Source organism: Tachypleus tridentatus, chromosome 6, assembly GCF_004210375.1.
Source record: "Tachypleus tridentatus isolate NWPU-2018 chromosome 6, ASM421037v1, whole genome shotgun sequence".
Lineage (NCBI taxonomy): Eukaryota > Metazoa > Arthropoda > Merostomata > Xiphosura > Limulidae > Tachypleus > Tachypleus tridentatus.
Genome location: NC_134830.1, coordinates 114882585 through 115007443, shown reverse-complemented (window position 1 = coordinate 115007443; position 124859 = coordinate 114882585). Strand labels below are relative to the sequence as shown.

Sequence of the window (124859 nt, the reverse complement as noted above, 5' to 3'; positions counted from 1 at the left end):
ATTATCTCTAAGTAGCAAGCTCTTAATTATCTTTATGTAAGTATAAAGGAAAATGTTGTGCGAGTTTTTCATGTATGTTTGTAAACTACTTTAACATTGTGAATTTTTTGAAATTACTTTTTGTTACTGTTGTGCAATTTGCACTTGGTCTTTTTCAAACTTACTACAGTTCTTCTTTCATTCAGTCTTCAATTCTTACTCCTTTGTGGCTACAATTTCTGTAATTTGTATAGGTTTCTTCCCTTTTTTTACTGCTTATGTTTAAGAAAGAGAATGTAGATGGTGTAAAATTAAGTCATAATTCATGTTTGTCTGCTATTGGACTTTCTAGCATGTATTATAAGTAACGTTTCTGGCTAAGTGTTTGTTTTGACACAGATGGTGAAAGGTTATCAAGGATTGTTTTTTACTTCCTACTTGAATAATTTTAATTATGGTACCACTTCACTTGCTAATTATCATGGCAGGTTTTCCAAAAAATACTGTATTTAATGCATACTTAATTAAATGTGTTCAGTCTGTCTAGAATATTCTTTTAGGAGTTTTAGATTTCTGTCATCTGTTCTCTTATGGTTTGTATCTGTTTAGTCTGCTCATGTTGATGTTTAAATTGTTTTGTCTTTTCATGTAGGAGTTCACGTCTTTTAGTCTATTTTTCTTAGGAATTTTCAGATGTTTACATTATTTAGATGGTTCTTATTAGGTCTTTACATTTATTTAATAAGTTTTATTATTTGTTCACATCATTTATTTTTTTCTCTTAGACGTATATTGTTATTTGCCTTTTTATGTTCATTTATATGTTTTTCTTACTATGCTTAAATAATTACTTTAGACTGTAAGTATAACCATTGACAAAACTCGGATAGCCAAGAGCTTTATGCAGTCTCTCACTCTCTTGTACACATTTTCCTTTTACATATCATTCTTCAAGTGCCTTCCAGTTCTTGTGATGTTTTACTGAAGGTAGAAAACTTGTATCATTCTGTAACAGCAGTGATTTTTTGGACCACATTCTGGGCAGTCTGGAGTGTGGTCATTATTACAAAAAATAAACATAATAGTTCAAAAACCATTATGATGAAGGTATTCTTACCTTTTGTTATTGGTAACAAGCAAGAAGTTGAAGTTCATAAGTTACAAGTTTATAAACTTGCAGCTACTTATTGAAACCACTTGATATTTTAATTGGAAAAGTGAGAGAAGAACCTGGAATTATGTCAGCCCCATTCAAGACCACATAACCCATCAAGATCTCTTACTTGATGCAGCTCCAATGGACTTGTGTCTGTGCTTTGATTAAATTATATCTTGGAAAACAATTTCCATGTGGAAAGACTTTAGGAAAGTTTTCAGGATGTGTGATTTAAAACTTATCTGCCCTTTCTTCTGTGACCATGAAGATTGAGCCCATCATGGCCAAGTGGTTAGGGCGTTTAACTCGTATTCTGAGGGTCGCGGGTTCGAATCCCCTTCACGCCAAACATGCTCACCCTTTTAGCTGTGGTAGTGTTACAATGTGACAGTCAATTCCACTATTCATTGGTAAAAGAGTAGTCCAAGAGTTGGTGGTGGTTGGTGATGACTAGCTGCCTTCCCTCTAGTCTTACACTGCAAAATTAGATACGGCTAGCGCAGATAGCCCTCGCATAGCTTTGCGCTAAATTTAAAAACAAAACAAAACATGAAAACTGTGATGTCGAAATTAATAGTTATAATAGTATCTGGAAATAAACTGGAAAATACGAGTGAGCAAATAAGAAAACCTTTGTTCACGATTAAGAGTACGTATGCTGTGGTGTTTATCGATACTGTGTTCATTATGATGAACTATTACTACTGTTGGAGCATATCTGCACCAGAAGAAGATGAGAAACAGAATAATGGTAACACAACACTGTTAGGTAAGATCAAAACCCTAATGCAGTATCCTACAATTCCTTATATAGCTTCTATCAGTGATTGTTCCCATTATACACATCAAAGGAAGGTAAAATCAAGTAATTACGACTGCACTTCAGGAGGACACGGCGCAGAAACAGGATCAAGCAAGTATGACCGCTATTAAACAATTGTTTGTGATTAGCACAACTCTCCGATCATTTTATACATTTGGTTTATAACTGTGTCACTCACTACATTTGAAAACCTGCACAAAAATTTACTTCAGTATATTCATATAAAAATACATTATTTACTAGTTCTTATGAGACAAGTTATGAATACCTTCTTCATTCTTCACTTGGCCATCATAATAAGCATGATCAACCACAGAGAAAGCGCTCGTTTTTATAAAGTGCCATTATGTCTTAGTATTTATAAGTATGGAATGAGGAATCTTTACTAGAGCTATGTATTTATGTAGAGAGTTTAAACTCGGTTCAAGAGCTAGCAATTTGTGTAAAATGTTTATAAAAACTATTGTGATTCGAGGAGATATTATAAAATAGTGACAGTTTGGAATAATTCAATAACCACTCACTTCGCTTTAATTCAATCTTAACTTGGAATACCGCTTGCCCCTTTTTTCTTTTTTGTTCGCTTTTCTGAAAAGATAGTCAAGCAGAAATGTGTTCATAGAGGTGACATGAGTGTAATATCCTCCCCACTAAAGATGACTTTAACATCGCCCTCAACTGAGATATCAGAATTTAATCTTTGAATATTATAAAGGTTTCCACACATTGTGACTTCCATTGATATGAAGGTATTACTATTAGCATTTTGGATTGAAGGATTAACCAAACTGTGTAAAAGAAATACTCAAATCAGATGAGACCTGCAGAGTAGGCTGAATGATAGTTTGAAAGAAAATATTACTGATGCAAAGCTGTGCAAGGAAGTAGTTCTTAATAATAAAAAAGAATAGACATTTCTTAAAGGCAAAGAAGAAACATTTCTTTTTCAACTGATAGCACGTGACTTGGACCGGATGGTTAAGGTACTCGACTTGTATTCCGAGGGTCGCGAGTTCGAATCCCTCGTCACACCAAACACGCTCGCCGTGGGGACGTTATAATGTTACGGTCAGTCCCACTATTCGTGGGTAAAAGGGTAGCCCAAAAGTTGGCGGTGGGTGGTGATGACTAGCTGCCTTTTCTCTAGTCCTACACTGCTAAATTAGGGACGACTAGCGCAGATAGCCCTCGTGTAGCTTTGCGCGAAATTCAAAACAAACCAAACACGTGTCTCATCCCTTCTGCTTCATAACGCTTTAACTTTCCCAAATAAAAATGAAAAACTTAAAACCTCGATATCTTTTTCTTTTTTTTTTCAATAAGGTAACAAGCAAGACTGATTTTGACCACGCCTGGCGAGCGTATAGTCACAAATCTACTATTGAAGATAATTTATGCATAACAGTAATATTGTCTAAGATTTAAGTCAGGAAATTAAATATCTAAATCTGTAAAGTGCAAGCAAATTGCTTTGTGCAAATTAATTTTAATAAATTATCCAATATAAAGATGTAATAAAAATACCTATGAGTGTATTTTTATTGTACAAGATAAAAAAATAGGACTAGAGTTTCATATGTTCAGAAAGAGGAGAAACATAGTCGCTCGTGAAGTGCCAAAACGCAAATGATTGTTAAATACGCCAATAACTAAACTCTTAAACCTTAAATTTGATTACTACGAAAAGTTAATGATACACACATCAGAAGTGGAAGGAGGCTATTCAGCTTCTCTGCTAGGTCCAAAAGTGCTCGAGCCCGCCCTCTCTTTGGAGTAGTTAATTTAGTAACTTCGATATTAACAATTGCCACTAATCATTGGCACCATCTGGAGAAACAGATCACTATAAATCTAGATCACGTAATGAGCTGGTACTTAGGAGGCTAAGCTCGCTATTTGTCATGTAACAAGCAATCTCATTTTATGCTGTTAAGGAGTATTTCAAGAACTGATAGGGCCCGGCATGGCCAAGCGTGTTAAGGCATGCGACTCGTAATATGAGGGTCACGGGTTCGCATCCCCGTCGCGCCAAACATGCTCGCCCTTTCAGCCGTAGGGGCGTTATAATGTGTCGGTCAATCCCACTATTTGTTGGTAAAAGAGTAGCCCAAGAATTGGAGGTGGGTGGTGATGACTAGCTGCCTTCCCTCTAGTCTTACACTGCTAAATTAGGGACGGCTAGCACGGAGAGCCCTCGAGTAGATTTGTGCGAGATTCAAAAAACAAACAAAACAAACCAAGAGCTGACAGTTGATGGTGTTAAAAAAGCTGCCTTCCATCTAGTCTCTTACTTCACAATTTGTGATCTCTAGTGATAATAGCTCTGTAATTCTAAAACAATGCAATTGTCCATTAAATCCTGCAGCATGATTCGCATTTTACACAGTTGTGATGATATACAGTCTTGAACCTTCAATGAAGACTTGGATTCAATAAATTAAATGCCTGTTGCACCGTTTGGTTTTACAGCACGTTTCAAAGCTTGGAAGGACTGTTGGTTAATATTTTACACTTTGATATCTGGAGATTTTCCAGTTCTTCAGCAAATTATTCAGAGTAATTTGAGTTTTAAATAAGAGAAAACGAAATAGGACTTACTGAAACAATCAGATTTGTTTTAATATAAACTAACTCAGTTGCTAAATGTAGTATAAAAATGTTAAATGAGAAATTTCTAAAAGAATACCTGTATTAAAGAAGACCCTCACCGAAACGTCTTAACCGAATATGATAAACAAGATTCTAAAAGTTATTTATAGAATTTTGTTAACATTTGGCCATTTAAAAATTTAAGGTATATTTGAAATGGTATGCTTCTGTTATGTGAAACTTACGAAGCCCTTCCCCTTTTTGTTTTACCATAGGGTCTAATTACATCTTTCCAGTTCGGGCCAATAACTAAAATTCGGGATTTGTCAACAAATAAAGTGGTCACTCTTAAAAAAATAAAAAAAATAAAAGAAGAATATTCTATGGAGAATTTAAATTTATTCTCCTCGTGTAACTACAGTTTCAACAAGTTCTCATACACAGAAACCATCGAAAAGTCAATTAAGTGATAAAACAATAAGTTCAGGGACACAGTACTCGTGTGCCATCTTAACTGATGGTGCAATAAGTTCAAGGACACAGTACCTGTGTGCCATCTTAACTGATGGTGCAATAAGTTCAAGGACACAGTACCTGTGTGCCATCTTAACTGATGGTGCAATAAGTTCAGAGACACAGTATCTGTGTGTTATCGTAAATGATGGTACATCAATTCAAGTATGCGGTATCTGAGAGTCGTCTTAAATGATAGTGCAACCAGTTGTGTCGTCATAAGGGGAGTACTGTTATGTGAAGGCGCAGTCGCCTAAGTATCTGAGTCACTGGAAGTAGTCACTTGTAACCTGGACAACTTTTACCTTTCAAAGTTGTGAACTAATAGTATTATAGACACGTGTTTCTTCCAGGAAGTGTGGAGTGACGTTCCATATGTGTACAAGGTAAACTAAACAATGTCATACTGAACTGCTTGTGGCCTTTATCTTTTCAGATTTAATAAGTGCTATTGTGGGGGCGTATCAGATCAACAATTCTATATCTCACGTCCTACTACCCGGGTTGATCTCAAGGATCGTAGCAGAGAAAAAAATCGTTGTAATCCCAAAACGTGAACTTGTCGATTTTTTCATCAAGTGGTAAAGACGCCTGAAAAAATGAACTGAAGCAGATAGAAGTGATGTGGAAGTGATATAAGATCTGAAAGTGTATACGTCAATATTTAGTTTGCCAAATGTTTGTTTTAAATGTTTACATTTTAAAATTACAACTATTTGCAGGCATCTTGTAAGAAAATGGACAATGATAAAAAAAGTGTTTTCCTCTCTTCCCTTATGTGCACTGTATCTCACAGGTGATTGGAATATCTGAACTTTCTTCAGCTAACCAGAAGTTAGATGACACTAATTTTGAAGCAGTATCCACAAAAACGTCGCAGTTAAACAAGAATTATAGGTGTGAAGGAACTTTTGTGCATCTATTTGAGAGAGTCACACTTAATTCCCTTTAGTTTTTTCACTGACATTTCTAAACAAATAACTGTCGTTCTCAGATTTAGTTTTAGGTACACACAGAAGTATGTGAAGTTTCATAATTATTTGTAATTTGCTTATTAATTGTCAAATCAGCGTAATTCTTTGGATAGTTGCTTGAATTAATTTGCAGATAACGTTAGCAGCCTATAAGAAATATTAACTAAAATAATTATTCATACAATTATCTTGCAAATAAATATAAAACATATTTTTCAAACTTAATTATGAAATTATTGGTTATCAATTCATCAGAACATCTACTCGATATTACAATTTTCAAGGCTTGAAAAGAGGCTAACTGGTGTAGCCCAAATCTGTGCCTATGTTCATAAGGGGGTCATGCATGTTTCCATGCAAGTGCTATACTATTTTTCTTATAGCAAAGCAACATTGAGCTATCTGCCGCGTCCACCAAGAGGAGTCGAAACCATGATTTTAGCGTTGTAAATCCGTAAACGTGCCACTGTTTCAGGGAATAACAAAACTATACAATGGGCTATCCGTGCTCAGCCCACCATGGGTATCAAACTCGATGTCTTGCGTTGCAAGTCCATAGACATGTCACTTTGCCACTGGGAGGCATCAATTACTATAGAAAAACACATATAGATGTGTCAGTTTTATTTCTCTAAAAATTCTTGATGGTCACTGATCATGTAATAAAGGTGAAAAATCGAAAAATGGGACTGGATAAGGCAATTGTAGTGTGGTTGACATGCTTTAACATATTCTCTTTTCCTTCACTCGTGAATTCTTAGAATAAATAAAAAATGGTGATTCTGAAGTATCTCAAAATGTACAGTTCACCGACAATGATTTACAAGCAGCATTGGAGGATGCAAAAGCAAGCAGTTCCATTATTTCTGTGGGATATGGTACACACAATAATTAAGTTCGAACTTTTTGCCTCCTCACCACACACGTGCGTACATTTCAGTCTTGAATCTCCGTCATGACAAATTAGCTTTCCTTTGAATGAAAATAGAAAGAAACTGAAATGAATGTGTAAATATTTTGCCTAAAGTTATAACTTTCTTGTGCTAATAAAGTATTCCTTATAGGTACTTCCCTCCTTTCACCAGATTAGTTGTTTTTGTCCGGTGCTGTCCTCTATCTACGAACCTTTCTTTACGCGTGCCACAAGCCTTCAGCTCTCCTTTATTGGAATCATTTGATTCCAATATATCTCTCGTGCAAATTTTTAGGCATCACTTCACCAATCACAAGGAGTGTAAAATATGCGACGGCCCAGCATGACCAGGTGGTTGGCGCTTGACTCTCAATCCAAGACGCATAGGATCAAACATGATCGCCTTTTCAGCCATTAGGGTTTTATAATGTGGCTGTCAATCCCACTATTCGTTGATAATGGGTAGTGATGAGTAGTTGCCTTCCCTCTAGTCTTTCATTGCTAAATTAGAGATAGATATTGCAAATAGTCCCCATATAGCTTTGCGCGAAATTCAAAACACATGCGACTCTCTCTGTATGTCTCTACCAAACTACCACTACAACATTTGGCAAATGACGTAAGCACCAGACGAATAGTGGGAAGTATGAGAGGAGGGAAGTACCTACTGGAAATACATTTTCAGTATACGAAAATTATAACTTCTGATATGGCACTTCTCTTTACTCACAAGATTAACTAGAATCCACGATGATCAGGTGAAGAAACTGGTGCAAGAGAATGACAGTATTACCCCCAAAAAACAGTCCAATGGTGTACTCTTCGCCCATCCGTGAAGTGTGTAGTAGATAAGGGCATAAAAAGAAAGTTTCAAGTGTTCACGTTGGAGAGAACTAAGGCAGGATAGTGATCCTACCCCTGAAATATATATAACGTAATTTCACAATGTATAGAAGTTTGTAAAGGAATGATAGATCAATAGGTGTAGAGAGGCTAGGGTATGATGGTCCATACTCAGTAAGTCAACTGCTTCTGAAACCCACTCTGCTGTGTACTGATATCTTCGTGGAGGTAGTATGAGGATCATACCATCTTCACCTCAAGTTCAAGAGATTGGAGAGAATCTAGAACCATTCTGACTCCAGAGCATGACATGTATTAGCTCGGATATATCAACCTAAGAACCCGACATTTGGTATCAAAATGATGTCTGTAAAATAAATTTCCCAGAGTCATCCATAAAGCAATAGCATCCTTGGAATAAGATAGAGGATAGTAAGGTGGACAGAACTGTAACAATATCTCCAACCTCTGCTGTGACCAACAATACAGAAGGAGTATAATCGAGTGAGGAATATAAACAACCTTAAGCATGTATAAGGACTCATGCTGATTGGTTTTACTCCAAATTCAACCTTGGCTAGTGGGTACTTAAAAACAAGTGGGGTAGGATGAGGGATCCAAGTGGAAGGGGGTGAATTGCAACTTGACATCTCACTCCTTACTGATTTTATAATGAACAGTGTAGGATATCATGTATCTACACCTGCAGAACTCCACCACCCTACTTTATAATGGCATTAATCTTTGTGTAAAACTTATTCAGGAGGGTACTTCCATGATCAACCATTCCAGTGACTTGAAAATGGAAAATGGTAAGCATATCCAAACTCCACTCGAAGAAACGGGAAGAGAATGCATTGATGTCTGAAAGAACATCATCACCCAATACAGCACAACTGTGTTGAAAAGCAGACTATATTGGTTTTTTTCATTATAAGGCATGACAGAAATGGACAGCTATCCCCTTCTGATTTATCTATGCATTCCCTAGGTATTTATAGTCTGAAATGGGTAAGTTTATAAAGTAATTACATCGCATTGTTATTCACCTACAAGTGATTTTGTGTTACACCCCATTTGAACAGCGAGAGTAACCAAGCCACAGAAATTAAAGTAGGAGTCAACATGACTGTACGGTGGAGATTTCTAATTGGTTATAGATCACTTGCCATAGATCAAGATCCATATAAAGAATAAATGAATGAAGCAAGGGCCCCTGAAATTAGAATTATGTATGAATATAGACTTACATAGTTAAAGTCTTACTAAGCCTTGAAAAATGGCCACAGGTAAAAAACTAAAACCAAACAAAAAAATAAACCACGATATGGTGTGAATGATGAGAGATGAATGTAATAGATGTAATTCACATACCCAACTGTAAGATTTCCTTCAATGGTCAATGAAGACGAGATGTGAGGTGTCGAATCTAATGAAAAGATACCCTGAAGAAATTCTAGTGGAAGAAGACAAGAAGGAATAAGTCAGTTGAATAAAACATCGAACACAGATGGGTAGGGTAGAAGTTGATACATTACAAAGAGAGGAAGACTAACAGTGAATAAAGAGTCGGGAACAGGCACCACAGAAGGAAGCTGTGCAGGCAATATAACAACAATGAATACAGACCAAACATAGAAGTCTGTCTGGATTGGGAAGAGGGTAGAGATAAGAACTAGATGTTGTTGTTGTTTGGCGTCTTATGGCGCTAAGAAACTAGGCTATTTACATCAAGCAACCACTAAAAATAACAGTAAAAGGACATTAATTTAAACAAAAATAGTGGCTCAGCATTAGATAAAAAGTTAAATGGAATTAAAAGGCCAATGGCCTTTGAAAACTTAAAAATATCTGTAAGGTGGACAGTGTCATCATCGTCAATGTCACTGTCCAACGTCAGGGGTAAACCTATGGTTACACTGTGCCTAAAATGACGGAACAAAAGTAAAATGTGGGCTATTGTGACTTGAATGTCACATAGACCACACATTAGTGCATCAGTCTCAGATAAAAGAAAATAAGTTACAAACTGTGGCTAATGGGTAGCCTAGTTAGGACAACTTCCTCCTTCTAATTCTTATGGAAACAAGACAGCCAAAGACTAATAGAAGGTTTTATCATGTTGCTTACTCCAAGTCAACTGCCAACTGGCATGGAGCCGCGCCTTGAATACAGGGCGTAGTACATGTTTGCAATAAACATGGCAGTGATGGCATCAAAGCGGACAGACTTAGCTGTGACGTTAGCGAGCTCGTTCTGGCGAATGCAAACGTGGCCTGGTATCCAGAAAAAACTGGATAGAAGTAGATGATAAAGAGAAATTGGCCACTCGGTTTTGAATATCGACGAAAACTAACGTGAAGCGATTCCAGAACCAGTAAAGAACTAAGTGAGTTGGTATAAATAGTACAGTTTGTACACTGTATAGCTTATAAATGATCCCACGCAAGATAAATGACGTACAATTCAGTAGTGGACACAAAAACTGTAGACGGGATCCTGTGTGCAACCACCGATCCAACAAATCATGGCAGAGTCTACAGAGTTACCTGATTTTGAACCATTTGTATACATGGGAATGGAAGGGTGGTTCAAAAGATGTTTGGCAAATAGAAGACGATTCTTCCAGTTGGAAGTATCTGCCTTCTTTAGATGACTCAGAGAATGGTCACATTTGGGAATGGTAATAAGCCATGGTGGGATAGGCTGGCCTATGGAAACAGCAACGTCATCCAAGGATAGACCCAATTCATCCAACTGCACCTGGATACAAAAGCCAAAAGTAACAATGGCAGATCGTCTATCCTGAAAAGTATGGCCTACTGAGGAAGGAAAACACCATCCTAGATGGGATGCTGTGGTAAAGATCGAAGTTTGAAGTATACAAGAAAAACAGTTGCAAATGGCAGAGGTGTAGAGGAGGTTCATGAGAGTCAGTGTACAAACTCTGAACTGGAGAAGTGTAGAAAACCCCCGTGCAGAGCTGAAGCCTTAAATGGTGAACAGGATCCAACATCTTCAAGGTTAAGATTCTGGCAGAACCATAGTGCAGAGACCTATAGTCTAGTTTCAATCAATTAAGAGCACAATAGATCTTTGGCATAAAACATTGATCCACTCCTCAAGAGGTGCAAGAAAAAACATGGAAGAGGTTTAGTGCCCTTGTACATTTGTCATGTAGCTGCTTAATTTGTGGAATGAAGTCAGCTTACTCTCAAATATAAGCCCAATAACTTTGCCTCAGGGACCACCGGAAGCACAACTTCACCACGATGAACCTCGGGATTAAGACAAATACCCTGTTGGTGGCTAAAGTCCATGCAGCTGATTTTAGAGAGAACAGGTGAAAAGACAGCTATGGTTTCGCTAGATAGTAGGTAGAAACAGTGGAAATCTCGTTAATTTAAGATGTATTGAGTGACAAAGACAGGGCAGGCACACGCTGATCGACCAGTAGTGCCATCCTTCCATCACACAACCTGTTCATTTCTGTACAAAGAAAACTTTCAAAAGGTGATTGCATCAGCAAGTTTCAGAAACGTTTCCTGTAAGGAGAAGCACACAGAATGATAATATTCAATCAAATCCTTTATGTAATCTATATTCGGATGAAAACCCTGACAGTTCCACTGTATCCAAGTGGCTATTTTTATTTATGTGGAATAAAATGGGGCAGAGAGCCTTTCTTGTTTGGACCACGTTTTTTCTTTACTCTATGGAGGTATATCGACCATGGATTCTGCCCTGGGTCGAAAAGGGTGGTCTTTGTCTCTGGACTGAGGGCGTGAATGAATAATCCTTTTATATCTTGGGACCAGAGAAGAAGATGGACCCAAGGAAATATGCAAATTCCGAGCCAAAGAAAGTGGATCCAAGCAGCCACTAGAAGGAGTGGCGGGGATAGAGATAAGAATAGACGTATACTCATCAACACTTTTAACCATGGAGAGCAAAAGACTCTTCAGATATTTTGCAAATGCCTTTGTTGGAGGCATGGAGAGATCTGTCTGCACTTTTACTGTATCAATGGGACAGAGTGCATCAAAATATGTCCAAGATGGAGTGAATGACAATAACGTCTGAGCTTCTAGGTAGGAGATATTGTTCAGTCTTCAAATGTTGCACCCCTTTCTCTTCCTTCTCCTACTGAAGGCAATAACATGGTGTAAGAGGATTGTGGACATCTATGATTAACACAGTGTAGTTCCAGATTGCACACGTAGGCATCGTGGTCTTTGCCACCACAACGAGCATATGTTAAAAACCACGACATAATGTATTTGAATAACCAAACCACTGACACTGAAAACATCTGAGAGGGTTGGAAATGTATGGCCATACCTTACAGTTCAAATAGCCTGCCTTGAATGTGACAGGTGGACGTGATGATGTAAATGTCAAAGTAAGAATAATAGTAGGCGAGTGGAGATTCGGCGCACCACAGAAACGCTTTGGCTGAAAAAAACCAGCGAGGATCTCAGACTCTAGAATGTTCTTCAAGCCCCTTCCTCTCAACAATAATTCCTTTTGAGGAATTTAGGGTAGCATGGAGCAACCTCATTTGATATATCCTCAATGCTTTTTGAATTCAGGAGGCGTTTAGTTTAGGGTGTTGTGGTGAGGATATTTCCACCAAAATGTCTCCAGACCATAACTTTCTAACTGAGGTGAGGAAGCGAGCAAGCCCCTCTGAATCCTTTTGAATAAAAAATGAGGATTCCTCAGATAATGATCGCAAGATGAGAAAATAGGTACAAAAACCAACTATGATGGCGATTGTTGAACGGTCATCCATTCTTGGCCGTTTATCAATTATCGTTTTTACTCAATTTTTTAAATTTTCTTCTTCATTAATGGGGTATCCATAATAAAGTAAGAACATTTCAGTTCCCAACCACCCGCCACAGATTGAGGGTTGTGTTAGGGTTAGACCCCTTAACCACCAGGGTCCTCTCCCCCTCCTTCACGGGTCACCACGCATGGCAAACACGTGGGTGAATGTTCAGGTTCCAGAGTATATAAACTGAAAGCACAGAACCTTCTCTGGGAGGTCCCTTCACCACGTACAGGAATCCAACATGAGGGAATGATAAACAGAAGTGGGGGAAATAGGTGAAAAGGAGTTGTTGGCCTCTGTTGTCACCAAGGTGTTTGGGAGGAACGAATGATCTAAGTAAAAAAAAAGGAGAGGTGTGGTAAAAAAGCATACGTGAAACGTCAATGGCAAATAATTCAAACCTTCAACTTCACAGGATAATAGGAGAATGAAATATGTTTTAAGAGAACAGTGAAACATGGATCACAAGGAAATAGGTGCAAACAGAAGTGAGGGAATGGAGAACCACATTAATACCTCAGCTCAGAAGAGTAGGTCATCTGGAAAGGAATGACGAATTGAAAAAGAACACATGAACATGATAAGAACATGGGAAGCAAAAACTTAACAGTATCAAGAAAAATGAAATGTATGAGATAAGGCACCTTAATAATCTGAAATTAAAGAGACTGAAAACCTCTGGTCAAAATACTATACAAGAAATTCAACCACACGAGTTACAGTAGGTCAGTGTACAGGGAATCCCAAGTAGTGGACCAACTGTGGAACACCTTCCATTTGCACTGATACACCCTCTATTGAAGAAGAACGTATGGAGTGAGCCAAAAGGAAATTATTCCATGGGAGAAACCTTGTCTCCATACCAAAGACCAGATAAAAGCCAGGCGTGAAGATGAAGGGCATGAATGCTGGGATGTAGAATGAATGACTTAGGTTGATTAAGAAGGAAAGGAGATGAGAGAAGGGGTACTGGAGGGAATGATGGAGTTTTTGTAATCGTGGAAACCATGGTTGAGTTGGTCAATAGGGAGTGATCAGAACTCGACACAGGGTGGTATGGAGAAGAGAAACCACCTGATAAAATAATCAAATAGGAGGATAAACATAAAGGAATTTGTGAGACCAATCCTGGCTGAAGGCATCGAACACCAGAGCCCAAGGATGATGTATAGGGGGTCAAAAGAGAGGTAATTTGTGATTGAGGGTTGTGGCAAATGAATCCACATGTGGAAAAACCCACAGATTGCATAGCCACCATAATACAAGGTGATCTAAAGACTACTCTGTTGGACAAATTTTGTCAGGTGGAAAATTTGATTTGCTCTGAGATTAAAAGCACCTAGAACATGATATGCAATGAAATGAGTATGGTGCATGTGAGCCCATTATAGGAGGTAATGTACAAAAACAGAGCTCTTGACCAGATTCCTCTTTTATGATCGATATGTATTACTATCGTAAAATTGTTGTAATGAATTATCACCAGACAATGTCTAGCAAGATGAAAGAAGTGATCCAAATCTTGATAAACCACAATAAGCTTGAGGATGTTAACATGCAAAGATTGTTTGTTGAGAGACTGACAACCTAAAGTCTTTTGGTGACTGACCCATGTACCCCATCCCTGAAGGGATGCATCAATGAATAGATGTAATTCCAGATGAGGAATAGGAATCAAAATGCCCGCCAATGTATGAGCCTTGTACAACCAGTAGAGTAGATCATCTAACACGGTATTAGGAAGGATAATGGGAGTTGCAAGGAATACCGAGCAAGGTTCCACTGATTGTGAAGAACCCAGTGAAAACATTACTTATGTGTATGACTGACAGGAACAAGCGATGTCATTAAAGACCCCATTCTCTAAAGAAATAGAACCTCGTAAGCAAAAAAGGGAATAGCAAACTAATAATTTCATGGAATGAGGTTGGGTCATATTGAGATAATTATCGTAAAAGACAACTAAATGGACAAGATATTAGGTATGACAGAGAAAATAGTTCTCCAAATTAATTAATCAGTTCACCTGAGAAGTCACATGAAGGAACTGATGGCTTGCTGACTCCAGTTCAGAATGAGCCAGAAGCCAGCCGCCCATATAATAGTGGAATTGCATCATCAGAGTATGAAGATGGTGAGCAAAAGATATGACCATCCACTAAAAAACATAAGAGACAGAATTAAGCCCAACGATTGTGATTCAAAGTTGGTAAACTATCCCATGACGGACGAACCAAAGATACAGATGAGACTTTGTTCAGATAGAGAGGTGTAGATAAACATTTGTAATGTCCATCTTGGTCATCCACCTTAGGGTGAAAAATAACTCCATGGTAAAACAGGGCAGTTGAATGAATCGAATGAGGTAGGTCAAATCGGTGACAGGCCTCCAGTTCCTAATTTTGTTTGGGGGGGGACAACAAAGAGATTGGACTAAAAACCTGATGAGATATTTAGAAAAGTTTCAGTAGCTTTGCTACAATAGTAGGTTCTAAACTGCTTCCAATAGATGCTAGCTGGTCATTGGAAGGAAACAGGCACAGGAGACATGGAAGATGGGGATAAAAATGTAATCACGAATCCTTCCAATAAAACTTGAAGAACCCAATGATTCTTGATGATAGAATGTCATTGATGAAGAAAATCGGCAAGTTGAGCTCCCACTGGGTAGTTAACGATAGAACAAGTGTTGGTAATGGTTAAGAAGGAGTAGGATAAAAAACTGTAACAGGTGCTTTACTAGGCTTTGACTGAGACAAACAGGTAACGAAATTGGTATCGGTAGAGTTGTTGTACTAATGCAACTAGTGACTTAAAAGTAAGGCCACGTATAAGTCTTAAATAAGACACTGGTAAATGGAAGTGTGCTAATGTTGCATCACGACATAAAAGGTTACAACAACAAGAGAAACCAGGTATGCAAAGCCAGAGTCAAAGATGATAAACGAGACAATGTGGAGAAACGAAGGGGAGAATGTTACCAGAAAACCTCTCAGGATTTTGGTAGAGAGCCTCAGGGAAGAAATAAATGGTAAAGAGATATCATAAAAAAGTTGTGATGGTAAGAAAAACGCAGAATAATTGGGTACTAGTTATACTTACAGGAAATTTGGAGACCCAAATAAGTAAAACAAAACATCTCAGTTGTTGATATAGAAAATGACAGTCTGCATGATGATATGCAAAACTCGTGAAGAGGCGATGCATGCTGATCCCGTCACTTTATTGTGAGACACATTGGCTAATATCTACCTGAATAGCTAGGGAGGGAATCAAATAGTGATGTGAAGATTGGTCGTGTAATAAGAAAGAACACAGTTCATGGGAAATAGGGGCAAGATATAAAACATATGTCTGAGAAATAAAATCCAAAAAAACCATAGTAGGCATAACTAAATCTTCAGAAAAGGCATGGGAGGGCAATTCAAAATCAGGGAGTGGAAATAGGTGGTCTAAGTCCTCTTCAGCCTGAACAAGCTCAGCATGTTGAGGAGGGAGTGGGATGTAGTCCGGAGATAGAAAATGATCCATGAAACTTTCAACCTCCTTGCTAATAAATGCTGATAAATCTCCTGCCGGGTCGCCTGCACCTAAGTCCTGTGACATAGCACTAGTCACGGGTGTGACTCCAAAGTGGTAACATGAACTTCGGGATTAATAATATAGAAGTCGGAATTACAAATAATAATGCAATTATAATAAACTGGGATTAAATTAGAGTAAAGAAACAATTTGAATAAACTTTGGAGTAATCTACATGAGGGCCACAATTTTTGAATATAGTAAAGCTGAGAGTAAAACAAAAAGCAAATACGTCAGAACGCAAGCACTTCTAGACTAGAAACGATAGGTTCGTGGATAGTGTGTGGAGGGAGTCACATATGTCACGCTCCTATTCGTGGACAAGCAATATATAAAGATTTGCATGAGAAACGTGTCAGAATCATTTGATTCCAATAGGAGGGGAGCAGAAGGCATGTGATATGCGTAATGAAATAAATTGCATATAGAGGGCAGCATTGCACGAGAATAGGTAATATTGTGATAGAAGGGAAGTATCGTATCGGAAACAACTTTTTTGAACAGGAGTCATATTAATTCAAATCAGAAATATTTATAACTGAATCTGTTATTTCACAAAATCAACCATATGAAAAAAGGGAATTAGTTTTCGTTTAATACTTCTGTAACATAACAGTCATATGATTTCACAGAATCTCTAATCACAGTAGTATTCGCAATCATTGCATTAATACTTATTTACTGTAGTTGTGTAGCCCTCTGTAGGGCCCAGCATGGTCAAGAGTGTTAAGGCATTCGACTCGTAATCCGAGGGTCGCGTGTTCTAATTCCGGTCGCACTAAACATGCTCGCCCTTTCAGCCGTGGGGGCGTTATAATGTGACAGTCAATACCCCTATTCGTTGGTAAAAGAGTAGCTCAAGAGTTGGCGGTGGGTGGTGATGACTAGCTGCCCTCCCTCTAGTTTTACACTTCTAAAGTAAGTAGGGACGGCTAGCGCAGATAGCCCTCATGTAGCTTTACGCGAAATTCCAAAACAAACAAATAAGCACTCTGTCTGACAAGTAATTCCTATACTCTGATCCGAAAATGATATCCAATTATGTTCAATCACGTACAGGTGTTTTTTTTTTACAAAACGTCGTAATTACTTTTACATAAGTCAATTATTTTCGTTGAAACCTGGTCACGTTTTATTATGATTAAAATGTTGACAACCACGAGCTATAAATTTATCTATACCAATCGAAAAGTGAGAGTATTATTGATCGTTACAGAACCCACAAGAAACACATATATAAACAGTTAACATAATATAAACGGTTAAAAGACCTCATGACCTGTTATTTCTGGATAGCACTGTTTTGTGAGTGCACTTTGACATTATATTTTTCTTTTCAATATTATCCCCCCTCCAAATGGCACAACACTATGTCTGCGGACTCACACCGCTAGAAACGCGAAAACCCCGTGGTGGGAAGAGTACAGATAGCCCATTGCGTAATTTTGTGCTTAATTCAAAACAATATTATTTATTCGTTGCTATGGCAACAAGATATTGTGTAAATGACCCAAACATATTCTGTAATATGTGTTATAAATTTATTGGGATGAAACAAAAGCAAAGCATTAAAAATTAATCAAAAACCGTTTTACCAATATTTTTGGAAAAAACTTAAGGACCAAGACAAATCATAGGGTCATCACAAACTTTGCACTATTTATGTTAAAGAGTTGAGACAATGGAGTAAAGGTAAGAAAAAGTCTTTACCTTTAGGAATTCCAATGGTCTGGTAAAAGTCTAAAAACCATGTAACTTGCAAATTAAAAGGAATTTTCTTATTCAAACCTTTAATCTGCTATAAGACCTGTTTATTGGTCAAGGATCTGACGTACCTGTACCTAATTCAATAGAAGCTCTTGATACAGTATCATCTGATTCTAAATATGTTGTCAATAGAAAGGATGATAGGGGTTGTTTTCAACCTGAAACGTCTGGTGAACCACAACTTTCACACAAGGTGAATTTAATGATTTGGTGGAAGATTTGGGCCTTACAACGAATTATTCAGATATTTTGGAGTCCAGACTTTCGGCTAAGACTTTATTTTCACAGGGGACATAATTTTAATGGTACAGAAATTGTGAGTTTGATTATTTATTGCAACAATATTGTTGAATTAATACCAGTGTTAGGAGCTGCAGTCTATGAACCAAGCCAACGGTGATTGTTCACTGATTCATTAAAAAGAAATCTAAAAGGTGTTCTCCTTCATAAAGGTAACATAAATGCATCTATTCCTATTGCTCCTTCCGTTCACTTAAAGGAAACATACTAAAATCTTGAACTTCTTAGCAAGGTGAAATACAAAGAACACGGTTGGCTATTTGTGGAAGTTTTAAAAAATATTTTTATGTTGTTCAGTCTAAAATCCGGTTGTTAAAAGTTTCCACGATTTCTTTGTGAATGGGACAACAGAACACGAAATCAACACTGGGTAAAGAAACAATTGCCATGCAGAGTCAGCTTGATACCAGGATCAAAAAACATTGAATGTGATTGTTTGTGTAACACAATGAAAGTCCTATTACACCCACCTGACATAAAAGTGGACTTGATGAAGAGTTTGTAAAGGCCTTAGACAAAATGGTGACTGTTTCAAGTATCTATGTGGGTAATTTACACCTCTTTCAGAAGCGAAACTTAAAGAAGGAATTTTTGTTGGACCTCAGACTGGGAAATTTACTTGGGATGAACAGTTTGAAAGGTCTATGAGGAATGATGAAACAGAGGCATGGATTGCCTTTAAATATATTATTGACAAATTCTTAGGAAACAGCAATAATCACAATTACTAACATATTTTCAATAACATACTCGATAAAATCAGAATTGAGTTGTAATATGAGCTTAAAAGTTCATTTCTTATACTCACATATTGATTATTTCCCTGAAAATCTCTGTAACATCAGCGAAAAACAAGGGAAAAGGTTTTATCAAGTCATCAGAGAAATGAAGAGAAAGTATTGGAGAAGGTGGAATATCAGCGTGATGACTAATTATTGCTGGTCGTTGAAACTATATGTTCCAGAGGCAATACAAGAAAGGAAGACTACAAGACGTAGTTTTGAGACTAGACGACGTAGGTTTTACAAAAACGTCAGAATAAATGAGGACGAATATTCGTTTCGCATCAGTGTTCTCGCATATTTTTCAGTTTGGTTTATTTTTGTTAACAAAAATAATACAAAATATTCATTGTGGTAAACGAAATTATAGTTTGATCTAAGTAAGTTTCCCTTCCAGATTTGTAAAAAGTCCTTAAGAGGTACGAGAAAAAATGAACATTATTTTTGAAATCTGCGTAGCTGATTTATAGAAAATCCGTTATTAAAACAAGAACAGCTTTTATAAAGTTTATATTCGCAGGTCTGTGTAATCTAAGCCTAAAATTTTACCATTCTAAGTTTTTAAACTCAACACTGACCCACAGGTTTTTACAGAATCTGCTTAAACTATGTAAAATAATGTTTCACACTTGTCTAAAGCCTCTTTCTTAAAAGTATATTTTACAGCTGCGAACTTTGTGCTCTTCTTTGACGTTTAATTGTTTGATATGGAGCACTTGTCCTTTCATAACTACCAAGTATTTTACTGTATCTCAGAACGACTGGTATGTATATTAACACTTTTATTGATAAGGAGAGAACAACGTTTCGACCTTCCTAGGTCATCTTCAGGTTAAGAAGGTCGAAACATTGTTCTCTCCTTATCAATAAAGGTGTTAATACCCATACCAGCCGTTCTGAGATATATTTTTATTTCAAGGGGGTTTCTCGTCATCCAGACAAGTATTTTCTTGTCAATCAATCTTCCCCTCACCAAAAAAATACAGCTCCTTTACTGCAACCCTGGTGTATTCGGATCATTAGTACACTAAATATATACATACCTTATTATTATTATTATTCTTTACAGTGGCTTAGCTATTCTGTGCCAGATTCAAATGTTGTCTCGCTAATAATTTAGATCAGGGGTCACCAAACTACGGCCCTCGAGGTCAGTTTGTCCAGCCCACCAGCAGCTAACCGCCTGGAAATAAAAAGTGACATTTCATCAAACGTCCGACTGTCATAACAAAATAAATCACACCGATGGTCGCTTTAAGCTGGCAAACACAAGACGTTATGATAAAAAGAAACAAGTCTGTCGTTCGCATTTTTAACCAACAGGAAAATTCTTCTTTCGTCCTTGCTGCCCGTTTATTCATATCGAGGCACGTATCTATAAAAGCATTAGGATTTCGAAAACAAGAACAGACTTAACCTTCGTCCTATCGACTCGGCTTGTAAATTCAGCGGCCAAGGGTAACCGCTTCAGCAAGCTTATTTCTCTTAGTAGTCGGGTTATGCGCTTTTCGTAACTCGTTCTCAGGTAAGTGTCGTGGCAAACGTACGTTTCAATATAGTTTGTTTATGCGTTCTTGGACCAGTACAATACTTTTCTCACAGCGTTCTGTGTTTTTCATTTTCAGATCCTGTTTTGTTTTGTTATTTTCACCCATCGTTATGGCTGTTTTTAAAAGAAGAAAAGTGACCTCTGAATGTCGTGCTTTCAATGAAGAATGAGGAGAAAAGTACTTCTTTGTGGAAACAAAAAACCAGAAAGCTACTTGTGTGATATGCACCGAAAGTGTTGCCGTTTTGAAAGAGTACAATCGTCGGCGTCACTATGAAACAAAACATCTATCAACATATTTGAAATTTTCAGGAAAGTTCCGTTCTGAGAAATTTGAATCAATGAAACGTGTTTTTGAATCTCAAAAGAATCTCTTCATGAGAAAGTTTGCTGAAAATGAATCTGTCATTCTTACAAATTACAAAATAATGCACAGGATGGCAGAGCGAGGAAAACCTTTGACTGACTTTATCAAGCCAATTTCTTTCAAAGTATCAACCTTTCAGCAACTTCAGTTGTACGGAGAGCAGAAGAACTTGGAGAGAACATCGCATTACAGATACGCCAAAATACTTCCTATGGTATTCTAACTGGATGAGTCTACAGATCTCTCGAGTACGTCACAACTTCTCGTGTTCATTCGTGAAGTTAATTTGGACTTTCAGATCACGGAAGAGTTGACATCAGTTTGCAGCATGCACGGAAGAACAACTGGAGAAGACATTTTCATGGAAGTGCATAAAACTTTGCAAGACTATACCCTTCAGTGGAATCAGCTTAGAAATGTAACAGTTGATGGAGGAAAAAACATGGCTGGAGTAAAGAAGGGTCTGGTGGGGCTGATTAGGAAACAGTTGGAAGATCTTTAACTCCCAAGCGCTTTGTTCATACACTGCATCATACATCAGCAAGCACACTGTGGAAAAGACTTAGATATTTCTTGCATACTGAAACCAGTCATTTCTGCAGTGAACTTCATTCGGGGTCATGCACTTAATCATCGCCAGTTTGTTTGTTTGTTTGTTTTTGGAATTTCGCACAAAGCTACTCGAGGGCTATCTGTGCTAGCCGTCCCTAATTTAGCAGTGTAAGACTAGAAGGAAGGCAGCCACCCACCGCCAACTCTTGGGCTACTCTTTTACTAACGAATAGTGGGATTGACCGTCACACTATACACCCCCACGGCTGGGAGGGCGAGCATGTTTAGCGCGACGCGGGCGCGAACCCACGACCCTCGGATTAAGAGTCGCACGCCTTACGCGCTTGGCCATGCCAGGCCTCATCGCCAGTTCAAGGCGTTTCTTGAAGAAATTGATTCTGATTTCTGTGACTTGCCTTTTCACACGGCGGTGAGGTGGCTCAGCTGCGGTAAAGTCTTGTCTTGTTTTTATAAGATGAGAAGAGAAATAGATATATTTCTTATCGAGAAGTATAGAGCCGATCCACTTCTGTCGGATCCAACCTGGTAGTCAAAGTTGTCATTTTTGGTTGACATCACATCCCACATGTATGAAGTGAACTTGAAACTTCAGGGGAAGAATAACCTTGTCTGTGATCTCTACAGAATCATTAAAGGATTTCGGAGAAAGCTGTCATTATTTGAAGCACATTTGGAAGAAGGAAACCTCTCTCATTTTCAGTGTTTCAATAAGTTTCATGCTGGAATCACAGATGTCAACCTGGAGTTTCAGAAAAAGATTATTGGTGATTTAAATAAGAATTTTTAGAGAGATTTTCCGATCTCGACAGAATCGAAAGTGACATACTCCTTTTTCAGAATCCTTTTGATTGTGTCATTGATGACGTGTCAGTGGAACTTCAACTGGAGGTCATCGATTTGCAAGGAAATAACTTGTTGAAAGCAAAACACAGAGAGGGGCAACTTATTGAATTATACAGCTGCATACCTGAAGATGATTTTCCAAAGCTGAAGCAGTTCGCATCTGGTATGACATCAGTGTTCGAAACAACTTACGTCTGTGAACAAGCATTTTCAAAAATGAAGTATGTGAAGTCGGTACATCGATCAAGGTTGACTGATGAACATTTGAAAGTAATTCTAATGATTGGATGCAGCAATTCAAAACCGAACATTGAATATATTTTGAAAGCCAAACGCAAAGTTTCATAAATTTCATTAACTTTTTTGCGGCTTAGTGAAATTCAGATATGTGCTCACTATGGCAATGTGACAATTGTTTTTGCTAATGTCACCTTCTTTGATAACCTTTCGGTAAATAAAAATGTTGGTTGTATTTCTGTTTGTTTTTCATTATATGTGTGTGTATTGCATGCTACTCCCACATGGCTAATGTGGCATCCTAAACTTAGTGCTAAGTCTTTTACAGAGAGCTTTCGTTCTAACTTATGAGTATTGAACATAATGATCATGCGGCCCGCGCTTCTCATTCCTCAAGTATTCTGGCAGCCTGTGAAAAAAGTTTGGTGACCCCTGATTTAGATGATGATATGTATGGTCGAATTCTAAAAATATATTATCCACTAGATGGCAGCACCAGCACATATTTATGTATAAACGCATAAATGTATGTACATACACGATTGTTTGTTTGTTTTGAATTTCGCGCAAAGCTACACGAGGGCTATCTGCACTAGCCGTTCCTAATATAGCATAATAACAATAGAAGGAAGGCAGCTAGTCATTACTATCCACCACCAATTCTTGGGCTACTCTTTTACCAACGAATAGTGGGATTGATCGTGACATTATAATGCCCCCACGGCTGAAAGGGCGAACATGTTTGGTATGACGGGGATTCGAAACCGCGACCCTCGGATTACGAGTCGAGCGTCTTAACCATCTGGCCATGCCGGGACTATAAATACACCTAAAAGTATAACAATAATTAACAGTTGTCTTGATCATAAGTAATATTTATATTTAAGTATTAGGTGCCTTCGAATTCTGTACCTGTTGAATTATTTTGCTAAGTACATGAAAAAAAATCTTTGTATTAACTATTCACAAGTGTGCACAGTAAAAAAAAAAAAAAAACGATCTTCCAATCTTTTTTTTCTTAAGTAATTAAAGAAAAAGTGATTTTATAAGCCACTGAACGTGATGGTCGTTACACACACTGTCCATACTACATCATACGTCGGTTGATATTTCAATAGAAAAAAAACGTGATTACCAATCATTTCATATTTGCAGTAAATATTTCCTTACCAGTGTAATATTGTTGCCAGATATAAAACTCAAGTAACATGCATTCAGTGAAACATTATGGTATATGGTTTCAATGAACACCTAGTGCAATCTGTGAAAATAAGTGCATTATAGGTTAAATATTTAGTACCGTTTATGTTCATGTTAATTTATTCTGCTAGGCTTCTTACAGACCAACTACATGTTTAACTTACCACAATGACAAATATTACATATACAAAATGACATCATACACAGCTACAACTACATGTATATACATACAAGATATTTAAAAAGTACTATCAATCTGGCACCCAATAGTGTAATCGACAACTGAAATATGAAACATCTTGAATTTATTAATATTGTACACTTTCAGTGCCATAGGTACGCCATGTGGGCACAATCATCACATGCCCGTTCCGAAGTTCAGAAAACTCTTACCCACTTTTTAGAAGATATTGGAAGTCCCTACTCTTTATCACTGACCTCTTCCATGGAGGCAAGCATCATGTGAGTGAAAAAAAACAAAACATCTTACATATGTTTCCGGCATCATCTACACAAATATTCCATAAACGAGAGCATTTTTGTACCCAAACTTTTGTACAGGATTTACCTAATTCTTAAACGATAGCTACTTTCATAAACTGGTCGCAATCTTATAAATCAGAAATCATCACGACAACGTAATTACGAAAACGTTCTAATTTCACCAAATCTGAATTATTTAGAGCTTTATGACAGGTTTAAAATGGTCAGCTAAAGATATTTTAACATATTGTTCACACATAAAACTTGAGTTTATTTATAATAAAGCTGAGAAAGTAAAAGACTGAACTTAAATCATGCCTGAACAATACGTCTTATATTCATAATGTACTTATTTACAGAAATAATTTTTACTTTCTTTATTGGATTTTACACGAGTGTTACATTGGATAATGAAGTAAGATTCCTTCAGTGTCACTTTGGGTAATAGGATAAGTTATACCCTGAGTGTCACATTGGGTAGTGGGATGAGATTTAACTTGAGTGTCACACTGGGTTATAGAATATATTCTTCCTCAGATAACAGGATAATATTTACCTTGAGTGTCACACTGGATTATAGGATAAATTGTACCTTGAGTGTTAAATTCAATTATGAGGTAAGCTTTGTCATGGTTGTTAATCTGGGTAATTGGATAAAACTTGCATTGGGTGATTGGATAAGTTTTACTTTGATTCTTAAATAGAAGGAATGGATGTCTTTCATCACCACGTGAGAAGACTTACTTTGATAATTTCATTAAATAATCTGATTTGATTTTGTTTTGTTTTTGTGCAAAGCCATGCAAGGGCTATATGCACTAGCTGTCCCTAATTTAGCAGTGTAAGACTAGAAGGAAGACAGCCAATCATCACCATCCACTGCCAACTCTTGGGCTACTCTTTTACCAATGAATAGTGGGATTCACCATCACATTATAATGCCTCCATGGCTGAAAGGGCAAGCATGTTTGGTGTGACAGGGATTCAAACCCAAAACCCTCAGATCACAAGTCAAGTGCCTCAATCACCTGGTCATGACCTGATTTGAGATGAGATAAATTTAAGCATAGTTTGATAAGAATTTCTTTGAGTTACATTGGAGGACTGAATAAGACAAAGATGGGACATATTTCTCAGAGCACTTTGATCATTTTTACCTTGAAAGCAGCATTGGAGGAATGAATTAATTTCAATTTGAATAAACTTCACTACTGTTTAACTTTCTAAACATCCAGATCATCTTAAAGTTGAATAGACTGCTATATTACACCAGGATTTCACAAAAAGGAACTGAAGTAATTTTGACTGATATATAGATATGTATACGAATAAACAGAAAAAAATTTTCTAAAGTAACAGATATCTGTGTGGAGGAATGAGTTCTTGAAATATAAAGACATAGTTCCCTACTTTCAAAGATCCCCACTAAAGTTTACATGTATTTAATAATGTGGTGAAGTCAAAATACTTAATCAACCCTGCAACAGCAATTTAATTGGATTAGCCCCTTGATAAGTCAGAGGCATCAATAGATCATGAATGTGGAATCTTAGCAAGACAAATTAATTCAAAATTAGTCAGCCCACAAAATAATGTACAGTGCATTAAGTATCACGGAAAGTGGATTATCCTACAGTACGATAAGCCCCTTGGAAAGTGGATCATCCTGTAGTAGGATGAGCCCCTTGGAAAGAGGGACTACCCAATACTAGGATTAACCACTTGGAAAGATAGGTTATCCTACAGTAAGCCTACATGTAGGTTATCCTACAAAGGATCTAACAAACCCCACAACTAACAATGGCAGTGTTTCATTAGCTGTTGGAAGAATTTTAAAGCAACACTTCTAAATGTAAATTTTCCTTAAATCAAAAAATATACTCCATAAGTTGATTCATTTCTACAAGGAGATTAAAAAAAGAAAATACAGGTTCAACACTTTCAAAGTTTTCTTTTTCAAATCACTATACCACAATTAAGCTTTATTTTCAGTAATAGGTTCAACATAGATCAAAGTTTAGAAGTTGAATCCAGTGGCTATGACTTGATAAAAGAACAGCCTGCCTGGTGAGTAACGAGGATTAAAACATCACCTAACACCAACTGTTTATTATACCCAGTCTGTGTAATGGTGAGAAGTTAAAAATCTACATGACCATTATATAAAAATGTTTTGTAAAACACTAAGTAATTCAGTTACAGATGGAGTCTTTAAAAGATTTTTTATTCTAATTATCAGATAACTGTACTTGTTAAAGAAGAAGCCTAATATGAGGGGGGTACTCAACCTATATACCTGAATTTGCAATATTTTAGCCCCTTGATTCTGAACCTTTACTTTGATGTCACACAGATATAAAATGTCTGGTATTTATATGGTAACATTTCACTTTCTTGCACATTTTATGCCACATACACATAGCAAGAAATAAATATATCTACATAAGTTAACCAGTAGTTGTGCAATGACCTCAACATGTGAAAGAATTTAAAACAACCTTGAGATATGCCAAGGATATTTGGTTTAAAATTTACTTTATACTCAATCAAATGATGATGAAACATGATTCTGAGATGCTTGGCTGGTGGGTATTGCATGTGTATCGGTGTGACATTCTTTGCTGTTGCTAAAGAGGGAAGTTACTATAGTGCAATTAACAATAATAACTAGAAATATGCTCAAAAAGGTACACAAAGGTGCTATCTGTGCTCTGCCAACCATGGGTATGAAAACCCAGTTTCTAGCAGTATAACTCTGCAGACATACCAAATGTGCCACTATTGGGCATAAAGTGAGACTGTTTCCACCTGTGCCACATGATCTAAAATCCTCTTTGCATCTGACTCACTTCTTGAGTTTCAACCATTTTTAAAAATTCCAAGTGGTTGACCTTTGGTGTTGATCTTTCAATAACATTCACCAGAAGTTAATTAGTTGGTCCTTTGAAGAGCACTCAACCTTTGTATCAAATTTGGTCAAAATGAAACAAAAGAAATCCTTTGAACTTAATAGAGGTAATAATTCTGGAATATATATATATCTTTGAATACCATAGTTAAACAAAGAAACTAATATTTATTGGTATACAACAAACATTTGAAAATGAGTTGTTGCTGTTTGTTATTAAGCATAAAACTACACAAAGGTGCTATCTGTGCTCTGCCAACCATGGGTATGAAAACCCAGTTTCTAGCAGTATAACTCTGCAGACATACCAAATGTGCCACTATTGGGCATAAAGTGAGACTGTTTCCACTCTCAAAATAAAATAACACAGTTATTCAATAATTTACTATATAAAGATAAAACTTTGAAATTGGTCAAAATCTCATACACTTGACACATTCAATATCTTATCTCATCATAATCAGGATTCTAAAGCATATCAAGTGTATAAGATTGTCTCCAGCCTCATGGCTTCTTATCTTTATACAGTAAACTATTGAATAAATGTTTTATTGTATTTTCAGAATGAGAACAGTCTGATTTTTAATGTTTATTGTATAACACTAAATGTTGGTCCCTTTTAACAAGTGAAATATTTAAAATTTACACAAGTAACATTCAAACTTTAAATGTTTTTAATGAAAGAATCAAAGAGTAGACATAGAATCCAGCAAACTCTGAAACAAGTTTCTTGCCACATGACTGATTTTACATGTGAAAGAATTTAAAACAACCTCGAGATATGCCAAGGATATTTGGTTTAAAATTTACTTTGTACTCAGTCAAATAAGGATGAAACATGATTCTGAGATGCTTGAATTATTTATAAATAAAACATTACTTTCACTGTTTGAATACCACATAACAAAAACAAAAGTATATGGTCAGGTGTCATATAGTAAAGAAACATCATATTGAAAAATTTTAATCATGAAGTAACTTTTTTTAACAGTAGCAAAGAATAATGCTCTTAATACTTCACGAAAATATGAAGTAAACTATCATAACCTACCATTTTACATGTATACAATAAGATTTTATTTGAAAAAAAGGCTGTAAGTTATTATTGTTGTGTGGAAACCTGAAGCTTTAATAACACAATAATAAATCAATTCAATATTATGAAGTTTTTGTCAGTGTGATTCCATCCTCATACTAAACAGGAAACAAATATTGAAAATTTCTTCCACAAGTTAGCAAAATCCATATTGTTGTACCAAAGGTTACAATTTAATTGTCAGTTCTCTCAGTACCAAACAGAGATGAACAGAAAATACAGACAGTACATATAGAGGGTTAAAACAAACTTTAACTCTGGAAATCTCCATTACAAGCTATTATTTTATTAACCTGCAATAAATATCAAACCTGATTATTAAAACAAAATTAGTCACAAAGGAAACTAACTCAGTGCCCTTAAAATTTTCATAAAATAAAAGAGATACCTATAATACATTACAGATAAATTAACTAACAATACAGTTGTTGTTTTTAAAATCATGTATATCATTCTCTACTTTCAGCTCTTCGATACCATTTTTTGTACTTGTTATCAATCTGAGCAGTTCTTAACAAAATGACAAACTAAACAACCGAAGATAATAGTAAACTGGTATACTCTACCAAATGCAAAATGATATTAAGCCCAAAAAGTTCTACTTATGAAAAACCAAACTAAACATAGGGTTAAACAACACTTGAAAGTTTACATGGTGGACAAATGAAATGAGTATCCCATTCTCCACCATGAACATAACACTATAGAATGTGGCTAGAGGTATGAGACAAGTGTCTCATCCCAGCAATGTAAAGAACATTATGAGATGTAGTTATAGATCTGAGACAAGTGTCTCATTCCAAACCAAGAACAGAACACTGTAAAATGGCACTCTTACAGAATAAAATTTAACAAAAAGAGCAATTTACACATACAGCTTAATACTGTTTAGAGGTTTATGTATCCAAAAGTACATGATACCTGAACATATATGTTTTTTACAGCATCTCCCACAGAATTAAAATTATTTTTCAAGAAAAAAACAACCAAATTACATCTAAGCCCAGTTAATCCAACTTTCTAACAGGAAAACATAAGACATAAAGAAACATGTCTGTTTTGTATAAATAAAGCAAACTAACCACTACATGAAACAGAACACACAGTGAATTCACAACTTTAATACATTCAAGTAAAAATCTCAGAGGACCAAGTAAATCCTTATTTAATCATTGTTAAGTTCACATGTGATAATTTCTAAATTTTTTAGGATTTAAGTTGTACATATTGTTTTCCACTAATTTATGATGAAACTAAATATTCAAACTATAATATGCAATTCTTTTGTTCAGTCTAAAACCAATTTTTTCCTTCATACATTGTAGTTTATGTATCTATACATCTTTACATATTTATACTATAACCCTATTTACACAATAATGATATTGTAAGTCTTATGCTACTGATCTACTATTAAGGTTAATTTTATACATTTTCCATTATCTTCAATTGCCTCTCTCCTAGGTTTTCTTAAATATCTCATTTTTAATTAAGAGTTTTAACATCTTGCTAGAAAATAAAATATTTTATACACAACTGCTAAATCAATTAATTTAGAAAATAAAAGGAGTTAATTTCTAATTTGTGTCCACTTGAAACAGTATCTTCAGGTGCAGTAGCACTATAGCACCCTACACTAGACACATTGTCGTGAATCTTGATGCCCAGAAAACACCTGCATGTCTTTTAATGTGTAATTTAGTAGCATAGCAACATACGTTGCATAGGTATAACATGCACAGCAAGATCATTCAGTCACCAACTGCTTGTGATATTACTTATTTACAGACAACTATTCTAACACCATCTTCATCGCTTTCTTTTACGTTTCCGTGGGGCAAGAGGTAACAGAGAAGGATGTAAAGTGTCTAAGGCTTCATGAGGTACTTGTGTAACTGGAATGGTACGATGAGACATTTGGGCAGCTTGTGATTCACACACCCATTCATCTGGGAAACTGAGAAAAAAATAAAATAAAAAGCATTATTAATTCAAATGACAGTCCACTCAGGTTTGAAATATAGATATAATTTTCACACATGAAAGATGACATTTTCATTATTTTAAATCAGTAAGCTGCTCCAGTGACATTAGTTGTCACTACCTACACTCAAATATAAAACTATAAATCCAGAACACTGGTACATTTATCTAATCCATTCCCAGCTCCAATTTTTCCTTAAATGGGATTCAGGAGAGGGAGGATAATGATAAATATAATAGAACCAATTCCACAGTATATCTAAAAATGCTGGCCTTCATCTAATCTTGTGGTAGGTTAAAAGTAGAACTCTAAGATCACCATGGGATAGAAGTATTCTGGAATGGTCTGGAAGGTGGACCATCTCAACAACTTATGACTCAGATCCTTCTGGAACCTTGAAAGTTTGAAAAATTCACATCAAGCTGACATTTAATTACATCACATTTATGAAATAACTCACTCTTTGTCTTACAATGATAATACAAAGTGTCTCCTATTAGCCCTTGCCAAGCAACTAACAAACTTGTTAATTAAGGAAGTGCATTAATTATTAAAATATAATTTGGTTCAAATGCTTTACTTTATGTTAGTTTACAAAGTATTATGACATTTTTTCTTAAAACAGAAATCAAACTATATGAAATGTCAATAAATTGATAAACTGGATAAACCATAACCAGTAAAATTTTCAGAAACCTGATGCTCCTCTTTCATTATTTGGCTGTTATTACAAACTTTATTCACTAACTGTGTAAAAGGTACTTGGTTCTTGATAGCTCTCAAGCTTCAGCTGAAACTAAAACAGTCAATAACTTTCTGCAGGCAGTTTGATTCACACTACTTTCTTAAATTATCTCAAATACTATATAATTTGTTGTTAGGTTTTTGGCAAACAAAGTTTATTAGTAACAAATACAATTTTGTGTTATAAGAAGAATTTTACACTTTGACACTTGCTCAAAGTAATTTTTGACAACACTACTTTTTTTCATCACAGAAACAAAATCATTAAGTTTATACATTAAACATAACATAAAACCTAATTTTTTGTTATAAAATAAATTATTCATTATTTTTCAAAAGAATCTTAAATCCATAACTGCAAATTATTTTCACTACTATAAATTCAATCCATTTTCTGGATTATTAGACAAATTCTATTACATAAAAAAGGGTTATTCAGAAGCCATACTTTATATGAAGGTTAAAGGAAATGGTGAACAATAACACTACTGAGCCTTCAAGTGGGTGAGCACAACACATGTGTACTTCCTTAAGGGTCATTAATTAATCCATACAACATGGGGGTATGGCTTTAAAATTACTCTTTGTTACAAAATCACAATGTATGAGAGATGTAACTTTGGAATTAGCATTTTAATAAAACTACGATGCACTGCATGGTATAAGGGATAAGGCTTTGGAATTACCCTGTACAGCATAAGCTGTATGACTTTTAAATTACCCTGTAGAACATAAGGAGCATATGAATTTAGAAATACCTTTCACAAAAAATTACTACATATAATATAAGGGATATGGACTTTGGAATTATTCTTTATAACAAAATTACTAGGTACAGTATAAAGGACATGGCTTTGGAATTACCCTGTAGAAAATAATGTGAAGACTTTTAGAATTATCCCATACAACATAAGAGGTATGACTTTGGAATTACCTTTTATTACAAAATTAGAAAATTTTTGTAAGAAGCTTACTCATTTTCTCAAGTGACACTAAATCATTATAAAAAAAGCTTTTAATTTTTGAAAATACACTTCAGCTTGGTAGTTTCATTTCAATTTGTTTTGAAAAACTGGTTTAAAGCTTTTGATAATATCACAAACAATTTTATTGTGTTACAAACTCTGGTACTAACTTGACAAAAGCATCACAATCTTGTTTTTAATATAATTTTCTTTATTACAAAATCCAACTAAAATTCTTCTACTTATTGGCTTGACACATGATCATATTATTTATGAATTTACATTTGCTTCACAAATATAGTTTATTAAAGTACAGTTATAAGATAAGAACATGAAAATATAACTTTATGCTGGTTACCATTTATTTTATTACCTTTGATGATCTAATAGAATCATACCAGTGTGACTAATTTGTCACAATGTACTTGTTTTTGAAGAGATTACTTACATTTGTTCTGGCAGCCAGTGCAACAAAACTGTCACCCTCCCAGTCTTCTCCACTCTCCTTCCTTGAACCTGACATACAGACAAGATAATAAATACCAGTATCACTACATTTCACAAACATCAATGAAACTGAAAAAAATTAGTAATGTTTATTGACCATAAAAAAAGAGTTTGCAGATGGAATAATACCTGGTAATGCAGTAAAAGTATCAACAGTAATTAGTGAATTCAGCACAATACATATAAAACTGTTTACTTGTCAACAAGGAAACCAAGAGAACTTACAATGCTCTGGAATGTGACTACTCTGGGTGTTTCTTGGATGTCTACCTGAGTAACAGCATTCAGCTTCATAAGTTCATATTTTACATGCTCCATCACTCCAGCATCAAAAAAGTCTTCACTTTTGATTGCTATAAAACATATCCCATTGTTACTACATCTCACTCCAAAACACTGTGTTAATTTTTTTTAATGAAAACTAATAGTCATTTGTTACAAAAAGAAATATGACACACTGTGACATCACGCTTAACCCTGTGGTACTCCAATAGAGCATACTTAACCATTAGATGCTTCATTAAATCACACTTAACCTTTAGATGCTCCAATAGAGCTTACTCAATATTTAGATACTCCATTAAATCACATTTAACCTTGTGATGCTCCAACAGACCACACTTAATGCTCCAATAGAACACAATTGATATTGTAATAATCCAATATACCACATTTTTATTTTTCATACTTGTTCAGTGAAGAACACAGTTGCATATGTTTGGAGAAGTAAAGCATCAATGTGGCTTTAATAAGATTTATTATACTTTGGAAGTTTGTGGCATTATCTTGATGATTAAATACTTGGTAAACTTCAAGTGAATACATTATCCTAATTAACGTATTCACCAAGAATTCTGAGCCCAAATGTTTTCACAAAACATACCATACTATTTTCTATCACATACGCGATCAGCAGGTGTACGTTTACTTATTCGACAAAATATAAATTACAATTTATAATACCATAATTAAACACCGAGTATATCATGAGTTAATGCTTAAGTCTCTACTAGATGGCACTTCAAGTTAACTTAAATTTGATAGCATTTTTTCATGCAAGATTCGAATCAACTCTTAGATCATTTTTATAACTTACCATCAAACGCTAAGGAATTGTTGAAATTAATAACGATTTGACTCAGATGAATCGCTAGAACTTTCACAATAAGTTTAACCACTTGATAACATTCAGTAAAATATTTCACGCGCTGCAATAACTTTAAAATATTTCTATCTTTAATAAAGTGTGTATATATATATCCCCCACGAATATCTTATAGAGATAAGTTCTTTTGATCATTATCACAGAGGGAGGTGTACCAGTTATTTCTATATAGTTTTCAACAATGGTCAAACACACGTCTAATGTGTACACTAATGTGATAGAACGCGTAGATTGTACAGCATAAAAATAAAAATAGCCAACTATTATCAGAAACGTTGCTATTAGTGTTGATTGTATGGTACCAGAAATAAATATGAACACAACTAACGTATCGCAAAGCAACTGCTCATTGATTGTTACAAACATAACGCCCAAAGCTCACTGTAGAAGGGAACGTCATTCAAGAGAGACCAACGAAATAGGCTTTGCTTGGCATGTAGAACAGAAATATGATCTGTATGCAAACACGTCAGTGTATCTATACTCTACGTGAAAAGCTTAACGTTAGTGTAACAAAACACTAGAATTTTTACGTCAAATCTTTAGCAGCCGGCAGTCGTCACAAACTTCCCGCACTCCAGAAATTATTTCATGTGCCTTTCATCTCAAGGCTAAGTTTTTCTTTTACTGTTTATTACCTTATCACACACGACACCTATATATTTTTACTAAGAATCGTAATACACATATGCGCATGCACTAAAGCTTTGTAACGGCACAAACTAGAGCAGTAAATACTTCCTAACAGTTTTTAACAGCTGACTGCTAACTGTTGAGAAGTGATAATAATGTTTATACGTTTCTAGAACATTTAACATAAATAAAGAGCTACTTTGTATCGCTCTGCACAGTTCTAGTGAATTGGGGCGTCATTATCGTGCTAAAAGTGTTAAATAGTGTGTTGGCTTGGTTGAATAGCTAGCTTCCTATGTCTACTCCTGCAATCCGTCTAGCTTTGAAGACGACGTTTCAACACAAGCAGTCTGTAGAAAGTTATTCAATCCATTGCACATATTATTTTATGGGCACCTGAGTTTTACGCTTCTTTCGTGAAGTGTAACAGAACTTAAATATTAATACACAAAATGAAATGATGGTTTAGTTCACCATACCGTCAATAAATTCGCTTGCTCCTCACGATCATATGTTGCATAAGATTGTTTCCAACTAGATTTGGGGATTTTGATACAAACTGAAAGTAAAGAATTCGTTTAACAGCTGGATATTGTCATTTTGTATGTATTGCAATAGATGTCAGTTCAGTATGAATAACCGAGTCTAATAAACTGAAAACAAAACCATTCAAAATACCGATAATATTATTTTTTTAAATCGTTAATTAAATCTAATGTCACGTACTCTTGAAACCAAAAATTCACGTGTGTGTTTTTTGTTTTCCTTATAGCAGAGCCCCATCTGTATCTCTGTTGTGTCCACCAAGTGGAATCGAACATCTGATTTTAGTGTTGTAAATCAAAAGACTTCCGCTGTACCAGCGGGGAACAAATTCAGGTGTGAATGACCATCATTGTGCCAAGTTTCGTGGCACTGTCATTAACTTGTATTTAGTTGCAGTTATGCACAAAGCTACACAATACACTGTCTGTGTGCTCTGCCCGCCACGGGTATCGAAACCCGGTTTTTAACGTTGTAAGTCCGCAAACATATTGCTGCGCCACACATATATTAATTATTAGTGGCTAAAATATTTTTTATATTAGTTTAACTAACTCTTCTTTTAGAAAATTGCCAGTCAAGAACAAGCGTGTTCAGTAATATAATGAGTGTTTATACTACCAGAAAACACGAGAATAAAAACTGATTCATTTTAGTATCGACATACAGGGTATCCGAAAATGAATATACCGAAAATAAAGTTGAATAACTTTATTGTTATTTTAAATAACAACAAAATCTGGATATAAATATATCTTTTGTTTTGTTTCTTGTTTAGAATTTCGCGCAAAGCTACTCGAGGGTTATCTGCACTAGCCGTCCCTAATTTAGCAGTGTAAGACTAGAGGGAAAGCAGCTAGTCATCAGCACCCACCGCCAACTCTTGGGCTACTCTTTTACCAAGGAATAGTGGGATTGACCGCATATTATAACGCCCCCATGGCTGAAAGGGCGAGCATGTTTGGTGAGACCGGGATGCGAACCCGCGACCCTCAGATTACGAGTCGCACGCCTTAACCCACCTGGCCATACCAGGCCGTTTTGTTTCTTTGACCAACGAACTGTTACTGGAAATTCGTATCTTGTTGTTTTGAATTAATCACAAAGCTACACAATGAGCTATCTGTTTTCTGCCCATCACGGGTATCGAAACCCAGTTTTTAGCGTTGTAATTCCGCAGAGATACCGCTGAGCCACTGAGGGGCGAAATTCGTATATACAATGCTATACAAGTTAACCATAACAAACCAAAAACCTTGAAAAGTTTAAACATTCGAATCTTGATGATATCTTATACATCCCTACTGATGTGTTGAAAAATGTTTTCTCAGAATTTGAACGCAGTTATTCAATTTTAGTTTTGGTGTATTCATTCTCGGGAACGCTGTCTATGCATTCCTGTTCACAAGATCACTGACCAACACACAACCGAAAACTAGTCTCTAATATTCTACTTAACTGTTGAGTGGTTTGATTGGTTTCTCTTGTTTTGAATTTCGCGCAAAGCTACACAAGGGTTATCCGCGCTAGCTGTCCCCAATTTAGCAGTGAAAGACTAGAGGGAAGGCAGCTAGTCCTCACCATCCACCGCCAACTCTTGGGCTACTCTTTTACCAACGATTACTGTGACTGTTCGTCACATTATAGTACTCCCATTACTGAAAAGGCGAACATGTTTGGTTTGACGGGGATTCGAACTCGTGACCTTCAGATTGCGAGTAGAACACTCTAACCACTTGGAAATGCCGGGCCAAAATCGGTTAGAATTTTATCATTTTTAATTTTTTTTCTTTAATATTCCTTCAATTCATTATTCCCAATTTTACGATTCACATGGTTACCACAGATTTCAGGACCTTTCTACCACCTTATTTACAAGGTAATCACGCTTCTTTACAAATTATCGATCAAAATGATTAGTTCATCTATTATAATTTACAGCTTTCAATGAAACAAGGCGTACGTGGAAATGTACAATGACTATTGCAACCTTGTTTTTCGTGTTCTGTTGTTGTTTTCTAATTTCCGGAGAAAAGTGCTTCCATAACCCTCTAAAAATGCGCCTCTAGTAAGATAATGTTTGGTGATCTCTCTCGTCCTACTGCTTCCTTGAATAAATATTTCAACCTGAATGTGATAATAAAAAAATAGTATTATACGAATTTCAACTGGACGAGTCATTTACGCGGTACAAGATCTTTATTTCGAGGCTAGTTTTTGTCCAAACGTGTTCTTCTAACTTGTGCTCTACATTGGTTCACACTTGCAACTTCATGGAGAAAGAAAACATACCACTTTTCTCTTCATTTTCCAGTTTGTTTTTGTTTTTCATTCCACATGTACTGGATTCACAGCAGTGCTATCCGTATCATTTGTAAAGGAAAAGTAGTTACATCAAGTCAGTTATAATACAACACGCATGTCTAAACTATAATTAATTTAGCTGAATACACTCAGTTTTTGTTGTTGTTTTTTTTATTCTGTACTTATATTTGCTATGCGAGTATAACCCAATCAAATAAAAGTTCTACACGCTGGGTCACTTTGGTTTCTATTTGGTGAAGTAATGTTGTTTATTATTATCTGAATCAAGCCTTTCTTTAATGAAATCCCATTTACGTTCCACGTGCCCCTGCTTTTCGGCTTATTGTACCTTGTTAAGTGCAGACATGTGGTTCGTAATCTTTTCAAGCTAGCTCACGTTTCACTTTTTTTTTTTGTTTAAACTTTTTTTTTGAGACACAAATCCGTGCATAATTAAACGTAAGAAAGAAAAACTTTAAGAAAAAAATCATATTTTAACACTAACCCATTAATGGTAACGTGTTTTGTTTCAAACACAAGTAAAGGATATGTCGTGCTGTTTCTGCCAATTTGCAAGGAATAAAACACTCGCAAATCGTCTAAAGAAGGAGTGGACAAGTCTAGAAGTGAGAAGAGTACTGTGTATATATATGCACAAGGAAAGTTCGAGGTAGACTTATTATGAATTTTATAATTCGTACATTAATTTTTTTTGCGTCTTAACGAATTAATCTTCATGTACCACCAGTGGTACCCCTCCTACCATAGTTTAAGAATCCTTGGTGTAGCCCATTAGGCTAGGGGTGCACTTCTGATAAATTCATTAATACTTCTGAAGCCTTCCCATAACCTGAGAACTATTGTAATCGATATAAGAGAAATTAAAAAAAATAACAACAAAAACCTTGTTCCTGATAATGGTATAATAGGTAAAGATTACATGTTTGTTTTTTAAATTTCTCGCAAAGCTACACGAGAGATATCTGCGCTAGTCGTCCCTAATTTAATAGTGTAAGACTAGAGGGAAGGCAGTTAGTCATCAAAACCCACCACCAACTCATGGGCTACTCTTTTACCAATGAATAGTAGGATTGATCGAAGCATTATATTGCCCTCACGGCTGAAAGGGCGAGCATGTTTTGGTGTGACGGAGACTCGAACCCGCAGCCCTCAAATTACAAGTCAAGCGTCCTAACTACTTGGCCATTAGGATGCCCCAAATTATACAAAAATCGAATTAAGTTGTAGGGGTTTTTATCCCCATTTATAGAGGAATAAAGAGACTATTGACAAAATTTCATGTTTTTAGAGCCATTAGAACAGAACGAAGTATTTTCAGGAATATCGAACATATCATATAATGTTAAAATTGAATGAAGAAAATAAATTTAACACATATAATTATCTATAAAACAAATATAATTTAAATTTTAAAAATATTTATTGATTTTTATGCAGAAAATATCATAAATTACAAAACAAATCTCTAGAAATATAATTTTGAACAATATAGTTAATCCTTTTTCTTTTGACAAGATTCTTTATGTCCTTCTTGCAACTGTCTTAGTTAAAAAGTTGCTTATGATGGTAAGCCACATGGAAAACATCTTGCCCTTTATTCTCACAAAATTCTTTTGGCAGAGTCATTTGTCACTTCAAGCTCTTTAACTTCTGCATAGAATTTTTCATAAATTTCGTATTTCTCATCTTCAAATGTTGATTTGCCTCTGACTTCCCAAGTTTCTAATTGACTCCTTTCAATTCCAAAATGGCAAAAAAAAAAAAAAGATAAAACTCAAGTGAAAGCAGATCAAACAGTTTAGTACCTGGTTCTATTTGAATTTTTTAAGGGTTAGGTTTCTCCTGAGAAAATACATGAAGAAATGAAGATAGGATTGCAAGATAGCTAATCCATCTTCAAATAGAAGGTCTTTCACCTAGAGAAAAGGCAGCCAGCTGAGGAGTCAGGTATCATGTGTGCAGTCTTAAACTTACAAACATTTCCACTGCCACATCACCAGACATCAGATCATGCCTGAGGTCACAGCAAATTTTATAAAGCCTGGAGATCCTGAGCTGGAACTTGAACTCATATGCAACTTTTAAGGTACCATGGAAGATGGCAGAATGAAACAAGTACAACAGTAGTTTTAAGCCATTTCTTATCATATGATAAAAGGCAGTTGCTGAAGTTCTGTGTCATAAATACTACAATCTGATAGATGGCATCTATGTTACAATCTGGCAAAGGTGGTTGTAATATCCATTCTGAAATGTATCTACTCTGAGTGCATGATTACAAAATCTTAGACTTTTCTGTGCTAGCTCAAACATCTAAGAATCAGTTTGAATCAAGTGTAAAGGAAACATGATAAGATTTTCCATCTTATTTACACATCATGGTATATTTCAGGCCAAATCTGTTTCAGAACTTGATACATTTTCCTTCTTGAGCCTTAATTTTTTGTCCTGTAAGAGCCTCCATCATATGGGAAATCTGTACCTCATAAACATGATGATGACACATGAGCTACAGTAATAGTTTTTCTAAAATTCTTATCAGGTTAGCAACTGCTCCATTGTACTCACCTGTGTTGGATAAAGTGGTGTTGCAACAAACTGCCATGGCCTGATCTACGATATCATAATATTCAAGAAGGTTGTAAAGACTAACTCTGCCTGCTCATGACCTTTTGAGGAAGGTATGTGGATGATTCCTAGAAGGAAATCAATTGGTTCTGTGAATACAGTAGTGGCACTAACTGCAAGCCTCTCAACACCAACCATAATTTTCCTCTCCTCCTCCAATTCTATCACTGTCTTTGTATCAAAGTAAAGGACAATAATGATGCCCTGAATTTGATTTCACATCTTCTCTACTGCCTGCAGCTTCAGGTTCTACAATTTTCCATTTCTTTCTTTGAACATTTAACCAAAAAAAGACTGACATTATTAATGTCAACTTCATTGGATTTCATGATAGTACCTGTGAGTTCAAAGGTATACACACCCCAATTTAAGCCTTAGTGGTAATTTGGAATGACATGTTCCATGAGCTGATTGATAAAGGTCTCCAAAATTATTTTATCATTATTACTATTTTTTTTCCTTGTTATATTAGGAGGATAATATTCTTCACTGGAATTGCAATTTTCACCAGTACTTTCATTCTGTTTGGTGTTCACTTAAACTGGTCTCCTGCTCTTCTTCATTTTCAAAAATTAAACTTGCTGTTTCCTCTTATTTTCACTGTTTCATTCTTTCCCCAAAGATTTTTATTCTTTTTCTACTGTTTTTGATCATCTTCTCAAATTTTTGTCACATTCCAACATCACTACATTTTTTCCCCTCTCTGCAATCTTGTAAAAAAGGAATATCTTCTTCCTTATCTCCACTCGCTCTGAACCTGCCATTTTTATTATCTGAACTATATCTTTAGTCCCAATGTCAAATAGTTTGTCTACTTTATCCAGGTATGCAAGAGTTTTGTGAGAAAATGTCTTATTTTTCCAGTGCAATGTTTTACTTCTTTTAAGATCCTTATACTCTTTAAAAAAGTCTTCAGTTTTGTTTCTGATTGCTTTTCCTGACAGAATAAAACCTGTTACAAAGCCTACCAGCTTCCAAATGACTATTATTTCCTTTATGAGACAAAACTTGGAATTGGCTATGGCTGATTCACAATGGCCATCTTTGCTTTGACAGATCAGATCACTTAAAATGCATGATTGTGGGCAGGAAATGTTCTTTTTCATTGAATTGTACTTCAGTTTTTGAACATGACAACTGACCCACAAATACGTCCAAATGACAAAACCTAGAGTCAGCAATCTGTTTAGTGGTAACTAGGCTATAGGGTGGTCTTGGAGGAACATTTCTTTTCTCTGTAAATATCTATGTTTGGATGGTCCATCTTTATATTTTTAGGTGGAATATTTATCTAAAAATAAAGTTAAAAATAGTAGTTAGCTTGCTTATAACAAAAAATCAGTAATATTATGAATAAAATCAACAATAATGTTTTATAGACAGTACAAGTACAATCAATAACTAAATAATAAAATTTTATGAAATACTTCATTCACCTCAAATCATCACAGAGGGGCAAATTATGGCTTTGTAACATAATTATGCAAATATAAATAGGAATTCACGCTGTGCCCAAATTTTGGTTCCATTTGGGACACCCTATTAGCTGTGCTGGGCCTAAGAGGTAAAGTCACAGCCTACATGTGGGAAATATTGTTGCTACATTAGATCAACAGGAGTCAAGCAATTGATAAATAGTCACATACATTCCTGCAGACATTCAGTATAACAGTATTTGAAATGAACTTTCCATATGCTGCTGTATCAGAATGTCTGTTTTTATGAATTGTTTAATAATGTAGTATTTACTACAACTAACCAGTTTTGTGAAATACAGTCTGAACCAGACTTTGACAGCTGTCACACAGTTACTACATTTATCAGTTGTGACCAATAGCTTGATATATTTAATTCCTGTAATCCAAGAAGTATATTAATTTCTTTCTTGGTATTTCCCATAACAATTAAAGTACATAAACATCACATCCCCCAAAAGTATTTTACTGTACATTAATATGACATATTATACATACTTCAATTAACCCAATTACTAAACTTCACAACTGTACTCCTTATAATATACATTATCAAAAGTATATATAATTTTGTCTTTAGTGAATCTCAACACACCTGTTTCTACAACAACTGAATATCTGGAACAATAATTTATGAGTAACGTCAACAAGAGGTTAACTTGCTTGCCTTAATGTGTTAGTACATAATAACAACAGCAGTTTTCAATATGAAATGTATCATGAGCAAATATCTACAAGCTTAATATTTGAATTTCACATTTGGGTTCTATATTTATTTACACTAAATATAGTGAGAAAGCTAGTTTAACCTGCCTGTAAATATCTGTTATGTAAGATTATTTACATGTTAAATTAAAATATTTCTTAAAAAATGGTTTTCACGAATAACAGGATAGATGGTATTATACGATCATTCTTTGTTTTTTAAATAAGGTCAAGAATGCAATAAAAATACAATTAAACGTCCCTAAACAAACAATAAATATATTACCACATACAGGCAAACATATACTAAATGTTGAAAATCAGTTGTGTAAGCTCTTTTGTAGAACGTATCCACAAATTGACTTAAGAGTAGTTTTAGACCTGAAAATAAAAAATACATATATATATATATATGTATATACTTTTATTTCTAGAGACAGAATTTCATACTTAAAAAAATCGTCTATGGTAATACAAGAATTTAAATATCATAAATGTAATTCTAAACATGTTCAAGAAACAAGAATTTTTGTAATATCTAAATAGAATTTTGTCTTGGTTTGTTTGAAGTTAAGCACAAAGCAACACAGTGGGGTATCTGTACTCAGCCCACCACAAGTATTGAACACAGAATTCTAGCATTGATAGTCCCCTGGAGGGCTATATAAACTGCTGGTCATAATCTTAAGGCTAATGAACATAAAGAAAAAGTATGCATTTTGCGTTGTTAGACTCAACCACTTATTTGAGTAGAGCTTCGAAAGATGAAAATAAGAAAACGGAAAATAAACTTTTTTAGCATTTAATAGGGAAAATGTGAACGCTATGAAATTAGCCTAAATACTAGCTGGTCAAAAGTTTAAGACCATATTAAAACGAAGCGTTAAACGGTAAACACGTAACAAAATTTAGTCATTTGTGTTCAAGCATTAGCGTTGTCAACATCTCCCACTGACATCTCCTGTGTTATATTGGGTAAAAAGATGGCAAAGGCTAAAACGTTAACAGAATTTGAACGTGGCAGAATTGTCGAGCTGCAAAAGCAAGGTCTCTCTCAACATGCTATCGCTGGTGAGATTGGGCGTAGTAAAACTGCTGTTGCAAATTTCTTAAAAGACCCTGAGGGATACAAAACGAGAATTTCAGGTGGTCTTTCCAAGAGAATTTCGCCGGCGTTGAACAGGAGGATTCGACGAGTTGTCCGGCAAGACACCAGCCGATCGTTGAACCAGATTAAGGCTCTTACGGACGCAGAATTTAGCTCAAAAACAATAAGACGGCATTTACGAGAGAAAGGCTTTAGAAACAGTAAACGTTTTTGAAGGCCACGCCTCCTTCCACACCATGAAACAGCTCGGTTAAACTTTGCTGAGAAGCACCAAACATGGAACGTAGAAAAGTGGAAGAAGCTTTTGTTCTCTGATGAAAAATATTTAACCTGGATGGTCCAGATGGCTTCCAACGTTACTGGCACGATAAGGATATCCAACCGGAGACATTTTCTACACGACACAGTGGAGGAGGTTCCATCATGATCTGGGGTGCTTTCTCCTTCCATGGAACAATGAAGCTTCAGGTTACACAGGGGCGTCAAACAGCAGCTGGCTACATTGGCATGTTAGAGAGAGCGTTCTTACTGATTGAAGGCCCTAGCTTGTGTGGAAATGCCTGGATCTTTCAGCAGGACAACGCTGCAATTCACAATGCCCGCAGGACAAAGAACTTTTTCATGGCGAATAACGTGATTTTCTTGGACAATCCAGCGTGTTAGCCCGAGCTGAACCCCATTGAAAATGTTTGGGGGTCGATGGCAAGGGAAGTCTATAGAAATGGACGTCAATTCCAAACGGTGCATGATATTTGCGAAGCCATCTTCACCACTTGGAATAACATTCTAGCCAGCCTTCTACAAACGCTTATATCGACCAAGCCAAAGTGAATGTTTGAAGTTATTCGCAATGACGGCCGTGCAACTCACTATTGAGACCTTTTGTTGGGTATTTCGTACCCTGTTTAGGACTTCTTTTTGATATGGTCTTAAACTTTTGATCAGCTAGTATTTAGGCTAATTTCATAGTGTTCACATTTTCCCTATTAAATGCTAAAAAGTTTTTTATTTTTATTTTCCCTTTTCTTATTTTCATCTTTTGAAGCTCTTCTCCAATAAATGGTTGAGTCTCATAACGCAAAATGCATATTTTTTCTTTATGTTCATTGGCCTTAAGGTTTTGGCCAGCAATGTATTTAGAGACGAGTAAAAAAATGTAAAATATGTCACATGCTCATGTGGTATTCATAATTACACTAAAAATTAGTGAATTTTTTTAGCTGATTTACCTTAAAAGTAACTTCATAGGAACAAAATTAATACTTTTTTTTTTGCAAAACTACGATTTTGTCGTTAATTGAGAGACTGCTGGTGAAACGTTTATCGACTTGTTTAGTAGTCATATATTTATTCTGGTACACAGATATGGAATGTATTACAATGGCATTTATTAATACAACAAAATATATATTTATTGAAAAATTCACTCTTATAACATACTTATTTCGATCAACATCCCAGCGATATTACCTGGAAGAAAGATTTCTACAAACTTCTGATATGTTGGAAATCTGAATACAGATAGAGAGAATGATTTAACAATCTCGGAGCAACAGAGAAGAAAAGTAAGAAAGAAAAACGCAGAAGTTTTCAAGCTGCCAATTGATGGCAGAGTTATCAAAACCAACGAGTTGGGAAACAGAACAACCAATAATACAACACAATGTCGGCGTCCTCCTTCATTCCATTTCCAAATATCGTGTCTAAATTTAAGTACGATGATAAAAGTAAGCATTTTAGGTAAAAATTAATACAGACTAAAGGTTGTTTCTAATTGACATTTATGTAGAACTTGTCCAAGAAAATGGGTAATTACAAACTGTACAACAAATGATTTTAATGACTCCGTTATTAGGCTTGTACTAGCTGATGGTAATATGGTACTATTGTAAGTCCAGAGAAAACTAATAATAAATGAATAAGTTTTTCTCACACTGGAAGACAAAATATTTTATTTAGGATATTTAGTTGGCCAGAGACATGGACACAAACAAGAGTTAAGTAGTAGTGACTATATGTGGTTCGTATATCAAAGACGACTTGCAACCCTATTTCTTGGTTTGTTTGTTGCTTTTTAACCTGGAGACAGAGATACGCTACTGTTAAAAGCCTCACGTACTGGGTGTACACACTGAAAGTTTTAGTCTGTTACTGAGTTCTATTGTATATAAAGTTACAATACGATCAAAAGATTACAAAGGCAAAAGAAAACAAGAAACGTTGAAACACACAAATAACAAATAAATTTATAACGTCATAAAATACGAAAATACTCTTCAGTAAGGACAAAAAAATGTACTTTAAAAGTTGCACTTTAAAAGCCGAAGGTTAACAAAGAATTAGAAACCAACAAATTTAAAACTTGTGTAACAAGTGACGTAGATTACAGTTTTTTTATTTATCATTAGTCCTCTTAATTTATTTATTTCGCTTTCAAAATCAGTGGAATGTAAAAAATATATTCGATCTGTTCCAAAGTCCTATAAGTCAGTGTCCATGACGACTATCGTCAAAAACAGGGCTTGTCAATTGGGCCGAGACAAAATATTTCTAGAAAAGTCATTTATGTAGTATAACACTCTAAAAGTTGCGGTTTAAAAGAAGTATGAGAAACCAACCAGTTTAAAATTTGTCCTAAAAATCGCGTAAACGGTAAGAGATAAGAATTAAATCAGAAGTTCTGTTATACATGCCTCTAATCTTGAATCCGAAATAAACAGATTAAGAGGAGCGCCTCCAGTAGCGAACTCACACCGCTAGAAACCGAGTTTCGATATCCCTGATGGTCAGAGCACAGCTAGCTCATTGTGTTGCTTTATGCTTAGTTCCAAACAAACCGTTTAGTAGAATATTACTGAAGGCCATGTGACGTCATTTTCTTTTAGTTGTTGTCTGTTTGTTTTAGAGCAAAACAAAAGTAGGCTACTTGCTGTGTCCACATTACGTATTTTACCTGACGAACCACAAGTGAAAACCACAATGTATTATATATTGTACTCGACTATAAACAAGTAAATAATTGAAAGTACACAAAATACAATAGTCCAAACGTTAACATGGATGTGTACTTTCACCTACATGTTTGTGTTTTGTATTATACACATAAATTAGTTTACATATGTTAATTATATAGGCATGCTAAATATGAAATACCTTGTTGTTGCACCAGTATTCCAATGCACTGTATTCAAACCGAGTATAACAAGCACTACACCAGTTGAGCGACAAGTTTATTCACAACATTCTCTTTACGTTTATCAGCTTCTGAACGCTGATTTACGAAACGGTCATTGACCTCCAACAAGAGTGAAGGAAATCCCTAATGATTCCATATTTGTTGTAAGTTTGTTTAAAGTTAAGCACAAAGATACACAATAGGCTATCTGTGCTCTGTCCACCATGAGTATCAAAAGTTGATTTCTAGCGGGGTGAGTCCGCAGACATGCCGTTGTACCATTGGGAGCTTGTCATTTTAAAACCACAAATGAATATTTTCTTCAACCTCGTAGGTGCCTCTAGTTCACGCGCACGCTATTCTGGTGATGTTTCACTTTATATGAAGTTCAAAACTGTGCTACTTCTCTATCTTTTTTTTTTAATTTATTTATAACAACATCCTGTCACAGTTATTCAAATTATGGTTACAACCTGATATCTAAAAGGGCCATAATTCCATTTGTTTGTTCATTTCTGAATTTCACGTAAAGCTATACGAGGGCTACCTGCATTAGGCGTTCGTAATTTAATCGAAAAAAACCAGAGAGAAGGCAGCTAGCTAGTCATTACCATCCACAGCAAACTCGTAAGCTACTCTTTTACCAACGAATAGTGAGAGCTACCGTACATTATAACACCCCCACAACTTGTTTGAAGTAAAAACAACTGCACAAGTAGGCCTATTTTTCATTTAGGTTGTTATATTACATAAAAAGTAGTATGTATATAATGTTATATTAGGGATATGAGTCGTTAACACTTTGAGATATGACTGCAATCATTCCAGAGACTTATATTACTGTTTCCCGTAATTAAGATTTTCTAATCTTTCGAAAAAAAAAATGTCAAAATCCTCACAATTATGATAATAAAATTATTAGGAACAGGATGAAAAAAGTTGAGCAAAAAATGAAGATCAAAATAAACTCCCCTACTAGTGGCGGGAAACTGGGAATATGTGTCTGTCCCCGGAAGTATCTTTAGTAGAACAGCAACACGTTTCGATAGCTTGTAGATATTACAACGTGCTCTTGACATTATTGGTCATATCTTGTAGATCCATAATAATACTTGCCATTCACTCGTAGTTACCCGTTCTGACAAGTATGGTCTATTTTTAATAACTGACCTTTAAATAAAGTAGAGCACACAGTAAGAATAGTTAAGTTCTCAGATTTTAAAGACAGAACCGTGCCAGTGACATGAAGAAAAAATGTAAACGTTTAGTCTACACCTGACAAGTTGCAACGTTGTGAACGTTAAACAGCTGTAAACAACGTGACGAGCGAAAGCTTCATTTGGCAAAGAGCCAACGACAAGGCTCCACGAAAGTGTTCAGCTATCACAAGTTATACGCTTGGACAAGTCGTGTCACTTCTCCACTTTCACTCACAACTTCTTAAAAATGGTATCAGCTGTGACTCACTATACGTTATTTCTGTAATCATTAAAAATATTTGTTTTTGAATTTCGCACAAAGCAACTCGAGGGCTATCTGTGCTAGCCGTCCCTAATTTAGCAGTGTAAGACTAGAGGGAAGGCAGCTAGTCATCACCACCCACCGCCAACTCTTGGGCTACTCTTTTACCAACGAATAGTGGGATTGACTGTAACATTATAACGTTCCCACGGCTGAAAGGGCGAGCATGTTTGGTGCAACGGGGATGCGAACCCGCGACTCTCAGATTACGAGTCGCACGCCTTAACACGCTTGGCCATGCCAGGCCTATTAAAATGAAAAAAATCATATAAACTGGATTACTTCTTGTTGAACAGAGTAACTATCGCAAATTAATAAATATTTTTTTTTATTTGTTCTGAAGTACAAAGCAACACAACAAGTAGTGGTATTGGCATACATTTCGAACTTTACCAAGTCGACCCTTTCTTTCGCAGGTTCGGATTTTATGTCACTACACTGTTTTAGATGTTTTTGTATCTTTGCAAATTGAAAGAGATGGATAGTGACTGCCACTTTATACTTTTCTGAATTTCTCATTTATATGTTTAGAATCATCAAGCTAGTTTACAGTTATCCAACTTAGCGTCTTTGATGGACCAAAGCTAAAATCTGAGGTTTAATTCCCTGCGATGGACAGCCCATTGTGTAGCTCTTCGAGATGGTTTCTAGTATACGTACGGTAAAAACAGAACTAGAGCAGTTTTCGGTAAACCTTCAAAGCGCTACAAAAGTGTGAACGTATACAATCAATATTATAAAAATTTCAGTCAAATAACCTGTGTACAACTGACTCAAAAAAGTACTTCCGTTTACACTGACAGACATTTTAGCGGGTTCACTGAACTTAACACAATGATTTGTTTACTGTTCAGCGTTAGTAAGTCAATTATAAATCGGAAGCATGTTTAATCTTAGGGAAAATATGAGTTACTGTTACTCAATAGAAGTATTATATAAAGTCACAACTCCCATACACCTCTTTCAATATGTATTTCTACAACTACATTAGATCATTTTCCTTGATTATAAATGGTATTAAAACAATTAATAAAGAGAGACAGAGTCCTTTCGACTACAGATATCGTTTCTTCAACAGTAGTTGACGTCGCTGTTATATCCTACTCATAGTTCTCAGTTCATCTAAATATGAACAATTATTTTTTTACTCTGCTTTAACGGGCTTCTGCGGTGACACCAGTACGTCTGCGAACTTACAACACTAAAAAACCAAAACACACGAGCTTCCATACTTGTGGTGGGCAAAACACAGATAGCCCACTGTATAGTTTTGTGCTTCATTCCAAACAAATACTTTAACAGTACTTTCCTGGTAAGGCCCCATCATTTCAAATTTCCGTTGCACGATAAGCGGAATTCGGAACTACGTTATTTAGTAAAGTATCGATACTTGATTATGTTCTACAAATTTGCCTTTTAAACTGCGATACGTCATTACGTCACGTTTTACTAGCTAAGCGATGCTCACTACAATGTGCGCGTAATACATTCAGAGATGGCTCGCGTGTATAACAGCCCTTCGCCTCAGTGCATAGATTTCATTCGTATCTATAGGTTCGAACTTGACGTTTGCTGTTCCTTCTAATAGGATGTCTAGACTGGATCTGAAACACCACGTTTGAGATTACGAACAAAGTAAAGGACTAATCTGCTATCCATATATACTCTGGTAAGCGTTGAAGAAAGCAAATAACGTTGTTAAAGATTAAACACAAGTTAGCATGTGTCATCAAATACCTTGAATCAACCAACAGCCACGGAATCAGTTCGATCTCATACAGCTTATTATTTCGTCCTTTCATGATGTCCTGAAGAGACCAAAGAAGTTCGAAACGTTCTTCTGGACTTTATTGTAATTAAAGTTTTAATATCCACACCAGCCGTATTTAGAACACATTTTAAATTCGTCCTTTCTTTATAAAGATTTCAAGAACCCGTTAGGTGGTCAAGATTTACTGCACCAGCATGACGTCATCAGTTATGAGCACGAAGTTCAGCAGTCAGTAGTTAATTAACAAGTTTTCAAAAAAAAGAAAAGAAAGAAGGAAAACTCTTAACCATTTTGAGGTGTTTAAGTCGCCAGGTTCTATTGCGCCAGAATGAAGTAATCCGTTATCACTAAGGAAGTTCAGTAGCCGGTATCTAATTAACAAGTTTTTCCATATTTCTTTCTATATAACTAAATTACGAACTGAAACCTTCCATCGTTTTAGAAAAACTATGTATATATATATATATATATATTTTAATTTCTTCGAGTGGTTGACCACAACAAAATCAAATCAGTAATCTCAACTGTGTCCAGTTTAGATTTTACAATCTGACCCAAGACCTTGGTTGTCACGCAGTTTATGTTACATTAATGCAATTATTTAGTGCTGAGATTATTTTTTAAATTAACATCACATTCGAATGTATACGATTACCTTATAACTGCAATTCGATTCGACTAGTGCGTAAAAACTTATCACCGTTTATGTGTCCACCAACAGAAGTTGTTGTTGTTTTGGAATTTCGCACAAAGCTACTCGAGGGCTATCTGTGCTAGCCGTCCCTAATTTAGCAGTGTAAGACTAGAGGGAAGGCAGCTAGTCATCACCACCCACCGCCAACTCTTGGGCTACTCTTTTACCAACGAATAGTGGGATTGACCGTCACATTATACACCCCCACGGCTGGGAGGGCGAGCATGTTTAGCACGACGCGGGCGCGAACCCGCGACCCTCGGATTACGAGTCGCACGCCTTACGCGCTAGGCCATGCCGGGCCCCACCAACAGAAACGGGTGCACTCAGAACCACTGGTCTAACTTTTATCTACGGGGACTTTAGCAAACATTCTCTCTCTTCTTAATGTTGAAGGGTTCGTGGAAAATGTGTCAAATAGATGCATTATGTTTGTAAACTTTCATATGACATTCTCTTTACTATTATCTTTAATTCCAGCAACATCAGTAGACTAATTAACCAATTTCATTGGTTAAAGGCCCGGCATGGCCAGGTGGTTAAGGCACTCGACTTGTAATCTGAGGTTTTCGGATTCAAATCCCCGTCACACCAAACATGCTCGCCCTTTCAATCGTGTGGACGTTATAATGTTACGTTCAATCCAATTATTCGTTGGTAAAAGAGTAGCCCAAGAGTTGGCGGTGGATGATGATGACTAGCTGCCTTCTCTCTGGTCTTACACTGCAAAATTAGGGGCGGCTAGCGCAAATTGCTCTCGTGTAGCTTCGCGCGAAATTTAAAAGAAACAATCATTGACTAATAAGCCAAACAGTTATTGACCAATCAACCTGACCAGCTGTGTAGGTAAAATTCTCGAACGAATAATAAGTAAAAGACTCTCCACATTTTTAGAGATTACTTCAAAATTACATGAGGAACAAAACGGATTCAGAAAATTTAGACAAACGACAGATCATTTAATTAGGCTAACTGAAACAATAATAAATAGCTTTAATAAAAAAGAATGCACTGTCGCTTGCTTCCTCGATATCGAGAAGACATTCGACACTGTATGGCACAATGGTCTAAAGTTCCATATGAATGAAATGGGAATACCGCGTGGAATTATTCGCTAGCTTTTCAACTTTCTGGAAAACAGACAATGAGGAATAAATGTCGAGGGAACTTTCTCGGAGTTCTTCACTCCAGAAGCTGGTGTTCCTCAACGAGGGGTGGTTTGTCCTATTCTCTTCATCATGTATGTGAATAATATGCCACTTGAAGACCCAAACCATGGATACTCGTCACAGTTCGCTAATGATGTAGCAATCTGGAAAAGTGCCCCAACACCAGCAATAGCAGCCACAAACATATAACCGCAACTAAACAGAGTATGTGAATATTGTCAAAAATATAGAATCAAAATAAATACAGCTAAGACATAATTAGTGATATTTTCAAAATCAACGAAACATCAAAAAGCACAACCACAGATTTACATGAATGGAGCACTTCTCCAGATGGCTACATCTGCAAAATTTCTGGGATTAACGTATGATTCTAAACTTACATGGACAAACCATGTTATTAATATAAAATCTAAAATTTGGCGAAGACCAAACTACGCTAGGAGTCTAAATGGTAAAGACAGTGGAGCAACACCTGAAAATATCCTTAAAATATACAAAACATATATAAGACCTGTAATAGACTATGCAGCTCCGGCATGGTTTAACGTAAGTAAAGAACAATTGATACCAAATTACAATCATTACAAAATACATTAATTACGACAGCATCTGGAGTGCCTAAAACCATTTCCTCAAATTTTTTGCATAAATATTCAAACACACAAACAATAGCAGATAGACTTCTACATAGTACAATAAAATACTTTGATAAAAATTGGAGAAAAATGAACTATTATGTAAACCAGACAGATACTGCATATATGATGAAGATAGTCCTAAACACTTCTCCCCGATTAATTTATACATTTGATCATTAAGTTAAAATTAAGTAAAAAAACAATAATAATAAAATAAATAAAAAATGGCAAAAGATAATAATAATAATAAATATAATATATAAAAAAATATAACAATACTAATAAATAATATTATAAAAATAATAAATTTGTGCTAAAATAAAACAGGCCACCTATGATCTAGACTTAGTGAATCTGCTGAAAGTACAATACACATGGGCATTGCCCTTAAAAGGGCCTGAGTAATGTTTATCACTCTGGCCCTCATGTATCAACTTTAAATATACTATGCAGTCCACCCTAAAAATGAAAAGGAAGGAGGAAGAGGTCTAGTGTACCAGTGTACCTGACCCTCCCGGGTATACAAAATTTATATACCCAAACAATTAAAGAGAGAGAGAGAGGTAATGCGAGCACTTGCACGTCACGACACGAACGTGAATATTTTCTTTTTCGAGGGGTTTTATACACAGGTGGTATTATGCATCAAGTTCTTCATATGATGAGGAAATCTGTAAAAATTCGTATTTCCATACATCCGATATTTTTAAGGTTCGTTGGAGTGTTGAGTGTCGTATTTATAATTTATACTACTCAAGTCAGTGGTTAAACATATATCGATGAAACTTATTACAGATCACAGACAATGAGAGTTTTATAAAGTTCACGTGGCGTTGATATCGAACACAAAACTAAAAATGCAGGATGAAAGCGTTTCTTTATCACCGCCATTTTAACTAATCGGTATATTTGAGATTCCTTTCCCCAACCTATGTTACATTTATAACACCAGACGCAGGGGCATGTACAGGAGGACAAGCAGGAGCATGGACCCTCCCGTAACGACTTTATACACATTGGCCACATTGGCGAGTAAGATGCTGTTTGTTTATATACGTTCGATGCATGCACATGTTAATATGGTGTGTGTATATATATTTATCTATATTAGTTTGTTGTAACCAAAATCAAGCTGAAATAAAAATTAATTAAAATAACAAATAAATTGCATTAATTTATTTTTGTTTCGGCTTGTTTTTGGTGAAAACAAACTAGTATAATTAGTCAGAGGTTTAGATTTGCTGTTTTTAACGCAGTCCTTCCTTTTGATTTTAATTAATTTACTTAACTCTATCACTGTTAATTTTCTACACACACACACACACACATGTATAATATATAATGCACAATCTTTTCAAAAGGGGTCAAATTTGAACTCCCGTGCACTGCCCTGACCACAGAATAAAGTATTAAAACAATAGGGGGAATAGATAGGCAGATCTTCTTGTAGATTGTTTGTTTGTTTTTTAATTTCGCGCAAAGCTACACGAGGGCTATCTGTGCTAACCGTCCCTGATTTAGCAGTGTAAAACTAGAGAGAAGGCAGCTAGTCATCACCACTCACCGTTAACCCTTGGGCTAATCATTTTACCAACGAATAGTGGGATTGACTGTCACATTATAACGCCCCACGGCTAAAAGGACGAGCATGTTTGGTGAAACGGGGATTCGAACCCGTGACCCTCAGATTACGAGTCGAACGCCTTAACCCACCTGGCCATGCCGGGCCTAAATATATATCCTTCCGTCCACGACAGGATCCGAACCTCCTTGTAGAGCACTTGATTTCACTCACACGTGGAGTGACGCATGTTAAAGCACAAAAACAGTCAATATCCTACTTAACTGTTGCCGTTCCCTAAAACCCCGATTCATAAAAGTCCAATAAAACAAATGGTGGAATGAGTTTGTATTTATTGTAGCGGTTTGTTTGTTTGTTTGTTTTTTTGTTGTTTTAATTGTATTTCTGCTCGCCTACACATAGGTTGGAAAAGGTTGCAGTAAACCAATGACCAAATAATATAATTCTACACAGGGTAGAAGAGGAAGTACTCGTCCAATTTTATCACACGGACAATAAACTTTCTTTTTCTTCCTTCCCTTAGGAAATGACGAGCTCTTGAGGCAAAAATGAGAAAAAAAAATCGAACCACTGCATTCAACTTGTCTTCGTTAACTCAAGCCCTCAACCATTTCGTTCAGTGTTCAAAAAAATTTTTAAGTTCACTAGTCTTCTACATTTTTCCAATGAGAATAAGAACTGATGCAGAACATTCACCGCAGTTGACAGTGGTAAATTTTCAAGTCTGTATGTTTGAAATTACATCAAGATAGTATTTATCTGAAATATCTATTGGATGTAACCAAAACAATGTGAATTTGATTTGTTTTTAATTTCGCGCAAAGCTACACGAGGGCTATCTGCGCTAGCCGTCCCTAATCCTAATTTAGCAGTGTAAGACTAGAAGGAAGGCAACTAGTAATCACCACCCACTGCCAACTCTTGGACTACTCTTTTACCAATGAATAGTGGGATTGACCGTCACATTATAACGCCCCCACGGCTGAAAGGGCGAGCATGTTTGGTGTGACGGGGATTCAAACCCGCGACCCTCAGATTACAAGTCGAGTGCCTTAACCACCTAGCCATGCCGGGCCTACAATATCGTAGAATTACACTGGTTTATTAAGGTCTAATTATACACAATTTCCTCAAATACGCAACGGGAATGTGGCGTAAGATTTCAGTTACTCATTAAGAATAGTTACAGAGACTTTGAGACAGCTAAACATTTCACACAATCTCTGGCAGAATAATAAAAACACGCTGATTCATTTAGGCCTAATTGACAGTCGGAAACCTCGTTAAAATTCTAAGTAAATTTTATTCTTAGTTATACAGGTGTATACTTTTTACGTTTATAGGCACGATCGCATGATGATGGGCTATTATATTTTGAAAATTAAACATAATCTAATTTTCATGACTTGTTATTGATTTTAAAGTAAGATCAAAATCTTCAATGAAATACTAATCTTTAAGATTTTCAGTTAAGCCAAAGTATGTAAACTAAATATACTGTGTAAAAACGCTTATTTTGTAGATTTTTGGGAAACTGAAAACAAAAGATAGAATTTAATGGTGATTTCGGGCAACTACGCCTGAATATTATTGTATTATTACACTTTTATCTGTTACCTATAATTAATGGTTCAACTTGGGAAACCAGTCAAAACATAAGCGAGAAATGTTGTTCTGCCTATCTGTAATACCCAATGACGCAGGCAAGAAAATATAGTAAGGTTAAGTCTTTAGGTAGATACGACATATAAAATGGTGGTTAATTTCAGTTTGAGAATACAATGTTGTTCAATTATTACTTTATTAACTTCGCTATTTTTGGGCTATAATAATGTTTTTCAATGCTTTACATTTACTTCTTGCCTAGATTCCTTACTCTCGGCATATGACATCCGAAACTGAGCAATATTCACTAAAATTCAATGTTAGGATTTTGTTTTTGAGATTGTGTGTATGTGTGTTTTCTGATAGCAAAGCTACATCGGGCTATCCGCTGAGTCCACCAAGGGGAATCGAACCTCTGATTTTAGCGTTGTAAATCCATAGGCTTACCAGTAGGGGGCTTTGAGATTGTCGGAGTTTATAATACAAGAACAACCGATTTAAATGAAATTAAAATGTGTCAGTAATTTCCATTCTAAAGATTTTTACAATTATGAAAATATCGTATGTTTCAAACCAGGCTTGGTATGAAATTGATGTGTTGAAATGTTTTAAAATTAATCGATTTCGATGATAAAGATAACAACTCACGGGGTTTTAAAGAAACAAAAACTGAGAGTTGAACTCTGATTAATTCTGAACATAGGTGTCAGCACAATTGTGTCAAAATTTACAATGTCTTCATGAATACTTTTTTCTTTTGTTTACCTCTTGAACAACACAAGTGCGATTTAACAGCAGTCGGAACACACTGGCGTTTTAATAGGGATCGTTACCACGCAAAAGAAATTTAACAGCAAGGTGTTAGAATGTCAAGCTAAGTACATTAGCGCCACCTATGCACATAACACAACGAACCGCGCAGGAAGTTTGACCATCCTGCCAGCAGGTGATAACAGTATTTCGTCAAAAAAAAAAAAGGGGGGCTTCAGACATTACTCATGAATTAACAACAGAACAACAAATATTAATAACTTGGTTCCTATAAACTTGTTTGCCTGAACCGCAGATTTAGATCTCAAATAAAATTGGATTTTTTACTTTCACACATAATTAAACAATAATTTGGTTTCTTCAAATTTTATAGCTACAATTTCACACATACCATGCAAGTAAAACTTCATTTAACGGTGTATTTATATTTCTAAACTTCATTAGAATGAAAATCCAACAGGACATTATATGCAAGAAAAACACTTACCACTTGAAACACAGTTGTAACCATTTCTTGTCTTTATTGTGTACACAATCTCAAGAGCAACAAATACAGAGTACTATTTTTTTTAATATACTCCTTATAAACCATAAATGATAAAAAAAAAATTATTCGCTCCTCTTTCTTTCAGACGTGGTGTGGAAAACGTCACACGAAGTTACGTATCCCCCCCCAAACAGATTTCGTTAGGCATGAAAGTGAAGATCACTGTCTGCCACTAGGGTATAATAACCCGTTTAACAACTACAGACGTAATCTAGGAAGAGAAAAAGAAAATGTATTCGGCCAACTTGTTTTTGATTTTTAAATGTTCTCCAAGTTATTTAATTTCATTTAAATAATGACATTTTCATACCTTTGCCATTATTTGTGTTTATTTTGTGCGTGTTCTCCATTTATATTTAATTACACTGTATTCTATTTTGTATATTTATTGACACTATGCTCTATTACGTATTTTTTAATGTTTCTGATCTACAGCGAGACGACAAAACTAATCCGTAACACTCTCAATAATACTATATATATCAAACTGTTAATGTTTGACTACTACTGTTCGACTAGTTGCATTAATGTAAGATATGATAATGGAGTTTATAACTTTGAAACTTCAAGTTATATAGCATCCACATTAAGCCTTTTACAACCAGCTAAATTTAAAGTTCCTTTTTTTAGAAGATTATTCAGCAGACTTCTAAGTAGAGAAAAGAAAACGTAGCAAAACTAAAAAAAAAAACCTGCGGCTAAATGTTTGTAAAATAATTCCTATAACTTACCTTCAGTCATACAATAATTAACACTAGAAATCTTATGAACATGAAAGACGACTGAGATGGCGAGTCCCCGAGAAGTAATTCGTGTTTGGACTTCGTCATTTTTCTTCACGTGACCATCTACACAAATACTATTTCGAAAAAAAACAACAAAAAACATACTGTAATAATGTTCAATTTTTTTTTCATTTCGTTCTTAGCCCAGGACTAACTAATTTTTTTATGGCTGATAATTCTAATTGATAACGAAAAATGCTGAATAACATTTTTAAAAAGCATAGTGTAATTATAAATTACCTTTACTTTCTTTTAGATTCAAGAGTCTTAATTTAATATGTAGTAGTTGTTGTTCTTTTAATAATATATAAATATATATACATATATTGTTAATATTTATTTATGTATATTAAAAGTCGAATTGCTCGAATTATGTTAAGCCAAATACTCTCCCAATTATATTTTGAAAGTTTTGGGCTTTAACTTGTTGTTTTTTTTTAAAGAACAATATTGGCTCATCTTTTTGTAGTTTGTTAAACAGCGGAATCGTAATGAACTAGAAAACTACTCTGGTACTGCACGGTATACAAAATGACTGACCACTCATTTTCACAGAGAAATCGCAATGTGTACAAGTTTATAAAACTTACGCGCCTCGGTAGACCACGTAAGCACATTCTGCTCAGGTTAACTAAATAACCTCATTACGTAATGGTTAGAGGTGTTTCTCAGTGATGAAAGCTATATATATTATTCTTTTCTCGCTACACTTTGCGCACAATAAATAAAACTTGTCAACAGAGCTCTTGAACACTCAGTCTATGAAAGTTCAATAAACACACTGTTATGAGCTCAATGTTACCTCATTTTCGAAACAGTTCCCCCCTCGTCAATCTACAGTACGTGGTATGCGGAATTTTATAACAAAAATCCATAAGTAATTACTTTGGATAACACGCATTAACGGATAGTTATGAAATCTGTTTAATTTAAAGGCTGTGATGCGGAACCAGAGGTCAACTGGTGGGCTAATTTAGAGGTCAAAGCAAACTTGCTAAATTAATTGATGAAGTCATGCAAAAGGTTTATCATAAAAACTATTCTAAATAATGCAGCATCGAATGTTTCAGAATTACTCCTTGAAAATCTAGTTTCAGTATCCAGACAGGTAACAGAGAATTCCAACACAGAATCTTAAAAGGATTGTTTCGAATTAATCAACAAAAAAGTTGCAAGAATTTGTACAGAGATGCAAGTTTGTAAAATGACAAGAAACATAGAAGTAAAACCACAAAAATTAATAAGTTTTCCAGCAGTGATATTGAACGATTAAATATATGTTTCTAACTAAAGCTAGTTACAATGTTTTTCCATTTCTATGTTTTTTTAAATCCAACAAAATTATAATTGAAGTAAACAGAATCTAAAGTCAAAACATACACACTTATTCACAGTTTAGATCCATGCACGAAAATATCTTATTAGAATTTTATTTCTGAAGATTTTGTACCACCTTCAAAGCATTCAACTGTTAAACTAAAAAATATTTGTGCACTAGATGTTCGAACAAGGACTGGACTTGACCTAATGGTTAGTTTGTCCGGGCTATAAGTCATCGAGTTCATGGTTCGCGACCTGTTTCTGCAAAAGCGCACTCCGCACTTTGGAGCTGTGTTTGCACTATAAGGATGACGACCAAACAACATTATTCGGTAAGACAAAACACATTTCAAGAATTGTACTAGCAATTTTCCCTTTAGTCTATCGGTTCAATATTAAAAATGGACATGCACAGATAACCCTCACACAGCTTTTCACGAAGTTCTGAAATATACAAACTTTTTAACCACATCGAGTGTCACAATTGAAAACGATTCTAGTATAAATTGTAATTTATTTTGTTATGACAAAATATCCTCCATAAATGCACTGATAGGATGTGATGATTCTGACATCGAGAGGGCTAACTAATGAAGTTTTAACCAAAAGTGTATCGTTTACTCTAACACTTAGGTTTCGCAGCTATGAAAATATTGAATAATGTTCACGTATCTATTTTTCACGACATTTTGTAATCAACGTAATACAGGTAGGTATACATGGGTCTTGCTTTTGAACTTCATATTCCATGCTATGTTGTAGACCAGAGGATGCATAATTATTGTTGGCATGCACAGGCTTTACTGATGTCATGACAGTACAATTTGCAACGTTTAGCCTGGCTTATATGATGCTACGTTTGTATCTACTAAATGGCTGACAGACAAATCACTATTATATGGTTAAAACAATGAGCTTTCCAAGGCAGCCCTCGGCCCTCTTTATTATTATTTTTAAATGTTGCATCTCTTTTACGCACTAAATACAATAAACTTAAACCCTCAAAGAAACTATCTATAGAAATATTACGAACATATTGGTAGAAAGAGAAAGACAAAATTAATAAAACAAGCTCTTAACTATTTACTAAAAACGTAAGTTAAGCCTTAAAATACTAAATCAAAATATTTATATATGTATTTATTCTTGGTGAATTTCTCTTAAAATTTACTATAATAATTTGAAACTATTTCCAAACAATGGGCTCATTCACTCTTTTAAATATTATTCTTCTTCGGTTAAAAGTTAAACAAACGTGTTTTTGTAACTTTATAACATTGTAGTAAAATAAAAGAACCATAAAAAAATAACAAGAACGTAAAATTAGAGATTTTCCAAATATATATATGTTTATATCTTTCCAGAACGTGTAGGGTATGCGTGATGCAAAAGAACGTAACATGGGGTGGCCATGGGCACTGAATCTTCATTTTACCAGACTAAAATGGTCACACATATACTTCAACACGTACAGCGTGTATGTTTTATATATTCCATAAAACCGTCATTTTTAGCCAGTGAATGAATACAACCCATGCAAGCGGTACTTGCATGTAAACGGTAAACATTAAACATCGGTCTACAGCAACCACTGACGTTCGAAGTTTTCTTGTTGTTATTAATAAATACCCTGATATTTACATCTTTTTCTATCGATATTTCTTCTTTCTAATAATTTTACTGACACTTATTTCCTTAATTTTAGTTTTTCTGGCATTTCCAGATCTAAAGTCCCCTGGAAAGTTTTTTTTTTTTTTTGTCTTGAAATAAGAAGTTTGTAAATCTTTATGAAATCAGATTCGAACGCTAGAGTATCTATAAAACACCAACTATTTGAAAATATTTCAAGCTATATGTGGAGATTAATTTCTTTTTACTCTTTTTCTGATCAACGTGTCTGTAAAAACAAAACCTTTCAAACGTAATTGCACATTTGTCGATGTACCTCATATACTTTAAAACGCGTTATTACTTACATATCAGTAAAAATCGTCACACATTCCCACTACGATCTTTGGTCAATCAGCTGTAAACTTTTTTGAATATCATACACAAATAACTTCTTTCACGAGATGGCGTTATTTTGTTTGAAGTTATAACACAAAAGGCTATTATAAACCTCGTACTCTACACACAAATGTCCGACGAAGTCTGAAAGGTTCTCTGTAAACTTGTTTTAACTCAAAGCTACATAATGAATGGACTTATCTGCACCCTGTCCATTGCAAGGAATCAAATCTCGAATTTGAAGTTGTAAGTCCGAAAACTTACGAGAGACCGTCTACTTGGTAGTTCTAGTTTTAATATTCAAAAATGAAGATAAAACATGAAAGAACAGCCTGACATACAACGGATTTATTATCCTCGAAGGTAAATTTACCTCTAAAGTTTGTGTGCTGGATAAGTAGCTATTCGTGTCGTGCCAATCGCAGGATATATGTATTATAAAGGTTACTGTTGAGACATTACAAGGGACACACTTACTTTCAGAATCAAATATAAAAACAGTATGACTAAAATCATAACAGATAACATTTTCTTTCGTATCTACGGCGAATGACATCTGAAGTAAAGCAAAAATCATGGATGTTAAGTATAGACTCCTCTTATTTTTACTTTGGTTCAACAACTTCTAAGAAATAACATCTTTTGATTGGAAATTTAACTCCACCACAAAATTATATTGTGATAAAGCAAATGCTAAGTTAAACCAGGTGCTAAATTTCATGCTATATTTGTTCAAAAGTAGTGGGAAACAGCTGTGCTCAACTAACAACAAATCTAACATTATTGTACTCTAATCGCCATCATTCGCTGGTACTTTACGAATAATTAAAGGATGTTTCCATTTCTTGGACTACTATTTCTCGCTTATGTATAGCATAACACGATTAAAATGGACAAATTTTCACGTCATATTGTTGTATCATAAAGCTAAAACGAGTTCGAATATTATATTTATACTACCACTTCTCTTTTCATGGTGGTTGTGATGGCAGACATTCTAAATGACTCACTTTTCCCCGAGTGAGAATCCTTCCTACCTTGCCAACATCTCTGACGATGTCGAATCTTCTTCCTCCTGACCAACTTGTTAAAACTATCATCCTTGGCTCGGGTGGTCTTGTTTGCACTAGATGCGGGAACGCTGTTGAAGTGAGAGTTCACGTGCCTTTCCAAGGCATTCTGGGAAGTAAACCTGTTTCCGCAGCCGTCGACGATGCACTTGAAGGGCTTGTTTCCTCCATGAGTTAACATGTGCCTCTGTAGCCAGCTAAGAGAGCATGAAGGCCGATTGTACACCTGAAATAACACGTAACGTATAAATAAATGTACACGAGTCTAGTTTTAGTATTTTAAAATGTGTTAGTCCTAGAACGAATGAATAGGTATATCAAAAAAGACATCTAATGCACAAGTCCTTTAAAGTTACTCCACTACAAATTTTACAACGTGACAGATGATGGTATAAAAACTAAAACATACCGTATAATTACACAAGTAAAAACAAGTTCTATTTTCAAAATTGTTTCAAAAAACTTCTAAACATTTTCTAACTTTCAACTTTGAACGCACTAAAAAGTATAACTGAGAATAAACGACGGAAAACTTGAAATAATAATCAACCACAATGCTGACTGGAATAAATCGCTCAGACAAAACGTTCCATGCATCATCAGTAAGATAGATGTCTTCCCATACGAAAACCTGGGCTTGCAAATAAAAGAAAAATCCTCGAGAAATACCTTTCGAAACTTACGCATCTGTAAGTTCAATTGATAAATAAAAACAAATAAACCTTCATTACATTCTCTAAGTTTTATTATCAAGAGAGTTTAGTATAAGGAATAATATCCCTAAATTGCAAGTAACCAACTTTATATGTTGGAAATATAAATAGTGATTACGTTGTTATAAAAGTTGTGGACTTGATGTGATCTAGCAGTTATTATATCAGGTTATGGATTGGAAGATTTAAGGTTCAAGTAATAATATTAACACATTTTACACTTTCAGTTTTTAGGAACAGTCTTGTTTGTTTGTTTGTTTTGGAATTTCGCACAAAGCTACTCGAGGGCTATCTGTGCTCGCCGTCCCTAATTTAGCAGTGTAAGACTAGAGGGAAGGCAGCTAGTCATCACCACCCACCGCCAACTCTTGGGCTACTCTTTTACCAACGAATAGTGGGATTGATCGTAACATTATAACGCCCCCACGGCTGAGATGGCGAGCATGTTTGTCGCGACTCGGGCGCGAACCCGCGACCCTCAGATTACGAAGCGCACGCCTTACGCACTTGGCCATGCCAGGCCCCGCACAGACTAATATATATGTAAAAACGGCTCGTTTGGGTTGAGAATTTTTTTTTTTTTTACTTATACAACAACTCAAGCCCAAAATAAACCAATACAAAGGAACACCTTTATACCTATACTAAAAATAATATAATGAATAATAATAATATTAGGCCTTTAGGAACAGTCAAGTTTAATCGTGAAGGCAGTAAGTACTTTGGTAATCAATTCTAAATTAGGGATGGCTATGTATGAATCTTAGGGTGCCACTCAAGTCAAAAATATTAAATATTATTTACAAAATTTAGAGATGCTGTAAGATGAACAAGGGAGACATTACAACAATGTCATAGGTTGAAAATGTTTTTTTTTTTTTAAGTCAATTACCTTAGGCATGCCCTAATGTCATAAAGATATAAACAGTTTCACTGCAGAACAATAACATATGGTGTTCTACAAGTACATCACTTTTTACACCGGACTGCCACATTTCTTCAATATTGTAACGTTTCTACTCAAAGATACACTATCACAAGTAAAATTTAAGCTTCACGTTAAAACATACATTAATTTAAATCATTCAAAACCATCTTTCAGTAGGCAACAAATTCCCACTATTTGTTTTGGGGGGAGGGGGGCCTAAAACAGGTAACTTTTCCTAAATAAAACTGACACCTTATAAAAATAGATAAAGTTGAGAGGTATCTTTGTTCAGGAACTATGTATGTTAACTGTTGGATAAAACTATCAAATGAGAAATATTTCATTGTAGAAAATGTCCTCAGTCAAATAATTCATTGATATTAAAGCCTCTACCTATGGTGAAGTAATTCATGATGACATTAACTAAAGTTTTAATACCCATATTAGCCATCTTATGAATATAAAGCCTTTACCCATTCACCATTTACCCTGAAATTATGACATTATAAGTACACTTCTGATTTCAAGCACACATACATTCTGACTAAAATCTATTTATACTTTTTTGCTAAATCATCTGCTTAAGTTTTTTACAGGAAATAACATTGTTTACACAAAAAACTCAATAAAATTACTTCCAAATGTCAAAAAGCTTCAAATAAATATAATCATACAAACTGATAAGTTATGTTTCTTTGACTCATGACTACATATGAATTGTAAACTCTGGCACCATATATGCCTTGGATGCATCACCTCAGTTTTCTTTTCCCATAAATCTTGAATACAGAAAGCAAAGTAAAAAATGGTTGTAGTGTTCAATGAACCACCAATTTGGTAAACTAAAGAACAAACATCTCCGATTAAAATTAGTGCCTATCAACTAATATCAAAGTATGATTGTTCATATTCAAAGCAGCTGTCACACAGATGCACTAAATCTATCTATAAAAGCACAGCACGAGATGCCAATGATTAGTCTTTGATGTCAGAAAAGCTCTTGGAAATAAATATAAATCATAGGAAATTAAGAATATAGCAAGATATATATCATTCTCTTTTGTACCAAATATTATTTTTATACCAATGTGTAAAGTATAAAAATGTCTGTAAAGTGTAAAACATAAAAGGTGAGTTTTTTTCTTTCATTTTGATCATTTTTTGAAATCTATGATGAAAGTCACTGAAGATCATTTAGTTAAATTTCAACTAAGTATGTCACTAAACTCTCATTACATAATTATTACTGCCCTAAAACATAAATGAACTTGTATGAAATCTTTACTACTACTACTATTACTATATATATATATATGTACACACACACACACACATACACAAACATATATATAATAAAGTATTATATGTATAATATAGTACTAATTATGTACGTGTATAGATATATATAATGTCTCAGATGCCCTAACTTAATACATAATTCTACTATAGTTAGAACAGAGCTACCAATTATTCCCTATATAAATTTATGCATTGAACACCACCCCTCTATTGGCGAATAATTTCTGTGCCAAATTTCTGCCAAAACATGTAAAATGAGAGTTGTCAATCTTTATAGAAGGTATATAATCATGTAATTTTCAAAAGAAATATACCTAACAACAGGAAAAGAAAATGTACTTTGATATAAATATAATTATATTACTCAGCACCTGTACATTTTGTCTAGTTTTAACAATTACACCAAACTACATATAAATTAACAGAATCTTTTAATGTCCAACAATTTTGGATGAAAATAAATCTAGTTTGTTCTAAAAATACAGTATTTAAGTAAATTTCATTTTAAAATTTCTAATATGTAGCATATTTACAGGAAAATATCCTGTGGTCAGATCTTCTTAGACTTTAGCAGAAAACTGGGATTCAACTTAAATTCAAGAATAATAGCTAATTAAATTTTTATATCCATCATTTATAAAGTGATATTAATTATCACAAATAAGACACTAACACACACTTTGGTCGACAATATGTTATGTCAAGTCTTGTCACTGATAACTCACAATTTAATATAAGAAACAAAGTTATTTTGATATTTAAAATATTGTTACATTAAAAACTGGTAATTTTATGCCTCATTTCATAAGTTCCTGCTGCTTTCGAGAACTACATTGTCCTTCAGTTTAATATCTTGTTACTTCAACCGTTTATTCTAGCAAAAACTGTAATTTTATGCCTCATCTCACTATGTTAGATTTACTGTTTTCAAAAAGAACTACTACTTTTACTTTAATATATTATTGCTTCCCCAATTACTTATTTCACTGTTTTAGCTCTTGCTTTTGCAAGGCCTACATCTTTTGCTGCTGTTGTCATTTGTAAACACTACTTAAAGCTAAAACACCCATTTCTTACACCACATTCTCCATTGTTCAAATTAGTGCACATGTTGGTTATGCTATATTTTACTTCTCATATTATTTTTATTTATTTATCATTAATATACACAGTATCCCAGAAATACAGTTGTATGTGATATCTAATGACATTTTTCATTGTTGAAATTAGTGTACATGTTGGTTATGCCATATTTTACTTTTCATATTATTTTTATTTATTTATCATTCTTATACACGGTACCCCAGAAGTACACTTGTATGCAATATCTAACATTTTTATATTTTAATTAATACACATATTTCTTATACTATACACTATATTATTCACATTAGTACACTTACTGGTTATACCATACTCTCTTCTGTTCATATTAGCACACTTATTTGGCATGCTGCATCTTCTACTATTCCCATTAGTGAACATGTTATTTCACACCTTCTGTTGCTTACATTTGTAAACATATTTGTCATTACATCTTGTGTTTCTTAAATTATTTTTATTTATTTGTTATTATTATTACACATGAAAAAGACAAAAATACACATTTTGTTTGGATACATCAAAAGCTTGCTTGTACAGGATATCCAAATAACATCTTTATATATTAATTACTACATATATATCTAATAGTATTAAATCTTGAAATGAAGTTTTGTCGAACTGTAAGATAAAATAGAATAGATAAAACTATATTTTGGGCAAAATTCCATTTCAAAAACTTCTTGTATCATCATTTCCTACTATAATTCTTCATATGCCATGACCAAATAAAAATTATAAGGTATGTCTAATCATGTTTCATGCTGATATATTTATCTTCCAGTCATTTTTAACCACAAAAAATACACTCCACACAAAACTCTGATTTAACAGCTTGTTAAAGATCAATAATTATAAATAAAAACAACTATAGTGCATATGAGTTGAAGTATAATATAACTCCTTCATTTGTTGCCCAAGTCTCATGAGACATTACTTATATTTTTAAATATACTGTCAAGACTTAGTGATGGAATTCAGTTAAATGCAAGATTCATATATCAAATATTTCACCTTAATTTCAGCTTTCCTTACTAATTACATTAACCTTAACCAGTAATTTAGAATTATACACACAAATTTATGTTATACATAAATCAGGCTTAAACAGATTTTATTATGACTTGAATTGCATTATGAGCTTGCTTTGGTTAGGAAATTATCTAAACTTACTTTCTCTTACATGCCACTGTTCTTAACCAGACAAGTAAACATAGTGGAAAAGCACCATATTTTAAAATCAGTTGTGAAGTTTTATTTTCCATGAGAAACAAACTGTATGTCATTTAAAATATTCATTCAGCAGTTTATTAATAAGTCATCCAGTACCTGTCATTGGTCAGCTACGTCTTATCACACAACAAATGAATCTTTATACAAGTCTGAAGTTTAGCAGCTTATTAACAAGTCATTTCTTGCAGTCATGGATGATTAATCATTTTATATTAAAAGAAACATAAAATGATCTTCTTTAAAAGTTCAATATACTGGTTTGTTGTGTGTGTATCACCTAACCTGTTGTTCTCCAGTATTCATTGATTTAAGAAAAGATTTGTTAGACAGAAGATCAACAGTCTTTATATCTTGAAAAAAAATTACATGGATTTAAAGACTAATCAAATATATTTAAGTTTCTACATTTTGTCAATGTATACAAATTGGTTAGAACTCAGCTTAAAATCTAAATTTTAACAGCTTAAGTAACCTCATTATACATAAGTGAACAACCACTCTGAAAAACAAAAGCTGCACATTTAAATCGACACTATATCCTATATAAGCTGATAGTCAGTAGAGAGCAAAACTTCAACAAACTGCATAGTAACTTTTATTAAGATAGTAAACTTAATTTTGTTTTAATTTGCTGTCTTAACAAAAAATGATATATATGCATAAACAAATCAATCTATGGCTTTTATTTCTAAGAAAATCACCTTATTTAAAAACGTGATACTTAAAACAAAAATCCACACCAATTACAATATCTCAATGGATTGAGGAGATTTCCTAGCTGTTTATCTGTACCTAAATGATGTCTATTAAATCTAAGTTGCTGTTTGGTAATTAATACTTATTATATATTTGAAACCTTTTTTCAGAAGAATTAATTTTTGAAACACAATACCTAAACACACAAAGAAGGTACATAACAACCAGCAAATTATTGTATCATATTACTGTAAATATCGTTTTATTGATTAACATCATGCTAAACATAAAGGTAAAAAATGCAAAATGTTATTTGAACTTCAAACTGTCTAGTAAGCTAATGTAGTAAGATAATTAACAATTATGGAATAGTGCAAAAAAAAATGTGTAAAACATAAATACCAAAATAACAGTTCTTAATTTGCATATATTATTTTGATAATTCATGTGCAGATACTTACTATATGAACAATTCAATAGTTGTTAATCTTCTTATCATTACTAAGTATTTAGCAGCAATGGAATGATAAATAAACATAATGCACATCTGTACAATCACTACGAATTCTTTATTAATCACTGATGAAAGTACAAAAACAGGCATATATTTAAAAACCAGTCATGAAAACTGCATCATGATTCTTATTTACAGAATCAAGTTACCATACTCACTTTACAACCTTTCCACAAACAAGTAACAGTTTCTGTATCTTTCTGGGTGTCGACATGGACATTACGGATATGCTCCACAAGTTCACTTGGACAGTTTATCTCAGAAGCACAGTTCAACCAATTGCATACTAGGGTTGACTGAACCTGAGAACTGGCAGTTGAATGGCTAAAAGTTGATGATGTGGCAGTAGAGGATTGGCTACAAAATAACGAGGCAGCAACTGGTGTTTGGCTAGTGAGCGACGAGAATGTAAAACCTGGGCTAGAAAATGAATTATGTGAAAACTGAAAGTTACTTTTAACATGAGGCTTTTCACATTCTTTCACATCTAATGTCTTAAAAGTAGTGACTGAAGTATGAATCCAATTCTTTGTTTCACTAAAATCTCTTTGTATATGTTCCCTTGATGAAACATCATAAGAGTTGACCTGGTCCCCAAAATTTTTAGATTCTAAATTATGTTCACTCAAGTCTGACACATCTTTGGGATGGACTGTGTCACACTGAAGGAAAACATCATTATGATACACACAAGAATCTTCAGGTATACTATCCTGAGAACAATGTCTGCCTGACAAAACATCAAAATTAATGCTGTCAAAATCATCACTGTCAAGTAGACAGTTGTCACTAGTTTCCTCTGACAGAGAAGCAGGAAGAGGGGGCATAGGTTGAGGAATATCTGGAGAAGCTGGACATTCTGGTGAGCATGGCTCTGAAACACTAGCAGCATCACTGGACTGACAGGAGTCACTGGCTCCACTGCTTACGGCCACACTGAAAATAAGAAGTCACAAAGGCCTTGTTTAACCATAAATACTTTCAGAGACAACACTGAACAAAAGTTTCCTAAGTTACGAATTCTTACTATAAAAAAAATAAACAACTATGGAAATAAAACATGGCAGAATGAAATAAGAACAACACTGGGAAAAAATGTTCAGTCCACCTTTCAAATGTACTTTTGCATTTTTGTCTATAAAAAATAGAACTTCCAACAAAATATAACAAAGATCCAAAAGTAAAGCAAGACATTAGTATTTAAACTGAGAAGCAACAGGTATTTAAGTTTAAAAAACAGCACTAGATAATATTTAACATATGGAAAGAGATATTACAAATGGTTAACTGTAACTGTAGTTTAAAATTAAAATAAGTTTAAATGTTTCTGTACACCTTATATTTATGATACATACAATTTCTTATTATTTGAAGATCACAAATTAATTTTCAATCATTCAAATGTTACTTTGACTAATCTTAGATTACTTTAAAACCAAAATATGCTAGTGCAAATACATAAAATAAAAATTATATTTGGAATATCTTGTAACACGTTATCTTCTTTGTCATAAGCAAAAGCAGGAAGAGAAGGCTATTCTTTATCTGAACGTATTGAAAATGTCAACATATGTCAAGAAAAATGGTTTCTACGATTAGTATAAAACTTCTCTGTCTGTCTTAAGACACCAATATGCATTTATATGTAAAGCAGCTTCATTGTTTTATGACAACTTATAAGCACTATGACCACGAAACATTATGACAATAAGAATAAAGGCTGATCTTTAAAACATTACCCTGAAAAGATACACGTGACGTTAGTTTGTTATTATACAGTCGTCTCGTTTCATCAAACTGGTATACCATACATGCTGCCAGCCATTAAAAGTTGGGTCTATTGGAAGTTAACCAGACGTTGTATATCAGTAGGCTAACGCGAAGGATCTTTTCAGGAGACGGAGAACCCCTCCGTCAACAGCCCCGCTAGCCGTCGTTTATCGAACCCACGCTTTGTGTTAGAGAAGCCTAACACAAATCTTGGCCTATCAAGATCTCGCTTACCTGACAGAGAATCTGTTAATATCTACAGTAGACAACGATACGAATGTTTTCCATGGCAACAATGCAATGGCCCAGCAATCGTCCATCATTGCCCTAAGTCTAGAATCCGTTCCACATTAAACAAAGGTCAAACTCCGTCCACGACCCTAACAAAGGACACCACACTTTGCGACACCTGTCGGATACTACTAGAAACTCTCCGTAGTGAGAAAGAAAGAGGGATGAGCGGCCATGACGTAGGAACTTCCACTCTGGTCCTGGTCTCCCTGGGGTGTAAAGTATCTTTTTACAGTAGATATTTTGACGTTGTGTAAAGATTTTCTTCATTGAAGACATTCTATATAAAATAGATGTTTTACTCTCATTTCTAACGATGTGTTAATTCTAAAACAGTATGTGCATATATATTAATACTACAGGGTACTGTGCAGTTTTGTAATCATATACATATATAAGTGCACAGTGACTTTCCGAACACCCTGTAGAAGTACTAATTATATGTGGCAAAGGAACTGATTTTTATAAGCATTTGCAGTGTTTTTATGTGTACATCAAACACGAAACACATCAGTAAAGAGTATTTCACGAAATAAGACAGTTTCGCCCTCAGGGATAATTTAGTATCAAAATCGAAGTAATTTCTGTTCTGAAAAGATAGCGTATATGAATGCATACACAAACATGCACACGTCTATTATTAAGCGAAACTATTAAAAGGTTTATTAAATTGTTCGTCGTTTCATTTCATGAAGTTTATATGAAACTGTGAAAAAGGTCTGCATTTTTTCTATTGTTTTTCTTTCCACCTAGTAAAAAAAAATCCACTGGGGGATTTCTTTATCTTCATTGAATTTTGAATTTCGCGCAAAGTTACACGAGCGCTGTCTGCGCTAACCGTCCCTGACTTAGCAGTGTAAGGCTAGAGGGAAGTCATCACCACCCACCGCCAACTCTTATGCTACACTTTTACCAACGAAGAGTAGGATTGTCCGTAACATAAAAACGCCCCCACGAATGAAAGGACGAGCATGTTTGGTGTCACGGGGTATTTGAACCCGCGACCCTCGGATTACGAGTTGAATGCTTTAACCACCTGGCCATGCCGGGCCTCCTCCACTAACTTAAAATATTAACTTGTATATGGGAACATATTATTCTACGATAATAGTGAATTAAAAAATAATAATTTCTAAGTATAATTATATTTGTCATAAAAAATACTTCGACATCTTTTTGTTCTGTTGTCTTCAATATAAGAATCCAGTGAAAATTGATCAAAAGAATGTTATCACGTGAAAACGTTGAAATTTTACAAGCGAAGTTAGGAAAGAAATGTGAAGAGAGTAAATTCAACCAAAGTTTGCTGACATTACCAGGACCACTGTTACTTTTTCGGGCTAAATCATTATAGTTTATAACCAATCATGTTATTTTGTTGTTAATTCACGTTAGAGAGAAATTTTACTTCAAAGTATCCCATGGTACCAGATATCGAGTTGATGACTCGTTAAGGTAAATTTTTCAAATTTTCTCCTATACATGTAACCTTGGTGTTCTTTGCGTCTGATTTCCAAAGAATAAGATGGTTGTCCAATATATGTTTTATCACATCCACATGAACTACCACATGCAATGCTGGCCAAAATCTTAAGGCCAATGAACATAAAGAAAAAACATGCATTTTGCGTTGTTAGACTCAACCACTTATTTGAGTAAAGCTTCGATAGATGAAAATAAGAAAAGGGGGGGGGGAAAAACTTTTTAGCATTTAATAGGGAAAATGTTAACACTATGAAATCAGATTAAATACTAGCTGATAAAAATTAAAAGACAATATCAAAAAGAAGTCCTAAACAGGGTACGAAATACCCAACAAGAGGTCTCAGTAGTGAGTTGCACGGCTGTCATTGCGAATTACTTCAAACATTTGCTTTAGCATGAACGATAGAAGCGTTTGCAGAAGACTGACTGGAATGTTATTCCAAATGGTGAAGATGGCTTCACGAAGATAATGTACTGTTTGGAATTGTCGTCCATTTCTATAAACTTCCCTTGCCATCCACCCCCAAACATTTTCTAAGGGGTTCAGCTCGGGCGAACATGTTGGATGGTAAAAAAAAATCACGTTATTCGCCATGAAAAAGTCCTTTGTCCTGCGGGCATTGTGGATTGCAGCGTTGTTCTGCTGAAAGATCCAGTCATTTCCACACAAGCTAGGGCCTTCAGTCAGTAAGAACGCTCTCTTCAACATGCCAATGTAGCCAGCTGCTGTTTGACGCCCCTGTGTAACCTGAAGCTTCATTGTTCCATGGAAGGAGAAAGCACCCCAGATCATGATGGAACCTCCTCCACTGTGTCGTGTAGAAAATGTCTCCGGTGGGATATCCTTATCGTGCCAGTAACGTTGAAAGCCATCTGGGCCATCCAGGTTAATTTTTTTTCATCAGAGAACAAAACCTTCTTCCACCTTTCTACGTTCCATGTTTGGTGCTTCTCAGCAAAGTTTAACCGAGCTGTTTCGTGGTGTGGAAGGAGGCGTGGCCTTTAAAGACGTTTACGGTTTCTGAAGCCTTTCTCTCGTAAATGCCGTCTTATTGCGTCCGTAAGGGCCTTAATCTGGTTCGACGATCGGCTAGTGTCTTGCCGGACAATCCTTCAAATCCTCTTGCTCAACGCCAGCGAAATGTTCTTGGGCCGACCACTTGAAATTCTCGTTCCGTACCTCTCAGGGTCCTTTAAGAAATTTGCAACAGCAGTTTTACCACGCCCAATCTCACCAGCGATGGCATGTTGATAGAGACCTTGTTTTTGCAGATCGACGATTCTGCCACGTTCAAACTCTGTCAACTTTTTAGCCTTTGCCATGTTTTTACCCAATATAACACAGGAAATGTCAGTGGGAGATGTTGACAACGAAAATGCTTGAACACAAATGACTAAATTTCGTTACTTTTTTACCGATTAGCGCTTCATTTCAGTATGGTCTTAAACTTTTGACCAGCTAGTATTTAGGCTAATTTCATGGTGTTTACATATTCCCTATTAAATGCTAAAAAAGTTTATTTTCCGTTTTCTTATTTTCATCTTTCGAAGCTCTACTCAAATAAGTGGTTGAGTCTAACAACGCAAAATGCATATTTTTTCTTTATGTTCATTGGCCTTAAGATTTTGGCCAGCTGTGTATACTTTATTTTTATTATTTCCGTAGTAATTGCTTCAAGCTATTAGACGATTATCTTAAATAAATATATAACTGTGATTTTACTTCAATCTTTAATTTACCAATTTAGCGAATTATTTCAGTGACAGTCTAAACACGAAAGTAAATGAAAGGAATTTGTCGTGTTTTTTGTTTACAATTATGGAAAGTTGTACGGTCTTGAAGTTTAATAAAGTCTCTGTCTGTGATAATATGATTAAAATCTCATAATAAAGCTGCATTCTTTAGGTTGTTTTTTAGCACAAAGTTACACCTTAGGATATCTAGACTCTGTCCGCCATAAGAAACCGAACATTGGACTTCAGCCTTGCAGGTGTGTAAACTTCGTGCTTACCAACGAGGAACTTTTATTTCAGTCCTCTTTGTAGGTTCTCCTTTTGAGTTAAAAAAAGTAAGGCTTGGTATAACAAGGTAAAGTAGGTCGAAAGTTTTTGTGGTACGTGAAGATGTAATCTTACGTGCGTTAGCTTGGCAAATGCAATTTTTTTCTTTTTTTGTAGTCACTTCTCATAACATTAGCAATTACTCAAAAACAAAAGGATATGTAATTTCTAATGCAAACAAAATCGCTTCTTAAGAAAAATTCAGGTTAAAACGGGAGACATCTTACTGATAAAAAAAAGGAGGTAAGTTAGAAAATGAGAGATAATCGTTTCTCTGTTAATTTAGATAAGCAACTTCAACTCTGATTATTTCAGTACTTATCTAAATGTGTCGGATATATTTACTGTATTGAAAGGGGAAGAAGGAGTTACGTAAACCGTAGTTACGGTTTAACGTTCTTGGATTATATCATTACGTTTTTACGGAGTCACTGTATTTCAGACTTTAATTTAGTAATATCACACATGCATATTATAACTACGTAACATGACGAAGACAATGAATCAGGAAAAATTGTTTTAATTACATGAAGATAGTGGTAATGTACTATATTTGTTTGTTTGTTTTGGAATTTCGCACAAAGCTACTCGAGGGCTATCTGTGCTAGCCGTCCCTAGTTTAGCAGTGTAAGACTAGAGGGAAGGCAGATAGTCATCACCACCCACCGCCAACTCTTGGGCTACTCTTTTACTAACGAATAGTGGGATTGACCGTCAAATTATAACGCCCCCACGGCTGAAAAGGCGAGCATGTTTGGCGCGACGGGGATGCGAACCTGCGACCCTCAGATTACGAGTCGCACGCCTTAACGCGCTTGGCCATGCCAGGCCATTAACGTTTCATAATAAAGTCCTGTAAAAAGTAACGACAATGTAATTTCAGCAATAATAAACAGGAAGGTACGTAACTAGGCTTAACTGAGACGAATAAATTGAACTGAGCTTTTCAGCATCATTTAAACAATTAAGGGTGTTTTCAGCAACGTAAGACAGTCGATGAGTAGGCTTTACGTTAGAATTAACATTACTTACAGATGAGTTATAAAATTACGCATTTTAGTTGGTAAACTGTGAACGAATATTATGTTTAACGATTTTATGAAGCGCACAGACTATTGTTTTGGAATTTTGTTTGTTTTGGAATTTCGCACAAAGCTACACGAGGGCTATCTGTGCTAGCCGTCCCTAATTTAGCAGTGTAAGACTAGAGGGAAGGCAGCTAGTTATCACCACCCACCACCAACACTTGGGCTACTCTTTTACCAACGAATAGTGGGATTGACCGTAACATTATACACCCCCACGGCTGGGAGGGCGAGCATGTTTAGCGCGACGCGGGCGCGAACCCGTGACCCTCGGATTACGAGTCGCACGCCTTACGCACTTGGCCATGCCAGGCCCCGCACAGACTAATATATATGTAAAAACGGCTCGTTTGGGTTGAGAATTTTTTTTTTTTACTTATACAACAACTCAAGCCCAAAATAAACCAATACAAAGGAACACCTTTATACCTATACTAAAAATAATATAATGAATAATAATAATAAAATAAATAATATAAAATTATATATTCAAATATCTAAGCACGCCCTCAACATTCCGACACTCAGTTACACAAGCCCTTTCAAACATGTGGTCAGCTTCCGGTCAGTTACCTCTTCCTTCCTTTGTGAACCTGACGACGACCGTAGAAGGTCGAAACGTTGTTCGCTCCTTACGTAAAAAAATTTCTCAACCAAAACGGGCCATTTTTACATATATATTTTTATCTACAAGTGGGTTTTCTCGACATCACTGATTAAGCACACACACTGCTCTTAGGTTTAAGGTCCACCATAGAATATTTCAGGTATGTAATCACAAAACTCTCCTTCATTTTGTTTCGTAATCGAATTTTTTTTTTTCTAGGAACAACATTACGACAAATTTCGGAAATGTTCAGATTCTAACTTCAGCATTTTTACAAGATAAAAAAGAGGATAAATAAATATTACAGTATTTGTAAAAACAAACACACAGTTAAAAAATAAATTATAAAGTAAACTTAGTTTAGTTCCACAGAAGCACTAAGGTATTGAACTTATGAAGATTGTGTTTTAATTAAGAGGCTCTTTTCTTATATCTAATTCCATATCTGTGCAGCCAGTTGTTAAAACCTGAAAATCGGATAATGAAATTCAATAACTAAGAGTTTGACTGTATGTGCGTGTTATGAATAATTGATATTCATGATAATATTTCGTCAATTCTGAATGCAGTCCTCGTATGTTCACGGTTACGTGATAGTATCTTGTTATGACAAGTTTATTTCAAAGTTCTTTTAAACTTTATATGACCAAAGGGGTTGTGGTGGTTTAGTAATGTTCAATTTTGATTATTAACATTAATAAATAATAAAATGTAATTAAAAGATATTCTTAGCTTCGCCTAACTTGATGTTTGTTATTCTACGCGATCACTAAGAAATTAAAATGTAAATATATCTCAATTGAATAAATAATAGTAACAGTCTGTTAGCAATAACTCGCTCAATATTAATTTCGAATGTGTCTTATTCAAGACACTTTCAAAACTAGAGAAATGGCGGGAAATAATTTTTGACATACTAAACTGACCAGAAACATATGTATGTAAGGTATTAAAATATTTTATATTTGTTGAAACTATGTATGTTCAGCTTTTCTTTTTCTTAATTAAACTCATTGTTACTTCAAAAACTATCATAGAAATATAGCTAGCACACGTGTGTAAATAATCCAACCTCAGCCGATGATGTTACACTAAAGACTAGGACAGAGCATGCTACGACCTTGACGACACCAGAGCCCCGGAATGACTGATGACTTAAAATAATACCAAAAACTGTTCCTTCTCTCTGAAGCTCTGTTTATTATTGTTATTTGAAATTTTACAAAAATATTCCGAATAAGCTTAATGTTTGTTTCTTAAATAAGAAAGAAGATTAGGGTGGCACAAGCGGTCACAGTAATATAATCAGACACTTTTTGTATATATGTGTTGGTATATAAACATTTTTAAATCGTACTCTTTCACTTTCTTATAGTTGTCACTAATTTTTGAACTTAAGTTTTGTGCAGAGAGTGCTAGATAAAGAATGGGTTGTTTCCAAGGCGATGAGGACCAACACCGTTGTAGGTAAGTGGAAATATCACGTGCCATTCCTGAGAACGGCGAAGTTTCTAAAACTGATGTGATCGATACTTAGTAGACATGGGGAGTGAGCGCTGTATACCTTAGAATTCTCTCTAAATATTTCAACAGATATCTGCATATGGCAGACAGTTCGTAAACGTTATGTGTTTTTTGTTTTTTAATGGCTCGAATACATATACGTGACTAATTTTCTTTTTCGAATGTTCCAGTATCTTAAGTAAAAAAAATTGTATTACATTCGTTTAAATTCTTCCATAATTGGTGATACTAAATACAGGCTTTTTTAACTTCACTCCAGTGAACTATTATCTTACCAACCTTAAAATTTGGTCCACTAGTATGGTTTGTTGGGCCAAAATATTTTTGTGGCGAAATATGTTTAATCACGATTTATGTAGTGTTTTTTTTTCTCTGCAAGCGTTAATCTGTATGTTTGGATAATCTGTAATGGGGCTGACTTTGAGTAGTCACAAAACAGAGGGGGCTGCACCCTACAACTCGTTTATTTGTAATTAAGCGCAAAACTACACAATGTGCTATCTGTGCTCTGCCTACCACGGGTTGGGAAACCCGGTTTCTGGCGTTGTAAGTTTGTGTACATGCCGCTGTTTACGTCTTATGGGCCTACTTACCGTAGTATTTAGAAATATATTCTACCAACTTCAACAGTAAACTGTTTGTTAGATGTAGGGGTTACAGGAGAGGCTTCAGACCTTTTGAAGCGAGATAATATTGACTGAACACAATATTTGATTTAAAAACAAAGACTTGATCTAATAGGCGCATTCTGGTTATTTGACACACGTCAGGAATACACGTTCATGAGATCCATTTGACAAAATTTCAGGACTTGTCTTCCAGGATAACAGCTGATGTCGCTCTTTTACACGTGTTATACTTTTTGTCCAGTACGTAAAGAGAGAAAGAGAACCAATTCTGGTGTCATACGACACACAGAAAAACACATTACAAGTCGCAGGTTTTTGATTTCTCAAGAGCAGAAAAAGAAAACTAACAGAAACTGATAATCAACAGAGGTACTCCAACACCTGTTTCAATTTTGTGCACTGCTGGGGTTATGCATGTCACACTTTAGTCTGTAGAAACTTTCGGAAAAAGTTTGTCGTAAAATGATTGTTTGCTTGTTTTGTAATTTAAGTCTGCCTAACACGGGTATCTAAACCCGGTTTCTAGTGTTGTAAGTCCGCAGACATACCGCTGTACCACTGGGAGGTGCATTAAGTGATATGAATATTTGTGAATTCTGAAAAACTACCATAAAGCATTTTGTAAAAGAAATATACACAAATAACCATAAGGAACTGCTTTTTTCGTTTTAATAATCGTTTCGACGTGCTTGCCGTATACGGATATACTTACTAAATATAACAGGCTACGTAAGAGTACGTGTTTTATGCTCGAGTTTTCAAGTTTCTTTTTAAACTGAAGTAAAATATAAATGTGTATAAAATAATAAAAAGAGCGATTTGTTTGTCAAGCTAACAACGACTCAATATTTTAATTTTGTATTTTTGTTTGTTTGAAGTTAAAGAAGTAACACAGTGTATTATCTTGTGCTTTACCCACTGTGGATAATGAAATCCAGTTTTGATCGTTATAAGCCCTTAGGGGCGAGGGGATGTTTTCTGAAATTAACAGTTTTGTGTCATGCTTCTGACTTTATGGGCCCTCTAGTGGCGCAGCGGTATTTCTATGGACTTATACCACTATAAACCGGGTTTCAATACTCGTGGTGGGCTTAGCGTAGATAGTCCTTTGTATAGCTTTGTGCTTAACTACAAAACAATCATGTTATCAACATCCCACACAGGGCTAACGCAGTAGGTTGAAATATGTATATAAAATTTACAAAGGATCTTTTTAATTGCGCTTCGCCATTCGTAAAAACACTATTTTTTATTTGCTACTAAAGATCAAAGGTAAGTAACAAGATACAATTTTTTTGGAGGGAGAAGTAAATTCATATTTGAAAAACTTCCCATATTGGGTATCCCTCGGTGGATCAGGGGTAAATTAATAAGCTTACAACACCAACGCCCAGGATTTGACAAAGTAGACAACCCGATGTTTCTTTGTTCTTTGTATATATATACTAAAAGGGGATGAAACTGAAATTATAAAAGATTAGTTTAATTTACAATATTTTTTTACATGTATAAAGCAAAGTGTGCACTTTTAGTGTGCACTTGACTGTGCTTAGTGGGATAACTTGTGAGAAACACTTTCTTCTAGGGAGCACTGCTCTAAGATTGGTGCCACCTGGTTTCTTGAGTGGAGCGGGGATTTACGTAGTAATGACTGGTAACACTTTTGATACACGTTAGAATCAGAAGTGTAACCAGTCGTTACTACGTACTCCCAGAGCGACAAGTTAACATAAGTGCTGAAATTTTATTGCTTCCTGTTTATATAGCACTAAAAGAAAAAAACATTTGTTGAAGAGCATTGTATGTGTTTTTATCACTCAACTTGGTCAGTTGTTTTATGTGGCAAGTCATAAATACAGTTCAGAATCAAACTAATTCCAAATCAAACACCATAGCTGATAAATCAGTAATTGTACAAACAAAATGCCAATGAAACGTGAGAGAAAAGAAAACACTACATATAATTCCAATTGTACCTTTTGATTTCTGTACACCTGCAGCTTGTATACAGTCAATATTCACATAAATCAAAATAAGCGTACATACAATTTCAACTTTCAAATAAATAGAAAAAAAGGGAGGGAACACGTTACTTGCAGGAATGGCACCGTTTGTATTTTTCCACTTTCTCGAGTCTATAAAAATATATGGTAATTAGATATGCTTTTGCAGGGTCCCGAAAAGTCTTCTGTTTCAAGAGTAAATGAAACCAGAATTAAGAGTAACAAATATTTGTATTTCTTGCTTTTGAAATTCATATATCATGCTGTGTTGTAGCATCCATAATGCATAATTCTTATCGTGATTCATAGCATGTGCACGTTTTACTGACGTCATATCGATACAAACTGCAACACTGTGCGAGGTTATTTTAGTGTCTACTGACTGACTGACAGATAATGGACTACTATATATTGGTGCAAGTGGTTAAAACAGTAGACTTTTCTAGGCAGCATTTGGACCCCTATCGGAGAAATTATGTTAATTAATATATAATAGATTGATGATAATTCATTTTGCATAAAACACCTTTTATTAAAAATAGTTTGTATAGAAGTTTATCGTTAACAAAAATAAACAAAAAAACTAGAAATATTTGAAAAAACCTCTATAGTTTGTTTTTATAGCGAAGCCGTATTGGAATATCTGTTGTGCTCAGTGCGGATAATCGAGCCCCAAATGTTAGCGTTGTATGTCCGTAAACTCGCTGTCTCACTGGGGTACAAACATCATAGATTATTAATGATTACGTATGAACATACGCTATGGTAACCACCTTTGCTGTCCGCCGGTGCGTCGGCGATTAGTGTACGGGCTTTTAACGGTAAGAGTTGGGGTTCAAATTCCTGCGGTGGGCACAGCAGATAACCCAATGTGGCTTTAGCACTAAAACAAATAAACCAACTTTGCACTGGGCACTGTTTTGTTGATCTTGAAAACCTATTTTGGTTACATAGGAATACATTATTTTCTAAATAATACATTATATACTTACTTGTTCACATTGTGTATAAAACTGTTTTCATGTTTTGTACTGTAGCACGTGCTAGAATATATAAAACTTAGTATTTTCCAGTACTACTGAAAAAAAAAAACCATAGAAAAAAATGTCCCATGTGACTATATATCATGATTGTGCTCAGGGACAGATTTATAACAGATGGGGTTCAGACATATAATTCACTAACTTTTAGTTCTTCTTAACAGGCCAGACATGGCCAGGTGGTTTAAGGCATTCGACTCGCAATCTGAGGGTCGCGGGTTCGAATCCCTGTCGCACCAAACGTGCTCGCCGTTTCAGCCGTGGAGGCTTCATAATGTGACGGTCAAACCCACTATTCGTTGATGAAAGAGTATCCCAAGAGTTGGCGGTGGGTGGTGATCACTAGCTGCCTTCCCTCTAGTCTTATACTGCTAAATTAGGGACGGCTAGCACAAACAAAACAAACAAAATATTCTTAACAAGGATTTTTGGGAGCACTCGCAATGTAAAATTGCAAGAAAACTTCTACTCTGCAAAGTTAGGCTCAACGAACATTTGTAATTGTGGCCATTCATTTTCACCATATCTTTTTTTTCTTTCTTTTTTTTTATCAACTCCAAGATAACATTTTTGCAAATATAACTGTTTCACCAAAGGATCTAACCCGCATCTCAAAATGAAGAGAACATTTATATGTAAAAACGGCTCGTTTGGGTTGAGAAAACTTTTTACGTAGAGAAGTGAACAACGTTTCTACCTTCTTCGGTCATCGTCAGGTTCACAAAGAAAGAGAGAGGTAACTGACCGGAAGCTGACCACATGTTTGAAAAGGGTTGTGTAACTGAGTGTCGGAATGTAGAGGGCGGGCTTAGATGTTTGAATATATAGTTTTATATTATTTATTTTATTATTATTATTTATTATATTACTTTTTAATATAGATATAAAGGTGTTCCTTTGTATTGGTTTATTTTGGGTTTAAGTTGTTGTATAAGTAAGGCTTCTTTAATTTTGCGTTTGTTTATGTTTGTTTCTTTATTTAGTATCTTTGTGAACCTGACGATGACCGAAGAAGGTCGAAACGTTGTTCACTCCTCTACGTAAAAACATTTCTCAACCCAAACGTGCCGTTTTTTACATATATATTTCTCTACAAGTGGGTTTTCTCGACATCACTGAAGAGAACATTTATCTCACAAACACGTTTGGGTAAGATATAACTTCCTCTACAAAACTTAGCGTATATTCCATACGAGACCGTAATTCCTGACCGTAAAATTACTAACTTAGTTTTATACTGCTTCGCCACAGGCGAGGCTTATAAATTAAGTAATTTGATGTTCTTGCCTGTTGCATCATTCATTGTAACTAACACAGCGAGAAAAAAAACCGGGTAAAATTATTTATTTTCTGTGCAAAATACATAGAAGGCCTCAGCAGTGATTAGCGTGATTTAATTGTTATACTAATGGAATTAAAATCTACTTAACTTTTGTGTGTAGTTATTATTATTATTATATTCTAATCAACAACTTTATGAACCCCCTGAGTACTTTGGTGCATAAATAGTTTAGAAAATAATGTTCAAAAGTCAATGGTATCGTTCGTAATTTTGTAATTAATTATTTTGACCCATTGTTATATTAAAGAAAAGAATGATGTTCAGAAATTAAGCCTAACAAATATGTGTAATTCTGAGCACTACTTTTTACTTTTCCTTCTTTCCTTTTTTCCTTCACGGGATTAAAAGGCTGATATTTTACAACATGATACCGTTTTGTCAAAGAGTTTAGTCTGTATTTCAAAATAAAAAAAAAATATTATGGACACATGTAAACATAAAAACCTTCCTTCTATAAAACAAAACCACTAAAATACCTTATTTAATTGAAATTTACTTTCGTGCTTATTTAAAAGTGCATGATAAAATGATAAAACACAATTTAATCTGTCTATTTGAAATGGTAGCTTGTCATACCTATTTCCATAGAAAATGTCCATTACACACATAATAACGTTATATTTACGCCTTCATAACTAGTGGAAGCCATCGACATAATTTTTGTTTTACCCTTCCCCTTCTCTCCACCAAAAAATCCTCGAAAAAAACTACGAAAAACCTACATATACATTAACAGATATATAGCATGATATATCAATATCCTGAAAACCTAGTTCAACGTTTAATGAAATCTAGCATGACGTTTACAAGTACATCATTCCTAGTTTATGTCGCGACTTCCTTGTTTATAATGTGACTTAACGCGAATTATGTACAATAAATACTCTATTTTTGATGGTTTTAAGCCATTAAGTATAAACACACCTAGCATCCTTCGATGTTGTAGTATTAATGGAAGGACTTCACTTGCTACTGCAGAAAATAAAACAAATCATTTTATAATGTTTAATAAGTTAAAATGCTGCTATTTGCATACTAAATACTTTGTGTACATATTATGATTTATAAGTAAGGATCGTGTTATCTTCTTTCATTGTGCCAGACTCGTCTTTCAATTACGTAACGTAAAGTGTATTTATACCGCAGACTTAAATTATATGGAAAGTGTGCATATTTGGTGTATCTGAATTATGTTTGTTTACGTAACAAAACCGTGATTATTATGGGTTCTTTCATAATGATATTGTTGATCTCATAGTTTGTCTAATGTATTTCGTGAAATAATGCTCTGAATGTTATAAATAATATACTGTTCACAAATGTACACTCGTAATTAAGAAACACTACTCCAAATATTATAGGTTGTATTGTTCGTAGTTTCAAATGTGCACTCGCGAATCAGTGCCTCATATGTTACATATTGTTTCCAGATTGTCCTTCAAACCTGCGTTCTCAAAGCAATGCTCAAAATTTTGACGTTTAAAAATAACGTGAAAAGAACCGATTACAATCTGATGTCATATCAGAAAGTTCACGCCTTTATAAACATAGAAGAAGAAAAAACAAACTTAGTCGACTTTGTTGTTACTGTTCGGATTTTTTGTCCGAATATCCCCTTATTTTACTTTGTTTAAATCAAGTAACTCCCCTTCTTAATTTACAGTTGAATTAATTTTTTGCTACTCCACTAACACTATAGAACCGGTTGTGCTTTGCGCCGATCCACGAACAATATGATTTATACAAAATTATGTTACTCTTCTGCGGGCACCGACTCAGCGCACTGTGGCGACATTGACAATTAACCGTACATTATAGAGGACTAACCTTGTCATAAAAAATGCCCTACAGCGAGCAGAAATAGCAGCGTAAAAAAAGAACAAACTGGTTTCGTCACTCGGAACAGACAAGCTGCGGACTGTTTACCATCACGTGAGGTTCGGAGTGACCACAGTGCGTTTTTCTGTACATTCCAGCTCAGCCTATGATCGATGGAGGGCGCGTCAAGCGAAGATCTACACACATTACAATTTAAAGGTTTTAAAAGCGCCAGCAGATCAGCGTGCGGCAGTGAAAGAAACGATAGCGAGAGAAACGGGCGAAAAAGTGTAAGTGAAAGTAGGGGCAAAGCAAATCACCACACGCGCTACCTATGGAATTTATTGGCTACACTGATTGAAGTATTTAGATATTTAATTGTTTTTGTCTCTCCAATTGTCCCCGTTGTATTGGGTAAAAATATCCTTTCAAGTAAACCTAGTTTAAAGGACAATTACTAAAAGAACAAAGTACATACACGAACCAATACTCGTAAAAGGAAACCTTGTTGTTATTGCAAACTTCTTAGCGAAGACGGTTACCACTTTGATATCGGAATGTTAAGTTCAACGTGAACAAAATTAGGAATCCAAAAATGCATAAATTAAAAAAATTATTATTAGGATATCTATACGGCATGTTCCATGCAAAGTGCTCCTACTGATATCGTTAGGATATCTGTATGGCATGCTCTATGCAAAGTGCTCCTACTGATATCGTTAGGATATCTGTACGGCATGCTCCATGCGCAGTGGTCCAGATGATATCGTTAGGATATCTATACGGCATGTTCCATGCGCAGTGGTCCTGCTGATATCGTTAGGATATCTATACGGCATGTTCCATGCGAAGTGGTCCCACTGATATCGTTAGGATATCTGTACGGCATGCTCCATGCAAAGTGCTCCTACTGATATCGTTAGGATATCTATACGACATGCTCCATGCGAAGTGGTCTTACTAAACCAAAATACTGGTTATTTGATTGCTTAAATACATGTATCGATTTCTGCAGTACATATTTGAGTGTGTAATAAGTTCTAATACTGGTAATAAACAAACAAACGGTTGGGATTTGTGTTTTAGTGTAACGTTTCCCGAAGAATCTGTAAAAAAAAACGTTGAGGGTTCATTTAAAAGAAATAAACAAAAGAAAAATAGTTCCCGTTGCTCGAATTTGTGACGACACATACAAAAAAAATACTGGTTTTGCTATACTGAATGGATTAGTGAATATATATGTTTGTATGTTTGGAATGTTTAAAAAAAGGATATATACATATACAACACAAAATAAACAGTGTATTAGCGGTATGAAAAAATAAATAAACCAACGCTTGTTGGTTTCCTATGTAACCTACTACCAATTCCTCAATACTGCAGTAACCATGACCTTGTGGTCCTAATAACGTATAGTTTCAAGTCGAACAATATATGTTTAGGTGATGACCTTGTTAATAACGTAATCGCTCAAGTGCAGCAGTTCACGTGAATGAATACAAAAAGAAAAAGAGAGTTCAATACAAATGAAACAATAGTTTTGAAGAATGACAGACAAAAACTGATTCATTATAATGCCCAAAGTCTACACGTCGGCAATAAAACTTGTTACCTAGATAAATATCTTGCTAATCAAGTATTCCAAGTATAATTCATGTACCTGGTTATATGATTGATCTGTTTTTCTTATTCTTAGCAGTTAAGACTCTAAATAAAGTAACAACTTGACATTTTCAACTGATACCTAGATTTTAAAGTAAATATATTACTCTTTTTTGCAAGCCATTAAGCTAAATTTTATCTTTTTAAATAAATTATAAAAACCGTCACATTTCTTAAGAACATATTTGTCAGATATCGTAAAATAAATTCCCTGGAATCTTCATAAGTTTGAACTTTCAATTTACGAAGCTGTTTTTATTATTGTTGTATTTTTAGTGCAAAGGTGCACAATGGTTATGGCCACTTCGGGGAATGAAACCCCGAATCTGAACATTCTAGCTCTATAAATTGACAGGTAATTTTTTCGTTGTAACGTTTTCAGATAATGTTACAGGAGTTCGCGTGTCTGACGCTGCTTCTCTTCGTTCTTGAATTATTAATCGAACAGAGCGCATTACACGGGCACTAAATGAACGAGTCATCATGAGATGGGCCATTAGCCGTCACGTGTCTTGCCTCCTGTCAGCTTCTTCGCAACGGAAGGAGATCATAGGTTGATGTGCTCCAAATTAGCATTAGGAAAAATCACTGGACACGAAACGGAACAACTGTTGACTAACGATATGGATAGAACAAAATCGCCGTCTTGTTTTTAATACTAAACTCACTACATTATCTGTGACTAGATATTTTCACTAGCAGTTTCAACAACTGAAGTAACAAGCAAAAAATCACAAACTCTTTCGAAGAAATTTTTTAAAGACTGTTCTGGTTTTTTTTTTGTTTTTTTTTCTTATTGGTATAAATTAATTCCATGTCGTTTCTTTAAACAACGTTCTCCCGCTGGTGCAGTGGTAAGTCTATGTATTTACAAACCTAAAATCAGCGGTTCGTTTCCACTTGGTGGACTCAGCAGATAGTCCGATGTGCCTAAAATCAGCGGTTCGTTTCCCCTTGGTGGACTCAGCAGATAGTCCGATGTGGCTTTACCATAATAAAATTCACACGCTTTGAACTAACATTATTTATGCAACTGGATGTAGAAACGGCTACGTCAGAAGCCCAGATATTGAAGTTCAATATTTCCTTTTTTTCTTTTCTTTTTACTATTGACGAGAGTAAAGACAACTAACTATCCAATACCACCTGACGTTATGAAGACGTTTTGATACGAAATTAACTATTGCTTTTATACTACACCCACAATTGAAAATGCACATCGCGTTCAGCGTCGTCGCATCTCGAACTCCGTACCATCAACATGCACCACGAAACATTGACCATTAGGCTTCTCCCAGCCTTTATAACGCTTATGTTAATATTTAAAACGCCTCCGACGAAAATTAGAAATAGCGATGAATTTCTAGAAATGTAGATATGACCTGCCCCTATTTTATTGTGAGTTATGACAAGGTCGCCATAGAACTAGAAGGAGCTACTCGACAGGATGTACGTCAAAACTTCTGAACAGTATCTCCGCTCAGAGGTTTAAAACAGTCACAATTTAACAGTGAGAACAACATGTTTTAAGTAAACCATTTCTAGTGTTACAAACTTTACACGAAATGGTGTTTACTGTTCAAATTGGTATGTCGACAAAATGCAGATAGACCATGTGTAGCTTTACCCTAAAGTACATAACATATGGAGACCAAAACGGAAGGATAAAGTTGTGTATGTTTGCGTTGAGGAAAGTTTTAACTGAATGTAGTTCTTGGATATATTGGTAAACGTCAAAATGATTTGTATTTCCAAAGAAGCTTTCGTATCAGTTATTTAGGTAGGACAGAAAGAGAATTTGAGTGAGCATTCACGAACAGCATGGGAGGCAAGAAGTTAATTTACATTTAAACGATTGTTTGTTTGTTGATAAAAACAGTTACACAGTGGAATATCTGTGCTCTGCCCATCGCTGGGATCGAAATCCGATTTTTATCGTTATGTACCGCAAGGAAAAATCTATCAGTTTGAGTGAAAGTATAGATGGCTATTTAAAAAGTAATAATATTAATAGAGATGAAAAAAATCGCCTTCCAGTGGCTCAGCGGTATGTCTGCGGACTTACAACGCTAAAAACCGGGTTTCGATACCCGTGGCGGGTAGAGCACAGATAGCCCATTGTGTAGCTTTATACTTAATTGAAAACAATAACAACAACTTTTTACAAGTGTGTTAAGGCGTTCGACTCGTAATCCTAGGGTTGCGGTTTCGAATCCCGGTCGCACCAAACATGCTCGCCCTTTTAGCCGTGGGGGCGTTATAATGTGACGGTCAATTCCACTATTCGTTGTTAAAAGAGTAGTGGGTGGTGGGTGGTGATGACTAGCTGCCTTACTTCTAGTATTACATTGCTAAATTTGGGACGGCTAGCGCAGATAGTCCTCGAGTAGCTTCGCGCGAAATTCAAAAACAAGAAATAAAAAACTTATTTAGACATTTCTCTATATAATCACTAGAACGTTTCAGAACCGGCTGATGCCGTACGGAACTTTTTTTTTTTTACTGTTTGTGATGCGCAAGAGTTTCAAATATTATTTTTTAAAAAGTGTCACTCCAGTAAAGCACACGTGCAAATTACGACAATACAGTGGATTTGATGTACATTACTTGCATACATGTCTATTTCTTCAAATGTAGACTCAAGTCTGCTTGGATAAGCAACCTGGTTTAACCATTCGCACCATTATAGAGTAGTATGTTGTCTGTTTGTCTGTCTATAGACCGTAAACTGAGGGTCGCGGGTTCGCATCCCCGTCGCGCCAAACATGCTCGCCCTTTCAGCCGTGGGGGCGTTATATTGTGACGGTCAATCCCACTATTCGTTGGTAAAAGAGTAGCCCAAGAGCTGGCGGTGGGTGGTGATGACTAGGTGCCTTCCCTCTAGTCTTACACTGCTAAATTAGGGACGGCTAGCACAGATAGCCCTCGACTAACTTTGTGCGAAATTCAAAAACAAGCAAACAAATAAACTGTCCATAGACGGTAAAATGACGTCACATAAGAGACGCTTAACGTCGCGGCAAAATTTAAGTGAAGCAGTCACTATGGCTAAGGTCTAGGGCCCTCTGCGAGCCCTGGATCTCTTGGGTTCTGGATCAATTTTCTTTAATTCTCTTGCTTTTCCTCAAAGTAGCTTTGTTACTTTTGATGCATTTTGCTCGCTTCCCACGCTACTGTGTTAAAATAAAAACTCGAAGACCTAAGACAAGTATGAAATTAATTCAAGAGGTAGAATGTTAGTTCCTAGAAAGGGATCCAAACGTTCGTCTGGAAAGGTCAGCTGTTTTAAATGCTTACACCAATATACAGTAGTGTGTTGTCTATCAGGCAGTCAGTAGACACTAAAATGATGTCACATAAGGGAAGTTTAACGTTGCCATTTGTATTGCACATTTTTAACGTGCGCATGAGATGAATCACGAGAAAAATTACGCATTCTGTAAAGCTACAGATTTTGTTACTCTTAATTTTGATTTCATTTACTCTTGAAACAGAACACTTTCGGATACCATGCGAAAGTACATCTAGTAATAAATATTTTTTTCAGCAAAAGTGTACATTTATACATGTAAGAACAATAATATTTCTCGATAAAGTTTGATAGACTTACTAGATTTACAACTTCTTTTACATTTTTTGTCTCACATATTAATTACGTTATCAGTAAGTTCTAGATTATAAAATGAATTTCGCACCTGAAGATGAAGTCGCCTAGATAAATAAGAAAATAAGATGAAAATATGAAAGGTTACGGAAGTTAGTCTCTAAACAGCTTATCTTCTGACTGAGTTTTCTTCTATCTTCTTATTTTCCACTTTCTCATAGTATATTTGTCTCCTTTGCATCAAAATAGGCTTAAATTGATTTTTTAACATCCAAAATGTTCCGGGGTAACATGCTTTGATAATACAACTCTTTAGTTTCGGACTGCTAAAATTCCTCATCTCCCAAGTTTAATGTACTCCTAAGTGACCTTACCTTCTCCAGTTACTTAAGGATAAGTCTGAGGGCTCATAAAGCTGAAAAAGTAGATTTCGATACTTTGCTCCTTTCCGAATATTTTGCATACGACGCTATCAAAATGTTTCATTGGTTGGTTTCTTAAGGCTATCTGCTACCGTCCTTAATTTTGGAATGCTGAGCAGAAAGAAGTTACCGGTTGGCAGCACCCACCGCCAACTCTTGGGCTACTTATTATCAAGAAATAATAGGAATAAATGTTACATTATATCGTTCACCCGCGGGTGAAAGGGCGAACATATTAGGCGATGTGTTTCGATCTCACGACCCATAATTTACGAACCAAACGCCCCAACCACCAGGTTGTGCCAGACCTGTTAAACAGGACTTCGTGGTTAAAGATAGGGAAGTTGTTATATATCTTCCTTTGTAAAACGAGAAACGTTTTGTTTGTTATTGAATTTCGAGCAAAGCTACACGAGGGCTTTCTGGCTAGCCGTCCCTAATTTCGCAATGTAAGGCTAGAGGGAAGACAGCTAGTCATCACCACCCACCGCCAACTCTTGGGCTACTCTTTTTACCAACGAATAGCGGGACTGACGATCACATTATAACGCCGCCATGGCTGAAATAGCAAGCATGTTTGATGCAACGGAAATTCGAACCCGCGACCCTAAGATTACGAGTCGAACGCTTTAACCCACCTGGCTATGCATGGGGAGTGCATTAGTGTGAAACAAAGTTTTTCTATCACAGAATCTCTATTTCTTTTATTTTTCTTGCTAAACATATATAAATTGATCACAACGTATGTCTCAAGAATATCAGATTAATCACGTGGTACTTTGCTTTATATTTATGATTTAGTGTGAGTTTGCGGATAGCTGTTATCTGTGATGATCTTTTCTGGGAAGTGTTTAGGACGTTATTGTAGATTAATTAGCAACACCTAGCTCCGTTTAACTGAATTTGAAAAGTCCAGTTAAAAAAATTATTAAGGAAGTATCGAAAGGAAAGATGAACATTTATAAGAAGAAAAACATCGAAAAAACAGATTAACCGTCCAAACGTGTTCAGTCGAGGTTACCGCGATCTGCGTTAAGTGGGAATGGGCCTAGGAACAAATTAACCGTCCAAATGTGTTCAGTCGAAGTTATATCTCCATCTGTGTTGTGTTGGAAGAGACTTAGTTCTTAACTTATCTAGACTGTGAATCTGAGGGTTCGTGTCCCGATGCCACTAAAACTCAATTTGAGACAGAAAGTTCACTGTAAGAGGACGATTAAATGCCACTATTCGGTGAGATAAAAGTAGCTCAAGAGTTGGCGGTGGGCACTGTTTACTATCTTTCCTATGGTCTATTTATTAGTTCTAAACGAGAGAAGGCAACGTGAAAATATTGCTTGTGTAACTTTTGTCGACAATTCTGTTCGTGATCTTAAACTGGTCAAGAGAAGTAGATTTCTTTGTTTCGATACTTGTAATCATTTAATGTTTTGCTTGTATATTAAGTCATCTTATATTTTATTACATCTATTATAACATCCAGTTTGATGAATTATTTTTTTTTAAAAAAGCACGCTGATATGTAATTGAAACATGTCGTGTAATCTCTAAAAACAGAAGTTTAGCTGTAAGAAAGTGTGCTTTCTCTTGAAGTTTGGACATTATTAGTTTTGTCCAGATGGAATGCTACTCGCAGTACCGGTACTAATCCAACACCATATTTCACTGTCGTTCAGATAATTACCACAAACCAAATGAAATGGCTGAAACCAGACGATATGGTTCTAAACGAAATTAACTGTTGGCCTTACTTAATTGAGTTGTGGCTCCAGTATATTGATGGACAGACTATCTATAAAGTCTCGATGTGAAACCTGGCCTCAGTATGTTGATAGACAGAGTATATATATATATACAGTCTCGATGTAAAACGTGGCCCCAGTATGTTGATAGACAGACAACATGTACAGTCCCCATATCAAACGTATGTTGATAGACAGATTATATATACATTCTTGATGACGAAATAAAAATGTATCTCAGAATAGCTGGTATGGGTACTAACACTTTTATTGATAACCGAGAACAACGTTTTGACCTTCCTAGGTCATCTTCAGGTTAACAAAGATTATATATACAGTCTCTATGTTAGACATAGCCTTTTTATCAAAAGATTAATAAAACAACTCAATTAAACGAGATCAATAGTTATCTTGTTAATTAACTTGATGAGCACTGGTGTTGAACGAAAGGCTTTGTCGATAGTAGATATAGCACACATATTGTGGTTAATGTATTATTACACATTCTTCTTTACTTTCTCCCTAAATAATGAAATGATAACTTCATTGTGCACATTCAGATATCAGCAGAAGTAACTGAGAAATAAATTACACTAATAGTCTTTTTATATCTATGATTTCGTGACATCACAACATTCTACTAGAATTAAGAATGTTCTATCTAGCATTCTCTGTGAAGTTTAAAATAACATTAGCGACCATAAGGTTAACCGTTCTTTATTGAAATTTTCTACCGTATCATAATGTCATCGATAAAGATACACCAACAATAATTTCAATAACTAAATTGTGTCTTTTTGACAAAGTGGAAAAGTAAGTTGTGTTGTGTTTGTTTTTTCCAAAAATTCACGCACGTGAGATAATATTTAGAACATGTTTGTTTACTATTTCCTTTTGAGTCAACGTTACACTGACCTCGTGCTTTCCATTTTGGTGGCGTTGGAAGAAAGTAGGCTGCCTTATACACAGTTAACAAGAGTAAATGTAAAAAGAAAACACATATTATATACATATTACACATGCTTATACACATAAATATAATATTCAAAACTAAACTTTTATGCAGGTTATGACTGACCGTATTGTGTATATTTCAATTTTGTTTTTCAGTTTGTTATTGGAACATTTTAATTCATTATGTTCTCTACAGTTTCTTATTCTAATATTGCATTAGGCCCTGTTAAACGTGTCACTACCAAAAACAAAACAATTATGTTACAATTACAACAAGATAGAAAAGTAGACCGTAATTCACAGGTGCACGTTAACAGCAGTCGCAGATTAAAGTTTCACACGTTCACAGAAAGAAACTGTAGCTGGTATAGTAAATTAGTGTATTTACCTGGATGGAACAAGTACAGCTTATCATAGTTTCATTTTAACGTCGATACATCCTGAACTTTAAAACATCAACACACGTACATACTGAATACTGAACATTAAAACATCAACACACGTACATACTGAATACTGAACATTAAAACATCAACACACGTACATACTGAATACTGAACATTAAAACATCAACACACGTACATACTGAATACTGAACATTAAAACATCAACACACGTGCATACTGAATATCAAACAGTAAAAAAATAATAATCCAGAAGTGATTTCGAAAACATTCCGATTGTTTGTTTCGAAGCAAAGGCATATTGGGCTATCTATTTTGCTCACTGCGGGGAAACGAACCATAGATACCAGCGATGTGAGTCCCCAAAGTTACCGGTGTCCAAATGATGGAAAAAGCTTGTGAACCGAAATATAAAACATCCTACAATTAGAATTCTTGCCTCAGTTACTGAGGCTGGGAGGTTCGGTATTTTAAAAGTGTTATTTCAAAGCTGAAATACTTCTGGACGTTAAAAGAGAAATGACAGTTTTTGTTACTGTAACCTCTATGCAGTAAACCACTAAGTCTCCCTTAGTACTGGGGGAAAGGCCTCGTCGATAGTAGTTTGGTTTGTTTTGAATTTTGCGCAGATCTACTCAAAGGCTATCTTCGCTAGCCGTCTCTAATTTAATAGTGTAAGACTAGAGGGAGCTAGTAATCACCAACCACCGCCAACTCTGGTGCTACTCTCTTAACAACGAATAGTGGGATTGATAGTAACATTATAACTCTCCCATGCCTGAAAGGGCGAGCGTGTTTGGTGGGACGGGGTTTCGAAGCCTCAACGTTTATATTGCGGTTGACATGAGAACAGGGTAGTATCGTGCAGTTGATATACTATTATTCGCTTTTCTTTACTTATAATCATAATAAAAAAAAAAAAATTACACCAGTTCATAACATGGAAGAAATGTTTGTGTGAGCGTAACCGGTTGATAATGAAATACACGTATTCCCGGAGGTTATGTTTACACACGTGCATCATCCATTCAGACGCCACCTTCCCGTGAACGCAGGAGCGAAGTTTTCCTGAAGCGCGGTCAATCAACACATTTGGCACGTTGTTAAGCGAACGAACTTGACGCGTCTATTGCACCATAATCTCATTCACACGTGGTTACCCACGGATTTGAAATAAACCAACACTGACTATGAGTTGTTTCAGAACTATTGGAGTAATGTTGACCTTATTTTCAGACCGTGCAGTCGTCTTACTTGTGTAGTATTCAGTTAAATTACTTTGTTATTATTATGATTATTAAATCATAAACCGGGTGATAGTTAACAACATAACGCTCCTTGATGTATAAGTTGTTTCAACATGGTCAGTAACGGACACACACATAAAAACTCAATATACTTTATAATGCCGTTGTTTACACCTGATGCAGACCGAAGACTGGATATTATTATTATTTTTTATTTTATTTTTTCATTGCTAGAAAGATTTAATTTTTTTACCTGTAGCGTAGCGAGTTTGCAATTAAGGACAAAGGTACACAATGGGCTATTTGTACTGCGCCCATCACGGGTATCGAAAAACCAGTTTCTAGTATTGTAAGTCGACAGACATACCGCTGTGCCACTAGGGGGCAGCGTAGCGAGAAACGACTAGCTTTCTCCTTGTTGAAAAATCGTTCTTATAAACACAATTAAGAACGAAGTAGAAACATATTTATGGTTTCAATTTAAAAAGAATGATCATGTTTTGATATTCAATACCATATGCATTAACTTGGATAGATTGATGTTACACCATAAATGTAGCATCGTAAACTGGTTGCCAGGACAATATGTGCAAATACAGTTTTACACATACAATAAAGAAGGTACACTGCATGCCAAAACGTATGTAGATACCCCTTCTAACTAGTAGGTTCGGCTATTTCAGCCACACCCATTGCTAACAGATGCATAACATCAAGCACAAAGCCATGCAACCTCCATAGACAAGCATTGGCAGTAGAATGGGTCTTGCTGAAGAGCTCAGTGACTTTCAAAGTGGCATTGTCATAGGATGCTACGTTTCCAACAAGTCAGTTCGTCATATTTTTGCCCTGCTAGAGCTGCCATGGTCAGTTGTAAGTTCTGTTATTGTGAAGTGGAAACGTCTAGCAGCAACAACAGCTCAGGCACAAAGCGGTAGGCCACAGAACGGGACCGCCGAGTGCTGAAGCGCGTAAAAAGCGTCTGTCCACAATTGGAACACTCACTACCGAGTTCCAAACTGCATCTGGAAGCAACATCAGCACAAGAACTGTTCGTCGTGAGCTTCATGAAATAGGTTTCCATGGCAGAGCAGCCGCACACAAGCCTAAAATTATCATGCGCAATGCCAAGCATTGGCTGGAGTGGTGTAAAGCACAGCGCCATTGGACTCTGGAACAGTGTAAATGCGTCCCCTGGAGTGATGAATCATGCTTCACTATCTGACAGTCTGACGGACGAATTTGGGTATGGCGGATACCAGGAGAATGCTACCAACTGTAAAGTTTTGTGGAAGAGGAATAATGGTCTTGGGTTGTTTTTCCATGGTTTGGGCTCTTTAGTTCCAGAAGGGAAATCTTAATGCTACATATATGACATTCTAGAGAATTGTGTGCTTCCAACTTTGTGGAAACATGTTGGGGAAGACCCTTTTTTGTTCCAGCATGACAATGCCCCTGTGCACAAAGTGAAGTCCACAAACACATGGTTTTCCGAGGTTGGTATGGAAGAACTTGACTGGCCTGCACAGAGCCCTGACCTCAACCCCATCAAACACCTTTGGAATGAATTGGAACGCCGACTGCGAGCCAGGCCTTCTCGCCCCACATCAGTGCCCAACTCTTACTAATCTTCTTGTGGCTGAATAGGAGCGAATCCCTGCAGCCATGTTCCAAAATCTAGTGAAAAGCCTTCCCAGAAGAGTCGAGGCTGTTATAGTAGCAAAGGGAGGACCAACTCCATATTAATACCCATGGTTTTGGAATGAGATGTTCAACAAGTACATTTGGGTGCGATGGTCCGGTGTCCACATACTTGTGGCTATGTAGTGTATATATTATATATTACTGAAGGACATTTTGGGACTGTATAAAAGGTTTAATTTAATTAAAATCTGCTATTTTGGGTTGTGACTCCTTTTGATACGATCATATTTGTTGTACATATTCAATTTTAAAAAAAGGCCATGAACTGTTAACCTTTAAAATGTGTTTCGTGTAAGATGTTTCGTCGTTAGTTTTTGTACAGAACTCGTGCAACAGAACACTATATTCTCATAACTATCGATTATCAACATTGAGAAATATAACAGAAACAGGACACTGAAATAATGCTATTAGTTTATCTAGACGTTGCTAATAACATATTTGAAGTTCAAATATGACTAGGGTGTCCGCAGAATGGGGCAAGGGGGCGACATTTGTCCCACTGGAATTTCTTAAGAAAACTTATTTGAATGATCTGTTTGAGAAGTACATTAGAAAAAGGTTTACATAAATAAGTCATAATCAGTCAACGCATTGTGAAGTAATTATGATGACGAGAAACCTATTTGAAGTAAAAATCTATCTAAAGGTGACTGGTACGGGTATTAACACTTTTATGAAAATAAAGTAGAGAACAACGTTTCGACCTTCTTAGGTCATCTTTAGGTTAACAAAGGTTAGAATACAGTCAGAGCATCCCATTCAAACTTCAAGGTAAATTGCCTGAATTCTGTGATAACTTGCCTCACGTGGAATAAATTCCGAGGGAATGAATATGACATTCGAAAAAAATAACTGGTAAAGACCAAACTGCAGCTATTGGAAAGTGATAGCATCTTTTACTTACTCTATGAAGTCTGGAATTCTCACGCAATGGTACAAAAAAGGTTATTTGCAAATAGCCGTCTGTTATTTAAAATCGATAGATTAGAAAGCAGATAGCTAGTCAACAGCACCCGCCGTCGACTCGTTACTCACTCTTGTCCAATTGAGCAGTGGTATTCCACCCTCACGGCAATGGGACGAAAACCTTTAATCCTCGGGTTCACAGTTCTTTGGTTTGTTTTGAATTTCACGCAAAACTACACGAGGGCTATCTGCGCTGGCCGTCCTTAATTTAAAAGTGTAAGACTAGAGGGAAGTCAGCTAGTTGTCACCATCCACTGCTAACTCTTGGGCTACTCTTTTCCAATGGATAGTGGGTTTGACCGTCACATTATAATGCCCACACAGCTGAAAGGACGAGCACGTTTGGTGTGACAGGGATTCGAACGTGCGACCCTCGGATTACGAGTCGAGTGCCCTAACCACCTGGCTATGTAGGGCCTTCACAGTTCTAACACCCTGACCATCAGGCCACGCTTAGCACGAGAAGGAAGCGATATAGATGAACATAGATACAAGTACAGTTACTGATTTCTTCACTATTACCTGAAGCCCTATCGTTGCGTTATACGCATAGAAACAAATATTAGAATAATAACATAGTATAAATAAAATGTAATATAGTTACAAGTAAGTCTACATTTAATGTTAAATGCAATTAGTATTGTGAAAAATACTAACTTAACTACATATATTAATGATGTTCGCGTGTGTTTTCGTTTCTTCCTTTTTTCTTTTTTGTCTATCAAGATGTCTGCCATGCGTCGACCGTGATATCAAGTCTTTATAACCGTATGTGACTGGCATGCGCAACGTTTCTTATGAAGTGATGAATGTTACATAAAAATCATAGAAATAAATCGAACAACAACAAAGTAAAACAATGAAACCAACATGTTACTTTATAGTTACAAGTAAGTCCACATCTGTGGGGTCAGCTGAAGTTTGACAAAATCTGACGACGTAACAACAGTAAACAGGCGGTTGTGTCAACTTATATCAGCTTTCTGCTTCTGGAACGAAGTTCAGATGACAGACAAATGTCTACAAAACCTCAAATCTCATTCGCTAATGACAGGAATTGAATAACTTTAACCGAAATACACCAGTGTTCCTACAAATTACCTATAACATTACATTCTAAATGGCCATTCCACAAGACGATTTATGTGACGTCACATAACACAATTATATACTTAGAACAAGTGCTTCAAAGTAATATATCGTGAGTTGTTTGTTTTGTTGTTAAATACAAAGCTACACAATGAACCAACTATCTGTACTGTATTCATGACGAGAATCGAATCCCGGTTTTTAGCGTAAATAAGCCTTCAAGCAATATAGTGTTATATTTCATGGTACCAGCCTATTTCCAAACACTCATCTGCTTCTAGCTTCCAATAGCTACTGTTGTATATTACTTCCAAAATAATAAATACATTTCTCACTTAATAAGTATTGCATTGATTAAGAGTTCGCTTTTTTTAATACGAATTTAAAGTCTTAATTATGAACTGTTTCACTTTTGTAATTGTCACATGTGCGTTGTTATTGAATTTTGCGCAAATTTACACTTTGTAACAGTTCCACGGTTGAAAGGGTGAGTATGTTTTTTGACAAGATTAACACCCGCCACTCTCAGAGAACCCAAACTACCAGCTCGTGCTAGTGAGGTCTGGTGTAGAACCCTTAATTTCCTGTTATGTTTCTTAACTACAAAGATAAACTAGATCTTATTGTATGTGAAACGTTTGTATTAACCCTAAAACTGTAGACATATTTCCCTTATTTTTTCTCTCCTGTCACAGTAGTCAGTGTAAAGAGTTGACCAAACATAGGCTATTCAATTGTAAAACGTTCGTGGCATCTTCACTATGAAGAACAAATTTTCTGGAAATATAGTGTACGGAGCATTGTCGAATTTTAAAAAATGCCATGCGTCGTGTTTAAATTTCCTAAACGTTACCTCTAAAAAATGGACATGTGTATTATATAATTCAACAATTTCATCCATAGTACCTAACAGGAACTAGGGACTTGTAAGTTTACACAAACCTAAACCATTTCATACCGTTTGATACTGGTTGATGTCTCCTTATCGAGGGTGGGCACGCTTCTTAAGAGATGTTTGAACTATGCTTCAAACCCCAAGCTAAAGACTTAGAAAGAAGTAATAGTACTTATTAAAGCATGTGCCCTGGTGGTACAGCGGTACGTCTTCGGATTTACAACACTAAAATCAGGGGTTAAATTGTCCCCGGTGGACACAGCTGATCGCCCGATGTGGCTTTGCTTGATGAAAACACACACACACTCATTTAACCACCCATTTCTCACGAAAATCTACCTTTCTACTGTTCCTTTTACCAGTCTGGTTGGTTTTTCCAAATGACAAGGAGAATAAAAGACACCAGCTCCAACAGGATTCAAAGAGATTTGGAGAGAGGGATAAAACCTGGTAAGTCCTGTTGTTAACCTGCAGATTTTCTCTCTCTCTCTCGGCCTTGGTACTTACATCATTTCATTCCCCATTCCGCTATCTTTATCTGTAGAACTGACTTATCTCTTCTGATATGAATTAATGCGAAATAAAAAAATTTAAATAATTTGTACTGCTGGTTGGATAGGTACGAATCAATCAGATAATTAACACAACAGTGCTTTAGATCAAATGAGATTTTTTTTAAAAACATTCTTTATTATGCTATCATTCATTCACATAATGTCATCCAACTATTACTGATGTTTCACTTTTGTTACATAATGCTACCTAGTTGTTACTGATTTCTACACTTCTAGTATAATGCCACCTAACTATTATTCATTTCTTCAGTTCTGGTACATAGTTCCACCTAACTATTACTGACTCGTTCACTTTTAATACGTAACTCCACCTACATTTAGTTTTTTTTTCTACTAATACATAATGTCATACACCCAGTTGCAGACTCCCTTTGTTAACCTTAAGATGACCTAAGAAGGTGGAAACGTTGTTCTGTACTTTATTGTAATTAAAGTTTTAATACCCATACCAGGCATCTTTAAAATATGTAATACTACTGTTTTCTTCACTTCTGGTACATAATGCCACCTAGCTATCATTGAATATTTTTACATTTAATACATAACGCCACCTAGCTATCACTGGTTTCTTCACTTCTGGTACATAATAATACCTAACTGTTTTGATTTCTTCAATTTATTTGTTTATAGTTTGGCACAAAGCTACGCAATTGGTTATCTATGTTCTCCCCACCACGAGTATCAAAACCGGTTTTTAGCCTCTAAAAGAGATTCTTTGTCATTCAATAACCTGTGTCTTGTGCAACAAAACTACCTTCAGTATCCAAAACGAACCTTAACTTGTATACAATATATTTTATTCAAAGCATTGTTTTGTTTCAACTTTAATGAGTAAATAATTCTACATACGCCAATCTTACTTAATGTGTCTCTACTTATTACATAATTTAGTCCCTTCAATATTCACTCCCGAGTTCTTGAACGTATAATATTTCAAAAATTAACATTATAATGCTACAATATTCAATATTTCCATTACTGCTTTGCTACGGAATAAAAAGTTTTATCTTCATTATTTAGTACTCTATACTCGATTTTTATTGACCAGTGTCTGCTCTACTAGGCTTTTATATATTTTTATAAGGATCTGACTTCGTTGGTAGATTTAGTGTTAGAATGGAACATTCCAGATGATGAAACTCGACTGACCAACGATAACAACATTAATAATAATAATTACACAATTTGACCAGCAGAACTTGCTAATGTGCCATTGCACACGAAGACTCCACAGTACTGCAGTTACAGCATTTCCTCCTATGCCAAGAAATGTGAGTATGAGTTCATTATAATATCATAGAAACATATGCTCTTCATACAAGTAACGGCTGTACTGTAACAATACACACACAAATATGACACATAACACTGGCACCAGTATCTTCAGTGGGTGTTCATGTTGTGTTGTACTTGTAGCCACTGACTGACTGGCCGTGGAAGATGAACACCCCTTCCGTGTTTTTTTGTTTTGCTTGTTGCTTTTTTTTTAATTTCGCGCAAAGCTACACGAGGGCTATCTGCTTTAGCCGTTCCTAATTTAGCAGTGTAAGACTAGAGGGAAGGAAGGCAGCTAGTCATCACCACCCACCGTCAACTCTTGGGCTACTCTTTTACCAACGAATAGTGTGATTGACCGTCACATTATGATGCTCCCACTGCTGAAAGGGTGAGCATGTTTGGTGCGACGGGGATTCGAACCCGCGACCCTCGTATTACAAGTCAAACACCTTAACCCATCTCGCCATGCCGGGCCTCCCTTCAATATAGCAAGCTAGATGCGTTCACTTTCGGGGCATGTTTTGGAAGCAATGGGGTGGTATGTATACCGGTAATATTTTTAAAAAATAGCGATATAACATAATGACAAAAATATTGGCACTCTGCTGTTAAACTACATACCCACATCTATTTGATTTTGGATAAAAATAAGTTTCCCGTCTCTGTGACTATACAGTGAATATGTTTCACACCATCTTCCACTAAATATAAAAAGACCGGTACCTTTTCTTCAATCCATTTTAATTAAACACTGTTAAACAGTTCACTACTATCAGTACTCAGACAGAACGAACACACACTGTGTGTTTTTCTATTTACTAATGACACAATTTCGTTATAAATAAATAAATAAATAAAATCTAGAAGTTGTCGTTAAAGGCTTTTCACACACTTGAATTTCTAGAACCTCCTTTCGTGTCACGAACACAAATATGGAGTCCATACTGGGGCGCATCGTGAGACACGTACAGTAATTTTGTTTTCAGTTCTTTTTTGTTAAGTCATAATTATATTTCAAGTTCACGTTTACTCAGATCTGTGGGTGATTTTTGTCTAAAAAAAGATATCAACAACAGAAATATGGGTTACATAATCCTTAATCTGATCTGTAATTGTGGTACATAACCAGTTAGAAAAAAATGACGCCAACTCTTAAAAAGTGAAGCCAAGAAACTACAAAATTTTCGCGGCCTGTTCTACGTGTACACTGGTAATAGCTTCCTTTGCGCAAACTCAGTACATCGCATAGTTAACACTGGTCTACCCGATTTTCGTGCGCTTCTCGTGGTCAGTAAAAAACTACAAAAGTGGTAATATTTTTGGATACATATTTCAAATCTCATGACCTATGTTGGCATACTCATTGAAAGCTATTTAAGGCGGTACTTATTACGAACCATTTCTTCTTGACAGTTAGCGAAATAAAATTTAATTTATTTATAAAAACCTGTAATATATATATATATTATATATATTATCAAAATATAGATGTTGTTTGGAATTAAGCACAAAGCTAAATAATGCTTGGTCTACCACGGGTATCGAAACCCTGTTTCTAGCGAAGTAAGTCCGCAGACATACCGCTATGCTACTGGAAGGACCAAAACCTGTAGACTTACAATAGTGGATAACACGTAATGTTAAATTAATTTTCCGTATTCTATTTCTTATAACCTCAAACACAAAAAGGGAGCCGATAAAGAAGGCATTTCGTGTTTTACAACTATTTGATTTAACTTTGTAAACAATGTACATGCAAACAAATGTGTTTTTAAGTAATTAATTTCAATATACAGGAACGTAAAGATAGTAAATGAGTATTACCGTTTTTGACGAGAAAACCAGGAATATCTAAACGATTACGCTTAGATACGGATGGAAATGTAAGTAAGAGTTGGAAACGGGAAGCACTAAATTTTATCTATCCAAACACAGAAAATGTATAAAAAAATATCGTAGGATCAGGTCAAATATTGACCTTATTTCTCTATCTCAGTACATGCTATACAAAACGTATATCTGGCTTTAGTGTGTGCATTCTATACATAATACGTAAAAACACAATACTTGTATACACCTTCGACGGTGCAATAAAGACAGTGTGACTAATTCCTGCCTTATATATGAAGAAAAACGTTTAAACTATTTTTAAAGATATTAATACTTACCTTAAATTCTGAGTGGTGAATGACTCATATAAAACTGGGAAAAATTACACTTACCAGCTTAATATACTTTCGCTGTAATAGTATTTGTTCAAGCCGATTTATTATATGAATAGCTTCTCAACCATTTTTATATTATCCCAGCCTGTCTGTTTAGCCCTGGATATAATAAACACACTGTGCCTGACATATTGTTACACATTCTTCATTACTTTCGCTGTCAGTTAGTTTGTCTTAGCTAACTAACTAACAGTAAAAACTATATATATAAGATGAATCACTTGTCCTAAGTCGGAAGCATAAGATTAAATATAAGGCTTGATATAAGGTTTAATTAATCGATAATTTATATTTATATGCACAGTTTATCTCACACATAACTTTCTTTACAACTACTCTATTTCATGCCATCTTTATTCCACGTTACAGAAATAAACTTATTTGGTTTACTGACCTTTCTCTATAGTCTCGATGTTTGTTAGTACTCCGAGTACTACTTAGATCACATTAGAATACGTTTTTTGGTGATGCTACTCTTAGAACTATAGAATTTATTAATGTGAAAAACAAGGAGGGTTTTTAGATGTTGCCTAGTGCTTTGTTTACTGTTTATTCTTCATGAAATAATTCACAATTGGTCCAACACTATGGCGTCATTTAACTAAACATACTTTTGTTGTGGGCGTAGCGCAGGGTGGGTGGTCCTGGATTGGTAATAACCATCAATAACATGCTCCTTGGTCCATTGTATCATCGTATCAGATTTGGTTGAGAATTAGTCTTAAGAACGCAGCGTACAAACAAACTTTTTTTAAATTTTTATAAGTATAGGTATCTATGTATAAAGAGAGAGTACAGAACGATATAAATTAAAATGGTCTAATGTGGTACTTGTTATTCTATTACTAAACATATAAAAATAGAACGTGCAATTGCATATTTTTCGGTAAACTCTTTTGAAACACGTATAATATTGAGTAGCACATAATATAATATTTCATACGACTACAGCAGGGAAACATACTACACGAGAACTTCCCAAAATTGCATATAAGATCAAAGGTTAGGCTGAAAATAAATCTGTGCAATTGTTTTGATGTCTGGTTACAAATAATTCGGTTTGTGACTCAGTTTTTCCTTTGTTTCTTTGTGGGTAAATCCATACAATGAAATACCTACGCTGTCTTCGCTGCGTTGATCGCATACTGAATTTTACCGCTACAAGTCTATGAACATGCTACTGTGGAACTTGTGATTTAGATTATTTTATTACGATAATGAATAAATCCAAATAATCAATAACTGTTGCATTACTTACTAGTTTGCGTAAAACAGTATAGTGAGGTACAGAGGTTAAATAACAGGTCAATTTTTAGTGGCTTGAGCGATTTATTTACAGGTAACGTGGAATTAAAATAAGTTTTGTAACAAGTATAAAATACATGGGCCATAAATTTACTGAACGTAAGCATATGACGAACTAGACACCTAAGGTTTAACACAGATAGCAGCTTGAAAATACGCTGTAATAATTTTTACAGTAAATCAAGTAATGTTACAAAAGAAATGTTACGATACAACAGAGATCAACTAAAATTCGTAATAGATGTGGAAAACAGTACAAGGTTTTTCAAATTAATTGAAACAAACACCAAATAATGATTGCTGCATAACTGTTTTATGCTGGAAAAACACAGAATACGTGTTCAACAATACAAAACTGTGTCAGAGTACAGAATACACGTTCAACAATACAAAACTGTGTCAGAGTACAGAATACACGTTCAACAATGCTAAACTGTGTCAGTGTACAGAATACATGTTCAATAATACAAAGATGACTTCGTCAACGACACTTCTCTAACACGCATATTTTAGTTGGTTACTACTAGTTTAATTGTCAAACGTATATAATTCCATTGTTTCCTACAAATTCACTTGCGAACACACATTCCTGCACTATTATGTTCGAACTGATTACTCCGAAACTTTTAACTCAGTTGCTTACAAATACACATACCTGAATTATTTATAAGAAATACATGTTTGCCTTTCAAATCTACATAACTCAGCTATTTACAAGAAACACATGTTTACAAAAATCTTCTACTTTACAAAAATAAATTACCAAGTGCATTAAAACAAGAACAACGTAAACAAATATGCACCTATGCCATAGGATTATCTAAACGTACAGACATAGCTCAATGTTCAAAAGTCTTGAAACTCGAGTGAAAAGACATGTAGAATAAATTGGTACCAACTCCAAAAAAGGCAGATCCAAGCTAGCTGTTTCTACGAGAAAATCATAAGAAAACTCGGCACTAATTGAAATATTTTTCAAATATGAAATTGGTCAAATTGAAGAAACCGTTACATTTGAAAATGCCTAAACTCGACTTTGTGTTTATTAAGTAAACTGTATACGTTTGATAATGTGGAGATCCCATTATAGTAAACACTCTACTTGTAGATCGGTGGTTTTAATCAAATTTTTCTTCCATTTTTTTTTTTTTTTTTATATCAGAACGTAAACCACTAAAGCGTAACGCCCTCCTTTCAGTTACACTGCACTATTATTATTTAGGAATTATACAAACAAATACGTTAATCGAAGCACTGTTAGAAGTTTCGCTTTGGTTTCGGAGACCACTCCAGGAACTATGACGTTGTACAGCGGCGTTTCATGTTAATAAACATTTAAACAGCTGATGCTCGTTGGAGGAGCCAACTGTTAAGTGGTAATTAAACAAGAAAAAACTCATCTAATTTATTATTGCAGTACGTGACCTGTTTCATGTTAATAACCATTAACATGCCGATGTGGTGGCTTGTTCGTAGATCTGCTCCACCCCTACCCCTCTCAAGGATTATAGTATTGAAATTTTTAACGCTTCCGGCGGTCTTTATCCAAAAAAAAGTGCGTAATATCGCCCCTTCTTTGAAAAGTTACCTTTGATACAAACGCTGCTCGTTTTTTCTTGTGTGTTGATATTTACGCATATTTCACGTACTTTAACGTTCTACTTAAAGATATGTTTATCTTCACTAAAGCACACTACATTAACGGCATTAAAATACAATACATTAACAATATTAAAAGACACTGTTATTAACGATAATAACATGTACTTCAGTAATGACAACAAAACACATTACATTAAATACATTAGTATATACTACACTAACAACAGTATAATAAACTACATAACGACAGTAAAATACACGACGTTAACAACTTTAAAGTACATTACATTTACAACTTCAAAATATGTTACACTAACAACAGTAAAATACTCCACGTTAACGACATAAAAACTGACTATAACCATTTGAAAACGCTATCGCATCGAAACGTAAAATGCAGTTTCTTTTCATATGTAAAACTAAATAAGTTTACGCCTGTATTTAATCAAAAACTCAGTATTGAAAATTTTAGTGAACGAAACAAATCCAGTTAAAAGTAGTACCACGAATAATGGTTCCGTTAATAAGAGAACCGGTAATAATAGTTATGTTGACAATGAACCATTAAACGAAAAAAACCAGGAATAATGGTTCCATTGATAAAGAAACGGTAATGATAGTTATGTTAACAATGACCCGGTAAACAAGAACAAATGGAAAATGGCTATAAACAACCTTCATAAAACTAATAGACGTGTAGATACAGGCCTCAAGTGTCTCAACAGTATATCTGTGGACTCAGAACTGCTGAAACCTGATTTCGATACCCGTGGTGGACAAACCACAGAAAGCCCGTTGTGTGTCTTTGTGCTTAGTATATATCCAGGCAAATTACAAAAAACACAACCTAAACTGATACCATCCGAGCGTAGTGGTAACACGAAAACTAAATAGAATCGATCGTGAATCTTCTTTCGTCTTTAAATTGAAAGCGCATTATACTTTATTAAGTTGACTCTCAAATACGCTTTGGATAACATAAGGTGAGAGTTATTTAATCTCGAGCGTTTCCCGGTTGTTAGCGCATCAATCCTGTGAATTCGAAAGCTCACATTTCTTTGTTTTTACCGCCGGAAACATCGGGCTCAGCACTTTGGGGCCGTGAGCGCGTTATAAGAGTGACGGTCGGATTCCATTATTTGGTCAGACAAGAGCTAGCGGTGAATGTTGTTGGTTAGTTGTCCATCATCTTTCGTGTGGCGAAAAAAAGAAGACAAAACTGCAAACATTAAAGTGTAAATATATTTCACATATCAGGTTGAGGAATAATTCGTGAGTGTTTTTAAATAATTTCATTCAAGCATTACATGCAAGACTATACAATACTTCAATGCATAAACACATTACACCCAAAACATTTATTATGATACTTTATTTCATGTAATACCTAGGTATATAGTATGCATTGTTTTAAACGAAATTGCAAGAAATTAAATGCGAAAAGCAGATGGTGTCGAAAATGCTCGATTTTGTCCACTTGGCATTCCATTTAATGAGCTGAAAATGAAAGCAAAAATTAAAGACATATGAAAATCAAACACACCATCTATTAGAGCAAAAAATTATCTACCAAATGACATGAAATATTTTGCGAAAGCGTTTCATTTATGAATATATTTTGTTAACTTGAAAAAATGCTCACGAATTATTCCTCAACCCAATATATACAGAGTAAATGGTATTGGAGACGGTAGGTAGGCCATGTTTAATTTCAGAGGCAATAAGAGTAAATAATACGATTCTTTTTAAGTTATACAAAAACAACAACAATAATAATTTATATTTATTAGTTTGAAATATACAATTTTCGCATTTTCTTTGTCCAACTCATTTTTGTAAGCAACATTTGCTATTTTGATACAATTTACCGGTAATTTGTGATGTTCTACAAACTGCAGCGTTCAAGAAACACGCGTGTATAAAAAAAAATTCACATTCGAAACTTGCAAAATTTATAGTTTTACCAGTTTTAGTATATGGAAAGGTTAAATGTTGCAATTTACGCTTTCTTATTGCTTATGTAATAATTATCGTGTTGTAAAGGAATGCCTCGAGACAAATTAAAGAAAGTAATAGTGAACCGAGGCCATCGAACGAGGACACAGTTACGAAGCCAAGTTTGCCGGTAAATTTGATAGAGAAAGCAGGTAACGATAGCAAGACAAAGGTAGACGCTGTCAGTGAAGGGCAGTCGGTCAGACGTTAGGCCTAAAACCTACCTGTCTGTGCTTGGTGGCCGGTCCAAACGTGGTCGTCGCTCCGCGTACACTCTCTCATTGGGTTGATGACCCTCCGATCCCAGCTTTAACGAGTTCACGGTACTTTCTAACATACCAAACTCAACCGGAAAATCCACTGATGCCTCAACATTTCCACTGGCACCATTCAGTCGCTTAAAACATTTGGTAAAATCGTTTTCGCATTCATTTCTGAAAATTTTAGAATTTTCCGCAAAAGAATAACTTTGTTTCACGATACACTTCTTGCATGGCGTAACAAAAACGCAATATCCGCCTTCATCGTTGGTGTTGGCATTCTCCTCTACCTCCAAGCACCCACACGCCGCCATCTTGTAGCGCACACATTCACACTCACTCTCGCAGTAACGTCACGGCTTCTGTGAGCAAGAATATGACGTCACAGAGTGAACACCCAGCCCACATTTGCTAGGAACCACGTGATGTGATCAGAGGAAGCTGGTATTTAATCTTGCAGCCCTAGAAATAATTTGAGAACAGTATTATCACTCCGAAACCCAAATCTTTTCCATGCATGACTACAGGTTTTAGAAAATAACTTTCACTAGCATGATAAACAAAAAACAAACAAACAAAAAAAGGAGTAGGCTACAAATATAAATAGCTGTGAATTACATATTCTAAAGTAATTATACCACAGTAAACTGATTAGGAGCGATTTATAAGCACAGCGAAAATTGTTTTACGTCGAGAATATTCTACGTGATTGAAAGGATAAGTGTTCTTCACACCTGAAATCCCCAGTGGCTCAGCGGGTTTATAACGCTAAACATTATAGTGGACATAGCACAGATAGTTCATGCTATAGCTTTGTATTTAACTTCAAACGAACAAACTAAATTATACCTATAGAATAGCCCCCCAGTGGCTCAGCGGTATGTCTGTGGACTTACAACGCTAAAAACTGAGTTTCAACACCCGTGGTGGGAAGAGCACAGATAGCCCATTGTGTAGCTTTGTGCTTAATTCAAAACAACAACAACCTATGGAAAAAGAACAAATGTTTTGTTGAAACATTCTGTATGTTCTATAAATCAAATAATTTTCATTGTGCTTACAAATCGTAGTTTGTTAATTTGCCAGTGTATTAGCATTATGCACCTCCGTAGATAAGTAATTATATTACCTTGTGGTATCGTTGAATTATATGAAGGATACAACGAGAAGCTCGGTGGTTTTATTCCTTCTGTTCTTCCTATCGATAACAACTGTTTGGTTGTCCTTGTTTCAGTTTATTTACAAATAATTTTTATAACAAAATGATGTGTTAAAATTTACATTGTAACATATTCTTCTCTTCACTGCACAGGTTTCAGGTTGTTATGGTAACATTGACAACAGAAGATTAATTAAACATCCAGGTAGATAAGAAATCTTGTTATTTAGTGTCAGGCCATGAAGGTATACATTACACTAACAAGAAATATTTAATTAGCCGTTATTCTGTCTTTATATTTAGTTCATGAGGACACTAAACAACGTTCCATCATTTATATTGTATAACAAAAGTGGACTTATTTATTTTGATCATAAAAGAAAATGAGCTTTGTGACCCCACACTTTGACAGGTCATCAAATAATAGTAAATGATATTTAATATTTCTTTTATTTAAAACTGACAAATACTAGCACTGAACTCTAGTGATGAACAAATAAAACAGAAGGGGCAACAACTACTCGGGAGAGTGTGACACTAGTGGAGAAAGTCCTGGAGGACTAATGTAGAAAAGTAGTACTAACAAAACAGGGTCAGTCTTCCAAGGTCCTCTCCACGTGTCACGATGTACTACTCCACCTTGATTTGTTCATCGTGAAAACTCTGTCTATATCATGTATAAAAGACTACTGAACTTTAATATTTCGTAAACCATAACCAGCGTTTTGAGGTTGTGAAATTTCTGCATGTGAATGAAGAGGAGGAGGGGGCTTTTAGAAACGTGCCCTAGAACAATAATTATTATTTTGTTTGTTGTTAATTTTTCTCATTCACTCCTTCACGAACAATAGTCGAACTCACGATCTGTCTTCGAAAGATGGTCCTGCAGTGTATAACAGTAGCAGTGACATAAAAAGGTTTAGGTAATGGAGAGGGGTCTAAAGGTCTACAAATCCCAGGTAAAAAACTGTAGGCATAGATGCACTTACCAAATAGCACAAACGAATGTCAAGTCTCAATGTATTTTTGTGAATTTTTTGTTTCTCCAATATTATTAAGCGCAAATACATTTGCTATACAAAAAACACAAAAGGTGTGGATAAGAAAGTTTGTTTGTTTTTGGAATTTGGTAAAATCATTCAAGAAGGTTAAATTTAATTAAAATATTTGTAAAAAAGCAATCTAAACAAAATGCACAAAAGCTGTGGAAACTAATTTATTAAGTCAAGCTATAACAACCTCAAACGAAATTAACATTTATTTTGGATAATAAAGCATCAAGAGAACAAACCTAAACAGACAAAAAAAAACGTCCTTAGTTGTGCTTTATCTTCTCATACAAAACTTTAACTTCGCGACATTTCAGAAAGTTGCTCTTTGGTGTCTCAACAATCGAAGAGATCATAGTGTTACAAATCAATTTCGATACTCGCAGCAGACTCAACAAACACATTTATGTAACACACAGGCTAAAAGACATAGATACGAAAAATTACATAGGAAGCACTGGAACTTTGTGTAAACGTCAGAATTTACACTACTGTTGCGAACTATAAAAAAAACCTAAGTCTTGTGCTTCATCTTCAACAGTTCTCGTGTTTTTACGTACGTTTATATGTTTATTCTCACAAACGACCAACATTGTGACAGCAGTCAAAAACTCGCATCTAGGTTTGTTTGTTTTGAATTTCGCGCAAAGCTACACAAGGGCTATCTGCACTAGCTGTCCCTAATTTAGCATTGTAAGACTAGAGGGAAGGCAGCTAGTCATCACCACTCTTAGGCTACACTTTTACCAACGAATAGTGGGATTGATTGCACATTATAACACTCCTATGGCTGAAAGGGCGAGGATGTTTGGAGTGACGGGGCCTATCAGAACAGAGACTTTTATGTAATGTAAACGTAATGACTAGAACTGTGTATATGAATAATAAAAATAGAGCACCGAGATAGTCAGGAACTGAAGTAACTTGTAACGTAATGACTAGAACTGTGTATATGAATAATAAAAATAGAGCACCGAGATAGTCATAATGTTTGTCATGTATCAGCAGCTAAAAGTTGTCATGTATCAATAGTTAATGTTGTTATGCATCAGTAGCTAAAAGTTGTCATACATCAGTAACTAAAGGTTGTCTCGTATCAGTAGCTAAGCGTTGTCGCGTATCAGTAGCTAAGCGTTGTCGCGTATCAGTAGTTAAAGTTTGTCATGTATCAGTAGCTAAAAGTTGTCATGTATCGGTATCTAAAAGTTGTCATGTATCGGTATCTAAATGTTGTCATGTATCAGTATCTAAATGTTGTTATGTGTCAGTATCTAAATGTTGTCATGTGTCAGTATCTAAATGTTGTCATGTATCAATAGCTAGAAGTTGTCATGTATCAGTAGCTAAATGTTCTCAGGTATCAGTAGTTCTTATTTATAGCTAAAGGTCTTTATGTTTTTGAGTAGTAGTTCTTATTTATACCTAAAGATCTTTATGTCTTTGAGTCAGTAGTTCTTATCTCTAGTTAAAGGTCTTTATGTCTTTGAGTCAGTAGTTCTTATTTAGAGTGAAAGGTATCTATGTCTTTGAGTCAGTAGTTCTTATTTAGAGTGAAAGGTATCTATGTCTTTGATTCAGTAGTTCCTATTTCTAGCTAAAGGTCTTTATTCTTTGAGTCAGTAGTTCTCATTTCTAGCTAAAGGTCTTTATGTATTTGAGTCAGTAGTTCTTGTTTCTACCTAAAGGTCTTTATGTATTTGAGTCAGTAGTTCTTGTTTCTACCTAAAGGTCTTCATGTCTTTGAGCCAGTAGTTCTTATTTCTAGCTAAAAGTCTTTATGTCTTTGAGTAGTAGTTCTTATTTATAGCTAAAGGTCTTTATGTCTTTGAGTCAGTAGTTCTTATATCCAGTGACACGTCTCAACCAACACAATTCTTGTGAACGGCTGTGTAATGATATTCAGGTCATTTTTGTTTGTCCGTTTGTTCATCCTTTGAATTTTTCTATAATTGGAACAAAGGTTTTGTTTATAAATAAGGGGCCTGGCATGGCCAAGCGCGTAAGGCGTGCGACTCGTAATCCAAGGGTCGCGGGTTCGCGCCCGCGTCGCGCTAAACATGCTCGCCCTCTCAGCCGTGGGGGCGTTATAATGTTACGATCAATCCCACTATTCGTTGATAAAAGAGTAGCCAAAGAGTTGGCGGTGGGTGGTGATGACTAGCTGCCTTCCCTCTAGTCTTACACTGCTAAATTAGGGACGGCTAGCACAGATAGCCCTCGAGTAGCTTTGTGCGAAATTTCAAAACAATTATAAATAAGTTTTTCCTCAGATGTACCAATTATCATTCTTACACAAAATTCCTTGAAACGTGATTAAAAATATTGTACTAAATTTACGGAGTGTGTAATATACAAATTATACATATCTTATTTGTGATGACGAGAAACCCACTTGAAGTAAAAATGTATCTCAGGACGGTTGGTGGAAATTTTGTTCTCTGCTTTATTAGCCATCCTGAGATATATCAATACGTATCTTAATCTCCCATAGAAGGTATTTCTTGTTGTCTGCAATATTAAGCAAACTTTCTGAGCACTAATTTTCGAATATATTAACCGTCAGATTATGTGCAAAAATTAATTTTAAATTGTTATTTTTCGTAACTTGACCGGCCTAGAAATTTATCTATTGTTACATTGGATAGTTGTTATGTATCTTGTGTAAAGGATATTTTACGACGGCCACATGTTACAGCGATACTTCGAAATCCTCGTGCGCTATTTTCCAATTGGTCAGTAACTGAGAGGATATGTACTGTGAATTTTGTTCTTGCGATTTTAAAATTATATTTATTCTGATCATGGTCCGGCATGGCCAGGTTGTTAGAGCGGATTCTGTGGGCCGCGGATTCGAATCCCAGTAACACTGAATATACTCGTCCTTTCAGCCGGGGGGCGTTATATATGACGGTCAATCCAACTATTCGTTGGTACAAGAGAAGCCCAAGCGTTGGCGGTGATGACTAGTTGTCTTCCCTCTGGTCTTACACTGCTAAAGTAGAGGCGACTAGCACAGATGGTGCTCGTGTAGCTTTGCGCGAAATTCAAATGCAAACAAACAAACAATTCTGATAAAAACAACGAAGACAGTTGAGAAGACAACTCATGGTAACAAGAGATAAGAAAATAGAAACACAAACAAACAGTATCAGAAATAAAATCAGAGCAGAAATTAAACTGTTAAAACAAGGAAAATGAGATAACTTCTGCTCCCAACTAAATGAAAAACCGACCCTAGGAAGTTTTGGTCGCGTCTAAAAAGATTTACCAACGAGGCTACAACACGAAAATACCTAACACTAAAACCTAGTAACACCTTAGTGCACACCAACAAAGAAAAAGCAGAAGCCTTTAGACAACAACTACAAAACACTTTCAAAACACATAATGACCCAGACATGAACAACTACAGTTCATGTAATACAGTAAACAATCATATAACAAATAGCACAGAGTTATACGAACCATATTTCCCACTTAATATCAACAGAAATAACATTATTTGCACAAATGACTCTAATAATCTATTACTCACCAAAATAATCACACAAACAGAACTCAAACAAGCAATCAAGAACTCAAAAAACAAATCACCAGGAAATGATGGCATACATGCAATTCTCCTCAAAAAAGGCACTCCGAAATTATTTGACCATCTATTAGCAATCTTTAATTTATCACTTTACTCTGGCTACATCCCAGTTTCTTGGAAACAAGCTAATATATTAATGTTCCATAAAGAAGGTAAGCCAGCCAATAAACCAAACAGTTATCGACCAATCAGCCTGACCAGCTGTGTAGGCAAAATTCTCGAACAAATAATAAGTAATTAACAAGTTTTCAAATAAAAAGAAAAGAAAGAAGGAAAACTCTTAACCATTTTGAGGTGTTTAAGTCGCCAGGTTCTATTGCGCCAGAATGAAGTAATCCGTTATCACTAAGGAAGTTCAGTAGCCGGTATCAAATTAACAAGTTTTTCCAGATTTCTTTCTATATAACTAAATTACGAACTGAAACCTTCCATCGTTTTAGAAAAACTATATATATATATATTTAAATTTTTCGAGTGGTTGACCACAACAAAATCAAATCAGTAATCTCAACTGTGTCCAGTTTAGATTTTACAATCTGCCTCAAGACCTTGGTTGTCACGCAGTTTATGCTACATTAATGCAATTATTTAGTGCTGAGATTATTTTTTAAATTAACATCACACTCGAATGTATATGATTACCTTATAACTACAATTGGATTCGACTAGTGCGTAAAAACTTATCACCGTTTATGTGTCCACCAACAGAAACAGGTGCACTCAGAACCACTGGTCTAAATTTTATCTACGAGGGATTTAGCAAACATTCTCTCTCTTCTTAATGTTGAAGGGAATATGTGAATATTGTCAAAAATATAGATTCAAAACAAACACAGCAAAAACACAACTAGTGATATTTTCAAAGTCAACGAAACATCAAAAAGCACAACCACAGATTTACATGAATGGAGCACTTCTTCAGATGGCTTCATCTGCAAAATTTCTAGGATTAACGTATAATTCTAAACTTACATGGACAAACCATGTTATTAATATAAAAACTAAAATTTGGCGAAGAACAAACTACGCTAGGAGTCTAACTGGTAAAGACAGTGGAGCAACACCTGAAAATATCCTTAAAATATACAAAACATATATAAGACCTGTAATAGAGTATGCAGCTACGGCATGGATTAACGTAAGTAAAGAACAATTGAAACCAAATTACAATCATTACAAAATACATTAATTACGACAGCATATAGAGTGCCTAAAACCACCTTTTCAAAGTTTATGCATAAATATTCAAACACAAACAATAGCAGATAGACTCCTACATTGTACAATAAAACATTTTGATAAAAATTGGAGAAAAATGAAGTATTATGTGAACCAGACAGATACTGCATATATGATGAAGATAGTCCTAAACACTTCTCCCCGATTAATTTATATATCATTATAGATCATTAAGATAAAATTATTTTAAAAAATAATAAAAAAGATATACATATATAATAATAATAATTAAGTGCTATAATAAAACATGCCACCTATGATCTAGACATTAGTGAAGGAACTGATGGTACAATATACATGGACACTGCCCCAAAAGGGGCCTGAGTAATTGTGAATTACTCTGGCCCTCATGTAATAGTTATTAACATGCTAAGCAGTTCACATTAACAAGGAAAAGGAAGAAGGAAGAGGTCAAGTGTACCTGACCCTCCTGAGTATACCACATATATACCCCAACAACGAGAGAGAGAGAGAGACAATTCTGATCTTTGAGAAGAACAGACTCGTTTCTGTCTCGCTGTAAAGACCAGGTAAGAATGTACAGGTATCTCCTTGATATACCACACGTATCTCAAAATTCAGTTACTTTAGACCCAATGTCTATACAAGTTTAGAGAATATCTGCTCTCAAAGGCGATACAGTACTGAAGACGTTCGATCCATTCTCACGCTCACCAATGTTCTTTGCCTTATCTACGAACAAGAGGGAGTCCTCGGTAGCTGCGGCAATTGGAATTCTTTCTGGCAGGATTGGAGTAAATTAACCTATGAAACCATTTTCGCTCTTTGTTATTATAACTATATTTTTGTAAACCAGCAATACCAAGCGTGAAGCGCACGTACACCCGATTCAATTTTATTAATTCTCGGGATCTCTACCAGCCTGCCCTCAAACTGATATTCTTTTAAATAGGATTAGAGTAAATTAATCTATGAGACTTTGAACGTGTTCGAATACATCAATCGAAATAATTTCACCTCCTGAGTTCAAAACTGTAATTAGATCTTAAATTTGTCAACAGAGAACGAATCTATGAGTTCAAAATTTGTATTTGAAAAAAAAAAAAAACAACTCAAAGCCGTTCTGTAAGCCGCTTTGCCGCGGTTAAAAAACAAAAATAAAAAGTATACAAAGAAACAAGAAAAATAGCCCTAACTTTCTTAATTTTATCGTTAAAATAATTTTTGTGACAAGCTATCAAAATTTAGCGATTAATTTTATGTGAAATTTCTACCAATGCATGTATCCATAATAAATATCTAACATATAAATGACTAATAACATGGATTTTTAAAAAATACAGCTGAAAGCAGATACACTTTCAACCCTATATACCTACTGTTTTCACCAATGTTCTAAAAATATGCTGAGTTGTTTTCAAAGTACATTTTCCAAGGGTCCGGTTGTTAGCATGCTAAACTGTTTGCATTTAATTGTCACAAATTCGCACTCCACGATTTGAGAGCCATGGATGAGTTAAAAGTTCGTCAGTCAAATCCTACTATTTGACTACAGTGGTCCAATAGTTGACGGTTGTTGTTGTTGACTAGTTGTCATTCATTTGATGTACAAGTTCAAAATAAGGGACAGATAGTGCGGGTAAACCTCCTACGTAGCACCGAGCAAATATAAGAAACAAGGGTTCGTCGAAAGTAAGTTTCAATTTCTCTTTGGAGAATTAATGATATGTTATAGGTTTAAGAAGAAAATTGGTTCTATAGAATGTAAGAGCTAAATCTACAAAAGAACCTTGATCAGGGTTTTTCTTATTGGTTTATCCACAATTTTTTGTAAAACGTACTACATGATTTATTTATTACGTGTTGATTGACACGAATACATTGATAGAGTATTTTTGCACAATTTTGTGCGTATATAGAAATGTGTTCACTCCCATACAGGCAGCATCAGGTGGACCTCGTACTCGAAAGAAAACAGAAATAAGAAATTGAAGTTTTAGAAGGGATGTAACGCAAAATATGATTTAGTTTCTAAAATTCATTGCATAATATGATGTAATTTGTTTAATCTATAATACATCATACACATATTTTAAACAGAAAAAAGATATGTACTAGTCTGAGGAAGGGTACTCAGCTTGTATATCACACTGAAGAAAAAAAACCTACAACCACAGTGTTATTGTTTGTTATTAAACATAAACTTACACAAAGGGCTGTTTGTGTTCTAGCTACAATGGGTATCGAAACCCAGTTTATAGTGTTACAAGTCCTCCCAGATATACCACATAAACTAGAATACTGCAGTGGTGCATCAGTCACAAGGAAGGAGGCGAATGCATTTAGTAAGTGTTCGATTATATAAATCTCTTCAACAAGATTTTTTTTTTATCTTACAACAAGCCACAAAAATTATTTTAGTTTATTCGATCACTGAACCCGGAAAGTTTGTTCTACAGTCAACGTTATAACAGTCAAAGAAACTTTCGAGTAGCCCAAAAGTTGACAGTGGGTGGTGATGACTAGTTGCTTTTCCTCTGTCTTACAGTGCTAAATTAGGAACGACTAGCGTGTAGCTTTGCGCGAAATTAAAAACAAACCAAAACACACACACATCACACAAGGAAACCTTTTTACTAGAAACGTCACCTGTTTTGAAAAGAAAGATCTCATTATTGATCTTTTCGTCCACACTGCTTGAAACGTCTGGTAAGTTAAAAGTAGTTTAGAAAAAAGAAAGAAAAAACCTTCAAAACCCTCGCGTTTCCGACTGATGAAACTCGAACTTTAACACATCGTATTCTACCTTATTAAATCTTACAATATGTTTTTACTTCTCCCAAAGAAACGTATTTCATTAAGTTTTTTTTTGCTCTTTCTTTACCCACCCCAAATTATATTCCCCTCCTTATCTACCCTTATATGAGGTTTAACTGCTAATCAGAGACAGTATCTGTTTTCTTTAATAAACCTCAAATTTACACAGACAGCGCCACTCTTGATCTTCCAGGTCTTTTGACCTTGAACGAAATCAATAACTTTTCGCTTCTCTCCTTCACAAAAGGGATCTTCAATTAAGGAACAAATCTGTAACCATTCATCATTGATGTTGTGGGATAAATTGACAGCCTTCGTACCACTATCTTTGTTTTTGTAAATTATATCATATGAACAACATTCACAAAATATACAGTACGTTTATAAGCTACTTAGGGAAGTTGGAACCCTTCTGTCTTAAAGGATTTATTATCAAATTTCAATCTAATATTTTCTGTCTCCACAATTAAAATTTCAAAGAATAATATTTCACCATCTGTCTATATAATAAAGAATTTCATAAAAATGAGCTATGTAATTAAACGATAACACATGATGAGAAATTAATTTAATGTGTCCTATTTTATGTAGGGTATTGTTGCTGTCACTGTTTATAGCACTTTCAGCACACTAGCAAATTTGAATAAAAAACAACAAAAAACAATGGTTATTTGTTTTAAATAACCATTTAAAATTTGGTTAGTCAGAGACTTACTGACAAAGTTCTTCTTAAGCCACGCAGTCATAAATTAATTTTAAACCGTCAAAAACCTGTAGAACTAGGAACTTACTGAAAACTTTCTTTTTAAGCCATGCAATCATACATTCATTTTAACCACCAAGAACCTGTAGAACTACGAACGTACTGAAAAACTTTCTTCTGAAGCCAGACAGTTATAGAATAATTTTTAAACACCCAGAATCTACAAAATCAGGAACTTATTGATAAATTTCCTCAAAGTTGTTCCACAACTTGCCTTTCTAGGTTGATAGTAAGGAACAATCATACACACTGAGCTTTATATGAGTGTTGGCTAGAAGGGCTCATTGATGTATACATTTTTCATTCTACTCAGTAATGGAACATTGAGGTCTGAACACTTTATTAGCCTTGGTCTGGGACAGTAAATCCCTTACGTAGTTCTAAATCCCTCTTTGGTTCTATTCGCATTACACATAAATACATGATAATAGCAATACAGACTATGGTCACGACATCTTGCGGATACTATGTGTACTATAAAAATTAAAAGTACTTTTTTCTTCTCTCTCTCTTGTATACACACACACACAAATAAAGCCAAGACGTGCAATGTTGGTTTAAAAAAACAACAACAAAGAAATTCGACCGTTACTAATCTTTGTCATTACCATTAACTCATATTCACACACACACACACATAAATATAAAGACTTATAACCTAAGAAACATAAAAAAATGTATGTTTTGATTTAGTGTAAAACTATACGAGGGCTATTTGCGTTAGCCGTCCCTAAATTAGTAGTGTAAGACAGCTAGTCATTACCACTCACCGCCAACTGTTGGAATACAACGAATAGTGGGATTTACTGCCACTTTATAACACCCCCACGGCATAAAGTGCGAGTATGTTTAGTATGACATAGGGGTTCGAATCCGCGAACTTCAAATTTTGATTCAAGTGCTCTAATCATCTGGTTATCGGGCCAGTTCAGTAACAAACATTTAACTTTCGGACTTTACGAAATATACATATTCTATCTTCAGAAAGCTACACTGAGCATGTTAAGTTATTAGGTACAGACGTATTATAAAGTTTAAACATTATATAAAAGTAATTAAAATACAGGATAAAAGTATGAACTGAATAAGAGACAATCGAATAAACAGAGAACAGAATAATACAATGATATTGTACAGGTATTTGGAACAGACGTAAGTGTAGTAAAGTTGTATTATAATGTGCATTATATTTGTTTTTATATGTCTGAATTAAATGGGTTTTTGACAAGTTCATGTGTGTTTAAAGACAAAAGTTTAAAAAAAGGTTTTACAATTTTAAAATGAGCTGATATTTTATTTTCGTGCATAAAGATACTGAGTCAAATGAAATAACATGGATTAGTTTATTTTTAAACACTAAACATCATACGAATAGCGATGTGCAAAGGTTAAGAAATTAACTAATCCTCCTGTTTACTGGGATCTACATTCATCATTTGAACTAATCTCTTGGTAATGAACTATAGTTTATGAACTCATATTTATTAAATAATTCAGAACTGTTTACTTGGGACGAAGAAATGAAAAAGTAAAGATACCGATGAAAATAAAATTTGATGAAAGAACTAAATAATAATAAAAAAAAGAAGAAAAACCTCAAGAACTCTGGGTTAACAACTGTTATCATGTGTTTCTGTTTTGTATTTATGGCAAGGCCACTAACACTCACTTCTTCTTTATGGGTATTAGGGTATGTTGATAAGTATATACCCAGGAGAGTAAGGTGGAAAAAGACCTTTCCCTCCTAACACTATTTACCGCCATATCTGATTCTAAACTAACTAGGGCGCAGGCAGCGAGTCAGTGCATTCTACGGGCCAGTATCCACACTAAGGAATTGACTGCATTCTTATAACACACTCAGAACTTAAAGTGCGAAAAATATTTTGCAGTATCGCACACATTCGAACTTGGCTTCCTAACATCTGAAATCTATTGTTTTACGAACGGACCTACCCACGCCCCAGAAATAAAGAACGTTTTATAAGAAAAGTCTATAGAAAACCCATTTTCAAAAGCTCGGTTTACATACGTTGTTTTGTTTGTTTGTTTTGAATTGCGCGTAAAGCTACACGAGGGCTATCTGCACTAGTCGTCCCTAATTTAGCAATGTAAGACTAGAAGGAAAGCAGCTAGTCATCACCACCCACCGCCAACTCTTAGGCTACGTTAATTTTATGTGTTAAGGGTTATTTGTTATTCTAATTTCATGACAACTACAAACGCTTTTTAATAAATATTTTCGAGTCAGCTCTGTGTCTGTTATAAAATAATAAAACGACTACTCAGCTACCATGTCAATAAAATAATAAAACAAGAAGCCCATATTTGTAGTTCCCAGTGGATTAGCTGTAAGTTTGCGGGCTCATTCTACAAAAACTGTGTTTTAGTGTTCGTGCCGATAGCTTGTTGCGTAACTCTGCGCTTAACTACAAACAAGCTGATTAAGTTAGTAATAGCTAGATGAAATTAATGTACTAAATGAAATCACTGACAGTTAACAGCAAACAAACAGAAAGCGTATTTGTAAATAATGTAAAGCCAGCTTTTGGTGCAAAGAAACTGCCTAATTAATATTTTTTACTCTTAAGCCTAACTTATCAAAATTGTTTTGGAATGAGGTTAAAATCAACTATCGTCCTTTCCAAAATTCCTCAGTTTGTTTATCAGGAACTCGTTCATGTAACATAGAAACTACAACTGTAATTTGTTCGTTATCACATTAGTAACATCACATGCAGTTTACTTGTTGGTTTTAATCTGTTATGCCTCTAGTGGTACAGCGGTATCTCTGCGGACTTACGAATCCGGGTTTGGACACCCGTGATGGGCAGAGCACAGATAGCCCATTGTGTAGCTTTGTGTTTAATTACACACACACACAAACAAACAAAATTATTCTGATATGGACCTGAACCTTTATTTTGTTTTAATTATACTGGCACTATATTATTTGAAGACTGTGATTTATATGATGAATTCCAACACTTGGGCTAATTTTATTCAAACCTATACAAAAGTTTATATAACCTCCAGAAAATAGCTAGTTTCAGTATCATTTATCTTCATTGAGTATGCGACTTCTGTTTAATTAGTCGTTATTTGGGTTTTAAAATTCGATTTATCCCTACTAATCACAAACACCATCTGTTTCTTTTTATCGTTACTGTCACAATTAATTAATCCTAACAAACACCTTAAATGCAGATAAAGATATAATTGTCCTTATTGTGGCCTAAAAGCTAGCTTGCCTGTATTGTGAATCAAATGGTTTGTGATCTGCATTTTGGGACCATGAATGGGTCTATTAGAGTATGAGTCAAATCTGCTATTTGGTCTGATAAGGTTAGCCAAAGACTTGATGATGGATGGTGTTAAATGGTTCCTTTCCTTCTAGTCTACTATCTCAAAATTAGGGCTACAGAAGTATTACTTGTCTGGGAGGGGGGTTATAATGTAATGGTCAATTCCACTATTCGTTGGTATAAGAGTTGGTGGTGGGTGGTGATGGCTTGCTGCCTTCCCTCTAGTCTTAGTGCTAAGTTAGGGACGGCTAGCACAAATAGTCCACGTGTAGCTTTGAACGAAATTCAAAAACAAGCAAAATAAAACAAACCTTCGGGTTTTCTAAATAATGAGGCAAAATACTGTGTATACTTCTAAAAGGAAGCTTTAGGGCAACGACCTGTTATTTCTTCATATTCCACCTATGCTCAGATATGTTTCAATTGAATGTTTCTGAAAACTTAATTCTAGGAGGTATTAGAAACTATATGAATACATTTATGTTGATATCTATTTAAAATCTGCAAAATAAATACATATTTCTGAATAACTTGAAATTATTCACACTTTTAATTCTTAAATAAACAATTCTTGTCGATATTTAAAAAACTGGTCCTTAACTTTCGTCTGTACTATATGTACGGACTTATAAGGACTTGTCTAAATGAAATTTCTCTTTTATGTTTTTTCAACTATTATGGGCAGTCCTCGGACGTACTCTACATAGTGATATGGTTATTTGTCATCAACAAAGTATTGTGTTTACTAGCCATGTTTCAGAACACAAATCTTGAAATAATTTTCTTCTTCGTGCCATTAAATAAACTTCGATAAAACGTAAATCGAAATTTAACGTTGTATCTCAGAACGTCTGGTATGGGTATTAACACTTTTATTGATAAGCAGAGAACAACGTTTCGACTTAGGTCATCTTCAGGTTAAAAAGAGAGAATTTGAAAAACGACCGACACATGTCTTAGGGACAAGAGTATAAACGGGTATGGGACTATAGGAGACGTAGCAGATGGATATTAGGTTATTAATTAGTACAGGTATAAAGGTGTTCCTTTATATTGGTTTAATTTTGGTTTTAGTTGCTGTATAAGTAGGGCGTCTTTGATTTTGCGTTTGTTTATATTTGCTTCCCTACTTAGTATTGGGTGTTTTCTATAGTTGTGTTGTGTTTTTGATTTGCAGTGTTCAAAAATGTGTGAAGGTGATTTTTGTGTTCTTTAAATCTAGTTTCCACTTTATTGCTTGTTTCTCCGATATAGAAGTCTAGCAATTGTTGCATTGCATTTTATAAATTACGTTGGTGTTGTATTTGTTAGTGTAGTTTTTACATAGTATGAACTTTAGTTTTGTACCTCGTTTTTGAATAAATTTGCTGTTTACTGGAATGTTGTGTTTTGTTATGAGTTGTTGGCTATTTTTTCGCTGATGTCGGAAACATATGGTATGCAGCAGTGTAAGATTCTGTAGTTTGTTGTATCTTGGGATTTATTGTTGTTTGTTCGTTGTTGGTCAAGGTGTGTGTCGAAACGTTGTTCTCTCCTTGTCAATAAAAGTGTTAATATCCATACTGACCGTTCTGAGATACATTTTTATTTCAAGTGGGTTTCTTGTCATCAAGAAATTTAACGTTGTCAGAAAACCTGTGCTGCTCTCTCATATTAACTTAATTTGTTTGTTTAGAATTAAGCACAAATCTACACTATGGGCCATCTGTGCTCTGTCTACTATCGATATCGAAAGCCAGTTTTTGGCGGTGTGAGTCCGCCGACATACCGCTGTGGTACTGGGGGTCCTCAAAATTAAACCACGCAATCTAAATTTAGTTGCTTCTAAATACAACGTTATCAGAATGCCTATGATGAGTTCTTAAATTAAATCGCAGTTTTTAAACGTATTATATTCTATATTTAATGTTTTGAGAACGCCTACTCTAAGTTCTGAAATTAAACAAAAGTTTAAAACTTAGTACATTCTGTATTAAATGTTGTCAAAAGGCCTATGCTAAAAGCCCTTAAACTAGTCCACAATTTAAATTCCTTTCTAAATGGTTCATGCATTGAAAGTAATTCAAATAAACTGCTTGTCCTTAGGTATTTAGAAATTTGATCGCTTCGACAGCACTAGTTGAGATCCGTTTACACAATGCAATCCTTCTATTCGCTTCTATTTATGTTGTAACAGGAAAATATAATCTAAGAGATATACAGGATTTCCTAAAAGTTTAGAACGATCTCATTGTTAGGCTCTACGACTTCGGATTTGAGGCCTTAGGCTTAAAAGCAACATGAAATATGTCCACGCATGCTCATTGTACACGAACATTTAGTATCGGTAACTCGGTTCTGATAATATTAAAAATTCTGTTTCGATCGATTTTAAGTCGTGGTTTTTCCAAACAAACTGTAGTATGTTTATATCTTAAATATATGTTTGTGTACATGAAACGGGGCTAAATATTTTTCAATCAAAATATTATAAGTATTGAGCTTACAGGACATTTAACTCAGAAATTTGTCATTGTTCTCCTATTAGCAGTAAGTTGTTTGTTTTGAATTTCGCGCAAAGCTACACGAGTGATATCTGCGCTAGCCGTCCCTAATACAGCAGTGTAAGACTTAAGGAAAGGCAGATTGTCATCATCACTCACCGCCAACTCTTGGGCAACTCTCTTACCAACGAATAGTGGGATTGACCGTCACATTATAACGTACCCACGCACTATCATACATTAGTATAACAAGAATAAACTTATAACAGTACCAGATAGAAATTTAGAAAAATAACAAGTAAAAAAGTCTGCATTGTCATTTAGGCTTTAGCATAGCAACAAAAAAATTCTACAGCATTAAAGTTCAGTTTTCTGTATGTTACGTATTGTAATTTATCCTGAACGAGTCTCCGATTTATTATGTTACGTAAGTTACGTATTACGATTTCAAATAACCAGAAATTTTAATTTTAATCTAGTAAATAATTAAATGTTAACATGTATTAAAGTTATGATATTTGCTAACAAAATTGATACATACAAATTTCTTTCTTTAATACGAATATTTTTAAATATACATACAATAATACAATTTATACTAAGGGTTATTACAAATAATGATTTGTATACAAAAGTTTTACAAACTTACAAAAAATATGAGTCTGG

At 35.1% G+C, this 124859-nt stretch overlaps 1 protein-coding gene across 10 annotated transcripts; it reads right to left on the bottom strand.

The window, feature by feature from the left end:
- Nucleotides 1-27873: 27873 nt before the first annotated feature.
- LOC143253364 (uncharacterized) lies at nucleotides 27874-108189 on the bottom strand. Of its 10 annotated transcripts, none has more exons than XR_013029523.1 (7): nucleotides 107790-108189; nucleotides 68397-69174; nucleotides 61695-61980; nucleotides 42282-42369; nucleotides 32740-32867; nucleotides 32456-32523; nucleotides 27874-30271 (listed from the first exon to the last, which is right to left on the bottom strand). XR_013029523.1 is itself a non-coding variant. In XM_076507128.1 (6 exons), exons 1-6 carry the CDS (start codon nucleotides 108137-108139, stop codon nucleotides 30124-30126), a joined length of 1731 nt encoding a protein of 576 aa, XP_076363243.1. In that variant the 5' UTR covers nucleotides 108140-108188; the 3' UTR covers nucleotides 27874-30123. The 10 variants fall into 10 exon arrangements, 6 of the variants coding, with proteins under 6 accessions (XP_076363243.1, XP_076363247.1, XP_076363244.1 ...); XR_013029524.1 differs by having other exon boundaries at nucleotides 61722-61980; nucleotides 107790-108188; XM_076507128.1 differs by lacking the exon at nucleotides 42282-42369 and having other exon boundaries at nucleotides 61722-61980; nucleotides 107790-108188.
- Between the last annotated feature and the right edge of the window lie 16670 nt (nucleotides 108190-124859).

What these genes read in the sequence shown, in the direction of transcription:
- LOC143253364 (XM_076507128.1), bottom strand. Translation starts at nt 108,139, where the DNA reads ATGGCGGCGTGTGGGTGCTTGGAGGTAGAGGAGAATGCCAACACCAAC. An exon ending in CGGCCACCAAGCACAGACAG is followed by an intron (nt 69,175 to 107,789) that starts GTAGGTTTTAGG and finishes TCTTATTTTCAG; the next exon opens with TGTGGCCGTAAGCAGTGGAG. An exon ending in GTTTGTGGAAAGGTTGTAAA is followed by an intron (nt 61,981 to 68,396) that starts GTGAGTATGGTA and finishes GTGTTATTTCAG; the next exon opens with GTGTACAATCGGCCTTCATG.